At 43.2% G+C, this 110,568-nt stretch overlaps 4 protein-coding genes across 13 annotated transcripts; 2 read left to right on the top strand and 2 right to left on the bottom strand.

Moving 5' to 3' along the window:
* Positions 1-3,292: 3,292 nt before the first annotated feature.
* TRPM2 (transient receptor potential cation channel subfamily M member 2) lies at positions 3,293-42,570 on the bottom strand. Its single transcript, XM_081864473.1, has 34 exons — positions 42,358-42,570; positions 37,588-37,651; positions 35,147-35,454; positions 34,800-34,885; positions 33,090-33,258; positions 31,417-31,597; positions 29,839-30,002; positions 28,545-28,725; positions 26,071-26,132; positions 25,067-25,267; positions 24,863-24,965; positions 23,394-23,515; positions 20,735-21,085; positions 19,364-19,501; positions 18,645-18,774; positions 17,606-17,751; positions 16,348-16,460; positions 15,979-16,192; positions 15,065-15,183; positions 13,893-14,025; positions 13,561-13,732; positions 11,957-12,140; positions 11,357-11,538; positions 10,736-10,868; positions 10,262-10,349; positions 9,669-9,756; positions 8,302-8,453; positions 7,350-7,426; positions 6,684-6,785; positions 6,508-6,594; positions 5,570-5,675; positions 4,977-5,078; positions 4,156-4,272; positions 3,293-3,496 (listed from the first exon to the last, which is right to left on the bottom strand). Exons 3-34 carry the CDS (start codon positions 35,339-35,341, stop codon positions 3,371-3,373), a joined length of 4,524 nt encoding a protein of 1,507 aa, XP_081720599.1. The 5' UTR covers positions 35,342-35,454; positions 37,588-37,651; positions 42,358-42,570; the 3' UTR covers positions 3,293-3,370.
* Positions 42,571-42,736: 166 nt separating this feature from the next.
* Positions 42,737-50,480, top strand: CFAP410 (cilia and flagella associated protein 410). Its single transcript, XM_081864554.1, has 7 exons — positions 42,737-42,962; positions 43,795-43,813; positions 44,956-45,002; positions 46,658-46,887; positions 47,143-47,317; positions 48,208-48,304; positions 49,477-50,480. The coding sequence occupies exons 1-7, from the start codon at positions 42,772-42,774 to the stop codon at positions 49,603-49,605; spliced, it is 888 nt and encodes a 295-aa protein (XP_081720680.1). The 5' UTR covers positions 42,737-42,771; the 3' UTR covers positions 49,606-50,480.
* Positions 50,481-55,001: 4,521 nt separating this feature from the next.
* PFKL (phosphofructokinase, liver type) lies at positions 55,002-96,115 on the bottom strand. Of its 4 annotated transcripts, none has more exons than XM_081864484.1 (22): positions 95,560-96,115; positions 86,950-87,023; positions 85,049-85,126; positions 80,291-80,480; positions 78,435-78,600; positions 77,240-77,284; positions 76,953-77,061; positions 75,712-75,807; positions 74,653-74,745; positions 72,369-72,494; positions 70,802-70,866; positions 68,818-68,881; positions 66,934-67,080; positions 66,524-66,594; positions 63,034-63,121; positions 62,005-62,157; positions 61,583-61,747; positions 59,998-60,059; positions 58,244-58,355; positions 57,726-57,825; positions 56,956-57,061; positions 55,002-56,066 (listed from the first exon to the last, which is right to left on the bottom strand). In XM_081864484.1, exons 1-22 carry the CDS (start codon positions 95,663-95,665, stop codon positions 55,919-55,921), a joined length of 2,364 nt encoding a protein of 787 aa, XP_081720610.1. In that variant the 5' UTR covers positions 95,666-96,115; the 3' UTR covers positions 55,002-55,918. The 4 variants fall into 4 exon arrangements, with proteins under 4 accessions (XP_081720610.1, XP_081720611.1, XP_081720613.1 ...); XM_081864485.1 differs by having other exon boundaries at positions 57,726-57,821; positions 58,240-58,355; XM_081864487.1 differs by lacking the exon at positions 95,560-96,115 and adding an exon at positions 94,733-95,211 and having other exon boundaries at positions 57,726-57,821; positions 58,240-58,355.
* A 1,941-nt stretch (positions 96,116-98,056) lies between these two features.
* On the top strand, positions 98,057-108,280 carry LOC309343249 (endothelial protein C receptor-like). Of its 7 annotated transcripts, XM_081864529.1 has the most exons (7): positions 98,057-98,694; positions 99,230-99,385; positions 101,750-101,872; positions 103,718-103,753; positions 104,675-104,736; positions 105,981-106,253; positions 107,381-108,280. In XM_081864529.1, the coding sequence occupies exons 2-7, from the start codon at positions 99,315-99,317 to the stop codon at positions 107,491-107,493; spliced, it is 678 nt and encodes a 225-aa protein (XP_081720655.1). In that variant the 5' UTR covers positions 98,057-98,694; positions 99,230-99,314; the 3' UTR covers positions 107,494-108,280. The 7 variants fall into 7 exon arrangements, with proteins under 7 accessions (XP_081720655.1, XP_081720653.1, XP_081720656.1 ...); XM_081864527.1 differs by lacking the exon at positions 99,230-99,385 and having other exon boundaries at positions 98,065-98,694; positions 104,675-104,926; XM_081864528.1 differs by lacking the exon at positions 98,057-98,694 and having other exon boundaries at positions 98,711-99,385.
* Positions 108,281-110,568: the final 2,288 nt, after the last annotated feature.

The raw sequence follows: 110,568 nt of genomic DNA on the forward strand, positions 1-110,568 counted from the left end.
CTAATTAATTTTACACATAATGGATTAGTGGTATCTTACAAAGAAGGATTAGACCAGCACCATTTGGAATTGTGAAAATGCTCATGGGAATACTCTTTGTAAAATGTTGTTTCTGTGTGATGAGTACTTGTGAGCAGGGACCATCTAGTCACTTATGCATTGCCAAAAGAAAGGGCAAACAAAAAGGATTTGTCTGTGCAAATTACCTCCATTGAAACAAATGAGGTTTGTAGTGTTGTTGAAAAAGAATTCAGAGTGTATCAGAACACTAATAGAACAGATTAGTGGGAATTAGTATCTCTGGCCATAGTTCACTGTGTAGTCATGTTTCAAGTAACTCTTACATGATTTAAATTACACAAATGGAAATTTATTGAATGCATAACACAAGCTAAGCTTAAGATATTTGGGGAACATTTTCCTTTTTTTACCTGAGGCTAAATCCAGAGTTTACTATTACAGTAAGAAATTGTTACTAATAGTAATTACCATGCTGCGGCATAGATTGTGGTCACATTCTTTCAGTAACTCTTCAAGCTAAGGTTGCCATATTTTCAAAACGTGAAAATCCAAACACAAAACTTCCGACATGGGTTGCCATATGTCCGGATTGTCCTAGACATTTCAGTGCTTTCCGCCCAGTTTCCGACTACCATATTCCAGAATTCCGGACGTATGGCAACCCTACTTCAAGCAAACTAATTTAGGCTTTGAACTCAAATAAATTGACTTTACGTTGAACTCACATTGACTTCACTCACACCAGTCTTTTAGATCTGGGGTAGTCATCATGGTGCCATCTTGTTGGACTACAGTTCTCATTGTTCCTGACTACTGGCCATACTGGCTAAGGCTGGTGGGACCTGGAGTCTGGCAACTTCTAGAGGGCACCACATTCACTAACCCTTACTAGGTAAGGCCCAACAGTTTCTAGCATGAAAAACATAGAAATGGTAAGTTGCTGCAGTTTTGTCCGTTATTGTTTTTAAAGCTGAGAGCCTGGGCCTCTTGAAGCACAGTCAATTTGCCCCATAAATAAGGCAGAATAAGACTTAATATATGGAGCACTAAAAAGAGGAGTGTATTAAACGCAAGAGAACTGTAAGCAGTGCAGACAAAGCTGTGTGCATCCAAATGGCAGTACAGGATCCATCAAAGAAAACATGGAGCTTTGTGCCTTTTTAGCACCCTGGCTAAAGGCCTATACTTAGAGGTAAGTTTTATTATAGCAGCTATTAGCTAAAACAGAAACAGTTATGTTTAGAGATGATGCATCTGATTGCCAGATGCTGGAACCAAATATCTGGGAAGCTATCTTCATCTTGCACTTTTTATTGGAAATCAAATGTTGGATTATTTGGACCTTGGTCTGATCCAGGTAGGGCATTTTATATTCTTATGGATGATTGTGACATGACCCAAGAGAGCATGGAGAAAAGTAATTTGATTCAAAGACTGCACTCAGATTCACCACAAGAATCAACACACTATCAGCTGGATGGCAAAAGGGTGAGCACAGAATCAGAAAAGGGGGAAACAGTTAAGAAAATTCAAATGATGTGGGTGCCTTGAATGAACAAACTAAGTTTTAATTATGTCAACATCTGATGCAATCTAGCTATCAGCCTACTTGCAAATTGAGAAGACAATTAGTTTTATGTTGCAGTAGAACAGGGGTGAGGAAATTTATTTCAGCCCAAGAGGCAGATCTGCCCTTTTAGGGGCCACATTCCTGTGGTGGGTGGGGCAAAAGAAAAGCTACCAAAAAGGAAACACATGTACAGTATCTCCATTCCCTACCATTGTCAGAAACACACATGTATCAGACATGAAGGCATACGGTTCTCACTCACTTCTCTCCCTCAGCACTCTCTTATTCACCCTCACTCTATTGCTGCTGTGGGTGGAAATGCTGCCTTTTACTTTTAAGCAGACTATCTCTGTGCACTGTGGAACTTAGCGCTAAAATTGGAGATAAGCCCTTAAGGAACAGGCAGAGGGATCTCTTATCTCCATAAAATGACATGGGGTGATTGGCAGGTGGGCAGGGCTCACCGGGACAGGCTTGGTGGGCTGGACTGTGGGATATGGTGGGCTGTATTTGGCCCAAGGTTCAGAGATTTCCCATTACTGGAGTGAAAGCTCCTGTAGTTTCAGTTGAAAAGAGCCTGGAGACTTTATAAAACTTTACCCTGCAGGGTCTAGGATCAACAGTGTAGAAAGCCCATGTGATGTCACGGTTAGTGTGTTGGACTAGGACCTGGGAGACCAAGGTTCAAATCCCCACTCGGCCATGAAGCTTACTGGGTGACCTTGGACCAGTCACTGTATCTCCACATAACGTACTTCACAGAAAAGTGACCTTGGACCAGTCACTGTCTCTCCACATATAATAATAATAATTTATTATTTATACCCCACCCATCTGGCTGGGCTTCCCCTCACATAACCTACCTCACAGAAAAGGAGAGGGAAGAGCCATTTGCACCAACTTAAGCTCCTTGAAGGAAAAGGTGGTATAAATAATAAATAATAAACAGTAAGAAGCATTGTGCAGAGGTTCATTCTGCCTTGGCATATCTCCACAGCAAAGAACAGATTTGGTTACGCCTTTAAAATAACCCAGTGCCAGAATGAATTTCCAGCCTCAACTTGGCCAGAACTGCATTGATGAAAGCAAAGCAATAGGTAGCAGTGGAAGAGTCGCCTTCTATTAACCTTGGCAACCACTAATGCCTGGTTCAGAGATGCTTCTTCAGCTCAGTATGCCAAAGACTTGTCACAGAACAACATCAGACTTGTCAATTGATCTACTGAAAGCTGATGGCCTTCTGCTTGCGACAGACTCCTAGTTTCAGAGTCTTTGGGAAATGGCTTGTATGCTGGACACAGGACTAATTTTTCCAAAGGCAGCATTGATGAGAGGACATGCATCTTGAAGGCAGTGCAGCTGGCCTCTTTCCATTACCATTAGAGCAGTGATCCTAACCAGAATCAGGCTCCACTGCACTGCCTACTTTGCAGATTTAGAATGCCATCCTGAGCACTAGGAGTATCTGTATGGGTTGCAAGATACATTGTTAGCCAATGGAACAGCTGAAAAGCAGCAGCCCTGCTCCAGGAAGAACAACAAAAGAATGCTCTGCCCCTTTTCTTTCTATGGGCAAATACTAACTGTTATGCAAGGGCCAAGATTACATTGCTTTCTACGGTTGTTTTGTGAGCGTCAGCTGAAGTGTTATTCTGCACACAGGAAAAAGAAAACGCACAAAGAAAACCACCAGAGGGAAGATGTCAGTCAGGTTTTGCTGCATTTCTAAAGAGCTGAGAGAGAAGTGGAAGGAAGACTAAGGGTGATGGTCCTGTGTCCTCAGAAGTATGCCCCCAGGAGGACACATGCTTTCTGCAGGAGTTCTTTGTGGTTCACATAAAGCGGGATTCTCTTATCCACAACCTGCCACCGGACGGTCGCCTCCAGATCACAGCCCTGAAGAAACTGCAGAAAGAAACCCCAAAAGGAATGTAGGTTACTGTCAGCTTCCTATCAGCCTCTCACAAGCCAAAGTCACAGTCCAAGTGATATGGGTAGATTCTCTCAGAACCATCAATACATCTACTAACAGGGTCTACCGGGTATTAGAACCTGTCTACCGGGTATTAGAACCTGTGGAAAATAGTCAAAACAGGCACTCTTGGGGCCTGCTCCACTTCTTTCTACTTTCTACTTTGTGCTATATATAGCACTGTGCTCTGCATCTGATTACACCAAGGTGTGCTAAATATTCCTCAGATTACAGCCCTCAGGAACTGCAATGCAATATTTTAATTACCGAGTAGTATTGGGTAATTATCTCTCACACACACTCAGACGCATACATGCACACACAGAGAACCACCTCTCTAATATCTGCCCATTCATTTCTTCCAGTGATTTCTTTTTCTATGCCCTCAGCATCGTCTTTCTTAAGCTTCCCACATATTTTCACTTGGCACCATGCCCATTCTGATGCTTAAGATCTAAGGAGCTGCCCTTTCTCCCTCTTACACAGCAAGATTTCATGCCATGGTTTCTGCAAAACCTGGGGCTTTCATCCCACTACCTCTAGAGGAGAATTTTGTGGCATAAGGGTAATAAGGGTGCATTATGGCATGTACCGAATTCATACGCTTCATCTCCACATCATTATGCTCTTCAAAGTGCACACTAATGGCCACCGTTTCTATCCAGGCATTGTCTGTGTTCCTGGGGTCATCCACATACCCTTTGTATACCTAGAAGTAGGTGAATGAAGGGTAGATGGAAAAAGAGAAGACATAATGTATGGACTCTTCCTAAAGTTGGTGATCATTATGTTCTAAAGATCTCTCCAAATGATTGAAGTGAAGAGTAGATATTAAAGTAGCTTTTCCAAGGGCATGGTGGCTTTGCTCCTTTATTAAAGAAAATACACCTCAACCAAAGTTCCCAAGGATGTAAGGTTAGTACCAGGCAGCAATTAGATTTCATCAGACTCCTATAGTTACAACTACCAAGTCAAGCTTACCAGTTGTTTCCTCCATCTTTCTCTTCCGCACCATGTCTCTGTGTCAGCTTTCTATACTGGGCCTTTTAGGGAGGAATCACTGTGTGGATCTCGGGTTAAGGGCTCATGGGAAAGCATGACAGAGTCTACTCTGCTTCAGCACCCCAGCCCACAGATGTGATCTAAGGCAGCAGTTGAGGAGTGTATGACCAGAGGAGTGTCCACAGGAAATTGCAAAGTACTGGTGAATTGTCTGGAGCCTGAAACCTCCTCTTCATTTTTAAAACACTATTGATTTAAGACTATGTCATGTGCCCATTTGGTGCATCATGCCCCAAAGCCTAATGGAATGTAGTTCCCCACCATCTTCTCATACATTATTTTGGGAGTGGGGCAAAGGGGTTCACTGACAATGTCCTTGTTTCTGTCAAGCCCCACTGGTGCTCAAAGTACCTCTGTACCCTGATTCAGCAATTTCTGAAATTGTGGCCAGAATTCCCGTCTTAGGACCCGCTTCAACTTCTGTGGCAAAGCTTCCCCTGGCTCTAAAGATCCCTGGAAGAAAAATCAAAACATTACTTGATATAAGAAGCAGCTAAAGCTTTCCACATAGTATGTTCCAAGATACTAGGCCAAGAAAGGAGTTTCTATCTGGTTTCCAGCTGGCAAACGTTTCTTGGAGTTGCAGGAAAGTATGCCTTTCAAGTGAATGAGTATTACAGTCAAATCTTGGAAACTCAAACAAGAAAGCTAGAACCTCTGGCTTGAACTTTTAAGAACCAATCAGACAAAAGATACACCTAACACAACAATCAGTGGGAGCTCACTGGCACAAGGCTAAGAAAGAAGGTCAGCTTAGCATAGTTTTAGTGCCCTGTTGTTTCGAAAGGCTTTTTAGGGTTGGCATTTTCTATGGCAGAACCCCTGGAATGCAACTATGATTGTTTTACAGCTCATGTAATTTATCACTCTGACTTTAATAAAACCTTGGCATACACCTCCCTTCTTCAGATATGGGCTAGATGTGAAGAAATATAACTACTTACCCCAGGCAAAGCCCAATGATCCGAAAAGGGAAATTTTACTATTAAGACTTCCAGCATTTTCTTTAAGCTTTTTCTATAAATGGATCCATCCACATTCCTCCTCCAGCTACAAATACCACAGAGAAAGATGTTACAGAGTATTATCCCATGGTTTTGAAGACACTTGATACAATGACTTTGAGGCAGCTATGCAGATCTGGATCTGGACACTCTCTGGATGGAAGACCACATGGGAACTCAACATATGCTGCCTTGAGTTGTGTAATGGAAAAAAGACAGGATATAGCTATCATTCTATGTATACATGCATCTTAAAAAATGATAGTGAGAAGTCTCTGCACCACAGCCTCTGTGATGGATTTCTCTGGTGCCTGTGAAGTGTTCTCAGCTTCAAATACAATTTCTTTGATGTAGTTCCCGGACACAAGGACAAAACGCTGCTTTTTGGAAGCAAGAAAGTGTCTTCTGAAGCAAGGAAGCTATCTGCAGCCCACATGACCTGCATCAGTCAGTTTTCAGGCTAGGGACATCCATGTTTCTTTTCCTGGCCTGTTGTTGTCATGGATACAGCACTTACTCCTGCAAAGGCGCTGCATTTATCAGCTAAGGCTCAAAAGTGCTCTGAAAATAGGCAGGGCACTTTACAGTATTAACTTGTGAAAAGCAGACTGCTTGTGGATGAGTACAAGTCTGAAGTGAGGAAAAAAATGCATCTTGCTGCTCTCAAAATAACCTGGTGAAATTGCCCTTGATTGGAACCAAGAACTGAGGAGTAAGAACAGTCTCCTGCCCTTTATTGGAAATCAAAGTATAAATCATGTTAACATTTCATTTATAGCTTATTTTGTGGTTTCTCACAAAGTCCTGAGCACAGATACACCAACTTAGAGTAGAAGACTACACTTACAGGGATGAGAAATGGCACCCTATCTACTCACCGTGTCACAACAGGATGAAGAGCATGATTTGGTCCAAAGAACCGAAGAATACCTTGGCCCTTCAGGCCTGTCCTTCCCATGGGATTCCTATAAAAATATTAAAAGAACTATGTTGCTGCTGGTGTGATGTGGGCAACATAATGAAGATTCCCACTCTTGTTACCAGACTCACTCACAGTGGCAGGCCGTCCTCAATAAGATAGGTGCCATGGAAGCTCTGTCTGTTGATATCTCCATCCATACTGTTGAAGTTTATCCTTGAAAGATTCTCTAAAGAGCTGAAAGACAGGGGCAAAGCTTTCATCTCCGCAACATGTTGAGTCAATGAAAATCAAACCCAAAGTAGTTTACCAGTACAGTGGTACCTCGCAAGACGAAATTAATTCGTTCTGCGAGTTTTTTCGTCTTGCGATTTTTTCGTCTTGCGAAGCACGGACTTTGGAAAAGCTTCAAAAATCACCAAAGTCTTCAAAAACCTCAAAAAATGCTACCACACTGCATGCTATGAGTTGCTCCTCGAAGTCAAGTTGCAACTGCACCCCCTGAATGCACGGTTTTAAGAAAAAGGAAACAAACTTGCAAGACAAAGGAAACAAACTTGCAAGACGTTTTCGTCTTGCGAAGCAAGCCCATAGGGAAATTTGTCTTGTGAAGCAACTCAAAAAACGAAAAACTCTTTCGTCTTGCGAGTTTTTCGTCTTACAAGGCATTCGTCTTGCGAGGTACCACTGTACAACGAAATACAATCACTAGAAGATGGGTGGCATAAACAGAGGAAGAAAGAGCAAAAACAGTACAGATACAGTGTGTGTATGTTTCTGACTCTCTGAGGACATACATACTCTTTCAGGAAGTCAGGTGAAGCATTCTCCTGCCTTTCTGCACTGTAGAAGGGAGGGTTGTAGATCTCAAACTCTACCTGTCAGGGGGAAAGGATGTTTTAGACATATCTCAGAGTCTTCCAGAGTAGCACAAATTCACATTTCAAGCATGATCTATTATTAAGAACCCAGAAGCAAGAACTCAAGAGTTCTTCATTTATGACTTTTCTTGTATCTAAATTCCGAAGTGTGTTTTTCTTTGTTTGGCAGCTCTGACAATACTCCCAGAGCTAATGTGCCACATGTTTTTGCTTGTTTTTTCCTGCTCTGTTGTGTTACTGTATGTTAGATATGATTGTTATTCATACTTTTATCTTGTTATGATCTTGTGAGCCACCATGAAAGCTTGTTAGCTTAGGGCAGCATATACAATCTTAATAAACAAGTAAGTGTTTTCTCATGCATGAGCAATGCACCCATGGCAAAAACTGCAAACGGGCTCTCTTCAGACCCCTCTTATTGTGCCAAGGGAAGCTGACAATATTGCTACCATCAACTTTCAGTGAAGGTTGAACCCAAAGCCAATTCTGTGGGGGGGGGGGTGCAGGCACGCGCATGCACACACACATTCTAATTGAAGTCTATAGGCATCATATATACACTACAAATATGTGTATCACCTCTCCATATATATTTTTTGCCAGTTTAATTGACATGGCTTCTCCTGTGTCAGAACTATAGAATGTGAGAGTATGGCAAATTCTTGCTAGAAATTTCTAATGCCCCTGTCCTCACTGAAGGACAGTTTGCAGGGTTCACTGGGGAGAGGTGGTGGCTATTAAACCATCTTAAGATTGTAATATAGCTCTGCTCTCAGTCATGCACAACCGTGGTCACATATAATGACTTATGGCATCATTCCTTCTTTTTTATATGAAACCATATCTTGCTCCCTAAGATATAAAGCTCCTACCTCCCAAGGCACCTTCTCATCTGGTACAGGAAAGCAGACAGCAGTGGAGCTGGGATACATGAGGTTCCTGGCGCTCACATGATACATGGTGTCAAAAGATTCTGGGACATCCTCTTCATGGCATTCCTTCATCTCAGGGGCTCTGCTAGGAACTAGGTCAAACAAGATGACTTCTTCACACTCCACATATTCAAACTGTGGATCTCGCCATGCCATGCTTTTGTGTCTCTATATTTTTGGAATTTATTTTATTTCCAGCCAACCAACCACTGCTGGAAGACAGTATTCTGATATACTCTTTTACTCAAAACTGGTTAGATTAAGGCAAATTCTATCACACTCATTGTCTACAATTCTGTTTGTGTAGTCTTTCCTCCTAATGAAACAAGTTTTCCTCGTACAGGTATAATTCAATCAGCAAAAAAAGTTACATTTCAGCATGTTAAGTGTTTTCCATGTTTTCTCAAGCTGCAAAAAGCAAGGAAATTACAGCAGTTAAGGTCCACACCTAACAGATGCATTATTTAGGTAATATGGTATGGTATCCTATTGAGCATCACCACTACCTTGGATCTGGATGGCTGTCAGTGGTAGACCTCAGTCCCAGATTTGTCTGTTTACTTAGGGTTGCCATACATCTGGAATTTCCTGGACATATCCAGAATACTGGACATATGGCAGCCCATGCCGGCAGTGCCGTTTTTGCCGATTAGCTCAAAAAATTTGTTTGCTATTTTGCCAAAATGCTCAACAACTTTTCTGTCCAGATCTTCACTGTTTGAAATATGACAGCGCTAGTTTACTAGAACTGACACATGGATAAATAATCAAAATTGCCATGTCCAGGGAAAGTACTGCTCGGTATAGCTCAAACTAAGTTGGGCAATTGGCCCATCTCAGGTCCACTTCTTGTGACACATTTTGCACTCAGGTTCCAAAAACCAAGTAGAAAATAGAGTACACACATTTCACTTCCGTTATGAACAATAGCATTTGTGTGTGCATGTATAATTCACAATGTTTCTCTTATAAAATACATGCAGGGGAAGCGGAAGGACAAATATGTCTTGAAAACCTGAAAACAATTCATGCTGTTCCCTCATAGAACTGTTGAGTTGGAAGGGACCACAAGGCTAATCAAATCCAACCTGCTGCAATGTGGGAATATTTTGCTCAATGTGGGGCTCCAGACCACAACCCTGAAAGTAAGAGTCTCATGCTCTACTGACTGAGCTATCCCAGCAGTCGTAAGTGATGAGTACAAAGTAGGTATATACCACAAGTATCAGAATCAAAATTTTATACAAATATATATATAGAGAGAGAGAGGAAACAGTCCTCAGACTCATATTTGTAGCCAGACATACCTATGGTGGGGACATCTTCTTCTGATCCAAACCCACTGCTTGACAGTGAGTGAACCACCCACCGCAGTGCCTTTGAAAACTGGAACATCTAAAAAGAAGAAGCCCATCAAACTTGTTAAGGCCTGCACTCATCAACCAGCACCTCTGTCCAGAAAGGGGGGTAGGGAGGGAGAAGATAAGTCTGTTGAGTGAGTCTAGGTCCCCAAAAAGGAACTTGGGAACGATATTTTCTCCAATTTTGGTCCAGGAAACACATTGTTCTTACTGGTGAATCATTCATGGATCTCCCTTCTTCCCTAGAGAACATCCTCTCCACTTAGATAAGGTTAATCATGTAGGTGAGCAGACAATTGGCCACATTTCCTCTGGCTAGTTAATGGCAGAAAGAAGCTGGCACTTAAGAGACTCCTCTGTATGGAAACCTCTGTAATGCAGTGAAGTAATGTGGCTGACACAAGATAGGGCACCTGATCTTATTTTCTTCCCACCCTTTCCAGTTTCCTGACATTGACTGACAAGCTTCAGTTCACCCCATCCTCCTCATGAGCCTTCAGCATTCTCCACGTGGTGAAGTCTTAAAAGTCACCCCTCACCTGCTCTTCCAGATACGCCAACTTCTGCTCCACCAGGCCTGTCCTTTTCACCCGATCGAGATCCAGCATTTCTACCAGCATATCCATTCTTGGGGGAACAAAATCAGTGTTAAGTGAGAGGTGCAGGCAGTATCCTATGGACAGCCACTGAGTCCTCAAAACCTGCCATTTAGGTGTGTCATTTATAGCTCCAATGGATGTTTTTCTATGACTGTCCATGGGGATCACCTCTAAAATGGAGTCTGGGCTTATGACACTAATTTCCACAGTTAAGTGGTATTCTAAGTCATGATGAACAAATTGCAGTAGGATAGGGCAGGGCAATGGTGAGGACTTCTGGCAGCTGCAAGGCCTTAAGAGCAGTATGCATGAGTGAAGTGCTAGCTGCACCAGGTTCTTTTGAGTTGTACCCATGAGCAGCATACCCAGTTGGTCTGGCATTGGTGACTACTTAGCATGGCAAGGATACCTCACCTTTCTGCAGTGTCACTGATCTTCTGTTCAGTGTTCTGCTTCTGTTGAGACTGTTGAAGCTGCAGGTAGTTTTCCTTCATGTACATCTCCCAGGATAAGAGAGCTGCCTCTTCATTCTTCTCAAGCTTCTCCTCTGCAGATCAATCAAACAGAAGAAGCAATGTAATGTACACAGTTCCCAGTTATGGAAGAGGAGAGGCAGATTGGCCATCCCTTGAATCCAATGTATAAAACAATATTCCTTTCTCTAATAAGATTAAAGCTGTTGATGTAGACATTCCCGTTGTTGCCTTTAAACATTCTGTGCTACCCTCACATGTTGTGCATACCATAATGTCATAGGAGTAGGAATTACATGAAGAAAGGCACAGAGGAGACTGAGGTACCAGCCAGCCAAGCAACATTGCTGCTGTTTTCCAGGGTCCGCTCAGAGAACCAATGGCTCTGGTGTCCCATGTTATAGCACATGCTTCAATCTCCTCCCTTCCAGTATTGATGAATGTCACAGATCATCATAAAAATGGTCAGCAGTGATGGAGGGGGTATTATCATATCATAACTCCAGTCAAGCTGACCCTGCAACACCCACTCTGCAAGGCCCTACCCAACAGAGCTTCTTACTGAGTTGCTTATGCCGTGTGGCTGGCTTCCGGAGAATGAATCGCTTGATGAAGAGCTGAAGGTGGTTGAGAAGAATGAAGGGTGGTGGAGCAGGGGGCCTGCCATGGTACTCCTCAATCAGGTCATGGCGCTGAAACTTCCAGATTTGATCAGTGTGCTCCTGCACCTGCTGGAATGTGTAGCTGGGAGAAAATAATACAAGAGTTAGCTCTGCCACTCTGTGGTTGTAATTTAAATACATCTAGAGTGTGGTGGTCCTCTCCTAAACATCCCACAAGTAGTGGTGGAGGGGCAAAGTTTTGCAGAAGCACATCTCCATTCTGAATAGTGGAGGCATCTTGCAGAACTGCCTGCTACTATCCATTAATACTACCTCTGCTTAGCTGCTCAAGTGATGTCCTGAACTGGCCCATGCAACCTCTAGTTGGGTTCTGTGCATGTTGCAATTTGGCAACCTGGGCTTGATGTAAATCACAAGAAGCTTAGTTGATCAAAGGGCAGTGACCATGACAGGTTTTCTAGGCCTGTCAGTCTCATTGTTGTTAGAAATGAACTAAGGGGAAAGAAATGATAGAAGTTGGTGCTGAATGTAGAACTCACTTGAACATTGCAATGAGGAGATTGAGGAGAAGGATGTTGGTGAATAGCAGGTACAGGCAGAGCAAGATGACTGTCAGCCACTCAGGGAAGATGGGCTGTTGATTTGTCTCATTGTTTTCCGGGCACTTGGGCTTGTATGGGTCAGTACCATTTGGGCTGCACTGATCTGGGTTGAAGTTCACTCCTGCCATAAAACACAATGAACCTCAAAAGTGCTGAGCTGTTCCTGGAACAGGAAGTCCTCATCCTATTTTCTTGCCTGCTGAGAGTAATCTGAAATGCCATATCTATAACACAGAATGACAGACGTCAAGCTCTGTTTAGAGTTTAGAAAACAAAGTTTTTCGAAGGTATGGAATGAATGACTCAGTCCTTTACTGACTGATATGAAAGCAGGAGCTAATCTGAGAGGAGATTCACATAATCACACACTTTTCTTCCTCCCTCTGAGAAATGTTATTAAAGATGTGCTGCCAGTGAATTGCTGCCAGAGACATGTCACAGGAGCTCATCTCCTGGGGACCCTGTATTTGCTTGACGTGCTATTTATAGCAGTAGCCTAAGAACAAGGGCTGAGAAACCCAGTGATGTAGCTGCCTTGGGACTAAGAAGCAAATATTGGTGCATATACTTCAGATGATACTTAATCAAACCAGAACTTACATAACACAAGAGGCACCACTGGGATAATTTTATCACACGTACAAGGTCAGCAACACATGATAACAGCATGATGGTTGCTTATGCCAGAGCAGTCTCAATCAAAAGCATATTAGGTAGCGATATTTTTCTAAAAAGCTTGATTATCGCATGCTTACTTAGTTAACGATTGCTTGCACCATTGCTTCATATTTACTGTTTTTTATACAGTGCCCCCATGTGAGGTCAGGTCTGGGCCTATTTGGAATACAGTCAGCCCACAACTTACACATTCCTGGGATTATGCCTAAAGCCAAATTTTGTATAGTCAAAACACATTGGGTTTGATTGCAGGTGGGGTTGCCAAAGTGTTTTTTCCCAGATGCTCACCCCCTTTCAATTTTTTTGGGATTATTTTTTGCCAAACATATAAGTTATGAGCTTACTGTATACAGGCATCCTCCTACTTACACGGGGGTTACATTCTAGGCCCCCACATGCATAAGCAAAAATTGTGTAAGTGAGGAGCATCCTCCAAAAAGCCTCTAAACTTGTTTTTTCCTACTCTTCTGCTCTCTCTCCACACAACTCTTCAACCAGAGTTGAAGCTCCGATGGTAGCTGGAGGCTGCACAGAAAAGCTGCTGCCCTACCCTGTGTTTCAGCTGTTAAGTGGGGACTCTGAGCAGTCTAGACAAAGCCTCGCTGCATCTCAGATCTCTTTGGGACTTTCTACGCCCTCACTGAAGTTCTCTTCAGGCTCCAAAGAGAGTCCCCTTGTGAGCCAAGGGGACTCTCCAGCTGTCTACTGCCATTTCCTGGTTTGAATCTATTTCCCAGCACCACGCAAATATTGGGTCGCATGCAAGTGGGGGTGGGCGGTCTGTACTCTTAGTGGTGAAGTGAGGCATTCAAGCAAATTGTCCCTTGCTAGTCCACAGTATGCAATGATTCTGTATTCTGTACCATCAATATAGGAAGGGATCTGTCCAAATATTGTCAAATAAGAATGGTAAACAACGCCTCGGAAGATCCAGTCCACACGCTTCTCATTGTGGATCAAGATGGCTTGCTTGGCGACTCCAAAGGACACAACCCAAACAGCCAAGAGGAAGAGGAAGAAAAAGACATCCTTCATCTGTAAGCCCACAAAACAAAGCAGAAATTTATTTCTTTTCTCTTTTTTAACATGGAAACAATTGTTGCCCCAGGGCATATTTGATTCTGGCACCCTCATCATAAAAGGAATGCCAGAGACTATGCAGTCACCATGGTGCTTATTAGTAGAAACAACTTACCATCCTCTTCACTATGATGATCTTGGGACCTAGAGTTTTACTGACTGTGAATATGTGCATCAAACGCAGGCAAAAAATAATAAAAGCCAGTGACAGAATGATCCTTCCAGGATATAAAGTGGCTGGAATCCATCTTAGCACAGGGGAAAGAAACAAAAACACACTTATTGAGATAGCAAGAGGAAATATCAGAAAGACATTCCCAAATATCACTATACCCAGACACGAGGAAGCAAGGAGGCTTAATTACCAAAGGACCCATATATCTCTGCACTAGTGTCCAACCTGCTGCAGCAAACAACTGTCATTCAAATAAACAAAGGGGATTGCGCATATGCTCCTGCTACAACTATTTCCTAAGGCAAACCAAGCACAGCAGCCAAAAGATGTAAAATACCCATAGAAATAGAAGAGGCTTAGAGGCTTAGAGGGAACTGAGTTGGGAGTTTCAGGAGTGAGATTAGATCTCCAACCAGGAAAAGAGCAGCAAGTGATGCCAAATGCTCAACAATTCCAGTCCTGCCAATTCATGAAAGAGCCAGTTAAAGGGAACTGTGGCATAGCAGGCAGCAGCTTTGCATACATAAATGTACTTATTTTTCTAGACCATGCTTCTGAGAGATGTCAGAGCTGCTTCCTAAAAATGATCAGTGAGGATGACTGTCATATCTTCCACAACCAGGGCGCTGCCACTAGGGTGGCCCTATTCTGCATCATAGCAAGATGGATAAAGCCATCAGGATGATCAGAAGAGTCTTCCCTGAATAACACAGGGCCTGATTTGAGAGGTAAGGGGAGAGATTGTCTTTCAAGAGTTTGGGCCCTTAGTCATTTAGGGTTTTATATGCTAATATCAACATGTTGAATTGGGCCTGGTAGCAAATGGGCAGCTTATAAGCTTCCTCATACATTGATCTAAAGGGGTAGCAAATGGTAGCAAATGGGCAGCTTATAAGCTTCCTCATACATTGATCTAAAGGGGACTGAACTGAGGGATAAAAATACAACATAAACACAAGCCTTCTCCAATTATACGTTGGCAAAGTGATCCAGTTTGATGAAAAAATTAAGCATAAATCAGCATTTAGATTTTAAAAACCCCCACTCATTTTCCAAACATGCCTTGTTCTCTTCCCTTTCCAGCTAGCTGGAATCATTGCATATTAACTCACCTGCAGCTTAGCCCAGCTATAAAGATTAGGATGGCACACACATCTAATTTATTCCAGAAATCGTTGAGGTACAAGGAAGCCATTTTCACTAAGCCAAACCCATCTGGGTCATAAAAAAGCTGAAGGAAGAGAAATGATTTTACTAACCATAGTTTATTGGATCAAAAAAGCATTGTGCCAAGGCACTATTCCCTTCTCTTTTGCATATGAACCAGAAAATTGGGACTTGCTCTCTAATTACAAACCAGGATATCAAATGCAACTTCCCCACTGTAGTTTTCTTGGAGGTTGATTCCAAAAGCTGAGTAACATTTTCTCATTTCTCACACATAAAACAATAATCTCAAAAGGACCAGAAGACTAGGGAGGGAGGGAGGGAGGAATCTCAGGCCCACAGAACAAATATGGCCATCAAGGTTTCTATAATTGGCCACTGAGATTCTCCATGCCATGCCTCGTCCCCAGACTACATCCCTCACTGTCTCTGCCTAGCACTCTTCATGAGTGCTTTTGCATAGCTGAAATGTATTCTTGAACTGTGATGATGATACTTCTCTTGCTATCCTGGATGAAGAGAGTTGTGGTGTGTTTGTCTGTAGAAATCCCTGACTTTTGCAATGCTAGACTATAATATAGTCAAATATAATATAGGCTATATAGACTATAATATAGTCAAATATAATATAGGCAAAGTGTACAAAGGTAGCATCTATTGCTCTATCCACTTTTGTCCCCAGTCATGCCCTGGCCTCACTCACTATTCAGCACTGTCTTGTGGCCACCAGAAGGTTGCCTATAAGGGTATGTGACCCTTTGGGCTGGAAAAAGTTCCCCACACATAGCCTATGGGAACAGGCACTTGAGAGCACTGTTTCTGAACTGCACTGTCACAGCCGCCTTTGCACAGCCAATACCTGCCGTGTCTCCTCGCACACCAAGGAGAAGAGCCAGAAATAGATGACATACTCCCGCCAGGATGGAGTTGGCTGGAAATCTATCATCAACACATAGGCAAAGAGCCAAAGGAAGGTGAAGTAGGAAAGGATATTGAGGTGGAAGATGACGACAGGAGCTGTAAAGAAGGCTCGGAAGCGGTTCAGGCAAGTCATAGGCTGCAACCTCTTCTCTCTGTGAAAAGAAAAAATGATATAGTTTTACATCTTTGGAGGAGATACCAGAGAATTGTTAAGAGTGGACTGGTCGTAGCTGCCACCATGCAGTACAAAAATGTGAGAACTGAATCTCCATGCCAGAGAGTGGTGCAGTCAAGCCCTGACAAGTACCTGAATGTGATGAGCCCAGTGTAGAGAAGGGGGAAGAACAGCATACACATGATGACCCGACACATCCCATTATCGACACTCAGCTTGCCCCACCAAACTTTGGTTAAGAAAGCCTAGAAAGAGGAACACAGTGCAATGAAGGTTGAGGCCTGTTTCCCATGTCCTGGGTAAGGTCAAGAACAGAAGGCGAAAGATGGGACATACTTGGGGATCAATTTGCAGGGAGGACAGCAGGCAACATTCTCTGCTGAAAGTCTGTGGGCTTTATGCCAAAGAATAGAGGACAAATGCTAAATGGCATGACTGTGACTGTGGTAAAAAGAATGCCAGAAATTTGTGTGGTTTGAACTTGGCAAAGGTAACAAAGGAGGGTGATAAGGCTTGTCACTTGCTCTGGCAAAATGAAAGTGGCCATCATGTGTGGATCTCAGGACCCAGAAGGATGCACACAAGCATGAGCTGTGTTGTTAGCTGAGTCAGAATCACTGGCAGTACAAGGAATCCCACCTATTGGGAAAATTTAGACCACACAGTAACTGTATGCCTTGACTGTGCCCCCATATCACACACTGATTCCACGTCTGCAACCTAGAATGAATGGTGTTTCCACAATAGCTCCCCCCCCCTCTACAGTCAACACCATTGTTCCTGGTACATTTGGTTAGCCACTCTGAAAACAGAATGCAGGACTAGTAGGCCTTTGGTCTCATATAGTGGGGCTGTTCTTATGTTCATTCATTCACTCATTTGTTTCTGAAAACCCAATGATATTTCTCTTATTTTTTTTTAGATATGAACTAATGTAGTCCTGGTAGTATTGCTTTATAATTTTCCACCATTACTTGTTCTAAAAGGCCTGCTCTTTGCTGTAGAGTTTCTGCAGTATTTCTGCAGTTCAAACCCTGAGTGTTCACCCTCAATGGAGAAGCAGGAACTACAACACAGGAATTCTTAAAGGGGCAGCCAAAGTTTCCCAGTAGCCAAATGGAACTGTACTTAAAGAAGGGTGACCTTTTCTGTCAATGGAGCATCAGCAGCAATGGCCATGCATAGTGAGGTCTGAAGTTCCTCAGGCAGTAGTAGCAACAGAGATGGTTACTTTAATTAAAGGGTGGAAATTGGCTGATGTTTCCCCAACAGTGGTCTCTCTTTTAAGTATTTCAGTTAATCCATTCTGTTGGAGCTACATATTGCACAGCTGTAAATCAGATTAACTTTACTATTTAAGCAACAAAGTTTTGTCAGTAAGCACTCCAACCTGGATGCCCCCATAAGACACAAATTTCATATTTTTGGCCTCCAGGGCTAGTTGTAAGCAGGTGGTCTTCCCCCAAGCATCAGATATGCGGATCAACAGTTTTTGGGCTCTTTCTTCATCCTTCCGGTAACATTCAGTGAAGACACCTAGAAGAATAACCAGGATTAGAGATTCTTATTCTTTCTTTTGTATTTCTCTCCCACAGGTTCTCTGAGAAGCACTTCCACCTCAAACAAGCCTGTGAGGTAGCTTAGCCTGAGGATTAGTGAGCTGCTACGTAACAAACTTAACAGCCAAGACTGTGAAAGCCACAGGACTGGAGAGCCTGGTTTGCAATCCCTACTCAGGCATGAAGCTCTCTGGGTGACCTTGGCCAGCCACTGTGGTCCTAGAAAGCACAGGACTGAGGGGTTTTCCATCAGCCATGCCACTATCTCTGCATTTACCACTGAATGAAAGCAAACGTTAGTCCACAGAAAACCCCAACTGACATTTGCTCTGATTCAGCAGTAAAAACGGGTTTCCCTGAGGGAAAAGCGGTGGGGTGAGAGGAAGTGTGGACAAGCCCTGTGCCTCTCAGCCTTATCACAGGTGAGCATCATGTGCATTGCAGGGACATAATAATCAATAGTACCAGTATAATGACACTGCATTTCTAGTCATAGAAACAGAGACTACAACTATGTGTGTGGCTGACCAGAGTCAAAGAGCTCAGGAAGTAGGATATGTGTTGGGGGGGGGGGGCTCTAAAAGCAACTTAGGGAACAGGCATAGTTGTAGTGTAGCTTCTTGATCCCAGTGTTCACCTGTTGTTGGGATCATTGCTTACAGAGCATTTACATACAAAACGCCCATGTTTCAGAATGAACTGAATTTATAGGATCTGTGTAGTTGTACTGAGGGATCTAGCCTTTCATGACATAACGCTATGGTGGTCTGTAGTGTGAGCAGGGGAGACAGAGTAGGTATCACAGGAAAGCATCCAGTAAGTTGGAGGACTTAACGTGCCCTGATCAGAGGCCTACCAGCCCAGACTCACCAATGGCTCGGTACTCATACTCCTCTGCCAGGCTCAGCATTTCCTCTGTGCTGTCAGTGTCATCTTCCTCCTTGGACAGCTCCTTCAGTATCTTGCTGCAAGCCAAAGCTGCTGCAGTGCAGTCCTGGCTCTGAAGCAAAAGGACTCAGGTTAGCAAGAACATGATACTTCTGGGTCCCAGGTTGACCGTGTAACCTTCAGGAATCCTCTCTTTTGGAAGTGAGCTTGCTGCTCTTTCAGCCCTTCCCACGCCTAGTCTGTGGACGTCTTTGTCATTCCCAGCTTCTCACTGACTTCTCACTAGCAAACCTGTGACTGGCCTGGATTGCTTCAAACTCCAAGCAGATACTCACAGGAGTAACAGCATCTTTGCAAAAAAATAAAAAATCCCTGTACATTAGAAATCCAGGATAATCTTCTATGTGAAGAATATCTTTCATTTTTTTTTAATGGAAGAGCATTTTGCCGTGTGCAGCCTCAACTGGTGCAACCCAGATTCAAATTTATCACCTAAGTGAGAACTAGGCCCAAGGCATCTTCATGTTAAGGGAGTGCCAAAGGAACCCCATGTCTCACGCAAGGGGGCTGCTGCTAGCAGAGGCAGTGAAGGTTGTGAAGGCTCAGAACTGTAAGGAAGACAACTATGAAGACATCTTACCAGGTTTTCTTGAGCTGGGTACGGTACTACATGGAGATTGTTGAAAAAAGGAAAACTTTACCTGGGTCCAGATGATGTCAGCCAGTTCCTTGCGGTTTTGGACAATTGCCCAAATGAGCAAGTCCCTAATGGGATCCATTGTGAATGTGACTCGGCCAGCAGAACGCTTGTACAGGGATCGGAGACTAACCCCTTGTACCTTTAAAAGAGGGGTGGGGGGAGAACATGATTATAAAGCTGGAATCAGATAACAATTGCTAAGTAGTGGTGTGAGTGAAAGGACTATTGTTCTTAATTTTCATGTTCATTTTCTGTCTTACTATCAAGCATACACACCATGGTCAGTGATGCCTTCTTCACACAAACGTCAATACTGGCTCGGGTGTCTTCAGCCTCAGATTAATTTCCCTCATGGAGGCTGTGTACACATAACATTAAAGCTCATTCAAAGCACATTCTTTCCCTCAAAGAATTTTGGGCATTGTAGCTTGCTCCTCAGATTTACAATTCCCAGCAACCTGTAACAAACTACAGTGCCCAGCATTGTTTGGGGGGGGGAATGTGCTTCAAAGGTCTAGTGTGTACACAGCCATAGACTCACCATTCAGCTTCTACCACCAACAGAGGACACAAGGAAGGAGGCATCTAACCCTGGTACAGTCTCTTTTTCTCCTTCAGCTTGCTTAAGTAATTCTAAGGCCATTTCATTGAGTCTAGGAAGATATAGCACATCAGGCCTTTTCCTGGTTTGAAGTTATGGAACAAAATCTTGGAACTAAATTTAAGATGAGAGAGGCTGGGATACAGAGATCCACAATCATATTGAAAGGAAGTCAAAATCAAAGATTTGCCCCAGTGAGTGGAGAAAGGGCACTAGACATAGTAAGTGGAAACGGCAACAAAATGTTTCAGTGTGATGTGCAGGATTCCAGATGCACTATTCTACTCCCATTTTTGTCTCCGTACCCCCAAACATTGAGTCAGCATTCTGTGGCAGTAGGTTGACAGGGTTTCCCTCCTTACAGTTGTATTTTTTTTACTTCTGCAAACCAGAAGGTTTTTTCAAACCTGCTGATACCTCTCTATTGCAATTGGGCAGTGCTGTTTTGGTTACATAATTGATGGCACTTGCAACTTGAACATTGGAAATAGGGGGAATCACTGCATGAATGTCCTGGATGCTAGGAAAAGAATTCTCCAGTATCAATTCTTCATTCAGCTTCTGCTGCTACAGCAAACTGACTGCAGGACACAGTATAATATTAAAATGTATACGTATAACTAGCTTACCAAAGGGGATGTTCTCCTGGCATTGGTGCAGGGACCACTATTAGAAGTGGTGAGGGGATGTATGGACTGCCCTGTACATTCTGTACTAAAAGGGGTGCCATGAAAGGTTATAAGGGATTAGTAACATGCGGAGATACATTACATTGAGCTTGATATGGGGCACGGCGATAGAGAGCCGATGTCTCTCAGTGTTCTTCGGCTTAGGGTACAGCTGCTGAGTGAAATCTCCCAACAGCTCCCTCAGCACCTGGGACACATGGTGCATTTGGACTCTTGGCACTTTGGAGAAAGCTGAGCGCTCCTTCTCTTCCATTAACACCTTCTGTAGCTTTGTGTGGAAGACGCTGGAGTTTGCCATGTTTTCATAGAGGTAGATCAGGGTGTCCCAGGTAACAAACTCCTTCAGGCGCACACCTTGCTCAAGAAACAGTTTGACAAAATCTGGCTTGTTGGCTATGAGGGCAGCAGCCATCATTGGGTGCAGATCAGAGGGCTGTTGGCCAAGAAGACAACCAGAAAGAGACAACATCAACCAAGGGTAATGCAGGTTGTCCTCCCCATGATGAGGGGGGGGGGGTGTGTGGATAGAGATATAGACAGACAGACAGACAGACAAGGACATGGACACACACACAGCTCAAAGGTAATGAGGAAGCATACAGGAGTTGCAGCAGTCTCTAGAAAGGCAGCAGCTGATAGCTATAGCAAAGTCCCTGAAGCAGATGAAGCAGGCAGTAGAAAGCTAAGAGATAGAAGCTGGCCAGCATATGTTCAAGTGTTCTATCTCCTGTTTAGTCCACATTTACACCTCAGCAAAGCACAGAAAGTAGCAGGCAAATTGAAGCAAGCAGGTCTCACTGATGCTGATGGGGCACAGCCACTTCCTCTCTAGCATGGAGTGATGGATGCATGAGAAGCCAATAGTAAGAGTCTTTCCACAGCATGCTACCCTAAGGGACAACAGGACAATAGTGGGTGAGCCATGCCCACGGGGTCAGTCAGCAGCACACGCCACCCCCTCATGGTTACCACTGCCTCCCATTCCAAGAAGTAGATGGAAGTTGCCATGTTGGCTCTGACACAAAATATGTATGACACAGGTATTATTAACATGCGATTTTTCAAGGGATGCGGGTGGTGCTGTGGTGTAAACCACTGAGCCTTGGGCTTGCCGATTGGAAGGTCAGCGGTTCGAATCCCCACGACAGGGTGAGCTCCCATTGCTCGGTCCCTGCTCCTGCCAACCTAGCAGTTCAAAAGCACATCAAAGTGCAAATAGATAAATAGGTACCCCTCCAGCGGGAAGGTAAACAGCGTTTCCGTGCACTGCTCTGGTTTCACCAGAAGCAGCTTAGTCATACTAGCCACATGACCTGGAAAAACTGTCTGTGGACAAACGTTGGCTCCCTCAGCCAGTAAAGTGAGATGAGCACCGCAACCCCAGAGTCGTTCATGACTGGACTTAACTGTCAGGGGTCCTTTACCTTTTTAAAAAGATTTTTCAGTGAGGGCAGAACCCAGCTCTTTAGCATGTCACAGCAACAGGGCAGCCACTCAACCACACTGCCAGTGCAGCAACAACAGGGTTTAAATAACTTGGTTTACCTATTTGTAAAAACCCTAAAAACGTGAAAGTATTCGCTATTTGATGAAATGTCACTTGGAGCCCATGGGATAATTCCACCCTACTCTGCTATTGCCTTCTGGTGCCAATTGATCAGGAAGAGTGTTTTCTGCACAGACAATAAAAAATGGCATTTTCCCTGCTTTTTGTGGACACCTCTAAGAAACATGACGCAATCCCTTAAGACAGTTTACACTTCTGATAAAAGTGGGTGTCTTAAAGATTTCTCAAAGTAGCAAGCTGTAAAAGTTGAGTTTTAAAGAGTTCACATCCAAACTTAAAAACCTCTGGCAATGTAAGAGTTGTTTTGCACCTTCTGACACCATGAGTTCCCTGAATAAACTGTTCTTTGATCATCCCAAGTATGCCTGCCGTTGCCAGACAAGCATTATGGCTATTCTGTCTCCGTATGAACAATAGCAAACAAGGAATGTGTTACATAAGACTATGCATACTGGTGCACTGATCTATTATTCCCTTACAAAGAGTTCTCTGGGCAGCTTACAATGCAACTGAGTGAAATATACAAAGGCGAGCCAGGAATTACTGTTGAGATACAACAGGCACCCACAACTTTGCAGAGATAACTGAATACATTTTTCTATTAACAATGCATCTAGATGAGAAGCTCTCTGCTTTAAGTGTTCATTCTGTATTGTTTTTAAACCTAGCTTTAGTTGTTTCCATACTGTTTTAAAAACTGTTTTATATGTTTTTATGGCATGTTTGCAAATATTAGTCACTTTTTTGCCATGGCAATGCAAAGCTACTTACAAAATGACTGTAAAGAACTGGAAGAGCTGCTATTCCATTACTCTTGACCCTCTCTTCCTTATAATGTGTCTACAACACAGCACAACATCATTGCATTGTGTCTCCTCATCCCTGCCTGCCAATTGTGTGAAGGTGGGGAGACACACCTCATGATAACATGTCACGGGTGTTACACAGTGTATTGCAGCACATATTAGGGGGAAGGAAGAGCAAAGAGACACAGATTGGCAGCTGTGCAAGGCAGCTCTTATAACATCTGGTTTCACCCTCAAGACACCCCATGCCTTCCCAAGAGACATGCTTGCAGTCAAGCCAAGCCTAGTGCTTTTAGACCCTGCTCTAATTATGCAGGCAGAAAGCAGATATACTCATTGCCAGTGTGTGTCACCAAAAGCTTTCCTACCTTCCACTCATGATCATCGGTGAAAATCTCACTCCGGGCAATATCCACCCTGTTCCATGCCACTGCAAGCTTCAGCTGGTGGTCCCAGTTTTCATGACCTAAGTGATCTCTGTATCGAGAGGCTGCAATAGAGGAATAAACAAAAACATGGCTGAAACTAGGTTGCAAAGGGCTGACCTTTATTGGCTGTCTCTTACTCATGCACATCCAGAACTTGAAGGGGAATGAATGGCAAGAGAAACATATTGGGAGGCCTAGGTACCTTGCAACATAAAGGTATCACTAGCATACCCTTTTGGCCCCCAACTGCTTCTTTAAATATCCTGTGGATTTAAGCACATGTAACATACCCAACATTACTGCCTAGAGCTTGGTTACTCTGAGCATTTTCCAAAGAGACTTTCTTGTTTATGTTGACATTTAATGGCTGGAGCAAAGCAAGTGTGGAGTCATTTTAATATTTCCATTATGTGGCTTGCATGTTTTTTGAGCTGGGGGTTTTTTAATTGCTGTTACCTCCTATGAGCTGTAAGGTTAACAATCAAACTCAACACATCAAATAAAATGTGTTTGTGTCAAATGACTTTGTATCTCCTAGGTATTGCTCAACATCCCACTTCATGCAATGTCACAGTTTTGGGTTATGATACCAGGTAGCATTTGTTGTACTGTACAATTACTGACTCACACTTCCATGAGTGAAAGGGTTAACCTGAGCTCAGGTTGCCAGTGACTGTGGCTTAGCAGGCTGTCAGCAGCCTCTGCCCCCCCCTTTCCCCCCTTAATGCTTCCTAGAACAAGCAAAGGAGGAGCCATGTAGCTTTGGCTCCCCACTCAGCTGATACTGTAAGTGAACTGAATCTCTTTAAAAGTGAGATTTTAAAACCTGCATCTTTGCAAACCCAAAGATTGCATGATTCCTTTTGTAAGGAAACAAAGTACTTTTCTTTTTAAAGTTGTTTGTTTCATCTTTGTTTTACTGCCAGGAGATGGAGATTTGTTTGCTGTAACTTCTGGGAATTTCTTAAGTAAAAAAATTCACTTATTTGCAAAGCTAAGTGTCTGTGATTTTTTTCTAGCTTAAGTATTTTAATGGGGAACATTCTTTAAAGGTGGATGAGGTGGATGCAAACCTAACCAAATTTTAAAGTTCTTTGAGCAATCACCATTGTGCTTAACTCTGCTACTGGAGTATAGGAATCTCTCTTCCAAGCCTCTCTCTCCCAACAGTATTTTGTTCACTGCATATGGTGATCAGGTGTCCTTGCTGTGCCTCCAGTTCGATGGAAACAAATCCCTCAAGGTAAGTGAAGTCTAAATTATGACACACAAAAGTTTCTACAGTTCAGTACGGTCTTGTGCTGCATTCTGAAGCAATACCACATTCCAACACAAGGGGATGTCCTAAAAGAAACAGTTTCACTTACTGATCTCTGTAGCTCATCTGCAACACCCACTGCACTTCTCACCTTTGAGCATTGCTTGAAGAATGGCTACATCGACATCCTGTTGTCCATCTTTGCCTTCCCTGAAGATGGTCAAGAGCTGCCTGTTGCGCACAATATCCTGGATCTGCAAATGTCAAAGAAAAGGTAGGACTGAAGGTCCTAGCTCATGATTGCAACTTCACCAACAAAACCCAGTAAAAGCTGCACAGAGACCATTTGCCTTACCTTTTTGGTCCATTCCACAATCTTATTCTCAGTAAACTGCTCATAGCTCTCTTTGAAGAATATGCTCAGTTTTTTCTGAATGAGGGAGATGCTTATTTGGGAGATGGGCAGATTAGCCACTTGAGCAATGACATCAGCTACCCGTCCTGAGCCTTCCACAATCACACAGGGGGTGCCATTGGTAATTGCATTGTAGATGGTCTGTAGAACAGAATACAGGAGCATGACTGCATTTGAGCTGCTGCTCTGTTATGGACATCACTTTGATATTGCCACTCAGTTCAGAATCAATTTATGAATTGATTGAGCTTGTAGAATGACATTTTGTAATTCTGAACTGTATCATATCACATGGCACAGATGAGAGATCATATTTCGGAATATATATGCTCCTTGTATATATCTATGGAGCATATCTGGGATTAAGGAGTAGTATAGAGAACTTCTTATGTGAAGGAAAGTTTAAAAACACGATTCTCCCATCTGCTGTCTTAAGTGATGTAGTTCAGAATTCCACCTTGCTCTGCCACTTCATTCTGCTGATCAGCATGTTGAGCAGGTTTCAACAGTTTTAGAGTGATTCTCATTGTTTACGGCTAAGGCATACTCTCATATCTTCTGCTATGCAGAATCTCTTTGCTATGTGTGAGTTAAAAGGGCTTGAAATGTACAAGTCAGAACTCTCTGTGCCCACACAGCCAGTCCCTGCTCTGTAGTTACAACTAGATGTGTTTCTGCAATGTCACACAGACACCACAAAAGTGGTAACCATGTGATTGAGGAAAAACAAAATAAAAAAATTCCTTCCAGTAGCACCTTAAAGACCAACTAAGTTAGTTCTTGGTATGAGCTTTCGTGTGCATGCACACTTCTTCAGATACCAATGTGATTGAGGCACACTGTGCTCTGAGAGAGAAATATCCAGGGGTTAACAATTACTGAATTCTCCTACAATCTGCTTCTTTTCCCATAATTAGTTGCCCTGATGCCTGTAGAGTACTTACATCAAGAGTCCCAGGGCCACCCTCCAGTACTACACAAACGATTGGTATTTTAATGGCAACTCCTGTAAGGAAATAAAGGCTCAGTCAGTCCCATGTGCCGAAAAGCTAGTCGTTCTTTCCCTTCTTGCTGATGCCCATTGGCAGTTACCTTTGAATCCAGTTAAAATGAACAATATTTATCTCAAATAACATTAAGAGCAATCAATTAATAGCAGCTACATAATTAACATTTCTAACGATGATGAACAAACGCAACCACCATCACACAAATAAGCCAGCGTTAAGCCACAATTGGTTACTTACTCACTATGGTATCAGTTGTTTGTTGCTTGCAGTCAGTCCATTTGCTTATTTCGTTTAAATGATTTTTAGGGGAAAGTATCAGAGCAACATACAATAGGAGTGATAAAAGGCAAATATTCAATCAAATAAAAAGTAATAACAGGATACAGCAACAGCAGAAAACGTGTGCAAAAACATATTTGTAGTTTTTTGTTATGAAAACCTCCACCTCCTCTTATACTTTGCAGCTCATTTTATTGCTCATATAGAAAATAAAACCATGTCAAACTGTAAAGTCAGATTCTGGTTGGGATTCACCCCATAACATGACTGCCGCAAACCACAACTTTGCCTACTACCCTTCCAAGGCAACACCCTTAGCATTTTTCCATTTCTGCAACAAGCATAAAGTCATTCTTTGGAGGGGTTTTTTCCTAAAATCGGGCAGTATATAAATTTTAATAATATAAATAAATACAAGATTTGAATAGATAACATAATTTGGCTCACTTAACAACTTGCTCCCTGGAGGGCAGTTTATCATAACTGCCAGTATGTACCCTTATGCCAGCAGCTTCTCCAGTGCAAAGCCATTGTCTCATCCTGTTACTTTAGCTAATCAGACTTTGACATAAAACCATCTGAGTAGGAATTCCATTTGGGTTTTCATGGATATCAGCTGAGGTAGACCTGAGAGGAATACATTGCCACAGGGAATCCCATTGTTTTACTCAAGTTCTTCATGGAGGTCATTTTCTCGTTGATTATTGAGACCTGAGAATCCCTTAGAATTGATATATCTCAATAACACATGTATTTTTTAGACCAGGTCGTTATAACTCCTCAATTTCTGGTGACTATTCATTTTCTTCCACCTTCCTTAGGTCTCTCCATAACTTCTTTTCTTCAGGTCCAACTGTCACCAACTTCTTTTTCCCACTTGCCCTTTCCCATCATTCTGTGCCCCTCCCTTCACTTGCCCTGCATTCCACCATGTCACAAGACTAGCCATTTATGCTGTCACAACTAGGAACATAGGAACTGCCTTAGACAAAGTCAGACCATCAAGCTCACAACTGTACACTGACCAACAACAGCACTCAGACTTTCAGAAGCTCTGGAGCCAAGTGAGGATTACCAATTAAGATCCACCCTCTATTGTGTGGGCAGGTAATCCCTCCCCCTACCTGGCCTGGTTTCCCTGGCAACACTTCCCCCAGGTGGGATTGGACAACTCACTGGGGTAGGCGGGGACCTCCAGGTATCCCACCTGAGGGAAGGCAAAGCCTATGTTGATGGGGCCACTCCAGATCCAGGGCTGCGCGCGTCCACGCAAAGGGCGCCCCCCGTTTTTTAAGTGGGGAGCGGTCATTATGCTGTCACAACTAGGAACATAGGAACTGCCTTAGACAAAGTCAGACCATCAAGCTCACAACTGTACACTGACCAACAACAGCACTCAGACTTTCTTCAGAAAACAATCATTTCCACTTTTATCTGGAGATGTCAAAGATTGAACATGGGACCTTTAGAACGCAAAGCATGTGCTGAGCAATATCACTTGACAATATCTTGGCATCAAAAACACTGAACTAGTATATTCAAGACTGCAGTACCAAATGGAAGAAATTGCATACCACTGGAAGCAACATCCAAATCTAAAGAAACAACTGTTCTTCCCTCCCATCTCTAACAACAGTGCCCCTATTATATGGATGTTGATCCCAGGATTCAAGTCTTTTGGCACTTTACCTTAGCAAATAATGTCCTGATATTTCAATGTCTCTCTACTCTCCATCTGACATCATCAAGGCCTAATGCAGAACCCTACAAAGAGGGAACCTTTGGTCCTCCAGGTGTTGATGGGCTTAAAACTTTTATTGAACCTATTCCTGTAAATGTAATATGTTTCAACTGTTTTTAATTCTGAATTTTAAATAACTGAAACCCACCAAGGGACATATGATGAAGGGTGGGTAATCAATTGAACACCAACCAACCTGGCTATTGGCCATGCTGAATGGAGCTGATGGGAGCTGAAGTCCAACAGAATCTGAAACAAGTTCTTCATCATTGGCTTGGCTGACATAAATGAATTCCAAGCTAAACAAGCCTTAGAGGAAGGAAGGACTCAGATTGCACATCAGACTTTTATCAGTAATGAGATACCCTGTATATTGCATCACAATTACCTTCTTTCACCTTCGTTTGCTCCGAAATGAACTTCTCAAGTCTGGTCCTCAAGGGGATCTCCACACCATATTTCCCATGTGTCCCATCATCCACTAGGATGAAGTGTGAGTGATTACTGTCCAGGCAAGAAAGGTTCCCTTGAGTCTCCTCATCTAGCACATATTCAGCTGGGAAGCTACCCTGTAAACATCCAGGGGTTGGGGGGAGAAAAAGTGGTCAGAAACCAATAAAGGACTTAATTATTGGGGCTCTAACTCTTGCTTGGGTTTGCATAACATGCTTCACTACAATCCTCCTGTAGAGGAATGCCTTATTTTGGAAAATGTGGCATGTTTTTTTTGAAAGTGGGCATGTTGAGGTCTTTTTCCTAGTACCAAAACAAATGTTACAAATGGTGCTTACTTTTCTTAAGAATTTGGTGAGGTAGCAGTGGGATCTGCAGGGCGTTAGAACACAAAACTTTCCACTCCCCAAGAAATGGTTCTTGTATATGATTGGTCTATATTTATAATGCAGTACCATTATAATGAATTGTACTTGTATATGATTGGTTCACATTTATAACTTATCTTTTTGGCCATTGCTCATCCTTCTTCATCTGTCATCAGAGTCTTAACAAAACAAAAAACAAAAACTTCTTTTTGCAGTGCACATGTGATCCTAAAGGTAAAGGTACCCCTGCCCGTACGGGCCAGTCGTGTCCGACTCTAGGGTTGTGCGCCCATCTCACTTAAGAGGCTGGGGGCCAGTGCTGTCCACAGACACTTCCGGGTCACGTGGCCAGCGTGACGAAGCTGCTCTGGCGAGCCAGCACCAATGCAGCACACGGAAACGCCGTTTACCTTCCCGCTATAAAGCGGTACCTATTTATCTACTTGCACTTAGGGGTGCTTTCGAACTGCTAGGTGGGCAGGAGCTGGGACCGAAAGACGGGAGCTCACCCCGCCGCGGGGATTCGAACTGCCGACCATGCGAATGGCAAGCCCTAGGCACCATAGCGCCACCCGCGTCCCCTATAGGTGATCCTATACACCTGTTAATTTCACCTGCTTTCTTTCTTTTCTTTTTTTAGCAGAAGCTTAAATGTAAATTGGATTAAGTACACTGTGGGGGGGAGAGAAATTATATGGATATACCTGCACGCTATTTTAGGAACAGTAAGCACGTATGTATATGAAAAATAGCCATATTTCCACCAGGATAGAACAGCAAAAATGACATTAAATATGACATGTATGGGATTTAGCTGTAAGCATCCTATTCTTCTAGTAGCACATCCTGAAAATGGCTCACCATAGGGCAGATGAGGCTACTCCGGTTGTGTACTGTCCCCCATGTTGCAATGCCAATGGTGATAATCTCCCCTTTATAGTTGCTGCTCATGCTGAAGTCCCGTACTGCTTCTCCAACTTGCTTCATCACGCCAGCATGAGAACCACCAGTGATGATCCAGGCACCTGGGAAACAAAAAACATGACTGGATTAAGGCCAGCTACTTCATTTCTGAATCTTTGTTCAGGATTAGGGAGCAATACTTCATTTATTTTTTTAATAATAATAATAATAACAACCCTGCCAGCCATTTAGTCTGGTGGAGTTGAGTGTTTGTTCCCCACTGCTTATGAAGTCTTTTTACTGGCTCTCATTTTAGCTTTCTGATCTACTTTTGTTGGGAATTTTATTTTAGGTTTTATTACTTCTTAATGATTGAAAACCACCTCAGGGGTCCATCTGATTCTTAATGATTGAAAGAAGAGGTCAAAATATTGTTATCAGAACAAAACAAATTCCTTCCAGTAGCACCTTAAAGACCAACTAAGTCAGTTCTTGGTATGAGCTTTCGTGTGCATGCACACTTCTTCAGATACACAGTGTATCTGAAGTGTATTTTCCTAAAAACTTCAATTTCAATTTCTTCAGTGTGTATCTGAAGAAGTGTGCATGCACACGAAAGCTCATACCAAGAACTGACTTAGTTGGTCTTTAAGGTGCTACTGGAAGGAATTTGTTTTGTTTTGACTATGGCAGACCAACACGGCTACCTATCTGTTATTGTTATCAGATTAGGGATTGGGCTGGGTGGTCTCTTTGTGTCCTTTCCATCTTTAGGTTTCTATAGTTGTTAGAAGAGGCTGCTAAAATGGTCACACTGGTTAAGATACATTTTGCACAGCAAAACCCCCATTTAAAAAAATGGAGATTAGCTTAGGGCTGCCATACATCTGGCATTTGTCTGTCGAAAATGGTGTGGTGTCCAGGTGGAATTTTTAGAAAGCAGCTGAAAAATCCTGGCTGTGTGGCAGAAGCGTTGGGATTTTTTGGTGACTTTCCTAAAAACTTCAATTTATTTATTTACAAAAAACAGCTCAACAACTTTTGTGTCTAGATTTTCACTTTTTGAAATATGACAATCCTAGCTATTGGCTCTTAATGGCAAACTTTATCAATGGCTAGCAAAAATCTGAATGATATGTCCATAGTAAACATCCCTACACATAGCAGCTTGAGGCAGATAGAATCAGACAAAAAGGACAGATTTTGGACTTCTGGACTTCTAAAGGTGCTGCAAGACTTGATGTGGATGCGGTGAACTTTGGTGGGGGTGGGGGTGTCAGTTGGAGTACTTGATGCTTTATCTCCACCGAAGTGCAACTAGTATATTTGTGAATAAATACAAATATTACAAAACACCAGTAAGCTTCCAGTGATTTCTTTCCATTTGAAATGAAACCTGAGTACGTGCTGCTTCCTTGTAACCCTCTTACCATCTGGAGAAGTGAGGGAGCAGGTAACAATATTACATAAAGAAACAGAGAAACAATACAAGAATATGTCCTTTATTGGTGGCTTTGGAGCAGGATTCTGCCTTACCTGTTGTCTGCGCTACTTTAACAAGCCCCCTCCGGAATATGTTTTTCAGTCTCAGCTTCATGTTGAAGTTTTTAGCTCCTCCTGTCACAGATATTAAGAGGTTGGGTATATCAAGTCCCCAGTGCTGCGTCATCAGCTGGTAAATTACGCTTGGGGGCGTATTAGAGGAGACACGCACAAACTGCAACAGGAGAATAAAGCAAATAAAGCACAGATGGTATGAGGAAGCTATTCTCTGATTCTAGCAACTATGGCCAATATCATAAGAGTTCCAGGCTCTCCACAGGCCCTCCCATTTAATTCAAGCATCCAAGGAGTCTTGTGAATCAGCAACATATTCCCAAAGCTTTGTGTCTGAGTGGAATAGGAAGTCACAAAGACAATGTAGAGAATATCTTCTGTGACTTTTGGGGGGGCAGAAATCTATTTCAAGCTACAAAGGGTTCTTTTTCACTCAGAGACAACTCTTCTTATTGTTCCACTTATTATTTATTAGAGAATATAAACCACTTGATAAAATCTCCAAGCAACGCACATAAAAATTATCAGTGTAGCACTGATAAATTCAGCAAATATTAAAAACAAGTGTACATGAATAAATTATGTGCCTGGCTAGGCTTGCTAAAATAAAATAAAGAAGTTTTTATCAGACATCTAAAATAGTACAGTGAGGGTATCTGCCTAATGTTAATAATTCCCAGTATCTATGCTATGCCAGCTCTATTTCTGGACATTTTGGGAACTGGGAAAAACAACACATAATCACGGGCTGTGGAAACAGGTGCACTAACTGTGTTCCCCTCCCCACCCCACTCTGTAAGTTGAAGGGTGACAGGAAATAAATGTTCTGCCTCATGTAGGGAGCCTCCACATGCAGAAGCAGGCTCCCCACTCCAGACAGTTGCTACCCTTATCACAAAAAACACTATTCAGATGAAATGCTCCATGATGAATCTACATGAACTGGTACCTCCACCCAATGTCTCACACACCAGCTTGCCTCAGCCTGAGGTTCATGCACTTAGAACAAACATCTGCAGTGAAGGAACATTTGCATGCACAGCTTCCTCTCTGCAGACATTCAAGCTATATATGCAGACATCAGGCACAGATGATGAATGACACCGGGGGTGGGACTAGCTTGGGAGGGGGCTGCTTCAGATATTGATTCAGTGCATAAGCTTTTCAACTGAATGGGACTAAATTGTCACCTTCAATACTATCAAGATTATAATGTTGTAATGAGACACATGCAATTGGTCTTGCCTGCATGGCTGTGGGATTATTAACAAAAACATTAATACCCTGCTCATCTGGCTGGGTTGCCCCAGCCATGAAGAGTTATAGCAACAAAGTAGGATATACTCGTTGCATAGGGGCTAGCTTGGAGCCCCCATAACATTTAAAGGATACCTAGTAGGTTAGAATCCCAGAGTATGAGTACAGTGTCTTACTTTTCATTCTTGCCCTTGCAGCCTGAACACTTAATCAAAAATTTAATTGGCAGGTGTTTTTTTAACCCACTTCCCTTACAAGCTTTATAAACAATGCTCTCTTCTTAGCTTCCAAATCTTACTAGAAATCCTTGTGGCCTACACAACTTTCAACTGCTATGAATGCTAATCACTCATGTTGAAGTAGTAGGCTCCAGTCCCTTGCATGTGCTAACTCACCTTCCCTGTTTTCTGTCCCACAGTTGTGAAGCTGAGATCCCCAAAAGCATCTGTTGGCACTTCCTGGACGTGTCTTCTGGGATCCCATTCTTTCCCCTGAAACATGGCAGGCTTTATGGCCTCCTCCAAGTGCTGCTCCCTGAGATAGCCACACTCACACACTACTTTCCTGGGGGGAAATAAAACACCACCATTGAATCTAAGAAGCTACTTGGTAGCCCTTTCAGAGCAGCCTGCTGGATCCACAATAAAACAGACCGTTATACTTACAGTGGTGCCCTGCAAGACGAATGCCTCGCAAGACGAAAAACTCGCTAGACAAAAGAGTTTTCCGTTTTTTGAGGTGCTTCGCTAGACGAATTTCCCTATGGGCTTGCTTCGCAAGACGAAACGTCTTGCGAATTCTTGTGAGGTTTTTTTCTCTCCCCCCCTTTTTCTAAGCCGCTAATAGCCGCTAAGCCGCTAATAGCGCTAATAGCCGTGCTTCGCAAGACGAAAAAACCGCAAGACGAAGAGACTCGCGGGACGAATTAATTTAATTAAATTAATTTAAAATTAATTTAAAATTAATTTTAATTAATTCTAATTCATGAAATGACTATTACTTGGCTTTGCTAGAGTTGTCAAATTTCTTACAGGACAGAGCTTCTATGGCTTTAATCATTGTGCAATGGAGTAAATTTTGGTGCACTCAAGCTGTACTGTTCTTCATAAGCAACATTAAGTTCAGATACGAGATTGTGGCCTGTGGATGGTTTCATTATATAGTTTGTACTGGACTTACTTGAATCTGAGACCTGCATGGAGTAATAGGTTTTCCATTGGTCTTGTATTCTTGTTGGAGACAAATAATAAAAAAAATATTATAGCTTCCTAACTGGTGGATCTTCTACTCCCCACAACCTGGCCAGGTGACATGAATAGGTCCACAGGTGTTAAAAGGATGACAATTCCATCCTCTAAATCAGTGTTTCCCAACCTTGGGCCTCCAGCTGTTTTTGAACTACAATTCGCATCATCCCTGACCACTGGTCTTGCTAGCTAGGGATGATGGGAGTTGTAGTCCAAAAACAGCTGGAGGCCCAAGGTTGGGAAACACTGCTCTAAATACAACTCAAGATAGCTTTTGTGCATGAAGATTAACAGTGCAATCCTATACATGCCTACTCAGAAGTACTCAGAAGTCCCACTGAGTTCAGTAGAGCTTATCCTTAGGTAAGTGCATATAGGATTACAGCCCTAATTGTTTTAAATTGGCTCCTGGGGCAAACATAATATATATCTGTTTTTCTTCTGAATTTCTGTAATAGCAGCATTCATAGCAAGACACACATGAAGCATGCGAGAAACTCAAATGCTCTTAAGCGTTATGTATACACATGCGTTCAGCTCAACTGAACACAATTTACACAGCATAGTCCTTTTACTGTGTTTGAATTTTAAAATTTTGGGTTTTATTTTAAATGTAAATTTAATTTAATTTTTCTATAAACATCTATCAATGTGATCTATCATGAGCAAAGAAAATTACAATAAATCAAATTCTGAGTAATTATCTTCTATACAGAGCAAATTTTGATATATCAAACAATTTCAATTAAAAAATAAAATGCAACAGGAAACTGAGACTCTTCCCGACCATTGATAGGAATAATGGTTGAAGCCATAGTTAGAGGTTTATGAAGTGAGAAGTGAAAACAAGGCACTTACCCGGAATCTGACATTTGGGAACCTTCAATAAAATAGACACATTCTTTTTTCCGTATGTTTTCAGGGATCCATGTGCTGAGATTTTCCTATGATATTAGGAACAGAGCAGTCAACAAAAAGTAGCAGATAAAAAATAAAATGCTACAAAAAAGTGCTAATTTGCATCATTTGTATAAAATTCATTTCTGCACAATGCAGAATTTGGGGTTTTTAAAGGGACACAGTTCAGCTTGTAGCCAAGCTATCCTTTTAAGATGGGGTTATTTTTTCGCTTCAACTTGCACTCATGTTTTCCACCCCATGTCAGTTTACTCCTCCAATGTATGGCTTCTTTTTATTTAACTTACCTTTTCATTGGCACCAGAGTTAAAGTGAGCCCTCTTCTTGCTCTTACTAAAGGCGCTGTTACTTCGTCTGAGATTGGGGACCACATCAAGGTCATAGTAGCTCCTAGGATACACAGGATAGCCATCTCCTTCATCAGGGCAGACCTTATTCAGATCCGTAGGGAGTGTTCTGATTCGCCTGCCTGGCCCAGCCATGGCTATATTTCTCAGGTCACTCACTGATGCTGTTCAGACTTCAAACACAATTGGAAAAGGATCCCTCAAAACCATCACCTCAGAGATAGTGGAATTCAACAGGAGTGCACCACCTGCATTTTAGAAACACCAAAATGGATCTGCTGACTGAAGCACTTCCATCATTTTCTCATATTTCAATTTAATATTATGGTGAATTTGCTAGATTCCCCTATGTTCAGATAGTACCACAACACTGAGGTTATGACTAGTATTCAAGGTACGCAAATATATTTTAAGTACTAACATGCTGAAAAAGCACTGAGCTACAGGGATAAATGTTGTCCTGTTAACTGAACAACAGCAGGGGAAAAGTCTTAAAAACACAAAAAGAGCCTTGCTGGACCAGGCCAAAGGCCCATCTAGTCTAGCATCATGTTCTCGTCGTGGTCAACCAGGTGTTTATTTCTAGTTAGATTAGATCTCCCTGACTGATGCTGCTTATTTGTAGACAAGACAAATGTAAGAGTAAAATATAGAATAATCTTAATACTTTCTGCATCTTCCACTACATCATAATGCCCTAACCATAGCTGTCAACTTTCCCCTTTTTTTAAGGGAAATTCCCTTATTCCGAATAGGATTCCTCGCAAGAAAAGGGAAAAGTTGACAGCCTAACACAGGGGTAGGGAATCTGTGGCCCTCCAGCAGTGGATAGACTATAGCTCCCATCATCCCAGACTGTTGGCTATGTTGGCTGGGGTGGATGAGAGTTAGAGTCCAACAACATCTGGAAGGCCACACAGGCTTCCCATGTCTAACGTTTTATGGGAATCATGGCAAAATCTGTTGGATCAATAATTCTTTCTCACATACTTTCCAGTATCCAATCCAGTTTTCTGCTGTTGTCTGCACTGAAAGAAATTTCTGCTATGCAGCAGAGAAACCCACCTTTATTGGATACATTATTAGTCTTCTACCCAGGCATCTTAGGTACCAATGTTTAATCAGTGACTGGTACACAAGGGTGGTATAAGGTGACATGGAGACCCAAAGTCTTTAATAATGGCAAATCCTTATATCTGTTACTAGATGTAATGTCCTTTCCACAAGAAAAGGCACAGCGGTTGTTCTCGCATTAAGGCTGCAATTCTGAGCATACTTTCAAGGCAGCAAGCCCATTTGAATTCAGTGAGACTTCCAACATGCTTAGAATTGTGCTGTATGCCTACTGTAAGCAGTGCCTCTCTACACACCACCCTGATCTCTCTTTAGTTGGGAAATATTTAAGAAATTTTAGAAAAAAACATACAAATGGGCAAACTATGGTTAAGTCTCTTCATTTATGAGTTATCTACATTTTCTGGCTCCAGTACTGCATCTTAAACCGTTTTCTTAAGATTAGTAATTTCAATTATCTTTCCCCCCCCCTTTATTTAATTCACTTAAGGAAACATCTGAAATAACACGTATTATGCCACTAGAGACTAAAGACCTCAGGTGGTTTTTATGATGCTTCAAATATTTCTAGCAAAGGGAAGTTGGAGATATAATTGGGAATGGTGTAACCAGCAAAGTTCACATCCGCTGAGAGCCCAATAAAAAGTATCAGCATGTGCTCTAGTACTGATTGCATTTCTGTCACAGCAGCTTCCTAAAAATGTCATTCTAACTCCAAAAATCAAAAAGATATTTTTCTAGCTCTGGATAGTCTCATAAATGGTCTCACTGTAAGCACTTTGCGAAGGTTTTCCTATAGGCATGAACTACAATCCTATGCACACTAATTTAGGAGTAAGAAACATTGAATCCACATACTTCTGAATAAATACACATTAGCTAATGAGGTAGGTACAGCTTGAAAGAAGAAAATACGAAGCATCAACTCATTCACGCATGCACATACAGTTTATATCTCTATGCACATAAGCATCCAGTTCCATGTGCATTGCACAAAGCGATCTCAGACTGTTTAAAATGCATCAAGGATTTCTCCTGACCTTGCAGTGCAGAGTAGTTGAGTCCAGTCAGTAGAATTACTAAGCAATTTCTGCAGAGACTGTTTTATCCATCTCTAAATGTGCAAAACATCACTTAGCTGCAAATTCCCAGCCTTTGCTACTCCAGCCCCTCTCCCCCCATTTTAAAGGTTCTTAGAATTTGCAACGAAAAGCCACACACACAAACAGCTTGTCTCTACCTTTCCTGCTGCATCCTCCCGATCCCACTCCTACTCATGTACTTCCTGCCAGACACGAGGGACATACCTCTGTCTCATGCTGCAAGCTGGTCACTTTATGGCTGGAGAAAGAGGAAGCCTTTCTGAAGTGACTGCAGTTAAGAGGAGGAGACAGATCAAGGGTTGGCAGCTTGCCAACAAATCACACTGCAGAAAGAAACTGTCCACAGCCCCGCTCAAGAGCTTGGGACAGGAAGACAAATCCAGAGTGTGCTAGATTGTGTGGTGTAGTGTCACACATCTGTCTTGAACAATTGTAGAGAAAGCAGTCTAGTTTCTGAACAGTCCCACTGAGGAGCTTCCCCAAATGAGAAATACAAAAGATGGGGTGAAAGTCAAATTGCTTTTTGATGCATGTTCCAATGTGGCTACTAGTCCACATGTATCAGAAACAAATAGTGCCCCAATAACTTAAAAAGATGCCTCTGGGGTCTGATCTGCATACAGTATGGATGCCGTATACTCGACTGCAATTAGCCGACTCTCCTTCCTGCTAGTGATATGGTGAAATTCTTGTAAAAATAGGCTAACAATTCCCCAGAGTGAATAACTGCATTTAGCTCACAATATTCCATATAATCAGGATAAAATACACTAAATTGTTTGGGGGGAAAGCCAAGGAATGGCCCAAGGTAGTAGGCCTGCATGAAAATCTTAGAGACTGTGACTACATGCAACCACAACAGTCCAGCCTTATAGATACTACTGCATGTACTGCGCTAGCAGTACATGCTTCCAGCTGCCATAATACCTGTTGGATCCTTTGTGGTAAAAGCAAGGGTCAAAATTCACTTACCACTTCATGGGTCTTCCCTTTACATATTGATAAATAGCTGTCCCCAAAATAATGTTGTGGATGGAGAAAATCATTTCTAGTGGAGATTGTTTATTTATAAAAATATCTGTGAGCAATGCAATTAAAAGCAGAAGTCCTTATTTTAGCTTCCCATGTACACATGCAAAACCATTTTTAAATAAATTATTTAAAGGTGGGAATAAGAGCCAAAATGGGAAAAGTTCTAAAAAGATAAGACTCCCTTCCTACACACACACACACACACACACACACTATTATCATTGATATAATGATAATTGAAAATGACATTGCATTGCATAAAGCATTATTGTATTTTAATGGAGATATAGTAAGTCACCTATCTCACAAAGTACTAGTTACCAAAACAGCAAAATAAGTTACAGATAGGTAGCCGTGTTGGTCTGCCATAGTCAAAACAAAACAAATTCCTTCCAGTAGCACCTTAAAGACCAACTAAGTCAGTTCTTGGTATGAGCTTTCGTGTGCATGCACACGAAAGCTCATACCAAGAACTGACTTAGTTGGTCTTTAAGGTGCTACTGGAAGGAATTAGCAAAATAAGTGACAGGCTGAGCCAGAATGTTGTCCCCAATATGATAGTTTTCTACTTAAAATGATTTTTTAACATGGGAAAGCATTCCACTCACCTTTAATCTCATCTAGTACTGTCTATTAAACCACCTCTTTATTATATCACCTTATTAATACATCTGCTGCACATGAGACTCATGATGCTTAGGCCAGTGATCCTTAAAGTATTTCCTTTGACCATTACTTCTCCAAGCTCTCAGGCAAAGGTCTTTAACTATCTTGCTATCTCAGATGCAGGTATTATAACTGGAGATTCTAGTTAATAAACCAGTAGTTTAATACATATGTAGCATAAGCACTAGCACAGGGTTAGCTCATGTGATCCCCTCCATTTCTAAGTTTTATACTACAACTCTCATCACCATTCTATTCTCATATGCTATTTTAGGCTGCATCAGAAGTGCAGTGTCCAGATGAACGGAAGTAATAGTACCACTCTATTCTGCCTTGGTCAGACCCCACCTGGAATAGTGTGTCTACTTCTGGGCACCACAATTGAAGAAGGTATTGACAAGGTGGAACATGTGCAGAGGAGGGCAACCAAGATGATCAAGGATCTGGAAACCAAGCCTTATGATAAATGGTTGAAGGAGTTGGGTATGTTTAGCATGGTAAAGAGGAATCAGGGAGGAAATATGATGGCTATCTTCAAATATCTAAAGGACTGTCACATGGAATATGGAGCAAGCTTGTTTTTTCTTGCTTTAGAGGGTAGGACACAAACCAATGGCTTTAAGTTACAAAAAAGGAGATTGCAACTAAACTTCAGGAAGAACTTTCTGACCTTAAGAGCTGTTTGACAGTGGAATGGACTCCCTCAGGAGGTGGTAGACTCTCCTTCCTTGGAGGTTTTTAAGCAGAGGTTGGATGGCCATCTGTCATGGATGCATTAGTTGAGATTCCTGCATTGCAGGGGAGTTGGTCAAGATGACCCTCAGGATCCCTTCAATTCTAGGATTCTATTATCACCGACCATTGGTCATGCTGGCTCAGTCAGATGGGAGCTATGGCCCACAACAGGCACCACATTGGCTATTCCTGATTTAGCTGCTTCTTTTCTCAGCCAACTTAGATGCCCTCCACCCCACCATCTGGCTGGCATCGTGCTGTCTACAATATAACCACTGAGGTCCTGATCCAAGTCTATTTAGGCAAGTATGTCTAAAGCTCTAATGAGCTTAGAACGTGCCCCTGAGTGCCCATGAATAGGAGTGCTTTTCAAGTTTTTACAGCTTTGTGAAAGGCAATTATGTAAAAAATTACTTTAGAAAAGATGGAAAGTACATGAGTTTTGCTTTCTCAGACATCAGACATCTCAGACATCAAGGTCACCAAAGAGCTTCTAGGATATATGCTGAAGAAATATGAAAGGTGCTCTGGTGACTGAGATAAAGGGCGGTCAGAGACATGCATCTTTTTCCATCCACACTGTAGTATAAATGCCAAGTTGTCACTTATTTGTTGCACAAGCTCTAGACATCTTTCCTCAAGGAAGTGTATCCTTTTATGGATTTTTGTTAACCTACATACAGTACCACCATCTCATAACAGCCCTCAAGGTGGTTGCCAACAGTTAAAATATAAGTGAGATAAAACAGTAAATACACCAATAAATAAAACACAGTAAAGTTTATAAATCAGTGCAAATGACACAAGAAAAAGACCACAAGAATGGAAGCCCAGCTGCATTCAGGTACTACATAATTAAGCACCATAAAAAGCATAATTAGGCATTTCATGGTAATGGATAGTTTAGTTGCCTCCCTTAAGTCCATAGAAAGGACACCAAGGGCCATATGACCAGATCACAACAGGGGACAAAGTTCACAAACACAAAAGTTATTTCTCAAGTATGCCAAGTCCTGACAATTTCTGACTTTATGGGGTTTTTTTATAAAAAAAAAATCAGAACTTTGATTTGTGTGCCCAGAAGTTTAATTGTAGCCAGTACAAGTGTACTTGTGTAATATTGTATCAGTCAACAACAAATAGAAAACTCTTGCTATGAGGCTACAGATGACAGCAAATAATAAAAATAAATAAACTCAGCAGCTGCAAATTGTCCAAAGTAAAACTTCTAAGCAGTGGCAACTCCAGTAAGAATGAACTTTGTTGTGGTAATTAATCTAGAGATTACCCGATCATGGCTAATTCTGGCCAAATCCCAATTCTTTAGGAGAGAGTACAAAAGACTAAGAACAGTTACAAGCTGCAACTATGGTCTTCGGGAAAGTATGGTCCCATCTATAATATTTAAGTCTTGTTAGTTACCAAGTTATAATAATCTCCATCTTGTTTTAAATTTGTCCATCCTCACTCAGCTACTGCATTTTCCCCAGACTCATTTGTTCCATTCTTGTGATTTTTACCTTGCATTTTATATATATATGCCATTTATCAATTGCTAATGAGTGGTGTGAGTAATGTAGTTGCCTAGGTAATCATGGGCATCTGCGGCCCACGTTATTAAGACACACAGATAGAGTGAAAAACAAGGTGTTGTTGTTGTTGTTGTTGTTTAAATTTATATACCACCCTTCACCCGAAGATCACAAGGCAGTTTACAACATGAAAACACAAAATACATAATAAACTAACAAAAACAAAACAAAGCTCCCAGACACATAATGTTGTAACTCAAAAGTTTGTTTTGTTTGTTTTTATTTATTTAGAAACTTTTAAAATTTGCATAGTTCTTTCTGAAGACTGGATGTTGCACTAGCACCAATGGAGCCAATTGCAAAGTAAATTTATTTTACCAGGATTAATATACAGAGGTGCCTTGGTTTTCAAACATCTCCGTTGATAAACATTTCGGAACTCAAAGGCTGAAAACCCAGAAGTAAATGCTTCCATTTTTGAATGCGCCTCGGAAGTCGAACAGCTTCCGCTGAGTGTTTCTCAATTAAATTTGCAGGCCGCTCTTTGTGCCATGGTTTTCAAATGTTTCACAACTTAAACGGATTCCTTTCTAAAACTGAGGTGCCACTGTACTGCTTAATCATCAAAACCTCTAAGTAAATGGGTACAGGATAGGCATATAATGGCTAGAATTTTTGTGTGCCTGATGGATCTACAAACTGAGTTAGAACAGGATATTTCAAAGAGTTTTAGTGCAATGTTCCTCACTCAAGTATAACTGCTTATGAAGTCTAGCTTTATTTGTTGGATATTATTGTTCCTGCCCAGATTATCTGAGGTATAGACTCAGACTGACAAGCTTTGCCCTGGGCGGGTTGCAATCTCTCAGCCTAGTCTACTTGACAGGGTCGCTGTGAGGATAAAATTGGAGTGGAAGAAACCGCACGTGCTACTTTTAGTTCCTTAGAGGAAAGACAAGATAGAAGCAAAACTCATAAAAAATAGTTTCAATATACAGTACATACATACCACCTTAACCCACCCCGGGGTCAAACATACAAACCGCACAGGGTCGCTTTAGCATTTCAAAAAAGGGGGGCCTAAGCTCCATGTATGCTACTTTCGAGGTTCTTGGCTAGGAAAAAAACGTAGGAGCGATAATAACAATTAATTTGAGGAACAGGCGAGCGCCGTCAACCGCTGCATTCCTATTTCAGTTGACGCGCACGCGCAGAGCACCACGCTGCCAAAAGGTACTAACGGTCTCCCCGGCGACTCCGCCCACTCATCTGACTCCACCCCTCGAGGTCCAGAGCCGCGACTAACTCCGCCCCTTGCAAATCGTTTGGCTCAGGCTCGCGCTGCTGGGTGAAGAGGGCGAGGGGCGGGGCAGGCAGTTTAAGCCCCGCCCCGGCCCAGCGTGCCGGCTCTGCCGTGAGCGGTATGGAGGCGAAGGCGTCTGCGCCTGCGCCCGGGCCCGCCCTTGGAAACGCGTCGGAAGCTGGCGAGCGGGCCTTGGCGACCCGGCCCGGGAAGGCCGGCGACCCCGCTGCGGCCATGAAACTGACCCGTAAGGTGGTCCTGTCTCGGGCAAAGGCCACCGACCTCAGCGGCGTCCGCAAGCTGAACTGCTGGTACGGGGAGAGAGGCCATCGCTCACCTGGCGGCGGAGCTGGGAGGGAAGAGCCGCATTGCAAACCGGGGTGGAAGAGGGGTCCGCGGCTGACCGGCTGGGGAACGGAAGATCCGGGAGTTAGAATAATGGCACCATAGAATTGTGGAGTTGGGAGGGACCCTGGGATCATCTAGGCCAGCCCCTGCAATGCCGGAATCTCACCACGCGGTCGAAACACAAAATAAAGATGCTAAAACCGCTCCATTCTCCCTCCCCTCCCCTGTTGTGTTGCTGCACCTGATAGCGTTGCTACGGTTTCCTCCTGGCCAGTGAATCTTTTGGCAGCATACCTGGCACAAATCAACAGGTGGTTTGCCCCCAGCAGATGCAGCATTGGGGAAAGCTTCGCCAGCAAATTGACTTTCTGGAAGTTGGAGTCCAACAGCAACATCTGGAGGACGCATCCAGAGGATTGCTTGCACTGTTTTCAGTCATCCGGTGTCTGGCTCCTTTTCCATTGGGACGTTTGCAACATCCCTGCATACGTAGCCTTGTATGTGCAAAGCAAATTCTCCACTGGTTTCGGATTGTGTGGAGAGGTGCTCATGAACATATAATTGTAGACGCACTGCAGAGGTGCAGAAATACATGTGTACAGCTATATTTGTACACGGGCTGAGGAAGAGCTTGTCATTGCAGTGCCACTCGACACACTTCCATTGAATGCTCGTAAAGGCCTTTAAGTGTGTCTCTTTCACAAGTGGCTTTCCTTTGCTTGCTATAAATACTGTTTCAGCCTTTTAAGTGCATGATCTGTTTCACCTATTAAAAAGATTGTTTTTCTCTTTTAGGGGCAGCCGCATCTCAGATGTAAGTGTTGTTCCTAACTTTCTAAAAAAAGCAATGAATTGGCATGGTGTTTGCCATTGTTGTTTTAAAGGATAGAAGCAGAGAATTTGGATGCCCCCCTTGTATACCTTACTTGTTGAACAGTCGGTGTATCTCAAAATTTTTGCTTTCTGCTGGTCTTCAGTAGCTAATTACCGTATAGTGAGAGAATGCATAGAATCCAGTTTTCTCCTGCCTGTTTTAGTTATTGGAAAAGGGAAATGCTCCAGTCCTCCTATGATTAGTAGATATGGCAAGGTCTTCATATCAGTTATAGCACTTGCATTTTCCCAGCAGAAGAAGGAATGGGGTCAAGATTTGTTCTTACCCGTTCCTTGTTGAAATCAAACAGAGAGAGACCAGCTCCAAGGAGGAAGCAGAAGTTAATAACTTGATCCTTTTCGCTTCTTTCTATAACTATACTTTTATACTAGAAGTATACTAGAAATAAGGAGGTGATGAGGTGGCTTTACAGTAGTTTGGCACAAGTATCAGCAGCCACTATTTCATGCAGGAATTGTCAGTAAGTATGAAACAAAAGAGCTGTCTGGCTTCCTTGAGATGCCGCCTCTCTGTGCTTTGTCTTGACCTAGCTTTCACGGCCAACTGGGAATTACGGTATTGACATGATGGCTGTAATGGACCCAGAGCCTTCACTGCCTGTACTGATCTTCATGAAGGGGTATAGCTCATGGGTAGTGTACATGCTTTTGCATTCAAAAGGTTCCAGGCTTGATCCTTGGTGCTTCAACTTAAAATGATTACTGGCAGGAAAAGATCAGAGTGATCACAGTCTTAAGACCCTAGGAAGCTACTGTTGTCAGAAAAGAAATACTAATCTTTTGTAAGTAATTTGGAAGCAGAGCACCCTGCCTTGACACAGGTGACCTTTCCAGCCCTGTAGTCCTGGGATTTATTTATTTTTTAAAATATTGGTTGATTCAGAGTTCTTTGGCCCTAAGTTAAATAAATGGTTGCAAAACAAAACTTCCAATATTAGTGCCTAAAATTTCTAACAGGCTTACTGGGTCAGTTAGCAAGCTACATGCTTCCTCCCTTCCCCACCACCAAGAGACTGCTAAAGTTTGCTAAAGCTTCTTTTCTGCTTGATTCTCTTTTTCTAGATTTCTATCTGCCGTGAGCTTCCCAACATTGAGGTAATCACGTTCAGGTATGTGTTGGAGTCTCTTAAAAGGTAATTGTTGGCTTAACAAATCAAGCCAGGGGAAATAAAAATCTCCCTTCTGAGAATGAATAGGACTCCCCCTTGAAAACCTAACCAGTCCAGGCTATTTACCTGCTACCATGTTGAGAATGCGTAGCATTTTGACTCTTTTTCTTCATCTTCTTACCTTGATTGGTTGTTGGGTTGCCTGCCTTCTGCCACATGCTCTTTGTATCTCTTTCATACTTGCCATCAATTCTTCTTGGAACAGATGTTATGAAACTAAATAATGCCCGCCTTCCTTCTGTATAATAGAATAATTTGCTTGTACCACTGTGAATATGAGACCAGCTTTAAAATAAACTTAGATATATAGGATTTGAGATGTGCAGCACTGTACTAGCTAACAGTAAATACTGTATTTTTTGCTCTATAAGACTCACTTTTTCCCTCCTAAAAAGTAAGGGGAAGTGTGTGTGCGTCTTATGGAGCGAATGCAGGCTGCACAGCTATCCCAGAAGCCAGAACAGCAAGAGGGATTGCTGCTTTCACTGCGCAGCGATCCCTCTTGCTGTTCTGGCTTCTGAGATTCAGATTTATTTTTTCTTGTTTTCCTCCTCCAAAAGCTAGGTGCATCTTGTGGTCTGGTGCGTCTTATAGAGCGAAAAATACGGTAATTGTTGATGACCATTCTATGTACTTTAATTTTGGGTTTCCTACATGTACGGGTAAAAAGAGGGGATAGGCTTACATACAACACTCTGAACTCTTTTTAAAATTATTATTATATTTATATTTATATACCCGCAGGTCTCAAACAGGTGACAGAATAAAATCAAAATATAAAACCACAAAATACATAATCAAAATAAAACAACAACCCAATAACACCCCCCTAAAAAAAACCCCCCACATTTTATGAGTGCATAGGATTTCAATCAAATCAACTGTTAGAGATGCTGACCATAAGAAAGACCCTATGTGGGAATATTTAAAGTATATTTGAAAGAGAGTGTGTGTGTGGTTTTTTTTTTTTTTAAGGAAACCATGCAAAATATAGACAGTGTGATAAAGAGATGCAAGACTTGGTTGTAAGAAAGTTGTGGACAGCCCTGAGATCTATGAATGAAGAGTGGTATACAAATTTAATAAATGAATAAAACTAAATAAAACAGTAATATAAACAATACTGTCTGTGGTTGTAAATTAGCGTGCTCTCCAAGCCCCATGTCTATTTTGCTGGAGGGGGTTTGGATGCAGCAGAAGTGTCCCTCCAGCCAGCTCTGCCTGGCTACACCATCTTCTGTCATTGAGGGAGCTCGTGGCATTGGTGGGGAAGCCCCGCTGTCAAGGAGCTGCTACCTAATGTGGCTGCCCAGATGGTGGGTTGTACCAGCAGGACCTAAGCCAGTGGTAACCAGCAGAAAGGGCAATGGGAGGGTAGACTTTGAACCAGCACTTGATCTGCTGCATCGTGTGCCAACCATACTGCTGTCATGAGGCTTCATATGTCCCCCTGCCGAGAGACAGGGCAGTGCTGCAGATAATGTGTATTTCTCACAGGGAATCACAGTCAGATCATGAGCCTTATGTCATGCAAGCCTGATACAGGTGATAACACTTGCCTCTGGTTCCCAACTTTCCTTTGCTTTCTCCAATAGTGCAAATCACATCTCCAGCCTGGAACCAATGAACCAGTGCCAGAACTTAACGGAGCTTTATCTCAGGAGGAACAATATTGCAAGCCTCCTTGAGCTGTTCCACCTGAAGAAGCTGCCCCGCCTGAGAATCCTCTGGCTCTCTGAGAACCCTTGCTGTGGTCCTGATCCTCATCGCTATCGGATGACGGTGCTGCGCAACCTTCCAAATCTCCAGAAGCTTGACAATCGGAGTACGTATTACAGCAAATTGCCCTGCTTCTGTTGGTGTTTTGCATTTGCTGATTTAAACTTCTCTTAGGTCTACATGCCGTAAAATGTGGTGGTGGTATAATCCTACCATTGGGGATCCCATTTTCTGAATACTACCCACGTGGGAAACCCCTTGCAAGTAAAGAGCTAGCCCACAAGGGCTCCCTGTGGCAGCCCTAGAGCACTGAGCTCGTCTAACAAAAATGCTCCCTCTGCTTTTTTCCTGATATTTGCAGTGGTGACAGAGGAAGAACTGTCCCATTCCCTGCTGGAAGGGGAAGAGATAACGTCACCCCCGGCCAAATTGCATGTGGAAAACTTCTGCCAAAACTCCACCACTGAATCCAGTGTAACGGAGTCTACAGCAGAGAATGAAAATGAAGTCATGAACTTCACCTTGGAGGAGACAAAGTGAGAAGGGCTCTGTTTCTTGCTGGTGGTATTTCTTTATTGCGACTTTATTAATACACAATGGGGGGTGGGGGGTGGAGACCTGTGCCTCTCCTGCTACGATACGATATCTTTATTGTCATTGTCCCATACAGAACAATGAAATTGAAAAATCTACATAAGACATTCAAAAACCCCTAAAAACTCTGAAACCCCATTTTAAAATACAATATACTCCTATAGAGACTCCTTATACTGCGTTTAAAACCAGAATTGCATTTGGGTAGAAACTGTTTCTCAGGCAGCTAGTCCTGGTCTTTATGACCCTATACTTTCTTCCAGAAGGCAGAAGTTGAAAGAGATCATTTCCGGGATGCGTATTATCCTGCGCTATCTCTGCAGCTTTCTTATGGCACCTGACAGCATAGATTTGATCTAAGGTGGGAAGAGTGCACCCAATTATTCTCTCTGCAGTCTTTACAACCCTGGACAGCATTGTTTTCTCCCTGGCCGTGCAGCTCCCCAAACCACACACACAGACCATAAGTTAATACACTCTCCACAGTACAGTGGTATGTTGTTGAATTCCATTTCCCATCAGCCCCAGCTAGCATGGTCAGTCATCAGGGATGATGAGAGATGAAACCCAACAACATATCAAGGGCCACAGATTTCCCATCCCTGCTATAGAATGTCTGACTCAACACAGAGATTCTCCCTCTTCCTGTGTAAATTCACATAGTGTGTTATTGTGTGGGACGCCAAGAGCTCATGTCTTGAAATGCTCTTGTGATTTGATCTCTTGTGTCCAGCAGGAGCAGCTGTGCTCTGCCATTTCCGATAGCGCTGGTGGGTGCTTCCATATGGCTGCTTTACTTATTTCCTTTTTCTCTTCCTTTTATCCTGCCCAGTAAAATCCGTGAGCAGCTTGGGATGAAGCCTGTTGCTCCGAGGGAGAAGTTTGTCTCCTTGTGCCCTAGGCAGATGGAGGGAAACCGAAAGAAACGGGTGCGTGTGAGAACCTTTCCCCTCTCTCAGTACTTCTCTCTGTGTTTTGTGCGTGATGCGCTATGCCACTGCTTTCAGCTAAGCCCTGCTGCGGCGCTCAAGTCAGGAATAGCTTGGTCCTGCTTCTTTGGAAAGCTGCAGAGTCCTATAGGTAGGGTAAACTGGATATGTGTGAATAATTTGCTGTCCCTGTGCAGCAGCATGTGGCATGAGGGAGAGCTACCCTCACAGCACTGGGGCCATTGCTGAAAACCTGGATGGGGATGGGGCATGGTGGTGGTGAAGTCAGAACTGTGCAGTTGCAGGAGCTTTGGTTGGATGGCAATGCTCCCATACAACCCTGATCTTGTTGCCACCCCATAAAGCGAAGCCGCAGCAGTGCCAGTGTCCGGAGGGCAGCTCCACCTCACCATGAGCTGCTGAGTAGGAGGAAGGAGTTGCTATCTTGCTCTCCCTTGGTAAAGCAGATCTTGGCTACAGGGAAGAAGCGGCTGGCCGGCCTTGCTTCCTCATCCCATGGTTAATTCTAAGTGACTGATCTGCCCTTGCAGTCTGGGAGGGGAAGGGCAGATTCATATCATAACATAACTGGCAGACTCTCAAAAGGTAGCCTGTTCTGACTCATGCATTAATTGACCTCATCCTGAGATATTTTGCCATAAGCAGCAGGAAACCAAGTGCCCCCGTTCAGAGATGCCTGGTCTTGTGGTGGTGTCCTGCAGATGGGACGGCATTGTTTTCAAGAGCAGTAGTTGCTACAGATTATAATAAGCAAGGGAGTTCTGCTGCGTGTTTGGGCTTCTCAGAGGCATCTTGCTGGCCACTGTGAGAACAGTTTGTTGATCAAGACGAGCCTTTGCTCTGATCCAGAAACCTATGTTTGTGTAAGAAAATTGAGTGGGCAAAGTATGGTCAGTAATAATAATAATAATAATAATAATAATAATAATAATAATAATAATAATAATTTATTATTTATACCCTGCCCATCTGGCTGGGTTTCCCCAGCCACTCTGGGCGGCTCCCAACCGAATATTAAAAACACAACACAGCATTAAACATTAAAAACTTCCCTAAGCAGGTCAAGTACTAGTAGAGACTAGACTTCAGAAAAGTAGTGAATTTCCTGATCCATTTTTGATCCCTTTGTCTTGTGTGTCTTGGGTTAACAGAACAACATCCTCAATGCCATCATGATGCTCCTAGAAGAGCTTGATTCAGATGGACTAGAAGTTATCCATCAAACAACTGGGAACAAGCTCCAAGCCTTGCAGAAGAAGGAACTCCATGAGGACCGATAGCGATTCCGAGGCAGCTGTTTTGTGGATCAGCGGAACTGGCATCACCAGCCCCGGCTGCTCCATCCCTGTGCCGTTGGGCTTAGTGTGGGGATGTGCTACTGAACACAGGAAGAAACGTCATACATTCCTTGTGCATCATGCACTCGGACCATGCTCTAAGGCATGCTTTCCTCTGCAATCACAACGTGTGTGCCTGCATCGATGCAACTGCTACCCAGCAACCTGCAAAAGCCTTTGGCAGTGAGGGGCAAACAAGTGTACACCGAATTACAGCAAGTAGTTGTCACATGGAAAAAGGGGTCAGCATTTGTGGCCCTGCCTTCTCCTTAGTGCCTCCCCAGTAGAAGAAGAAAATCACTCCTCATCTTGCTTCAGTTGTGAATCTGTCAGCCGAAGCTGCTGTTCTGTTAGCATAGTCTTAATACTGGAACACAAATCCCTATGATGCCGCCATCCTCCTGCGGCCAGGAGCTTCTGATCCTTGATCTCAAGGCCTGATTTACACAAAAACTGAGACATTTTTTAAAAAAAAATCATTGAACTTCAAATTTAGTGGCAAACTTCTAGGCTTTCTCTTCTCCTTTCCTTCTCTTCTAAATAGTGATTTGGACTTAACAAGAATGTCACCTGTAGTCAGAATTCTGGATTTGTATAATGGAACATCTTGTTTCTTACTTGATTAGAATGCGGTCTTGCACCTTTTGGATATTGCCTTGACTTTCTTCTGCCACTTGCTTGCTTAATCTACACAGTAACCTAAAAAAAGAGAAAAAGTAAGTTTACTTAGTTGTTGTGACGGAAGGACCAGGGGAAGTGTGGTTGATGGTATATGGTTCAGGATGGTTCAGTGTATTAAAGTCTGAATCCAACAACAATACAGACTTTGTCTCTGCTCAATATAGTATCGGCTCCGTTGTGTTTAGTCTGTCAAGCTGCATCACTGCACAGCAGCACACTTTAAGTGGATGCTGCTAAGTAACTTATAGGTAGTGTGTTCTTACTTGTAATAGGAAGCTCTTAACTACAGTATCTAAAAGAATAATATTTTTTTCCTAATAATTCTGGTTACAAATATGTCTCAACCAAGAGAACTGTTTTCTCTGATTACATATAAAACACAGATCTGATATTTCTGCACTCCACCTCTGGATAGATGGCACCAATTGAGAATCGCTTACTTTGTAGTGCTGGTTTTCTCTCCTGCCTTTTTTTCTGTTTCTGTGTCCCTTGGAGTGGATGGATGTTACACAGGTACAAGCAAGCTCTGAGTTCTCAGCCTCAGAGGTAGGCCCAAAATGCTACCAAAAGTGGCAAGTCGTGGCCACTTTTCCCACACAAGATGTTATATGTGACATCAGGTGCAGGAAAGTTCAAGCTGTAGTTCCTGAATCTTCCTTTGCAGGCAAAATTCGGCACTTTTTGTTTTTGACACCTTTTTCTCTTCCGCACACCAAATTCAAAAAGCTGTGGCTTTAGAAAGTGCTCACCGTTCTTCCTCTGCAGTCCTAGGTTGAAGTTACACTCACCTGATACCATATGACAAGGGGGTGTCCACACCCATTTGTCAAACTGACCTGTGAAGGGCTGACCCCTTTGGTTCTCCACCCCTGTTGTAAGCAATAAGACTTGTTTAAAGAAGCAGTAGCAATGACTCTCAGGGCATGGAGAGGGCAGTATTCACAACGTTTTAAGCCACAGGTGCCAGCCTCTGAATGGCTCTCAGTTTGATAACGACACAACTAGTAAGGAGCTACTTGTGGAAAAACTGAGCTGAAGGCAAATGTGCCAACCAGCAAAGCCTGAGTAATATTTACCAGCTGAATTTTCTCTGAGGAATCCGATTTCTCTTTTGTTGCAGTAGAAATCCAACATCTTGTAAAGGATGTAGGTTCATCACAGAAGAGACCATTTGTGAAGTAATACTGGTTTACCCTAATGCAAGTATTTCACTGTATTCAAAGGAATGCTTAGCATAATTACGTAATACAATTAGCTCTTAGATAGCCACTACCAAACACAACTACCAAAATCATAATGCCCGTGTCATAATCATAACAAATCTATTATAGGCCCATAGTTGGAATACGGTGTCCAGTTCTGGAGAAATAATATTATAAGGCTGGAAAAGATGCAGAAAGGGGCAACCAAAATGACCAAGGAACTAGAGCAACTCCCCTATGAGAAAGGTTCCAAAGTGGGACCTTTTTTTTTAAAAAAAAAAAAAGGCAAGTACCATAGGTAGGGACATGATAAGTGGGGTACCAGCCCAAGCTGGTAAAAGATGATGCTAGCCGCTGTAGCTACTTGACTTACAGTGACAAGGATGGATTAAGGAGCACCTCTACAAGTGCAACCCTGGCCAGAACATGCATTATTGCCCAGTTCCTGGATCCACAAGATTTGTCTTGTAAGGATATGGCTTCTTGGTCTTCATCACTGCTTCAAGGCGCTGGTCCAGACCTTGCATGGCACCTCCTGATTTGGGTACAACAGAGAAACAGCTGAGTATCATCAGTGTACTGGTGACAGCATGCTCCAAACCTCCTATATGCCAAATAATATTGGCATGTATGGACTGTAATCCTTTGGCACTTACTTAGGAATATACAACTCTGAAGGAATGAGATCAGCGTTTCCCAAACCTGGGTCTCCAGCTGTTTTTAGACTACAATTCCCATCATCGCTGACCACTGGTCCTGCTATAGCTAGGAATGATGGGAGTTGTAGTCCCAAAACTATCTGGAGACCCAAGTTTGGGAAACACTGAACTAGATTTCTTAGTAGACATGCCTAGGATTGGGCTGCAAGATAAGACATTCTCTCGGACTGCATGGACTGAAATTTGCTCCTGCAGGCTGACTCATCTGTATTCCAGTATAACCATAATCAGCATAAAATGGTTTTATACTGAACTCCTGTCACCCTGAAGAATATCTCATTCTTCTTTAGAAGTGGACTGTAAAATGAACCTCGATATGTCCCAGGGTAGCCTCTTCTAGGGTGCCAGGAATCTGAAATCGGTTACAACCAGACTAATGAGCCATAAAAGGGGACTTGCATGCTATTTTGTAATTCTCCACACTGGCAAAGATGTATTTGTTCACTTATTTTAATTGCTCCTACTCATGAATCTCTAATTGACTCTTCTTTTGAGGTTTGTAATAATAACTGTAAAGAAAAAAATGCAGTTTTAGGTCTGCAATAAAAAAGAGAAAAAAACAGCAAAGACTCCAGTCGAGTTTGTGTTGAAGTATCAGCAACTGAAGGCACTTTCAAAAGGGACAGCAGGGACAGTTCTTAGTGCAGGGTGTATCAATTGTGAATGCCATTAATGTGTTCTGGAAAATAGAATAGGGCCCCTTAAAAATCAAGAGCTATGTTCCAATCAGTGTAGGTTTTACTAATGTAGGAAATATAGGTTATGGTAAAAGTTTGTTTTATTATAGCTTTCTCTGAATTTTGGGGGTGTTGTCTCATTCTGTGTGTTTGCCAAATAACTGAGAAGCATAGAGAAGATCCTTGCTCCCCTCCCTGAACACAAAACCAGGCTTACCTTCTTTCTCTCTACAGCATGTAGTACAGCATAAAGTGTGTTTATAGAATGTATGTGAATGTTATCTTTGTACAGCAGGCGAGTTTTACACATGCTCACAGACACCCCTCTATCTTCCTTCATTCAGGAAAGCAGGAGGCACTATCAGAGCTCAAGGCCACAATCCAGCTATGTGAAAACACACAAAGAGAATAGAGAGTAGGGCTGGAGAGGGTGTGTGGCTGGGGTACAGTTGTACTCTAGGGGGAGCTGCCATATTTGCCCTTAAGACCCCCCCCCCACTGCTTTAAGCAACTGCAAAGCAGCCCTGTGAGCAGTGATTAAGTTTATACCAGATGCTAACATGAGTGTAGACTAGTGTTGAAAGAGGGAGGAGCAGTTGCACCTGAATTGATCTAGTTGTCTCCAAAGCGACAGCAGAGATGTTTCATGTTGTCACTCTTTTCCATGCGAAGCAATTGTTCCACTAATTGCTTTTATGCTTTGGCCCTGGTTGTGAGAGCAAAGATATAGCAACTTCACCATCATTTTCTCTGCACAGTAGTTAACTTCACATAGATACAAGATCATGTTTTGCAAACCAGAGCAGTGAGCTGATGACTCTGAGGATCAGCCTGTTCCCACTTGGGAGGATGAGGCTATCCACCACCTGCCAACTTGACTGACCTCATTTAGAGAATTCTGGTATATCCTTGGGTGCTGTGCTGGGCTTATCATTGTACAGTCCTTTTGATGAACTTCTTGTTCCTATGTGGGCCCAGCATAGAACACTACCTTGAGTCCTATGGGCCCCTCCCCCCCACAAAAACAACCTGTACAAAATAATTAGGAATGACTAACAATTTCCCTCTTGCATAGTCCAGGGCCTAGTCATCTCAGTAGTTTTTGGCATCCACCAGAAGTTCTAGGGAAAGTGCAACTGAGTTGGCTGGTTAATTGTCCCAACATGGTGTGCTATGAGTACGCTGCATTGTAATCTCACTGGGATTTATGTCCAGAACCTGTCATGCTCTTCCTGAAGATGTGGGTGTTAAAACAGCCAGGCACTCTGAGCCAGGCACCGAGAAAGGTATAAGATTCTACCTCTGTGTAATGTAAGACACAACCCCCCATCTATTGATATTTGATCCTAAACGTCTTGTAATTCTGGAAGTAGTGGAAGAAAGCATTCCAATAGTGGCATGGAATAAGGAAAAGGTTTAGAAAATAACAGGTTTCTTGGTCTAGGGGTATGATTCTCATTTCAAAGAAACACAGAACTGAAGCGTTGGAAGGGATCTCCAGGGTCATCTAGCCCAACCCCATGCAATGCAGGAATCCTGTCCACAGCCATCCCTGCGTGGGCTCAAACCACCAACCTTCTGGTTAAGAGCCAGACACACTGATCCATGGCCGCACACGTGTGAGGTTCTAGGCGGACATTCCTGACAAGTTATTCTTATCAGGGATGGGCCATGGCTTAGTGGAAGAGTACATAGCTGAGGGCACAGGTTTAGCAGGTCCCAGGTTCAGTTCTTGACATCTGACCGGATCTGTCTGAGACCCTGGAAAGCTGTTGCCAGCCAGAGCAGACAATGTTTGAGGCACAAACTGTGATCTAGTATAAGGAAGTTTTCCATGTTCTTATGTCTTCATTGTGAGGAGACTAGAGGTAGAAGATCCATCACCTTTCCTGTCCCTCCTTCCTCATGTTCCAACTTCTCCCCTGATAGAGAACTTAGGGTGCATAAGGCTAGTATTCCAGCACAGGACCGCATCATTCCTGTTAGTCCATCCCATGCTGTGAGGTCAGAGACAGTTTCCCCAAACAGGAAAGAGAATCAAACTGAAAACACACACAGGCTTGGTTGACTGATTTCTTTTAATGTACTTCTAGAAGTCACAAAGCTGTGGCACAGACAAATACAGGCAACACAGGACACTGAGTTCACAGAAGTGTATTGGGAAGAGTACGCAAAACGGGTGCCACCATCGCAGCTCTAGCCAGGAAGATGGCTCAGTCAAACCAGTCAGACAGTGTGGAGAAGAGGGTTTTCCCATGCAAATCCACGACACACTGGGCAACCCCAGCCCAGCATTCAGACATGCTGCCATGTCCTGGTTGGCATGCATCACCCCAGTGAGGGAAGGTGGGGGAGGGGAAGAGAGGAGCTGTTCCACTGCTTACTGCTACTTTGCAGTATGCTGCCAACATACTTCTGCTAGACAAGATCTTTGTGCTGGATGTTAACATGATAGCGGCAGAAGGTATTGGTCCCAAATCAGACCCATCATTTGTCTTACAGCACTCCCCAAGTTGGGGAGGCACCTCACATTCTCTGTGACTCCCATCTAAGGGACACCTCCTTCTGGACTCCTGCAATCTCCATGGCACCAGGCCCAGAAAGAATCTAAAACCAATCCCCACTGTCCATCTGATTATTGAGTACATGATTCTTTAAATAGTGTCTGAATAAAAGAGCAGCCTGGGAAACAGGGATGGACCCTTTCTGGAGTGACTCTGCTGCCTGGAGTGAATAGGCTCCAAAGAGGGAGCCATGGACAGAAGAACACTCACCCTCTTAGGCAGTGAGGAGTATACAGCAGTGATTCCGCAATGTCAGCCAGGCTGGCCTCAGTCACACTCCTACAGGCTCACAGTGGCACCAGCACTGCACTCAAAAGGCATGAGAAGGCCAGAGGAAGGGGGGGGAGTTGTGGGTGTGTGCAGGGAAAAACAATGGAGAACTAGTCTGGGGTGAGCAGAAGAGAAGTTTGCAGCTAGAACCCTTTTTCGATGCTGAGCGTGCGACGGGTGACATGCTCAATCTTCCCAGACACATATTCAGTCAGGCTGATCTGGTAGTGGGCCAACATCTTCAGCATAAGGCGCAGGTTCAGCCACCATTGCTCCTTGGGGAGCCTGTGCCTGCAAGAACAGAGGGGGAAAGCGAACTCAGCACCAGGGTTCAATCTGAGCTGGGGCTCAGCCCTGGAATGCGTGATGTCGTTAGCAATAAACAGAGCAGGTCTGTGCACCTGTGAAGTCAATTCCCCTCTCCTAGTTGGGGGAATTCAAATCTTTGCAAATTGCAACGGGAATTGACCCCAATCTTTACCTCCCAGATGGATGAACAGATCAGCTTCTGTGCTGAACTTAACAACACAGAAGGCTCAAAAAGTGTAGCAAAATGCGTATTTTACAATAAGGTATAATTACAAGTGTGTACTTTGACGGGAAAAGCTTTCACCAACGTTGTGGGAAAAAGACATCCAAATATACATATTTAAACACTAAACATTTTCTCCTGAAGTTTTTTAAAACTCAAAGAGATTAATGCAGAAATGGGAGGGGATATGGCTGAACACATGTGAAACTGGCATAAATCGGAAACAGACCAGCCCGCCCATATCCCTGTTTACAGGCAGCCTCCACCCATCTGTGGCTGTGGAGCATATCTTAAGTAAGAATTCATCAAGGGAGAGGCAGGCAAGGAACTCACCCAGCTCACTTTGATGCTCAGTATGCTAAATTCTGAACATTTGACTCCCAGTAGGGATGAAAATGTCCCCACTGGCAAGCAAGTCACAAGCCTGGCCAGCAAACAGAGCGTACCTCACCATTTCCCAAAATATCTGGGCACTTCCCACTTCCCTTAGAAAGGAAGCACAAAACAGAGCTAAGAGGACTGTAGTTAACGCCTCACAGCCGCTCTGCCCACCAGTCCTTTCCATGAAAAGCACTGGCAGGAAGTGTCCCCCCTGCTCCCAGAATCTCACATTCCGTGACTCAGATGGCAAAAGAGGTGCCTACTTACTCAAAATCTGTGACTTTCTTGAGCTCAGTCACAGGGCTAAATGACACAGCCTTCCTCTTCAGGCCTATCACACAGGCAGAATCGGCAGAATTGGCAAATACCCGCCCTGTGGAAACAGAGAGGACTTTTTGATGTGGTGCCGAGAAATTCTGATGTCAACCAAACGGCTTGCCATTACTTGAGAAGGCCTGGATGTGGCTACCTGGTTGTCTCTGGCAGAGAGCCAGTAGCTATAGAGGCTCCTGGAACCCCAGCAAGTCAACAGGACTCAAGAAAATTAGTTGCATACTGTTTTCAATGACTATGGGCACACACTGAAATGCTGGCCTCGTGAGCAGTCCCCACAGAGCACTCAGTAGCTTCAAAGCACAAGCACAGCAAACCAATGAGGCCTCACTTTAGGATAGCATCCTCCTCCTAGGTACAGACAAGATGTTTCAAATTACAATGGTTCCCTGGGGTGCCACCCTGCACAGTCCTGGCTAGGCCCTGGCAGGGAATGGACCATCTCTCATGGTAAGGGGAAAGGCACATGTGCACAGCAGCCTCCTGGCATTTGTCTCTTACTGAAGGAGCAGTGGTGCTTCACCTGACTCCCTTAATTCCTCTCCTCGGTTGATTAGCAACCGTAAAAATGGTTGACAAGTAGATGGAGGCATGGTGCATAAGAAGTTCACCTCATTCTGCCAAAGTTTTCCTGAGGATCTTCCCTATTACAAAACACCAGGGTGAAATTTTTCCGTTCCCAAGGTGATCCTCTCTGAACATACCCTTGCGGTAAACTTCCTTCAACTTCTCTGACATCCACAGTACAGCTTTCACACCCAGCTTGGTGCCGTAGTTGCGGTCAAAGGGGGTTGGGGCACCTCCCTAGAGACAGAAAAAAGGAAATGAAGGCAGAGCCCAAAGGGTGGTCATGCCACTCCTGCTGCAAGGGAGGCCCAGCTGTTCTTCTGCTGGGGCCATCCCACTGAGCAGCCATTTTGCAAGCCTCTTCTGCAAAATGAAGACAGTTCAATGAAAACTAAACAAAAAACCCCGGTCAGCAGAAAGCTGGAAAACAGAACCTTGGCATGTACCCCACTGCCCTGAATGGAAGAAGTAGCTGATGAGTGTTTTCATGCAAGACAAAAAGTATTCCGGTTACAAACTCTCAAACAAAAGCTCTGCTGTTTTCCCCAGTTAATATCTGCCTGCCTGCCTTTTCTCCACCAGTAATCTTCTAATCCATTAGAAGTGACTTAGCCTGACACTGCCTTGTGGCTACCCAATATGTAGCAATACTTGCCTGCTGGAGGTGGCCTAGGACGTTGATCCTGCAGTCAAATATTCCTTTCCCTTCGGAGGAGTATAAGTTGTAGAGGAACTCAGTGGTATAGTGCTCGTGGCACTTCTCGTTGCTAAGACAGCAAAAGGGAGAAGGCACTTTAAAACACAGGCAGCTGCCTAATAATACCAAGTCAAAACTCATCTAGCTCAGTGCTGTTGACACTTGACAAGCAGTGGAGCTTCAGGGTTTCAGGAAGGAGCATTTTCCCAGGCCTGGTGGGAATCGAACCCAGGGACTTTTACATGAAATGTATGTGCTTTACCTGCTGAGCTACAGCCCCTCCTCCCCTTTGATGCATTAAGTGAGTATGACTGTATCTCTCACAGAAAATACAGCATAGAAAGCATCATGGGCCCAACTGATTTAAAATGCTGAAGCCCTCGGTGGCGGAGTCTCGTGTTTTTTATACACTGGCTTTTTCCATACAAGACCTTCTGCCCTCTGATTTCATAAGGAGGGCCCTGCTTCAGGTTTCATCTCCTAATCCACAACAGGAATAAAGGGTGGGGCTTTCTTGGTAGAAATCCAATGAAACACACCAGGGTCACTCATTCTTAACTCATTCTTGATCTTGTTTCAGTGACTGGTTCCTGATTGTATGCTGCATTTTTATTGAGTTTTTCAGGATATATGTTTTAGCTTTTAAAAATATTTTCTGAGGTTCTGAATTCTGCACACAGACTTTATCTTAATTCCAAAACAAGGGAAAGACAGTTTTTGGAAAGAAAAATCAAAATGAAGTGAGTTTGTTTGCACAAGTTAACAACACCAGGGATAAGAGCTTTGGAGAAGAGTCCTTTATGATCCAAGAAGTGTGCGGGATTGAATATTCTTAAAGTTTTGCTCTGCCAGGACTACACAAAGAACTGGGTTTCAGGCAAATGCTGACAAAATTTAGACAAAGGAAGCAGAACTAAACCAGCGACAGTGTAGCCAGCTACTGAGCACTGGCAAAACCATTCTCTCCCCTGTACTAGCCTTGCACTTGAGGAATCTCCTCTGCCCTTTTTCCGCAGGACTGCGGTAGAATTCATCAGATCTCCATCCCGGCAGAGAGCCAAGCCCAATCTCATCACATTTCTAAAACCATCCATCTCTTTCCAGTGTTTCAGAGGTTTCTAGGCTGCAATTCCTTCATTTGTGCTGAGTCACTATTCACGCATGCTACAGAGATGCAAGTCTTGGCAATACTCCAGGGATTGGGTCAGCAGAGTCACAGAGAACAGTGCCAACCCTGTGATCCAGGAGCAGGTGATGGCATCCTGCACTATTAGCTGATGCTTCCCATAGTTCAGAGGCAGTGAACCCAGCTCCCATCATCCCTGAGCATTGACCATGTTGGCTGGGACTGCTGGGAGATGGGAGTCCAGAATCATTTGGAGGGCCACAGATGCTCCTATCCCAGATATTGTACAGCATAGTACACTCCCTCTGCTGAACACATCACTTGCTCCCTCCTTTCTTGAGGGAGACAGTCTGAAAAAGACAGTCTGATGAACCTATTTTGAGCCCCAAATCTCTTTATGCCTTTTTCAGCTACTGTCTCAGCCTTTTAAAAGAGCTGCTGCCATAGCATTGGCACACTCAATATAAAATTGTGTATTCAAAAAGCTACAGAGATAAAAGTTATTTCAATGCCAGATGACACTGAAGATTTCCATCTTCTTCAAGAACTGAAGCATGGCCGTTTCAGAGCCTTTTCCGCAACTCACCGCAGTACTAGGCCTCTCTGAATGTCTGTTTTCATTTTGTCAGTTAAATGTTCAACATTTGCCTGGAAAGACACAAAGACCAATCGTTTTCATTGGAACAATTTTTGCTGATTTAAGAGAAAACAGCTCTTCAGAAAAAGGAAGAAGGAAATGTCACTTCTGAGCTACAGAGAGAATGTGATTAGATAAGACAAGACTATAAATGCTTTGCTCAAGCCTGACTGTGTTAGAATCAACTGTCATTAAGTGCAACAAACAAGTGAAAAGAAAAGGTTAACCAGGAGGGAAACAGAATGTTTTAGCAGCTTAAATAATCTTGGTCACTGTTGTTCTTGAAAGCAACACATTTATATGAACAACAGTTGCTGCATTTCTTCCATTGAGATCAATGTAAGTCAGCCTTCCCCAATCTGGTTGGTGGACACCAACTCCCATCAGTCCTAGCCAGCCTGGCCAATGACCAGGGATGATGGGAGTTGTAGTCAGAAATATCTGGAAGACACTATGTTGCAGAAGGCTGTCTTCAAGTAAACCATTTTATAGCTTGGGTGTATTCATTGCCAGCAAAGATGACAAAGGCAAAATGCTCCCCCAGAACAAGAATGGAAAAAAATCAGAAATGGAGAAGTGGTCACCATCAGATGATATATTGCTTTTGTTCTATGATCAGGAGTTTGCTAGCATAAATGCTTGTATAAGGCATGTCTAAGGAGAGGAGAGATTGTTGCCTCAAGCAAGCAAAATGCTTGTCTGATGTAACAGAGCTACTTTGAATTCCATCCTAACTGCCTTGGGCTTTGGAGCCAAAATTTGCTGTAGCGGAAAAAGGTGGCAGAGGGGTAATTCATTCTGCCTCATTTTTAATTTACCCTGTAAAAGGAGACAGACAAGTTGTCACGATGAGCATTGCCACCACACGTGGTCCTAATACCTCCTCTTTCTTTCAGCCAGTTCATCTCACCTGCACTTCCAATATCCAGATAAGTTACAGATTCATTGGGAACACTTCAGTCTTCTCACAGATGGAACATGACTTATGTAAGAGAGGATGTCTGCATTTTATAGAACTACATATGTAATTTAGGTCTTGCTTTTTCAAATATTGTTTAATAATAATAATAATAATTTTTATTTATACACCGCCCTCCCTGGCCAAAACCGGGCTCAGAGCGGCTAACATCAAATGTATAACACATTAACGTAAAATCAGCCAGTCAATTAAAATACATCCAGAAATCAGATCAGGATCAGAATAAAATCCAATCAGATGGCAACCAGCAGATTAGGGTTGGAGACCTTAAATGCTCACCAGGCCCAACTGTTTGTGCTGAACTTATACGAGCCTGTGAGAAAAATTGGGAGGCCACTTTCATGCAAGTTCTTATGAAAGGGGAGGACTGCAACATAAAGTACACAAATCAATAACAATTTATAGGTTCCTGATAAGCCTTGATTTGAAGTTTGGAATTTTTCCCCCAACCAGGATTCATCTTCTTTTCCATATTCCCTTCTCACCCACCCCCAATTATCACCCAGTCCTCTGCCCTTTGCACATTTGACAAATGCAATTCTGCCACCAACACACCTTTAAGTCATGAATGGTGAAAGGATCTTCGTAGACGTAGGCAGCATCAGCTCCTGTTGCAATGCCAGTCACTGTAGACAAGTAGCCACAGTAACCGCCCATCGTCTCCACAATGAACACCCGTCTTTTTGTGCCCGAGGCGGACTGCTTGATACGGTCACAGCTCTACAGATCGGGGAGGAAGGAAAAGGATGCTTAGTTGCCCAGGTGTTAAGCTGAGTTTCTGTCTACCATTCTGGGGCAGGTGTAGTTTTACGTGCTCTGTATTACTCCCCTACTCCACCTCCTGCCTCCTCTATCTTTCTTGCCAACATTTCTGATATACGCAATAGAAATACATTGATGAAAGAAAGTTTACATAATTCATCTCCCCGCATGCCTAGTTCACGGCATTCTGTGGCTGCTGGATAGACCCATCTTACCTCCATGGCAGCATTGACAGCTGTATCAGAACCCAGGCTGAAGTCAGTGCCCGGGACATTGTTGCTGATGGTGGCTGGAATCACACACATAATGATGCAAAGCTCATCATACTGCCCACGAGCTTCCACCAATTGTAGTACTCCCTCATATGCCTGCAAAAGACAAGAGTGGCAGAAATGTAAGCCACATACCCAAGCCTAAGCACTGGGCTGCAAGAAGTAAAATATAAAAAGAAATTTTACACCTTTGAGCATCTTAAATCAAAATTTTGATCAACTCTCTTGAGCTGGGTAGGAGTCATGACCTTGAAATGAACCCTAGGAAACTGGGTATCTATCAGTCCAGAAGTATTTTTGATACATAGTCATTTAAAGCGTATGTTTACTAAAGAGGATTGCAATTGTTGAAAAAAAAATTGCAATCCTATGAAAAGAGACCAAAAAGAGACTAACTCTATAGATCTCACTATATACTATATTTAACCTAGTCCGTCATCACATGGTTTTTATTGGCTGCTTCCCAAGGGTCGAAAGGCAGGAGTAGGGGAAAGACGATGGGCAGGGGGGCAGGGAGAAAAAGGAAAACTCACTGTAGTACATGATGGGGGGGGGTTACAGGAAGGCCTTGGTGTGGGGAAGAAGAGTTTCTGTATATGACAGTTTTAGTTCTTTGGTGGCTGCTGGGAAGAGAAAGGAGGAATTGGGGAAGCAGCAAGTGGAACTGGCAGGGGAGTGGTTAAGGTGGCATTTGGAGATATGAGGGGGAATATGGGAGGGTTATTTAGGTGATGAGTGGAAGAAAGCTGGAAAGGAGGAGGAATTGGGATGGGGAAGGTGGAAGTGGAAGGGGTTAAAGGGGCATGTGTTCTATGACTGAGCTGGAGCTCAATGTGGGTAATTCCAGCCTTGCAGTCTGTCTACACACTGAGGTACCAACATCAGTGCAATCATGCCTGGCCCAGCTTTTTAGGAAAAGGAGAGAGGCAGTTCTCATTCAAATCTGAAAGTGTCCAATGAACTTCTCCACACCTCAAATCCTCCAACAACCAGCAGTGCATGGATGTTAAATTTTCGGACATTTTCAACAATCTTTTCCATGCATGTCTTGGGAAGCGTTCTGGCAAAACAAGAACAAAACAAGCTGTTAGAAAAGCTGCATCACGATGCCTGCCTCTTCCTGCTTTACCAAACCTGCTTAAGAATAGGATTGTCTTAGCACAGTGAAGGAAAAGAGAGGAGACGCCAATTCCATGAAGCAGGCAAAGAGATCCTTTGAAATCTTCCACGTTTAATTTGCTGCCTTACTTCCCAAATAACAGCATAAAGGCAAGCTAGAGCATGCACCAACAGCCAGCCTTTGATGGGATATGTTCTTTGCCAAGGGAGCAGAGACAGACAGGCTCACTCCCACAGACTGGCAAGGGCAAGTCATTTAGGAACAATGCACCTTTTGTATTGCTTCCTGCAGAATGAATGGCCTACTGACCAGCAAGAGGAAACATGCTTATTAAACCAACTTCCTCCCACTTTGGCCATGCTAACAATTGAAGAGTACAGTCCAGATACTCTGGAAAAGACTCTTATGTTCAGATAAGCCCAGTAGAATAGCTACTTAGCCAGATAGCTCATAAAGGTCTCTGGTCACTCTTCACCTGCAGAACTAAGCAGAAACGAGGCTGTCTATGTGAACATAATCCTGGCAGTTCACATAGCAGGTGGTTACTTCAGTTGCTACTCATCCCACTACCTTAAAAAATACTGTACTACACAAGTGAAGCAGGGTCAGTATAGGAAAGGGTAAAGATGTACTGTAACATGCAAAACTGTTACATTTGCAATGGCCCTGTAAATGATTTGGAAATGAGTTCATGACTGTTCCAGCTATATAGTCTCTGCAATGGGATACAGCAGGGGTCAGCAAACTTTTTTTGGAGGGGGCAGGTTCACCATCCCCCAGACCTTATGGCAGGCCGGACTGCGCACACACCCAGCAGAGGGGGCTTCTCTCTCCCCCCCCAGCCCCTCCCCTCCCTACCTATGGTGCTGCCGGCGCAAGGGCTGGCTGGCTCTGGAGAAGCGCTGTGCTCTCCCAACTGCGGCTGCTGTGCCTGCCCTTGTGAATGGCAGAGGCTGTTGGCGGAGGGACAAGCGGCCCAAAAGGGCTGCTTCAGGCTGCTCATCCCTCCGCCGCTGCCAGCCCCTGCCACTTGCAAGGGCAGGCACAGGGGCTGCAGTTGGTAGAGGCGCTGCACACTGCCAACCACGACTCCCGTGCCTGCCCTTGCAAGCAGCAGAGGCTGGCGGCGGCGGCAAGAGCGGCCCAAAAGGTGCTGGCTGGCTCCGGAGAGTCACTGCCCAAAATGGCACTCAGCCAGCTCAGCCCAGCCCCCTTCCTCCTCTATGCAGGGTGGGCAAAAGGATGAGGAAAAACCAGGAGGGAGGGAGGAGATGCCGCTGTGTGTGTGTGTGTGTGTGTGTGGAAATGGTGCCCCCCCAAAAAAAAATATGGTGGCGCAGAAAAAAAATTAACGAACAATTTTTAAAGAAGGAATCCACACGATTCACAGACTGTCCGTGGACCGGATGTTGAGGGCAATTGGGCCGGATCTGGTCCGTGGGCTGTAGTTTGCTGACCTCTGGGTACAGCAAAAGGATATACAGTGAAATTATCTGTTAAGCCGACATAGCACAGCTGAGACCGAGGACTGTAAGGAGACAAATCTCTGTAGGACTGAATTCCACAGGTATTCTTGACTGGTGAAACAGTCCAATGAAACTTGTGTCTGTAGCAGATCTGGTTTTGCATTCATTACCAGTTTAAATAAACCAGTTATTGTACAAGCCACATGCACTTTATGGCAAGTGTGTGCAACTGGTGAACATTATCCAAATTCATACTTGCAGTACACATTTTAAGATCCTCTGCCCCATATGTAATTTATAGATGAGTATCTGCATGCACGCAGACCCCATCAGGTTTCAGACACAATCATCACCATTGTCATCACATTTCAAACCCTCACAAAATGTCAGAGCCCACAGGAATAAATGGCAAGCTCAGTAGGTCCCCCTGCCCTGTTTACCAGAAAGGAGAGCAATTTGGATGAGATAATGCTTCCTGCCTGATGGGACTCAAGTCTCATGACATTATTATGCAAACCCAAGAGTTTGCAACACTTAAGACTCACTCTTTCTAACATTCCACAACTTGATTATCAACCTAAAGCAGGGGTGGGAATCTTTTTTGGCTTCACCAATGAGATCCTTATTAGGATCTGCCTTGTGGGTCAAATTTGACAGGTGGCATCATTATGACAACACATGACTGACAGGTGGGCAGGACTGCCCTATTGTCAAAAATCCCTTTCACCCCAATATTAAAGGCGGGGAGCAGGAAGAGGCTTCCAAAAGCCTTTGCAGGCCTCCCTAACCTTTACAGTTAGAGTGAGACTGGGGGATTAAAAGGGAAGCGGGGGAGGAACCTTGCAAAAGCCATTGCGAGCCTCCCACTTTAAGACTTGCAGCATGTGGGTGGCCTATAAAGAAATGAGAGAATGAAGCATGGCAACTCCACATTGAATAAATATTTTGGAAGCCCTCCAAATGAGACAATGAAGAATTGGCAAGGAAGTAGGAAACAGAAAATATTATGTTTGCTTATCATAGAGCACCAAAACATTCAGGAGAAACAGATAAAGCATTCTATGAAAGAGAAATAAAATAAACAAAGGGCCATGAACTAACAATAATGAAGGATCCTGTAGAGATAATACAGGAGCATGATGACTGTCCAAGAAGTTCAGGCATGCACTTTCCATTTCCGACAGCTGAAAAAATAAGATAGAAGCTTGGCAATTTTAGGTTTGCGTCTAAGAAATGAAGAAGACAAATGACACTGGAATGTTAAAGGGGGGGAAGTGTCTATGGAGAAAGCTGGTTATGAGATGACTATGGTAAGAAAAGAATATAGAATAGCAAAGGATGAGTACATAGAAAAACTGACTGTCATAAGCTTGGTATGTTATCAAGAGACCTTTCAGAGAAATATGTTGATATGTTGACAGTGGCCAGCAATTTTTAAGAATAAATCATACAGGAAAAACAACCACACAAACAATTAATTTCCACAACTGGAAGGCAGAGGTAAGATAAGCTGCAGGGGGAGAATTCTTAAATTACAATAGTTCTGTAATAAATTAAGCAGTGATACATCCCTGATCACCTTCATGAAAGGTTGAGAAAGGTTTGCTCTGTTTTAGGTGAAGAACAATTGTGTAAAACTGCTATGCTATGCTATGCACCCCCTGAGATAATAAACTAATTCCATTTTAGAACAAAAGATCCCTAAATGAGAGCCAGATTGCATGTGAGAATTGCAGGCTTGCATGCTCACTACACACTTCGTAACAGGTACCAACCTTTTGGAAGGTTTTACCTGTATCGTCCCCTCTTTGAACTCAGTCCTGCAATTTCTCCACATCTGCAGAGAACCACTCTGTGGGCTGTCATGCGAACTTACCTTTTGGTCCCCAGCATGGATCCTCCACGCCCTAGCCAGCCTGCAACATCGTGCCAGCCCACCTCTCGGATCTACGAGAAGAAACATTTCATTAGACCTCTCATGATTCACCCAGCCATTCCCAACTGCATTGCACCAGGTTGTCTTCCAAATCTTGGATTTGAAAGTGAAAGCAGTGTGGTTTAAAAGAAGAAAGATCAAATTGATATTTTGTTTCCTGTTACAACCAACTCTGCCTCACCCGCCCCCATCAGAAATTAGTAAGTCATGGTGCCAATTTTGCAGCAGAAATGACAGCTGGAGTTCCAAATGAATGTTGCCCTGTAGATGTTCTAGTTTACAAAGTAATGAGAAGGACTAGTAGTCTGACAGGAGGGAGGACCTCCTCCCTTCCAATTAGAGAGACTCACCTGTCCTTTGCTCAAGCCTTCAAAGCCATCATTCACCACATACATTGTGTGGCCTTGGCAGATCCCAACGCGCACAGCTGACCGGACTGCTGCGTTCATGCCGGCTGCAGGGGCTCCCACATTCAGAATGGCAATATTGAAATTGCTCTGCCCGGAACAGAAACGGATAATAAACAGCTAGAAGAAGTCATGGTCAGCACTCACGAGGGTGCTGGGAGCGCAGAGAGCCTTTAGGAGGTACCTCTGCTACAAAGCAAGCTATGTAAGAGGACATTGTGCAACTTCCTTGTCCTGCAATACTTCAGGTAAGTATTTTGAGGACTTCAGACAAGAAACTGAGTAGCCTCGGCTGAGATGTGACTCGCTTCCTTGCATAACCATCTCAAACAAGGTGGTCCAACTTTTCACACCAAGCGGGCCACAAGAGTACTTCAGCACAGAACCCAAGGGCTGCAAACTGCCTTGTTGTGTGGGGGGAAGGAAGCAAGGCCAAAATTTGACACCCCCTCTCAGTCCTGGCTAAGTGAGGCACCAGTCTTTGGGAAGGAACTGCGAGGCTCTGGCAGGGTCCTAGAGTCCTCCCCCCTTCTTCCCAAAGCTGGGAAAGCACTACTTAGGCTTTGGGAAGGAGGAAGGAGGACTCTAGGACCCTGCCAGAGCATCGCATTTCCTCCCCAAAGTCCAGAGCCTCACTTACCCAGCTTTGGGAAGACAGCATGAGGTTGGGGGGGGGGAGAAAATGTTGCTGAGGGCTGCCGAAAAAGGCCACACGCTGGACTACCCTGATCTAAAAGAAATAACAGGAAGACCATATATCAACATAACAATTACAGTTCACAAAGTCTTTGCCTAACTTTTGGCTGTAGAAGAGGGTCAAGTTTTTCCACCCTGTGCAAGGAGTTCAGAGCTCCATATAGCAGCAGCAGCACTGGGTCCTACTTTCACCTGCCCTCTCCATCTCTTTGCACCTCTGTTCAGGCGGCTCACTGCTGCCTATGTCCCTGGGATGAAGCACATATGAGGCCTGCTGGTATTTCCTGCAGAAGCCAGAGGTTGCTTCTGCATTCCTTTGTTTGACCCTTGAGCAAAACAGGCGAAGATCTTTTTCCAGTACAGATGGCAGCTCTTTCCTGGTCTGTAAGGACACATCTGACCTCTACTGAAAAAGGCTGGGCATGTAATCAACTGCTTTGAGGCTGCAAGCATCTGCAAATGGGAGGGGGAGATGTCCAGGAGACAGCACTTCTTTTGTGAGTGTATTGGAAACATTTATTGGATATACAGTGTGGATTCTAGCACACACAGTGATTACATGTCAGGAAGACATTGCTTTTATTGTCTGTGAACATAGAATGCAAGTGCAATTTGTGGACATTTTTTAAACCTTGCATTGTATCCAATGATGTGCCAGCAGGGTTCCACTAGTGCAACAGGGCTTCCGTTCCCTTTCCTACCCTGATGGGTTCCCAAAATCAGCTCTGGAGGGTCCCCCAACATAATTTTGAGTGTGTACAGGGGGATGGTGGGGACAAGAGAGGAAGTTCCATTGCACACAGAAGTCCTTTTTGGAGCTGCAGCATTGCATAGGTCCGTCCATCATTCAATGTCCAGATGCACCCTCTTGAGACCTGCCTTGGGGCTTTTGATTTGTGCTTGTGCACACAAATTTATTTATTTATTTATTGGTGGCTTTTTCAAACACTTTCCTTACAAGGAGCTCACAAAAACAAATTAATAACGAAAGCAACATGCTTACAACATGCAACAACAAACAACAGACCATGATAAATATGGAAACATTAAAGCAGTAAAAGAAATAACAGCTATTCCTTTCACACTGCAAGAAACCTGCAGAACAAAATCTGTTTCTCTTTGCTTCCTCACCTTTTCCATTGCAGGCTTCTGGTGTGCAAGAAGCTTGTAAATGTTCCAGTTGTTTTCAAAACTCCTGGTAAAACAAGCCCACAATTATATTGGTAATCTTTTATCGTAAGAAACCACCAAAGCCAAGTCTAAGAGACAGAGAGAAAGTCTCTTCTCTTTCTTACTTGGACTCTAGAATGCTCCTAAGATGCACAACACCTTCAAAGGTGAACCTCTTTTTAATTCCTTCCAGAAAATGTACCATCACTGAAGTGCATTGTGGATGTAACTTCTCAAATTTAATTTAGCTTTTGCCTGAAAGTGCTAACCTATGGAATCTTCCACCTATTTCAATTAAGGTAAGTGAATTTTCTTCTCATGCATCTTAAAGCATGCTCAGACCTTTTTACTTATATTTGTTTAAACAAAAAATACACACAAGAATATTTGCACTCCCAAAAACAGTCTTAAATTGCTACTCCTGTGTCTCCTTGCCAGGAAGATCACTTAAAGCAGGCTTCCTAATTCTCAAGGGAATTTAGCTGTTGCTGGACTCCTTCAGCTATTGTTGTATTCCAAGTACCATTAGCCCCAGCCAGCATGGCCAGTGGTCAGGGATGATCGAAGCAAAAGTCCAGCAACATCTGGAAGGTCACAAGTTCCTCATCCTTGCTCAATCTGGTGTCCTCCAGATGTTTTGGACGGCACTAAGTGGGGAAGGCTGCCTCCCCACTGTGTACAGAATAAATTATTGCCTTGTTTTGCTGCAACTGGTTATCAGTCATTTCCTCAATATGTTATGTTTCTGTTTTCAAAATAGGCTGATAATTTATCTAGGCCTTGAGTCTGCTATAGCAGTCACTGTGACACGGTATTATAGGTGACAGGAAAAAGTGTTAGCCTGCAGTTCCTTCCTTAAGCATTAAGGACTTACTTAAAAGAGTGGCATGACCAGAATACTGGTCAAAAAAATTCTCTCTATCTTTGATGTCTAGACTTTCAGTGGATTGCTTACGTAGCCAAAATGGGGCCATCAATGCATAAGAGAGGGTAAAACCCAAGGTACGCAGAAGTACAAAAAACCTTGAAAAATGGGAACCCTAAGGAAGGACTCCAAAAACAGCCCTATGAGGGCTAAGTGTGCAGTAGTCGTGGAAAGCTAACAGACTCTGGGGAAAAAGAGCAGCAGAAAAGGGAAATGATGGAATGGAGTGGCTAGAACTCTAAACAGAACCAATTCTCACTGCAACATTTTGCCTAATTCTGCCCCCCCCCCCCCAATTTTAGTCCCTGTAACACTATATAGTTATGGAGAGATCTTGCCATTGAATGAGTGACCAGAACATACATAGTATGTATGTATGTTGTATGTCCACCCAAGTAGTAGTAGAACGAGATTAAAATAGGAAGAAAACCAACTGCTCGGAATCCAAAACATGTGTGAGATTTATTTCATTCTCGTGAACTAATGATCCATGAAGAAACAAGGTTAGTTCATATATAAGACACTTAAGACGCCCATGTTGCTATTAATGTCAAGGAGATGGGCCAAGTGTGTTGCAGTAGAAATGAGAATGAAGGAAAAGTAACCATCAGCTCTGATCATTTGGCTCACAATAAATAGGACTGGCCATTAGAAGTTGAAAAAAAGAACACAGATCCACTAACATCTAGAGACTTCCTTAAACTGTGAATCCTGGCTATGGGGTGGGGAGTCAGAGTTTCTCTATGGGCAGGAAAAAAGAGGTAAAGAACTTCTGTAATGTTAGAGGAGTTTTGAAATGCTTTTTTTGTACCTGACTTCACATTTCCTATGAAAAAACACCTTGGAAATGTTAAGAAAAGAGAACTGAACAAATGAGTAACAAGTTCTTGGCTTTGCTACTAAATACCAAAGGTCTACAGCAAGACTTGCCTTCATAACTGTTGTTATTTTAAATGTTAATATAAACAAACAGATGAGAGGAAATTCAATTTCCACCCAGATCCCAGAAACATCTCTCACCTCCCTCTGAGCTGAATTGCTTCATCAAATCTTTTGTCATCCATTGCCTTCTGGACATCTTTGGTCTATAAAGATATTGTGGAGGTGGGGGGTTAGAGAATCATAGCGAGGCTCTAGTAGAAATCTAATAAAACCAAGGGTACATTGAGATTAATTCTCTTCTGCTAATTCCTTTTCAGGACATTCACGAACACGCTCATTGGAGGGCCATTTCAGGCACAGAGAAAAAAGCAGTATAAAAAAGGGAGGCTGGAAGGACCAAAGGACTGCAAGAACCCCTGGGGGAGATGCATTCTCCAGAAAGGCTGTGCCAGGGCAAACCAAGAAAAAGAACTCTCCCAGGGAGAGTTTACTGGCACAGCCTGTTCCGTCATGTATGCCCGACTCCAAATGTTTATGGACTGAAAAGGCATGGTTCAGGGGCTCTGGAGGTTCTGCACTCAAAAATCCAAAACCATACACCCACAAACTCCATGTTGACAAATTGCAACAACTTATGCATGCATATTGCATACTTGATTTGGGAAGTTGTTGTTTTTTAATCAATTTTATTTTGTCAAGAACCAGAAGAAAATGGTTATTCTGGTTAATTGTGTTTTTAAACAGTGCTTCATCCCAAAGGATCCCAAGGTGGTAAACAAATATTCCAATTATATACAACACATGGTAATATTAAAACTATAAAGCAGTAAGTATTGGGGGTGTCGGGGAGTAATATATACAATTTTGCTGCAGACAGACCAAACCTTAAGCTCACATATCCCTGAAAACTTGGAAAGGAAAAAAAACCAGTGTGTTGAAAAGCTGACAATACGAGAACAGCTATATCTCCACTGAGAGGGAATTCCACAACTAGAGTGTAGTATGACAGAAAAGGCCCAGCATCACCACAGACCAGGCCTCAACCATCAATGGGACCATAATAAGCCTTCCTTGCAGAGCTTAAGACTCAGGCCTCATGGGAAAATATGGGGACAAAAGACAACTGGACAGCTATATATAAGGGTGCAGATGCATGGGGAGAGGCTGGTACCTATGCTAATCAAGGCTGCATTCAGACATGTTGCAAATGGACTCTTTTGGTAGAAACAGTTAAAATGGAAATCAGTGCTAAACTTCCACTAGATTTCCAGAGGTGGTTTTTATGTTGTGCAAAAGTTCACATAAAACAGGGGAATGAGCAGGTAAGGAAATGTAACAAAAAGAAAAAAAGAAAAAACAACCCCAACTACAGAATGCAAGCTTAGTCATACCTCCTACCCACTGGAAATCTAGCAAAACCTCATACCATGTTTTCAGATTTCTTTCTACGTAGGCTATTTTTCTTGTTTGTTTCAATGAAAGCAAATATTTTTGGTATTCCGTCTCAGATGCCATATTCCCTCTACATATGCACAATTCCCGCCCCCCTTCCAAATATCTGCTTGTTTGCTGATTATCATTCATCATGTGTCAACTGTGAAGCTCCCTGTCACCCCACTCACATATATAAAAATGGAGCCCCCCCCAATGCTGTGCTTTTCCACACTGCATATATTTGGCTTCTATGATCATGTGAAATACTCACCACTTGCACACATTCCATTAGGGGTAGGCGCACTGACTGGTTCCCAGAGAGACTGACCACACAGGCAGGTGTGTCTGGTGTTGCTTCCAGCAGTGCCATCACAGCTTCCATCCCCATTTTGCTGCTCTGGGGGACACACAATGCATTTCCAGAGACAGTCAGCTATGTATACCTTGCATATTTAGGCACATACCATGTCTCTTTGGGATTCTGCAGCACAACGTGCTTTGGAAGGTTGGAGCCTTGTCTCACCAAGCACTGGAAATCATACTTCACCCATTCAAAAATGTGTACGTGTTTCAATGTAAAAACCACTGAGACAGAAAGATGGGGTAACTGTGACGCTAACAAATGCCCACGGTTTTCACATCAGCAGCAGCACACAACCTGTATAATATGCATCTCCTAAAGTTAGAAAGCAGCAAGACTACAAAGAAGTATTAATGGGAAAAGGCTTGCCTTTAAAGAAACAAAAAACTCCCAGCAGCAGGAATATGAACTGAGATGATAGGAAGAGCCAGTATTCAAAGTTTCCTCTGACAGAAAAAACTCTTCCCAGGTGTTCACACATTAGGAGCAGCACAGAATGGCCTTGGTCCACAGCCACACCCTCTTACCCAACAAAGTTCTGCAGTGCTATCTGACACGTTCTCATAACAGCTGTTTTTCCAAACTACTGTATTTTCTCTCTTCTTAGTGCACGTTGCTAACTATCATGTCGACCGATCTTGTTTAACAGGCCTAGAGAGCCACCTCTTCAGAGGAAACTGAATACGTGCAACTAATTGGGTTGTTTGCTTTACTGAGAAACGGAAATCTGTCTTTTTCTGTTAGTTCCCATTCTTGGTAGTGGCAGATAGGGGCAGCCTTTACTTTGAGGGCAGTGCTTCCTCTGGGTCACAGGGTCAGCTTGCAAAGATGCCAAGGAGGGCACTGCCAGGCTGCACCAGAAGCTGAAAAATAACTCCTCCTATCCTGTAGTACTGGATAAAACAGCAGTTTGCAAAATTCAGCTCTCCAAACACCAGGTTGACCAACTGGACAAATAATTCGGTAAAAACACATCTAATGGACCATTTCCGAAAGAGAAAACACGAAGAAGACAGGACAGAAGGTCATCCCCAGGTCTTAGAACGGTCTAGCCTACAAATGCAGAAAAATATTCACCCACTCCTTTCTTGAGGCACAGGAATTCCTGGTGCGATTTTCCTACCCTGATTAATAGTGTGTGTGTTTTTGTGGGGTGGGAAAAGACTGCCTCGTTTCAATACCACTAAGAGTGCAGGAAATCCTCTGGAGCAGTGGGAAAGGTTAAGACAAAAAGAAAACCATGACCTAATGAAAAGCCTCTCCTTCCAAGTCCAGTCCTAAACAAAGAGGAGGGCAAAAGAGGGAATAGAAAAAAGAAGTATCTAAGTATTCAGAGCTCTGAATGGAGCTCTGCTGAGAATCTTGCTTTTGACCAGCCAAGACCAGCCAGGGAGAGTTCCTAGCCCTTGGATTATTTACAAGTTAACTACTGCAAGATGCAACAAGATGTAACACTATCTTGAAAGTGAAGACTGCCCCATCCCTGCATTAATGAAGAATACTGCATGAAGAATGAAGAATACTGCATTAATGAAGAATACTGAGATCCTGGAAAATTTCAAGGTTAACAAAGGTTTCTAATAGTGTTAAATAGAAATGGATCAGGCATTCTACACAATGGAATGAAGAACACAAGGCTGTCTCTGTTATGCACAGCAGGGTTTGTTATTCAGACAGGACTAAGTCACACCCAGAGATCTAGAAGCACTAGCCTAAGAGAAGGTCCAGGAAGCCTCTGCATTTAACATCAGAGCCTGCAAAACCAGGGCAATTTTTCTGTTTGCTTCCGAGTGGCCAAGCCAAGAATAAACAAAGCAAACACCTTGCAGGGTGCAGAAAATGCCTTCTTGCCATCCAGTCTACTGCATTTGCCTATTGTGAGTTCTGCATGCCAGTTTTGAAAGAGGACTTGCAGTACAACATACCAGCAGTGTTTCCTTTTAGTTATGGCTTACTTATCTCCACCTATATACAGTGGGGCATAATGCTCGACCAGTGTGGGCAACTGATTTCTAAATGGCAGAAGGGCACATGCACTCAGTCTGTGAAGTTCCTGCTTTTTTCAGGGTCTTCAACTCTGACTCGCCTTTCTGCAGTTAACCCAACAACACTTTACCAAGAGAGTGAGAAGCCATTCCTTAGACATACCCTGAACGTCCCAGACATCTAGCAAAAGAAAAAGAGTAACACTTACCAGGACACGATCAAATGCTGAGGGGGTCCCACCACGCTGCACGTGGCCAAGCACAGTCACACGAGTGTCAAATCCCAGGCGCTTGACAACCAGCTGATCAGAAAGTGAGGGGAGGGAGAAAGAAAATCCGGAGTTAAAGTATGCTTACACCCTCCCTGTACCAGATTCCCTGGTAAACTGGGAGAGGGGCTCTAGGTCAGACATTTATTATTGCCATCATTATTACTATTATTATCAATTTATTAATCACCTTCTAAACTACTGTCTCAAAGCAATTTACATGATGAAAAACTGCTAAAACCGCAAATATAATAAATACATTTAAAACAAGACTGAAACCCTATCAAGTGAATACTCATAGTAAAGACCCATTTATCCAGTTGCGAAAGCCTCCTGGAACAAAATGCATTCAGCTGCTTGTGGAAAATGCAGATAGTAGGTGCCTGTCATATATTGACAGGAATGCTGTCCCACAGAAGAGGGGTGGCCACAGTAAAAGCCCTGCTCCAAGTTACCATAGGCCAGGCTTCTGGTACATGTAGGAGAGACTCTCTTGTGGACAGCAGTGATTTATTAGGTGTGTAAGGGATAAGGCGGTCTCTCAAGTAACTTGGTCCTAAGCTGTATAGGGACTTGTATGTTAGTACTAACACCTTGAACGTGGCCCAGTAGCCAACTGGCAGCCAGTGCAAATCCTGCAAGCAAATTGTTTGCCCCACAAGCAACCTAGCCGCAGTTTTCTGCATCAGCTACGGCCTCCAGATCCACTCCAACAACACATGTAACAACACATAGAATGCATTGCAGTAATCCGTGAGGTTGCCAATGCAATGTTTACATCTGCATTGAAGCTGCAAATGCCCACTTTAAAATTCTCCAGAGTGATTCAAAGCCCGAAGAAAGCTGGGAAGCCCAAGTGAAAAATGGACAGCTGTCAAGTTCACAGGATATTTTTATACTCAAGATAGTTCCAAAATATGGAAAAGCCTGTTTTCTAAGAACCGTGTGCTGAAAAATACTTTCACTGTTATGGCTCTACAACATTAATCAGTTACTTACATCCTTCACGTAGTTGGAAGTGATTGGTTTTCCATTTCTGTCTATGGCACCTTCAGCGATGATGATAATATTCAGCCGGGATCCTCTGCTCCGGGTCTATCAAAATAAAAATATGGAAGCTAATGATTGATCCATCAGGGAAAGGCAAGTGGCTATGTTAACGGAGACTCTCTCATAATCCTAACATTAACACCTTAGGCTTGACAGTCAAGCCTTTCCCCATCAGCAACTTTGCAGTTCAGGGACGGGGAAGTAATGGTCCTCCAGGTGTTGCTGCTCTACAGCTCCCATCACTTTTGACCATGGTGATGCTGGCTGGGGCTAACAGGAGTTGGGGGTGTCCAACAATATCTGGAGGGCCAAATGTTCCCTGCCCCTGTTGTAGTTCCTGCCTGCTGAGAAAGGATGACTAAAGGCAGTTAGGTGGTTTGGTATCTAATACTAAGATATTAAGAATGATCTGCTGGATCAGGTCAGTGGCTCTTCTAGTCTAGCATCCTGCTCCCATAGTGGCTAATCAGATGCCCATGGGAAACCTGGAAGCAGGGCCTGAGCGCAGCAGCGCTCTCCCCTCTTGCAGTTTCCAGCAACTGGTATTCAGGAGCTTATTGCCTCCAGGAGTGGAGGGAGAATGCAGTCAGGGTGGCTAGCTTCTGATAGCTTCATCCTCCATGAATCTGTCGAATCCTTTTTTAAAGCATGCAAGTTGGTGGCCATCACTGCCTCTTGTGGGAGTGAATTCCATGTGCTTCGCAAAGGAGTATTTCTGTCCCAGATCTTCCAACATTCAGCTTCATTGAATGTCCTCAAATTCTAGTATTAGAGGAAGAAAAGCTTTTCTCGATCCACCTTCTCTAAACTAAAAAGCCGCCAATCCTCAACTCTCTTTCTCTTGAGATCCTGTCCTTTTCCCCCCAGCTCCATGCCTCTCTCGGCCAGCTTTTCCTACCCAGTGTCACCTGCATTTATCTGCAGTACAGCATACACACAAAGGAAGGTATTCCACAAAGAGCAACACATCAGCAGCATAGAGAGCTCTGGAATGCTGCTGTGAGCTGGTGTACAGTGCATTAATAGATCTGATCCTGTAAGCTCTCTGGAAAAAAATATATGGCCCCATCAACTTAGATGAGACCACTAAAGAAGAGAATATAAATGAAATGCCCTCCCCCATTTGTACTTATCAGAGAAAGAGCACATAATTTCATTTTTGTTGTGCAACAGATACCACCGACACCCACCTCACCAAGCCTCTCACACATGAAATCCTCCCAGTCATCCTCAGGAGGTGACTCAGGGATGAAAAGCCAGTCTGCACCAGAAGCCAAAGCTGAAACTAATGCAAGGTACCTGCAGAGGAAGAAGAGAGTCAGCTTGTGAATGATGAACCCGGGGGTATCAATCATGGTGAAAGATTTGGGAGATGGGTGGGTGGGTGGCAGGCATATACCCATGTTTAGATTTAATCCCCTAATTGGAAACCCAGGTCTCCCTCAACGAAAAAATAACAAGAGAGCTCTCTCCTTACCCACAGTGCCTGCCCATCACCTCCAGCACAAATGTTCTCTGGTGACTGCAAAGCAAAATAAGAGAGTAAAGACTTGTCCAGATGGTCATTCAGTGCATGCTTCAGTTGCATCTTCTCATTACTGCAGTATTTACACACACATTAGCTGGACGGGGAAGAGACAGCATCAATGCTGGGAGCACGAGCCCACAGATGTGCTTGAGAGCTTGCTGCTGGTGAGCACATTTTTCATTTTGTCTTTTCCATCCAGTCTCCTAAGCCTTTGAAGGGGACTCTCCCAGGCCTTGGGCTGACTTTGGAAAGAATCAAAAAGTCTCCACTTGGGAAAGAACATCTTGCTGCTTACTCAGCAAACCTCATTGTGACAGGGATGAGCACCTGAAGTCACATGCACATTGGAAGCGTTCAGAAGGATGTCACAATTAAGACTACACATTCTCTCATGAGAGAGGAGCAACCAAAATCTGTAGAGCCTAGGTTAGAAAATGAGCCACACCAGGGAAGAGTGAGAGGGGAGGTACTGTGGTGTTGCTTCTCCTCCACCTCTCTGAAATAGTGTAGGGTTGTGCATTTTAGCCCAGGAAAGATGCAGTGAACTGCTACGTGTGGAAGGAGCAGAACGCTGCTGCGGCAGTGGCTGCTTGCCTCTGAAGATCAAGGAAGGCAACCAGGTCTTGCTTCTGAACCATTTGGGCAAGCAGATATTGCTTATATGGTGCCTCCAGCACAGGAACTCCAAAGTGAAACAGTGTTCATGTCACAAAGACTGCACATGTCATTCAGGCAGGTAGGGATTCACATTTTCTTAGCAACATGTTGCTGAATGAGTGGGGAGAAATATAACATCTCAGCAACACAAGTGTCATCTTTGATGAAGACATGTGTGTACTTGGCTAATGAGTTCCTTTTATAATGCAAGGAAATAAAATGACTCAATAAAAATGACTAAGTTAGGTCCACTGAGTTCAATGGCTCTAACTTAATTGTTCTGGGTGGTGCAACTATCTGGGAAGGCCCTAATAGGGAGTTAGTCCCAGAGAAGCAGGTTCATCACATCTACACACCCCTTGGAAAAACGCTTCCGCAGGGCAGGAACTATCTGTTAGTTACATAGCTCTCAGGCTAGTCCTAGGCATGCTGCAGTCTTTCGTAAAGAAACATAGGAAGCAAAAGACCTGAGAAATCATTTGCTGACCTCTGGGCAGTAGTGGTGATTGCGTCAATCACCTCCATGATACGGTGCAGGGCAGAGTCAGTGCCAATGGTCATATCTGTACCACAGAAATCATTGTCAATGGAGCCCACCAGGCCCACAATGTTTAAATGACAGTATGTCTGAGACACCTCCTCAGTGATCTTCCCTGAGAAAGAAAGAGAGAGAGAAAATATTAACAAATGGATATGAATGAGAGATGGTCTGTCTAGGGAAAGGACTATGGAAATGACAATTACATATGAAGAGAACATATTCTACAGTAGAAAACAGGATGGTGTTAGCCCAACTGGAAATGGTTAATTGTTAATTTGAGTGAAGTTATATTTCTTTCCTATTAACTTGAGACTGTAAATGAGATTATAACCTTAATGTCTTTTCAACTTGATTTGCAATTGCTTCTTGATAATCTGAAAACCATAATTTGGCACTGATACTAGCTTGATTGCAGAATCATGTTTTTAACTAGGGGGAAAAAAGAATTTTAAGAAGGAGCAGGGCAGCAAATTAAGCCCTACAAATTAAGTTAGCATTGACTCCACTGAGACAGAAAGCTTTCTAAACTCAAGTATAACTAGTCTCATATACTAAATGTGTTACTATTGTGTAATTTTTAGAGAGATGAAAAAGCCACTCATTTGTTACTTGATTGTTTCCTTTCAAACATCTTGGCCATGGATACACAATATCATGTAACTGAATCACTGGCAAATTTTGTATTCTAAGCTATAAAGATTGCTAAGCAACTTTTTGCAGAATTAAGGAGTGCTCATCTTTAACTTTGCTCTATTTTGTTCTTTTTAAAAAATCATGAACAAAGTAGTGTTCATAGGCTCTCTTGTATATTTGAGTTTCTTTTCCTCTCCATTGTCTGAAATCAGTATTTGTTTTTGGAAATTGAAAGTCTGCAAACTAGCAAGAAATTTGAACAGTCCTCAGTGGTCAGGCTCCTGTGTGTTTATTTCTGTGCTACCGAAGGTCCCTTCTGCTCACTGCATGCATGTATTGAGGAATGAAAGGGTAAGTGGGTGTGTAATTGAATGTAAAACATAGTCACAGTAAGTTTCAAGGCCCTTCATAGTGATAAACTTTCACAGAAGGTTGAAGTTGTAAAGACAATGCTGCCAGGGAGGTAGGTTGGGGAAATTAAATGGGGGGAAAGCATGTATATGAAACTGCTTCAGAATGAGTTTTTAATGACCCATTTTCCTTCCTTGTACCGTGTAGAGTTTTTGTACTGGTAACCTGCATCTTACGGTTCTTTTATTTACGTGATCGTAGGTTTGCATGGAAGCTGAAATAAATAAATGGACAGCGGAGGAAATCCACTCTCTATTTATTTATCCCCACCCCTGTGAAAGTTGAAATTGCAGGCTTACCCAGCTTTGGGAAGGCAGTGCAAGAGCTGTGACAGCATCCCAGGCCACCTGTGAGGTCCATGCCCAGGATACAGTAAGTTGTAAGGGAATCAAGAAGGACATTTTACTCATGACACCCGCCCACCCCCGTTTTTGATTTTATTTTTGAACTGACACTCAACATTTTGAAGATATTGAGCAATGGATGCTCTGTCCTCAATTGACTGGGAGTGGGTGGGGTTAAACCAAACCTTTTTTTTTTTTTTTGGCAGGGGGTACCTCTACAAACCTAGCATGCTGATCCATCTCTCTTATTTCTCAAAGGCTCAGTTTGGGCTCCAATTCTATTGGCCTTTACCATGTGGGCTCATTGTTACAGGGATTTCTAACATCCAAGACTGCTATTGGGATTTCTCCAATATAGGCATCAGGTTGACTCACTGGAGTAGTGCTCTGAAGGGGACTAAGGTTCACACGTACCTTCTTTGACCAGTTCCTCCAAAAGACCACCCCACTCCGAGCGGAATATATTTGCACCAGTCAGGCTTCCGTCCCCACCAATGACGCACAAGTTGGTGATGCCGTGCTGCACCAGGTTGTAGGCAGCCTGGAGGCGGCCCTCCCGGGTTGTGAAAGCTTTGCAGCGGGCACTGCCAATGATGGTGCCACCCTACAAACGAAGAAACCAGGTGAGAAAGGAAGCTCAGAAGACAAATAGGAAGTCAGCAGACAGATCCACGGATAAGCACACAGGTCATCAACATCTTGAAGGGCTGGGAGTTCCAACAGGAATAAAGCATGGGGACTTTCTACAGCTGGATTGGGGATCCCCTCCAGATGTTGGATTACAAGTCCAACCACTCCCAGCTGGAATGGCCAATGAGAGCTGTGGTCCACCAAACCCCAGAGGGCTACAAGTTTCCCAACCCTGTTCTAAACAGAGATACTGTTTAAAAGATGGTTTCTTTGAAGTTCCAGATTCAAGCAGAATTAGATTGCAATATCCTCTAAATACAGAAGGCATATGCCACATCGGCCCAAGAAGTGTAGGATTCTTATTTCTAACCTGATGTACCAGGGGACTCCAGTACTAGTGGGTATGAAGATAAATGCAACAACCCCAAAGCATGGGATTACCCTGATACACCATTATGTATACTGAAATGCGAAGAAGGGATATGGAAATGTCTCTTTCTCTATCCAGTCATGCTGCTGCCAGGACTGTGATCTTCAGTGGACTTGGTGTTGCAGTCTTTATAAATCATGTACTGTTGCAGTCCTTATAAATCATTTTATTGATAAACAGCAGCTCTGACTATTGCTAATAATAATAATAATAATAATTTATTATTTATACCCTGCCCATCTGGCGGGTTTCCCCAGCCACTCTGGGAGGCTTCCAACAAAGTATTAAAATACAGTAGTCTGTTAAACATTAAAAGCTTCCCTAAAGAGGGCTGCCTTCAGATGTCTTCTAAAAGTCTGGTAGTTGTTCTTCTCTTTGACATCTGGTGGGAGGGCGTTCCACAGGGTGGGTGCCACTACCGAGAAGGCCCTCTGCTTGGTTCCCTGTAACTTGGATTCTTGCAGTGAGGGAACCGCCAGAAGGCCCTCGGTGCTAGACCTCAATGTCCAGGTAGAACGATGAGGGTGGAGACGCTATGTAACATGTACCACTGAACAGCTGAACAGCTGTCAGAGAACTCTCCTTTTGAAAGGGTCTTGGACAACACAGCTAGAGGAGCACAGGCCTGGCCCAGTCTGTGCGCTGCAACCCAGCCAAGTGTGAACAAATCTGCTCTGTCCCCCACCATAATACAGGGGCATCTCTCATTTCACTCAAAATCACTCCTGCCCCTTGATCAGTGTTCAAAACTTACATTATTCTAGGTGCATTTTGCGACAGGGAAATTCATTAGCACGAGCAGTTTCTGAGCTATGGGCGTAAAAATGCACCTAAGATTTCAGTTAAATACTGCAGAGTGGAAGAAAAGGAGCACCTTTTTCTGCCTCCCCACTTCCGGCTACTCTCTGAAGACTGGAGAAGAGACCCTCTTAAGAATATTAGGAGGGTGAGCAGGGGAAGGACTAGACCATGTGAAAAATGAATATAATAGTTTTAGCTGCAGTTCATTCATTTTCAGCTTTGTATTCTTGTTATAAAAAAGTGCACCTAGACATTCTGTTGTTGTATTCATAACCTAGGTTTAAGGTGCCATTTAGCTCTTGGCTTTCATATCTCAGTTTCTAACATTGCCTTCGATGCTCTTCACACAAAACTGCTGCTCAGTCGGATCTCCTGCTGGGATCCTCACAATGTTGATGAATGCTGCTGTGACAGGGGAAATGATCTTCCTGAACACCCTCCCCACTGTTGAACAGCACGAGAGCTACGGGAATAGCACCACAAACCTACATCCATTGAGCTAAAACTCCAGACTATGACCAACAAGCGTCACTTTAGAGCAAGAAAACAAGAGGGGGTAGAGAAACACAACAATGAGGGATGCAAGTGTTACTGGAATAAATATAAAGACCAATGTGCTGTGAAGGTCTGGAGAGGGAGAACATGCTGTTAGCACAGTTAAGATTCCTGCCCGGAGGCTTGCTGTACCCTGCTAAAGGGGTGCGCCAGCACCAGAGTCACTGACACAGCCGCCACCCTTGTCCTCATCTTTCTGAAGGTAAGTCTACATGGGCAGGTAAATCAAAGCACTGCAGACAGCATGCTGGCCTTGCTTAAGCCCATCAGAAACAGCAGGCTGCATTGACAGCATCAGAAAGACACGGAGGGTGAGGGACAAGAAGGGGAAATCCTGCAGAGGCATGCAAGACCAGAATGTTACCTGAGGGAAAGGAGGCACACCAGTCAAATTGGGAAAGGCTCTAAGAAGGGGAAAAACAACAACACAAACACTATTAGGAGGGGGCTGAGCAGGTCCCAGTTCAGAGAGCTCCTGACAATCAGGATCACCTAGGAAGCAATTCCAGCTCAGTGGTGCGAGAACTGCAGCACTCCCACCCTACCCGCGGGCGGTAGATGTTATACCCAAATGAATGGAGCTGAGTTGGATTAAACCCAGCCTACAGCAGAGTTTCTGAGACATCTGGAATTACCAGGTGATAACTCGGGCTGTTATGATGAACCAGGTGGAAAGAAATAAAAACAGGAGTAGAGTCAAGAGCCAGAAATTGCAAATTACACTTAGTTATATTCTATACACCTGAACAAAGCAAGGTCACTTCAGAGAGAGAGAGAGAGATTTATTGGGAAAACACAATTCTCACATAGGTAGGGCTGCCATATGTCTGGACATAGCCTGGATTAGGCCCTCGTAAACAGTGGAAATCGTTGCAAGTGGAGTTTTTGGAGTATTTCCTTAAAAAATGCTTTTTAAAGTTTTGTGTCCAGATTTTCACTTTTAGAAATATGATAACCCTACACATATGTATACAACGCAGGAAGCTGTGGCCATTTCAGGGTTCCTTGAAATCTAGACATGCATCATACATGTATTTTAAATATAAGCATTGACTCTCATTAGGCATTTTAGGTAAAGAACTTAAAATTGACAAGGCCATGATGATGATTTATCTGTCAACACACACTTTTTTGAGCCTGAAGAAGGAAAAAGGAAATTTAGCACCTGCCTAATAATAATAATAGTAGTAGTAATAATAGTAATAATAATAATAAATCATGTGACACAGATATTTTAAAACTGTGCCACCACAAATTAATTCCTATCACTTGTGACTGTGGTGGGCAAAGAATGCATATGTCTAATCCACCCACAATAAATGGCTCTTTTTGTAGCACAAACCTAAAGCCACCATTTGACCTTCCCTGAAACCAAGCACAGTGAAGAAATCATAAAGGTGAAAGGGCAAGTTAAGCATCCCAGGCTGACAGATGAAATCAAAGGAGTCTCTCTGGAGGATGGCCATATGAAGTAACAATGACTGACAAGGAGAAGTGATGTAATATTTGGACTGGGGAATGCATCAGGTATGAAATAATGTGAAATCAATTAATTAGGAGATTTAACTGACTGGATTGCTTTCTCCAAAACTCAACCCTTTCTTGTGATTCCTCCAAGAAAACATTTCTTGGTAAACTACTGCAAAGCTTATGCTAAATATCCCAATTCAGGGAGGGACCCTGCCTCATCTCACAACTGGGGCCATATCAGGTAGAGAGGCTACAAGGGACCTCTGCCTGAGACATGGAAGACCTTACATAAGAACACAGGAAGCCGCCTAATACAGAGTCAGACCAAATTGGTACACCTGGCTCAGTATTCTCTACACTGACCGACAGTGTCTCTCTGTGGTTTCAGGCAGGAGATGCCAGGAATTGGATGTGGGGCCTCCTGAAGCATGTGCTCTGGCCCTTTCCCAATCTTCCTAAAGCTTCTGCTAGCTGGGACAAACAGTACCAGGTTAGAATGAATGGATTCAATTCAGGGCAGCTCCCGCAATCTTATTATTCAGGCTTCCTTTAGAAGTCAGTTTAAGAGTACGATAATGTACCAAAACACTCCTCCTTTCTCCCTGCAGTGGCAGCCAAGTACAACTCCCATCTCTCATGAGGCCACGCTAGGCAGCTACAGAACCTTTCTTAAGGGATCTCATTTCCAGTGCTAGTCAACATATATTTCTGGTCTGTTACCTAACCAGCTGTGCCACAGCTATACCGACTGCTGTGAATTCATACATTGTAGACTCTTCCTCCAATTGATTCCTGTTTCCTTCCTTCTAACATGGAGCCTTCTAGGAGAAGGAATACCTCACTGCCTATCCAATCAAGATTTTGGGAGCAGAACTGTTATTTATAAAGGGCACAGGAAAGCAGGGGAGGTGGAACAGGTCATAACTGGTGATATGGGAGACAAAGGCTGAGAAGAACCAAACAGAGCTTTTGCAGAACTATGTAGGCCATGTTGCTACCCCAGCACAGTCCTTCTCCCTTCCTATGAGGAGAAAATTGCATCTGCATGAATTTTGAGAAAAATGGGACCATGAGAGGAGGTGGTTTGTCTTCACTAGTACCCATAAATTAGCACTTCAACTCAGAAATGTACAACTAAACTAAACCACTCAGAGAGCTACTGTAAGTCAGAGCTCTGTACTCCAGAAGGCAATGTGTGGCTATAGACGGACCTGAGATGGGAAATGTCATGAGGCCTATCTGCTTCCACAGCAGGGAGTCAGGCAGCATGACCATTTGGGCCTTACCAGTTGAATGATGTTGGATACACTGAGCCAGTTTGCTTGCTTGATATTCTCTCCTCCTTCTACCAGTCCCTCGTAACCCTGTAAAGAGGAAAGAGAGCAGTGTGAATGCGCCATTGCACTAGGGAAAGCTTGCTCCATGACCCTTTAAAATTAATCCAGCATAAGGAGTGTTGCAAGAATCCCTTAAAACAGCTCTAAGCCACCCATATTTTCTCCATACTCCTCAGATCACACAAAGACTGACAATTAAATGTGAAGCCCTTGAATATACAAAAATAAAGTTGCAAAAGCTTCAGTGACACACATTACAAAGACAAATGGCATGTTATCACAACATTTCTACAGGATTTGGTCTTGAGGTCTGGCAATTTTTCAGTACCACAGCAAGAGTTCTTGCATAACTTGCTGGACTGTGAGAAGCTCATGAGGAAAACTATGGAACTGTCTGCCACAATTTATAGGCAGTACAGTGTCTTGTGGATTTACAGTTTGAAAGTTATCAAAAGAACAAAGGTGTTTTTGCCTGTTTATCTCACCATTGCCATTGCCATTGCTTTAACTTTTCTATGAAGAATATACTAATGTTTTTGAAAGATCCCTCAATGCTACTCAGCTGCAGAAATATAATGTATTCAGCATTTGTTCTTGTAAAGCATGTTGTTAAATTATTATACTACAATTAATTTTGTATGTCAGAGAATGCACAGATTGTCTATTTTTGTGAAGGGGTATCCTAGGTGACATCTAGTTCTAACTTGATCATCATGCCTCTCCTGAGCCCCGTTTTACAGCTGCCTCATATTCCTGGCCAGGGGCTGCCTAGGTGCCATGCTCTGGGCTCTTCTTGTGAGTCATGCAATCACTAGTCAAAACTGTGAAACAACTGCATCCAGGAGCACTAGTTTACTGCATGACTAATCATGCTGTGAATTGTGAAATCTGGCTTCAGATGTGACATCCTGTGCCTGTATGACGTATTAGATTCTTGGTTTCCCTTTTTAAAAACCACACAGGCATGCTATTTAATCTCAATAGGTGATGGGGAGGTTTGTTTTTAAAAGGAAGAAGCAATAGACAGGATCCAGGTGGCCATACACACTTGCTTAATTTGAATATCTAATTTTACTTCCTATACAGTATATTCATTCTAGAAACTGCACCCTGGATTTCCCTAACTTCAAAGGACTATTTAATGATACTGATTCTGCCCATGGGAAATTTGCAAAATTCGCCTTTCCAGGCTGTGGCTTTTTAGAGGGAAAGGAGTGAAACAGTCAGTTATGTTTCTTAACCACACAACCCCTGCTAAGACAATTTCTGAGCACCAACCTTCAGAGAAAGAGACTGGTGCTGTTACCACATCAATGAGACCCAGGTGTACTTTGGAAGATACTCTACCTTCTTCCTTTGACTGTGTAGAGGTGGAGTTCTTACCATCCTATTCTGCCTGCCAGGCACACATGACCTGCCTTCGACACTCCCAATATGTTCACAAAGTTTGAATAGCATTATAGATCCATAAAATTCAATGCACATTAGTCCAAATCACACAGTCAATTTCCACCCTCACCCTGCCAAATCTGGGAACTGGCCCTTCCCATAGTGGAATTTATGCATGTATGCCCAATGTAAACATTACACTCTAGCATTGCAAGTGGTGTTAAAAGGATGGATAATCACATGGTGGGCAGGGCAGAAAGGTGTGATCTCACTCTCCCAGTGCTAAGAGGAAGAAGGTAGGAAACAGTATAGTCCAAACCAGGCTCCGCTGTCATTTACATGATTCCAGAGTCTCCTGGCAACTATCCAGCAATTTTAAAAAGAACAAGGCTATACCAATAACCACCCACATGCAAAGAAAAAAACAACAACACAGCATTTTGATGGGTAAAATTTTTAACCTCATAGATCAGGAACACTTTTGCTCCAATATATATCCCCATGCGAGTCACGGCTCGGACAGCAGCATTCATACCTAGAGAGATAGAAGACAAGATAAATAAATGGTACAAACCTGAGCTAAAGTGACGCAGAATTCTGCACTTTTATTTTGGTAAGAAGCATAGCTAGTTTTGCATAAAGCAACACACTGCAAAAATGTTGAATTCTCACTTATTTTCAAGGAAGGGCACAATGAGATTTACAATCCTCATTAGCTCCACAAGACTCAGGAAGTTGTCCTAAATACACTTACTAAGGAGCAGGCTCCTTTGAACACAGTGGGATGTCCTTCTGAATGTTTAGGTTTGCTTTGTTACAGTGCTCAGGGTGGCATTAGTGGCATGCAAGTTGCCAGGAACATGTTAAAACTCATTGCACAGAAAAGCTAATGCACTCAGAAACGAAGGCAAGAAACAAGCATAATTTAATGATAAAAGAAATATGTATGAAATCCCACAAAAATGGCACAACATACCTGGGAAATAAAAAATGCAACTGCAAAATGTTTGTCTTGACGTATTCAGTGTGTACATTTGACTTTATTTCACTTTAGCTGCCAAAAGAAAATGCCAAAGATGATGTTGCCTCCTTCTCACTTTGGGCAGAATTACTGGAGAGGAGGGAAGTACAGTATGTTCTTAAATAAAAATGTATTAACTTTTAATAAATCATTATAAATTAACCAAGAGATCCACCTGACTTTGGCAAAACAGGATAGGAATTTTTTAGCTATTCTAGTTCCAGAGATTTTTTGATTGGAAATAAAGCAACAGTGTCTGCAATCTGTGGCAGAGATGCAATGAGAAATAAGTTACCCACTGAAGTCTCAGATTTCATTAACTTTTGGGCTGAACATGAGGCAGTCAAACTAGAGAGGCATGAAATATATTAGAACCAGTGTCATTTGCCAAAATTAATATACTCTCTCTTAACTCATCACAACAACGCTGAATCTTGGTATTTATATAATGCCTTTCCTAGCTCAAATCATTTTCACAAACGTTATCTGTGCAACCCTAACAGCCTTGCAATGTAGAATGCTATTTATTATTACCCTCATATTGCAAACTCACAATGGTGGGGAGTGGGGGTTATAAGCATAAGAAGTATCCGTAGCTGGGATTTGAACTGTCAATTCCCAGTTTATTGAAACCACATTCTGCACTGTTTCACATAGCACAAGTTCCAAAACTGAGACAATGCAATTTGGCTCCACTTATCATGTTTTCTTCTGTCCAGAGAAATGGGAACCCTAAAGCACAATTTCCCCCTCTTAAGTACCATTTTCTCTCTTTAATCTGACAAAAGAAGGCTCATTGGAAGCCAGGAAATTTGAATGGGCATTTTCCAAAAAAGGCCTCTTTCTCCTTTAGATAACTAATAAGCCAGTTATGCAGGATGTTTCTTTTTTCTTGGTACATTTAGTTGTTGTTTCTTTTCTTGTCCTTGACTGAGTGTCAGCAGCTAGTCTCTCTGTTTCTGTCTCTCTCTCTCTCTCATGGCTCTCTCCCCACTCACTTGGGTTGGTTTTTTTGTAGCTTACTCTTCAAAATCTGGTTCTTCTCTTCTCTTCTCTTCTCTTCTCTTTTCCTTACTTTCACCTCCTTCCCCTTTGTATAGTACAGTATATACCCTTCCATCTTTGAGTCCCTTATTTCCCTAGATTTCAATAGCATCTCCATCAGATGCTCATGTAAAAAAGTTATCTGTCTGCAACACATATCCAGCGGCTTTGTATTTTATGCCAATAGATTTCCTTAACATGGGGTCTGAATTCTAATTTCAAACAGTCCAGTAGATACTGACCCCTCATAGTCACACTGAATCCATGGAGTACAATTCCCTGCTCTAAAGATGGGACGATCCATCCCACTCTCCCACTGTAACAGGTCACAAGGAAAGGCAAAAAAACTTCTGTCAGCAGGGAGCTGTGTCAGCTACCTGATAAACAAAACACAGTGGGCAGATGTGCTATCAGGGCTTCATCCCTGCAAAATATGCAAGTAGATCAGCTTGCCTGTGAAAATGCTATTTACAGAGACCTACTTCCCCTGGAGGGACGCGGGTGGCGCTGTGGGTTAAACCACAGAGCCTAGGACTTGCCGATCAGAAGGTCAGTGGTCAGTTCGAATCCCCGCAATGGTGTGAGCTCCCGTTGCTCGGGCCCTGCTCCTGCCAACCTAGCAGTTCAAAAGCACACCAAAGTGCACGTAGATAAATAGGTACCACTCCAGTGGGAAGGTAAACGGCGTTTCCGTGCACTGCTCTGGTTCGGCAGAAGTGGCATAGTCATGCTGGCCACATGTCCCAGAAGCTGTACGCCGTACGCCAGCTCCCTCAGCCAATAAAGTGAGATGAGCGCCGCAACCCCAGAGTCGGTCACGACTGGACCTAATGGTCAGGGGTCCCTTTACCTTTACTTCCCCTGGAGAAAAGCAGATAGAATCAAAATACAAATATGCCTAGTGTGTCACAATAGCTCAGACCACATTTAACTTGCTTCTCATAGGAAGTTGCCTTGTGCCAGGTCAGACTATTTCGCCATCTAGTCCAACTTTCCCCAGCTTGGTGCATTCTAGATGTTTTGGACAACTCCTACTATCCAAGATATTCCCTTCTGTACTCAGATACAAGTTGCTACCTGCCTCTGATCTGTATATGCCTGCTGTACTTTGGTCCTTCATGTACAACAAGTCACAAGCAGCTCTTCTTGTCATGCGAGTCACCTCTGCATTGGAGTTAATGTGTAAAACAAGTCCCAGTTATTCAACTAATTTGCCATATTGGGGCATGTATTGCATAAAATACTTTTCAATACCATTAAAAGTGATGCCCAAACAATAATGAGAGATCAAAAGTTGATTCTGAGTATACTGCCATTTACTTTGCTATCAGAAGATTACCCCATTTGCTTCAGTATACTGTGCTAAAACTTGCAAGGATTTAACAACTGTCAGGGGCTCAGGAGCAGAGGCACAGGGAAGAGAGGAAACGGAGAGCGAAGGGGAAGAATCTGAGGGCAGCGTAGGGGAGTATGACAGTGACCCGAGAGATTCCATGAGCTTCTCCAGCGATTCAGAAGATTCCCAGAGGGGGGCGCCGATGGCCAGGGCAAGGGAGGTCCCAGGGGGGACACACCAGAAGCAAGGGGCCAGCGGGGACTCCCAAAGCAGCAGCAGGAGATCAGGACCAGTTTCCCCACCAGAGCGGAGTGGGGGGGAAGAGTCCCATGCATCAGGGCCAGCGTCTCCTCCAGTAGGGAGAGAAGATGAGTCAGGGCTGGCCACGCCTCTATCGCAGAGTGAGGGAACGGAGGAGAAGTCAGGTCCAGCTAGCTCCCCCGAAGGGGGAAGCAGTGACAGGAGCAGTGTAACGGTCAGGAGAAAGGTTGCCGGCTGGGCGCGCACGCCAAGTTCAAATGTACAGGCGCGCGGGACAGCAGAGGACCCGGATTGGGAGCCAGGTCCTAAAGCCCGCCGGAGGCTGGGGGAAGACTCAGGGGACTCAGCGTCAGAAGAGTCTAGAAAGGGCAAGACCCCAGCGGACAGGCAGACCCAGAGGAGGAAAGAGCAAAGGAAGAGGTGGAGCAAGGCTAGAGTCTTAAACTGGTGTCTGGGGGGAGGAGATTCAGACGGAGCTTCGGCGGTCTAGAGTTGAGACGTAGAGCTGCACGCCATGACTTTGAAATCGAAACTGAACTTCAATAAAGACTTTTGTATATAACAACGAACTGGCGTTGGTCCTTTGTGAGCTGGGACCTCGGGCAGCCTCGGGCAGCACCTCTGCATTGGAGTTAATGTGTAAAACAAGTCCCAGTTATTCAACTAATTTGCCATATTGGGGCATGTATTGCATAAAATACTTTTCAATACCATTAAAAGTGATGCCCAAACAATAATGAGAGATCAAAAGTTGATTCTGAGTATACTGCCATTTACTTTGCTATCAGAAGATTACCCCATTTGCTTCAGTATACTGTGCTAAAACTTGCAAGGATTTAACAACGTATTTATTTTAAAGTTTTCTAGTCTGCTTTTCATCTACTAGGAGAAATCAAGGCAGCTACTTAAGAGTTAATTTCCATTTTTTGTGCAAAAATAAAGTATTAAAACCACTGTAGAGAGAAGCCAGACAATGTGAAGTTCTAAAACAGGGGTGGGGGAAACCTTTTTACTGGAAAGTTGCATTGTCAACCCTCCAGGGGCCCCAGGCCTGTAGTGGGCATGGCCAACTGGATGCAACCAATTTCCAGCACAAACACCACAAAAATACACAAACATTTGCTGCCCTGAGCTCCTTGGGGAGGAAGGGTGGGACGGAATAACAGTAACAATACATACAGTACCCACATGCACACAAAGCAATTTTATTGAATTCCACGGATATTCTTTTCCCAATGATGCAAGGTGCTGTGGTTTTCCATGCTCAGTGGATGCCTGCATCAGGCTGCATGCATGGAAGAAAACTCATTGCAACATTATTTTATTTTAAAACTTCATGACTTTTAAATCGGTTTTAAAACATTGGGATTAGGTGTGCCAGAGGACATGAACTGACTTAACTGATTAGAGGCAGCAATCACAACTGGCCATCTGGTGCCATCTGTCTAGTTGTCATCATACTGTGCTTTGTTTACAGGCCCCATCAGCTACACAAGTGTAGCCCCTGCCAATATTCTGTCATGTCTACAGCTTTCTCCCTTGGTGGGCAAAGCATCTAGAAAGAGACACTGGTTTGCTACAAGATACCATGGTGATGTCAGAAACCTTCATTGATGTCAGCCCCAACAAGAGGCAACCCCCCCCCAACAACCCTGTTTATGTCATATAAAGCACTAGCCAAGTGATAATGTTATGTACCTTCCTACCTTGGGGCGAGGGGAAATATAGGCACTTCTCTCAGGGAAAGTACAGACCAGCAAGACTTTCCACATCAGAAGGCTTTGAGAAGGGATTTGCTAGGCACTGCCCTCCAAAAATTTGCTCCAAGCACCAAGTGAGCACACAGGTCCACAAGCATGCTTCAGAATCACAACAGAGATGTATTACCTCTTCCATACTAAATGGATTACCGTATTTTTTGCTCTATAAGACTCACTTTTTCCCTCCTAAAAAGTAAGGGGAAATGTGTGTGCGTCTTATGGAGCGAATGCAGGCTGTGCAGCTATCCCAGAAGCCAGAACAGCAAGAGGGATTGCTGCTTTCACTGCATAGCAATCCCTCTTGTTGTTCTGGCCTCCGAGATTCAGAAATATTTTTTTCTTGCTTTCCTCCTCCAAAAACTAGGTGCGTCTTATGGTCTGGTGCGTCTTATAGAGCGAAAAATACGGTACATCCTTTACTGGCTTACGTTAGGCTGCTTCCACTGAAGATACACTTACATGCTTCCACTTCAGCAATTAAGTAACTTGCCAAGCCCTGGAGCATATCCACAGTAAAGATCAGAAACCAAGACAAGGGAGTAATTAGTGGGACTAAAGGGCAAAAAAAAATTGCCAACTGATGGTTGATGCAGGAACTGGATAGTTCCAAGTATGTTATGAATGCAATTTGCCAGTGGAAGAGGGGAATGGTTTCAAGGGCACATAACAAGGAATATTAAATTGATTGTTTTTATAGTGCTGTTATAATGCATGGTGCTTTGCAGGCAAGGTATGTGTCATAACATTCTTCAAAACATTCTTCACTCTAAACCGAACAGATTATTTCATTACAAATGACCACAGAAACTACAGAACAAAAAACAAGGGCAAAGAGAAAGCTGTGTAAGGGTAGAAAGCTGTTCCAGAATTTCCCCCTCCACACACAAACATCCAGCAAATTCAGTTTGTCTGAAACATTCTCATTTTATTCCTAGCCTTTATGTAATCCCCCCACAAAGTGAAAATTAAATTCAATCAGCCTTCACTGTTGCACATGATAAATTTATTTGGATCTCCTGTATTCCAACAAGGCTCAAAATTTTTACTGCTAAAATGGCAGGGAAGAGGGAGTTGAAATTAAAAAGAGTTGGATGCTAGAATATTGTCTATCATTAGACAATATTATAACATCCAACAAACAGTCAGTGTTATAACTTAACATCCAGTCTTGGGCTGTATCCAAGTTCAATTCAGAATAGACCCATTGCAGTTAATAAACATGACTAAGGTTCATTAATCTAAAGGGATCTACAATGAATAAAACTTATTTGTATCGAACCCTTAATTTTGATTTTTCTTGGGAGTTTGTCATACCAATAAGTATTCTAAACTAATGTTTTAACATTCAGCAATTACAAACAAAATAGTGATAAACACTTTCCACCCATCTGCTTAACTAGGCTGGAGAAAACCCACTATTGCCCTCAACAATATGTTTATTGTATAGAAGACCATCACGATATATTTATCCCTACTCCATCATAGTATACAGACTCAAAGATGGCTCTGTCCCGTCAAGGGCAAAGCAAATTGATCAGGCAAAAATAGCTGTATGTCTATTTTTAATAGGTTCCTATGATGGTCACAGCTGCACCACAACACACAACGGGGGCAAGTTCAAAAGAGAGGAAAAAATCATTAAGGTACCATTAACACAGAGGAATCTGAACTTCTACATATGCAACTGTCAATAGATAAATTAGCCCAGTTATACCAGAAAACTCATTAACTGCAAATAGTTTTCCTTTCCATATGAAGGAAAAATATATTTTGTCAGTGAAGTTATAAATGTAACAGTTGTTCCATTCTAGCTTGCTACAGAGATACAGGCAGGAATCAGAGTAAAATGGGCAAACCTAATCCAGGCCCCTGGAGCCATGTGTATAGTTTAACTGCAGTGGAAGGGAACTAGAAGAGCCTTGATGTCACACTTAAATCATCTAGGTTATCTCATGGTTACTGCTGTTTCAAAGAGTGCCTAAATATCTGTAATTAGCTTGCAATGCATCTCCTAAATTAGCATGTACAAAATATGAAAATTAGTGTAGCTGATTCCCACCCCCCCACCCATGAAATGATCAATAAATGTATTTTGGACCCAATGCTTCAGCAGATCAGCACTTGTGCTGTATACCCTTGATGCTGACCAGTGACCCTTGCCCTCCTGTGCCTAATCTTGGCATGCACTGCTAGAATGCACATTGCATAAATTTTCATGGCAGTTCTTACAAAAGCGCGGGGGGGGGGGGACACCTGGCCAAGGGCCCAATTAGGCCTGTCCTATTTGGCTGGCAAGGCTGTTTCAGCTAAGACATGCCTATATCTTACATGAAATCAGGCATGGGTGTAGGTAGACATGATTTTGCCCGGAGGTCTCAGGGCGGTTCACAGAATCAGGTCATGGTTGGGTCTTGGAAGAGCTGGCCCTGGGCTTCACAAACCTGAACCATCAGCTGATCATTGGCACAGCGTACAATGTGCTGATTGTCTACAATGTGTGGGCTGTGTCTTTGCCTGAAAAGTTTGACTTCAAACTGTGCGGACAAAAATAGGCCTCCTGACTTTGTTATGTGAGGTGATTGACCAGTGAGTGGCTGCAACCACTTGTCAAACTTGGCCCATGGGGGCAGGAGGAGATAATGGTTTGGTTGCTGCCTTAAAATAATTATTTATGGTAGGTCAGCATTTATCCCCATATTGCAGACAGAAGCGAGGGATGAGGCAGACAGCGCAGCTTGCCTAAATAAAGCTAAGGAGTTCATGACTGAGATGAATGTGAACCAGGGATGGAGCCTTTCCTGCTTACTGACTCTCATACTTACTCTTCTGCTTTTTCTCCCTCATGTGAAATTCTCAGGTGGTTTCCCACCTAGGCGCCTCCTAGACCTGCTTAGCGTCTCCAAGGTGACTACTTTTAGCCACAAGGTCAGGGACGGGAAACCTGGTTCCTTCCTAAAGTTGCTGGACTCCAACAGCGCCAAACTAGGCAAAGGCCCATCCATGGTGAAGACTGACGGGAGTCCAGTGGGCTCTCGGTGGGAATCTGCTCCTTCTCCCCAACCCCAGATGTACAAGGCCTGCTTCTGCCCACTCATCAGGCGAGAGAACTCTTCACATGCTCCAGGGCGCTCTCGCTGCTGCTGCTGCTTCTTCACACATTCTTTCCTCTTACTCTAGCCTTCCCACACGCCTTGCAGCACGAGGATATGACCCTGAGCGTGACCCGAGGGGAGCAGCGGGGACGCGCGCGCGCCCGCGCGCCCAGCCCTCTGAAGTAACTGGGGAGTGAGTGGCTGAGAGGAAGCGGTGGGCGGAGCTCCCCTGAGGAGACGCCGGTCGCTTGAGGAATCCTTGAGGAATCCGTTTCTCTGGCTTCGATTGAGCAGGCGACCCTTCCCATCCCCGCTCAGCCCCTCGGGGCGCCGGCCTTCCATTACTCAGGCCTCGCGAGGAATAGATATCCTCCCCTGCCGTGTCCGCCCGCACGTTCCACCTGGCGGCGCGAGACGGGAGTCCACCCCCCCCGCCCCCCTCACGCAATATCCTCCCTCGAGCGCAGGAAGAGCGCGCCCGGCTCTCTCGAAGGCGGCAGGGAGAGGAGGCGGGCGGGATGCTGAGGAGGATCCTTCCTCCTCCTCCTCCGACTGACCTTGTGCGTCGCCGCCGCTGGTGAGCACCGCGAGAGCCAGGCCGGCGCCCGCCATGCGCAGCTTCTCCAGGTCCAGCCCCGCCGAGCCCAGGCCGGATCCCGCCATTGCCCCGGCTGCGTCCAAAGTGCAGAGCCCCGGCGAGAATGACAGCAAGCGGCGGCGGCGGCACCCGGAGCCCGCGAGTCCAGCTCCCTTCAGCCACGCCCCCCGCGACCGCCCTCAGTCTCTGGCCCCGCCCACAAGGGGAGGGGCTACCTGCCTCGGCCGGGCAGCAGACGTCACGGCGCGAAGGCTTCCCCGGGGGTCGGTTTTCTGAGGAGGAAGGGGCTCTCTGCTCTTCCGGCAGACCACAGACCACCGCCTACCTGAAAGGCCTGCAGGACTTGCTTAACAAGGGTGATGGGGGGGGCGGGGAATGGCAGGTCGTGTGAGCATTCAAAAGGAGCCCCCAGCTCAGCATCCCGTTTCCCACAGTGCCCGGTCAAAGCAGAGCATGAAAGCCGCAGTGCTTTCCAGCAAATAGTGGTCAATGGCATGTTGCATCTGAGGCTGGAGGTAAATGACCCTGTAAGCATCGCAGATTCATAACCTCTGTGAATCCGAAGAGGATCCCTTCTAAAGGCAACTTTTATGTGGCTACTGTGTTGCTATCAATTTATAATGTTGCCTTTTGCCAGTTTCGTGTCCGTGTTCACGTTTCTATACCATGCAGCTTCATAAAACTCTTTGATACTATATATAAGGCCAGATTGCAAAAAAAAGAACCAGCGTATTTTAAGAGCACTTCCTTTTTTAATCTTTATCTGTCCTGTGGACACAGCCAATTAATTTTATCACCGTAGTAACACCCAGGGGTGGATTTAGGTCTAATGAGGCCCTAAGCTACTGAAGGTAATGGGGCCCTTTATATGTCCAGCTGTCCTTTGTCAACAACAAATTGCCGCTGTTTTTTTGTTGAATATATGCTATATGGTAATTTATGGACCTAATTAGTATCTAAAGCCATTTGCACATAACAAAATATGTATTTTAATCAAAGTAATTGTTGGACTGAAATACAATTAAGAAGAAGTATATTAATAGTGAAATACAATTAAGTATAGGGGGGGGGGAGAGAGAGAGTGAGGCCCTAAGCCATTATGGCTTATTTAGCTTATGCGTAAATCAGGCACTGGTCACACCAGTGAGCTGGCCAGAAAGATCCGTGGTTATTCCTGGGGCATATCTATATATCTGGCCAGCTTGTGATGAATGCTAAAAGCATTTATTGAATAAATGGAAAATAATTGTGTACAGCTGAAAATGCTGGCAGCATTAAGATAAATTCAACAGTGTAAATAAGTTTTGATCAATGCAATAATGGAAAACCAATTGGTATAGTTTTTGCAAAATATGCAGGGATATAAGATATGCAAAATGAACCATGAAAAGAGAAGAACGGAAGTCATTGATAATTTAAGTTGTAAAATGTTTATTTGAAATTGTAAAACAGAAAATTTAATATGAATCATATTTTTTAAAAATGATGAATTCTAAAAGCACAGAGGGAGAGTGAGGCTGATTCTATAGTTATGAGCTATAAAAAAGTAACTGCAACAAGTGTTCTTAAAATATGCTCTTTTGCAATTTGACCTTGAACATGTTGAAGGGTACTAGTTGGGGAAGGGGAAGGATACACACCTTGCATGCAGAAGGTCCCAGATTCAATCTCTGGCATCTCCACGTAGGATTAGGAAATACTCCTGTTAGAAAGCCTGGGATGCTGCTGCCAGTCAGTGTGCACAACACTAAGCTAGAGAGGCCAATGGCCTCTTTATATGAGGCAGCTTCCTATGATACTAGGGGGTGTTTACTATGTTGATCTTTACATTAAGTACTGAGAGAGCAGAATATTAACCAATGGCTTCCAGGACATGTTCAAGATAAGAATCAGCACCAGGGTCATAACAATTCATAATGGAGATCTCTTTTTATATCAAATTATGCCAGCTTTACTGATCTATAGAAATAAACCATAAGTTCAGATTGACAAACACCATTACAGTGGAGCTTGTTGTTGTTGTTTAGTCGTTTAGTCGTGTCCGACTCTTCATGACCCCATGGACCAGAGAACGCCAGGCACCACTGTCTTCCACTGCCTCCCTCACTTTGGTCAACTCATGCTGGTAGCTTCGAGAACACTGTCCAACCATCTTGTCCTCTGTGGTCCCCTTCTCCTTGTGCCCTCCATCTTTCACAACATCAGGGTCTTTTCCAGGGAGTCTTCTCTTCTCATGAGGCGGCCAAAGTATTGGAGCCTCAGCTTCAGGATCTGTCCTTCCAGTGAGCACTCAGGGCTGATTTCCTTCAGAATGGAGAGGTTTGATCTTCTTGCAGTCCATGAGACTCTCAAGAGTCTCCTCCAGCACCATAATTCAAAAGCATCAATTCTTCGGCGATCAGCCTTCTTTATGGTCCAGCTCTCACTTCCATACATCACTACTGGACAGTGGAGCTAGGATGGCCAAATCCTTTAATGCCATTCCATTTCATTCCATTAACTATAACCCATAAATCAGTACAACACATGATGGCTTCCCATTTTACATTTCTGTTTCTTTTTATGGGTAATTTTGGTCAATTTTCATACTCAAAATACCAGAATACATAATAACAAAAGAAGGCTTTTCCTAGCACCAAACTGAAATGCTCAGGCTGACCGCACTCTGCATGAATCACCATGTAGAAGACCATACTGATTATTTTGCAAAATGGAAACATGTTTTCACATAAAATTATTGTATACAATAAGATTTCATACAAGGGGGTTGTGGAAAGAATGGAAGAAAGCTGTACTGTTGTGGAAGATTGTAGAAATTGTAAGTTAAGGCTAAGAATAGTGTGTGACTGCTGGATGCACCCGAAGTGCAAAAGACAATTCTCAAAAATTTAATTGATTTGTTTCTACTATTAGCTGTCCTCATCTGATTCCTGTTGGTCCTTTTGTTTCTCAGTTCTAGCCATGTTAACTACGCCTTCTAATTATTATTCATATTAATTGACTGACCTCAGATGTTCAGCTTTAGTGAGCTCACCTGTATCCATGTCCAAGCAGCAACCAGAAATGCATTAAAAATCCAAGACTGCTAAACCAGGTTAGATGAAAATAAGATAAACTTTGGTGTTATTCTTTTAAATTAAAAGATGAGAACTGGATATTATTGCTGCACCTATATCTTCACACATCTGCACCACACAGTCTCATATATTAGATTGAGCAGGAAAAGGAGCATGCATCTTAAACCTTTCAAGAATGTATAGAAGACTTCCTGACAACACTTAAGTTTGTTAACATCTCTGTTGCCCTTTGGGACTCCTTTGTTAGATATATAACTACATTCAGTTGCTAACCTATACTTGCCCAACAATCTCAGTTACAAGATGCATAACCTTTTGTGTTCATCCAATTCCAGTCTTCATGGTAAGTACTCTACCAGTTTCTCATAAAACTTAAAATTCAAGGCATGTCTGAGTTTTGTGAAATAAAACATTGTTTTTCTTCTGGAAAATTGTTCCAACTATAATTGTGCTGTTATGTTTTGGGTCTGGCTGTGCTATACCTCATTCAAAACTCCACCAGTGCACCTCCCACAACAGACTTTCTGAAACCACACTTCGTTTTCTCTGCAGAGAAGTGGGGGAGGAAAAGGAAGCATCCTTGCTATGGCAAGGCACAGTAACCGGGAAAACCATTAAAACGAAGAACTCCAGAAACATGCTGTATAAAAGAAGGCCTCTTGATATGGTTTTTTTTACTGAACCCACTCCAGCTGGAACACTTAGCATGTAAGCATTTTGATGTTTTAATAAACTGACTGAATCCTGACAATAAGGAAGCGCAGTGGGCATGTCCAAATAATTGGTTAATTGCCCACTTTGGATGTGGCCATACTCCTCTTAAGGAGCAGATTCATAGTTTGGGGTGCCCTTTGACTCATTTTGTCATGAGTCCCAGTGGAGCAGAATATCACCATCATATTTCTCCATTACTGAAAGAATTGCATGGGCTGAGGGGGTCTGATACATGACCATTGGAGCTCTGTTAGGTAAGAAACAGAGAAGCAGAGAGAACAAGATGTTTTAGTGGGTTCCTCTCCTCCTTTTAGTGGTTAGAGTGTGGGACTAAGACTTGAGATACTGGGGTTCTAAGCTCTACTCAGCCATGAAGCTCACGGGGTGACCTAAGGTTAGTCACTGTCTCTCAGCCTAACCTACCTTATAGAGACCCATGTACACCACCTTGAGCTGCTCGGAGGAAATGTGGGATATGAATACAGTACATACCTACCTACCTACTTAAATATATATAGTGATCACTGCCAATTTGCTTGCCTCTTTCTTTGTGCCCGATCCATACCAAAACCTAGAGGTAAAAGCTGCTGTCTTGAGCAGCTGAACATGCAGTGAGAGAACAAAACAGCAGGAGGATCTGGGACTCAAGGGTTGGCAGTGGGTTGCCAATAGGGGTGTGGGCTTTGTCAGGCGCCCAGCAAGACAGACTTCTAACACCACCCCTGGAGACAACAAAATGGGGAGATGTATAAGTATGGATCTGGGTTTACATCCCTTTGCCATACAGTCATATTACATTTTATATAAAAGCTTGTACTCTCATTTTTCTGTTGGCCTGAAATAAAGCCAGAAGTTTCCAGCCTTGCTTGCTAAAAGGCTTACAGCAGGATGTTGGGATTTTCTGTCAAACACACAAAGTCTATTGTTTAATTAAAGTTGGGAGCCCTGCATCACACAGACGAGATTTTGCTATCTGCTGAAAGGAGATTTTTCTAGTCGTTCTGGTAATATCCACTATCTTGGAATTACTTAACTTAGTCATTGCTACTGATAGGGTTAATCAAGGCTGCAAGGAAATGGGTTTTTGTTTTAACTTTGGAACTGTGAGTTAGAAATGTTTTAGTCAACAATGAAGAGAGTAGAGAGCTAGAAAAAAGAATAAAGGGGTCAGGCAGAAAAGAAAAAGCAAAGCAAACAGTCTGAAAAGGAACCTTTCTTCATATAGGTTTAAAATTTAGCTAGTGAAGGACATTCAACACTCTCAAGTTGATTGGTACTTTGAGGGGGTTTTGTGCAATATTTTCTGCATTGTTTATAGTTGTTGTTTAATGTTTACTGAGTTAAGTCATGTTTTAAAGGAATGGGGTTTAAGAATTACTCAGCCCAGAGATGGATTAACCAGTCTGCATCCTCATATCTATACTGAAGAGATCATCCTGATATACTTGTTGGTTGACCATTGCTTTATTAGATGAATTGCTGGTTAATAGTCCAGGATGGAGTGGTATGGAATGGTTTTCTGATAGATGGAAATCTCTCTGTGTGCTTTTGAATCAGAATTTGAATAAAGTAAGAGAATGTGTGTATACAAAAGCACATACACACATGCATGTGTGTTAAAAAGCAATGGGTCATTTAGTGAGAAAGAAAATCGTGATACAGGATCCCTGGTGACCTGCAGTCTAGTGGATACGCTGCCCTGCAGAAGTGCTTCTGTGCCTCCACATATATTAGTAAATGCAGCAAATATCACAGGTAGCATAAATCTCTTGTGCATAGGATATTAGACCAAAAATGCAGCCTCTGGAGTAATCTAATTGCTTAGGGAAGTAGAGACTTTGCAACAATATGCTTTACACATTTGAGCCTTGAAACTGTGTATTAACTGCAAAAGTCCCTGTGAACCCAAAAAGCTCTGCTAGAGGCAGGAAACAGGTTTTCTTTTCCAATGGGTATAAATAGTACTTTCCCCACAATGCCCTATTTTGATTTCCTCATCACATTTATTTCCTTCCCCCACCCGTTTTTCACACAATAAACTTGGGGAATCCTTTAAATAACATTTTAAAAAATAATTTCCCAGTTATAGTCTGGGAATGTTGCAATAGTAATAGCTCTGGGAGAAAAGAGGGGCGAGGTCTGGCAAGGAAAAGTGTCAGTTCCTCTACTGCAGATGAGGAAATACGAAGATAGATGGAATGACATGCTCCACCCTTCAATTCCCAAGAAACCCTGGGCTCCCTCCTCTAATCCTGACTGGGCAGGGTAGAGAGCTGGATCCCAGATTTTGTTTGCATTTCCAAAAGACTTCAGCTCTTGGTGGCTTGAGATACAGAAAGCTTGGATTTCTTTCCACAGACTACAACACTGCACAGCACCTCCAGCACTCCTGGATTTTGCAAACAAGCGATCACCTTCTGGGAATGTTACTCCTGCAAATAATCTTCGCTTGGGCTCTCTGCCACTGGGTGTATGGTGTAGGTAAGTGAAAATGCCTTGTTCTCTAATGGTGCAATTCTACTCAAAAGAAAGAAGCTAGATTTATAGAAAACTTCACACAGAATTATAGCATGCAATATGTTAAGCAGGGGAGTGGTGTATGGCACAGTGCAGTTTTATTAAACTGAAAATGTTTGTAGAGAACTTTTTGGGGTGGAGACAGAGATGTCTATTACCTAGGGGCTCCCTTCGTGTGTGATCTATATGCATATCTTTACTTCTGTATCAACCTGCCTGATCAGTGAAATCATCTGCCAAGATCCTCCATGTGTCTCGTCAGGGTTTTGAAGAACATCTACAAAGCAGAGGGGCTTACTTGAACACCCTCCTCAATAAGTTTGCCTGGCGCCACTCACAGCTGCTTTGGCATTAGACAAAAACATTCGTATTTATCCAGACATTTAAATAGATTTCGTTTTAGCCAGCAATCCTTAAAGCACCCAGAGTAAACCCCATTCAACACAGTGGGGCTTCACTCTGCATAAACATGCACGAATTGGTTCTGTTATTCTTTTGCTTTCATCCTTTTGTTTTTACGGTGTACGCTGCCTTGAAAAATGTTTTAAATAAGTAAGACTACGGTCTGAAATCTGGGTGAGGGGGGTGGAGAATCAGAACAAGAGATAGTTGGGAATCTAGCCAGCGCTTGTAAGTTTGGCTTAGAGCAAAAGATGGAAACGGCTGGCAGGAACACAGAACTGCAAAGTAGAAACTGAGTTCAGCCTCATGTATAGGACCTGGTTATAAGAACAGCTCTTGTTGGTCTCAACAAAACAGACTTGCCTGATCCATTAAAGTACTATATGCAGGCACACACACATACTACTTCAGAGTTATAGAGCAATGGTGTTTTTAAATAAGAAACAAACCTTAAAGGCAGGTGAGGGCTCTCTGACCCTCCCAAAATTTTGGGGAATATACTATCACAAGCCCCAGCCAGCATGGCCAGTGGTTACAACATCCGGAGGGCCACAGGTTCCCTTCCCTGATTTAAAGAGTGTCTTGACACAGCTGTGTTCCAGAAGCCCTGTGCTGGCCCCCTAAGCTAACCACAGATTGCCAAAACAAAATAAAAAAATTCCTTCCAGTAGCACCTTAAAGACCAACTAAGTTAGTTCTAGGTATGAGCTTTCGTGTGCATGCACACTTCTTCAGATACCTCAGATACAGATTGCCAAAGTTGAAGTAACATTTACTCCTAATCTAGTTAGCGTTTGTACTTAGCAGCAGGCAGCAAAATGTTTTCGGTTGACTCTGGCATCTATGCTTGCACCATGCACCAGAGTTCAAGCTCTCCTGCTTACCATGGTACCATTACATAGGAAGAAAGTCTAATCTGGGATCTTGACTTCTCTATGTGGCACAAAAAAGTGCTCCACTACAATACAAAGCTAAAGGTAAAGGGACCCCTGACCATTAGATCCAGTCATGATCCCAATCGTGGGGTTGTGGCACTCATCTCGCTTTATTGGCCGAGGGAGCTGGCGTACAGCTTCCGGATCATGTGGCCATTATACCATTATAGCCCTGGGTAAATATCACCTACTACTGATTCTAAATAACTGTCAGCTCTTGACCAGAATCTTGTGACAATTTGGCATGGCCACTAGCATCTTTCTTAAAAGCAAGCTTGAAAAATGTTTTAAATAAGTAAGACTATGGTCTGAAATCTGGGTGAGGGGGGGTGGAGAATCAGAACAAGAGATATTTGGGAATCTAGCCAGCATTTGTAAGTTCGGCTTAGAGCAAAATTTGGCATAATGCTCCATTATTAATTATTATTATATTCTTATCACCATGCATCAAATGGTTTATATTTGTTTTCAGAGAGAGCTCATCGTTCAACAGCAGCCTTTGTAGCAGGTATATTATAGCATCCTTTTTCAAGCTCAGTATTTTAAACAAATTCCAAGCAAGCACCGACTGTGAAAATTCTGAATTTTAGTTTCCTTGTTTGAACTGAGGAAAATTTCCCTTTTTGTTTTAAGCATGAGAGGGACAGAAATGAATCAGGTAGGAAATGTGCCAACATTCCAGATAAACAAAAATATGGAATACATATATAAAACATTCAGAATTATTGTAACTTTAAATTTTAATAAAGCATGCCAATTGGTTTAAAAATTCCCAGAACAGTTCCGTAGGGCAGATTGTGACCAAGCCCTAACTACGTCTCACCACCTTGACTGCACAGGGCTGGCCTTAACGGATTTTATTCTTTGCAGCTACAGCAAAATTCAAATTGATACCTCACTTCCACTCATCGCCACTTTGAACTGCACACAGAGGATGGAAGCAGAGAAATAGCACTCCCTCTGAAATTTGCTTCCTGAAGTAGCTGCATTTATCTTGCTTCAGAGAAAGGCCAGCCATATGATAAGGAGCTGGCATTTACCATGGGCACAGCATGCTCCTGCATATAGGAAGCTACCTGCTCCCTTCGCGAGGGAGATATATTTCTCTCTTAGCTGCTTTCGAGCAACAGAGCCACCACAGGAAAAGGTGGTGCTTCCCAGTCTAGGAACAACAATGGGATGGCAGTCAAATTCCTGCCACTTTCAGCCCTGCGACTAGAAAAGCATCCCCTTGAAGGATAGGCCAGGAATGAAACCCCTTCCTTCCTTTCTGTATGAAGTTTCCTGTCAACTTTAGTTTTATTCACTTGTGGTTGCCTCTGAGCAAAAGGGAGCAAGGATAGGCTAGTGTGAAAGAAAGTGCTTTTGCTATTTCTCATTTGCAGGTGGATGAAGGCAATAACTTAGGTTGTTCTGGTTTTCCTCTCAGAATCTCATGCCTTCGTTATGACTCACCTGGCCTACTTCCCAAACGACAGTTCAGTGGAAATGGTAGGTAATGCCACTCTGGATGGAAAACTTACCCACAGCGTGGAGTATCAAAATGAGCAAATGAATGCAAGCCAGTTGCTCCAGCTGGAATCTTTAGGTCTCTGGGAGCAGAGGAAGAGTGCACTGCAATATTACCTTGACCTTTTCAAGACACTGGTCAACCTGTATGCTAGCGAAAGGAAAGTACCATGTGAGTATTGTGGTGCGATGGTAATGGGCAGAGTTGTTGCCATAGCAACTGTCACAGCTGCTTAAGATGATGGTATCATTGAGCACCAAACTTTGGGACATGGTGTGATCATGGAGTAAATAGTTTATCTAGAGATTTGCGTCTGAGGGAAAGTATGGTGCCATTTACTGTTAAGTAAAATTAAGCCACAGAGGCAGCCAAGAAGCCACCTCCTATTATTGCAGTCAGCTATGAGACCAGCTATGAGACCAATTTGCAGTCTGTGGTGGAAATAAAATTATATATTAATATATGAATTCATTCATATTATATCCCTTAATGAATACTAAGAACTCTTAAGGTGCTTCATTTTGTATTATGCTTTATAACACATTCCAGGCCTTGTTCTAATTTGCTTGCATAAGTTTGTCAAATAAAGACACAGGTTTAGTAAAACTGACTTGCTAAAGAAAGCAAAAGATGGCAAAGGGGATGTATAGTGAAGATGCATTGCTTTGATCCAGCAAGTTCAATGCTTGGATATTTTAGTGGGCAGTAAGTGCTAAAACGCCTCAATAAAAGGTAAAATTGCCCTGTCTGATGTCAGTTCAGATTTTGCACTGAGAAAGTGAGATCTTGAAAAGAAAAATGGTTTGTCTTCTCAAAATATTCCCAGAGTAGGGATGCATTTGGTAAACCTTCCAGCCTCCTATACTGAAGATTATTTCTTCTGCCCCTATTACTTTCTGAGGTGTAGTTATTTTTTTCCTTGTCTATCAAAAAGTATGAAATAGGGACGTGGTCAAACAATTATTTAAAAACATGCACATCTTGCTTATTGTGTTGTATGCATATTTACACTTTCTGGAGAGCTAGCATTAGCTGTAGCCTGTTTGCCACAATTTGCTACTGTATACGTGAAATAGCTCTTTGCGGACATGTCAGGGCTAATTTCCCTGGGAATTACAGACAGAATGCTTCCTTAGGTAATTCAGCATAATACAAGGGTGCATGTGAGAAAGATAAGAGGCCAGTTACGAGGGAAATATTTCTAACACATTTGCTTTTGTTGCAGACCCCCTACACATGCATTGTACTTTGGGGTGCCAGATCTTTGGGAATGGCACCAACAGAACCTTCTACGAGGTTTTAGTCAATGGGACTGATTTCCTGAGATTCAATGCAGCCAATAAGAGCTGGGTACCTTTACAGGAAACTCCTGTGGCCAGCTATACCAGTATGCAGCTGAACCGATACCCTGAAACCAGTGCGGCTCCAGCTTTCTTCCTGCAGGAAACTTGCATCAAGATTGTAACAGAGCACACTGCAGTGAAAGGATCCTTTACAGGTATGTGAAACTGATTATATGATGTCTGAGAAGCACTCCTACCCTGTTCAGGTTGTCCAAGGGAGGATACAACCAAGTATCCTTTATGGCAGTCTTCTTACCAACACACGCTAATGGACAGGGATGGGTATATTTTGTGGTGCTGTCACACCACAAGCATAGATGTTGGAATGAGGTACAGAATTCTGAATCATTGCCTTTCTTTAAATAGAGAACTATAAGCACCTTGTCCTTGACATGCTGAAGATACAGATAGGTAGCCGTGTTGGTCTGCCATAGTCAAAACAAAACAAATTCCTTCCAGTAGCACCTTAAAGACCAATTAAGTCAGTTCTTGGTATGAGCTTTCGTGTGCATGCACACGAAAAAGACCAACTAAGTCAGTTCTTGGTATGAGCTTTCGTGTGCATGCACACGTGTGCATGCACACGCGAAGTGCGCATGCACACGAAAGCTCATACCAAGAACTGACTTAGTTGGTCTTTAAGGTGCTACTGGAAGGAATTTGTTTTGTTTTGATGCTGAAGATAGTCTTGGGAGTGTTTGATGAAAGCGGGGATGCAAAACACCTGACAATTCTGTAAGATGTCATGGGGCGACAGTGGGGTGGCGAGGCAGAATGAGTGCAGCATATTACAGAGGCTTTCCAGAGATCCAGACTTCAGGACCCTTGCTAGCTTTGCTGCTTCTGACTAGCTGCAGAGCTCTGCGCACATATAAAATGCTTTATTAGCTGCAGAATCCAGAATTACCTTGGTGCAGAGAATATACCAACTGACATTTGCTTTGAGTTTTCTCCTCCTTGCAAGGGACACCCACAATCTCCTGCTGAAGCAGTGGGTTAAAAGTGGACAAGTCCATCAGTTCAGTCATATTTTTCCCCAAAACACCATCCTACCCAACTTTTTTCATGAGCTGACTCAAATCGTTAGAATTTTTAGAGTGAATGCATTAGTTCAGACAGAAGCAACTTAAATCTTGAAAACAAAAGTTCCAATCCTTGAAGCCACCCACCTAAACAGCTAAAGCAACATTTACTTATCAAGTCTTAGAATGCAGCTGCAACCCTTCAGTTGTAGAAAAAAAATCTCAAATCTTTTTTTTCTTCTTTTTTTTTTGCCTTACAGGGAAACATGAAGGACGTTCACACACTCCACTGGTGGTAGGCATCAGCCTTGGTGCCCTTGCTGTAATGGCACTAGCTCTTTGCATCTTCCTATGCACAGGAGGGAAGAGATAGCATCTCAAGTATTATATGGACCAGCAGCTCTGCAGATGGGTTAACCAAACACAACAGAAGAACAATGAAATTGGGATAGGTGAATCTACCCAATTCCGTTTCTAATCTTTCCAATTTTGAGTCCACTTCTCCACATTTCCACATCAATCAGAATTTTATTTTAAGAGTCTTTATGTAAATTCATTATTTTAGTGTGAATTTCTATGTCATTTCACCAATATATGCATTTTTGTACATGTTATGTGGCTGGAGAGCTGCATTGCAAAATTTGGAGAAGGGTGAATTTCAAAGGATGGCTATATTTTGCTTTGTATATTTTTTAAAGAAAGTGTGGATTAGGTAGGTTAGCATTTAAATGTAAACTGATTCAAATTCCTCCCATCTCTCTTTTTTTTAAAAAAAATTCTTATGAAGAAACAAGCCAATGTCTATATAAATCTGTATCCCTTGCTCACATCTACCTGTAAGAATAAGATGGGCTCTAGAACAGCAGCAAGATCACTGCCGGTCTCACAGGAATCTTTCCATCTCCTGTCATTACTACCAGGGCAAGCAGCCTCTCCCCATAGAACTTTAGCGTTTCACCCACATCAATGGACAGACACCACACAAGCACAGCATAAGAACATACCTGAACCCCGTTTTGCTCAGTCACAGCCTCTTTTAAAGCATCCTAAATCTGGGAATTATTACTGCTCCTATTTGACATTATTTCAGTCCAACAGCATAAGATATTGAGATGGAATCGATGTATAGTTTTTAAAATAAAGTCTTCGCTGCCACAAAATGTGGCAATGGCTCTTGGGCCAGACTAATTAATGAAGGATAGGTCTATCCATGGCTATTAGAAAGACTGGCTGAATGGAGCCTCCATTTTGCTGTAGTGAGCGTGTGTGTGCGTGTGCGTGCATGTACAAACTACTGCCTTTATGCCCAGATTGTTGACTCTCTGGTATCATCTGGCTGACTGCTGTTGAAACAGAATGCTGGATGAGAAGGGATGTTGGAATGATTCTGGATCCAGAACTGGGCATTGCAGCATCTGTCCCCAGTCTTCAGAAGCAGCAGTGAGATCACGCTGTAGTGCAGAGCTTTCCAAACTTTTCATGTTGGTGACACACCTTTTTGACACGCATCACTTTGTGACACATTGATTCAGTTCTCCTAGCAAACCAGAGCTCAAACTAACCCCTTATAAGAGATACAGACACATATCGCGCAACACACCTAAATGCTGCAGCCGACACACTAACGTGTCGCAACACAGTTTGGAAAGCTCTGCTGTAGTGTTTCGTGTGGCAGGTATATCCAAGGCACTGTGGTATACTTCAGCAGATTTTGGAGAAGAAAGCCACGTGCGACTCTTGTTATATCTTCAAACCTCCCTTGGATATATAGCGTGCAATGCAGAATGATAAGTTTCAACAATAACAACCCAACATCTCAGGAATATCTATTGACTAGGTGAGTGAGTGGGGGCAGAGGAGGAATCAAGAGCCACAGAAATGTCTACTTTGATGAAAAGGAAGCCAAGCTAGAAAGAGTGCTTCTCTTACCGAAGCTAGTACTGAGCATACAAGAACACTTCCAGAAGCCAGGACTCCCATTAACTTACTTTCCACAGACTTTCTTGAGATTACAGCAGCAAGGGACAAACCAGGAGTTGCTCCTCAACTCTACACATTTTATCCTTGCAACAGATCTGAGTGGAAAGCCAAAACTCATTAAAAAATTTTCTTAGGAACATTAGACATCTGCTCAATCAAGCCTCACTGGGTTACACCCCAAATAGGTAAAACTCTACTATTTCGGCAAAATAGCAAACTTGTCTCTTTCTGCTTTGAAATGGTAAAGGTTCTTTACTAAAAGCAACCCTAAAACCCTTCCAGCTCTCTCTTTAAGGCCTCTTCTCTTTATACATAAAATACTTTCAACAGTAGGAGGAAGGATAGGAAGGGGTTGGGTCTGTCTGAATGTAGCAAATGCTGGATATTTTTTATAAAATCACTCCAACTTATCAACAGTTATGTGGACATTTTCAATGCTAATCTATCTCTAGTTCTCTGTTCACATAGATTATGGTGACAATACATTGTTACTTCAATGGCTGTTATTTCAGATAGTATTAGTGCCAATACAAAACTTTCATCTTCAGCAGAGAAAATAAGCACTGATTCACTCTTATTCAGCACAAGGAGCTGATATATAAAGAAAAAAAAATCCAGCTAACATTTCACCAAGAAGAGAACATAAGCCATATTGAAACATACACAACTAATTGCAGGGGATATACTTCAGGAGCCTGAAAGATTTTAAGATTGCTGTGCTCATTAGCCAAGGGACAGTTTGGATGATAAAGGAAGAGCTGGATACCATTCTGAGTCTTTCTGTCTTGCATGAATATACGTGTTATCAACAAGTCTTCAAAACAGTTGGAAACAAGGGCAAATTCAGATACAAAAGTGTGTGTTGCATATATGCCCAGTGTTTGCAGGAGTACAATACCATATGCAGTGTGAAATGGAGGCAATGGTTTGTAAGCATATGGGAAGCTCAAAGTGTCCTAGGTTCCTGAGTGGCTGGGGCTAACACATCGCTTATTGCTGCAAACATACTTGTTCTGTAAAATATGAATTGGCTTTACAGTTCCCACAGAAGGCTACATGAGTATGTTGGCTTACATCAATTGCATAAAATGCAAAGACTGAATTTGTTGAACCACAGGCTAGGGAGGAAGTGTTTTGATGCAGTTTCTAAGAAATAGGGGGGAAGCAGCAACAGCTGCACAAAGGTGGAGGAGCGGGGAGTACATTTCTCTTTTGGAGCTGCATGGAGCAAATTCTCTATCAGCAACTAGAGTCTTATCACTTTCACCCCATATAACCAAGTGTAAACCTTCTCTACTCAAATGGTGCTCCATCTAAGGGACTGCATAGTCTTTGCTTGCTGGATTGTCTGTTTATGAACCACAGATTACAAATCCATACACATTTGCTATAGTCTATAAAAGAAACCCAGTGGTAAGTACTGCTGCCACTCTTAGAAATGCATAGTAAGCTGACAAATTTTTTCATG

Source organism: Podarcis erhardii, assembly GCF_964252035.2.
Source record: "Podarcis erhardii genome assembly, chromosome: 5".
In the NCBI taxonomy this organism is placed as follows: domain Eukaryota; kingdom Metazoa; phylum Chordata; class Lepidosauria; order Squamata; family Lacertidae; genus Podarcis; species Podarcis erhardii.

Coding starts and splice junctions, on each gene's coding strand:
- TRPM2 (XM_081864473.1), bottom strand. CDS start 35,341: ATGGCTGGGCCAGGCAGGCGAATCAGAACACTCCCTACGGATCTGAAT. Junction 23,516..24,862: donor TCTTCAAGCAATGCTCAAAG/GTGAGAAGTGCA, acceptor CCTCTATTGCAG/CCTCTCGATACAGAGATCAC. Junction 12,141..13,560: donor GATCCCTTCCTATATTGATG/GTACAGAATACA, acceptor GTTTTATGGCAG/GAGTGAACTTCAACCCAGAT.
- PFKL (XM_081864484.1), bottom strand. CDS start 95,665: ATGGCGGGATCCGGCCTGGGCTCGGCGGGGCTGGACCTGGAGAAGCTG. Junction 66,595..66,933: donor AAGGCTTGAGCAAAGGACAG/GTGAGTCTCTCT, acceptor TTCTTCTCGTAG/ATCCGAGAGGTGGGCTGGCA. Junction 57,062..57,725: donor GAAGGAAGTTTACCGCAAGG/GTATGTTCAGAG, acceptor CTGTTTCCACAG/GGCGGGTATTTGCCAATTCT.
- CFAP410 (XM_081864554.1), top strand. CDS start 42,772: ATGGAGGCGAAGGCGTCTGCGCCTGCGCCCGGGCCCGCCCTTGGAAAC. Junction 47,318..48,207: donor TTCACCTTGGAGGAGACAAA/GTGAGAAGGGCT, acceptor TATCCTGCCCAG/TAAAATCCGTGAGCAGCTTG. Junction 48,305..49,476: donor AGGGAAACCGAAAGAAACGG/GTGCGTGTGAGA, acceptor TTGGGTTAACAG/AACAACATCCTCAATGCCAT.
- LOC309343249 (XM_081864524.1), top strand. CDS start 101,590: ATGACATGCTCCACCCTTCAATTCCCAAGAAACCCTGGGCTCCCTCCT. Junction 103,754..104,674: donor AACAGCAGCCTTTGTAGCAG/GTATATTATAGC, acceptor TTTTCCTCTCAG/AATCTCATGCCTTCGTTATG. Junction 104,927..105,980: donor TAGCGAAAGGAAAGTACCAT/GTGAGTATTGTG, acceptor CTTTTGTTGCAG/ACCCCCTACACATGCATTGT.